Raw genomic sequence first — 144,179 nt, 5'->3', positions numbered from 1 at the left:
GGGCAGGGAAAAGTGGAAGACCCCTGTAAAAATGGTCTTTAGCTCTCTGAAAAATAAGGGGCGGCCATTCTCCATCACCCATAATTTAGCCGGATACATTAGTGCAAATCGTCTATTCTGATCTATTAACAGTTTACACACGTCAGAGAATTCCCTCCTTTTCTGGGAGACAAGTACCGAGAAGTCCTGAAACACTAGCATCTTCTGACCGTCTACCATCAGGGGTTGAGAGGTCTGGTACGCAGTTAACAATTTTTCTTTTGCCCTATAGTCCAAAAATGTAGCAATAGTGTGGCGAGATCTACCGTCCCGCTCCGGGCGCTCAGGGCCTAACCTGTGGGCCCCCTCAATCTGCACCACAGAGGATTCGTCAGAAATGTGTGTAATAAATTTATACTATCTACGTGTGTGTGTTGTGTCTTTGTTTAACTATTTATTTTACAGTGGCGGCCACCTGCTGGCAGTTGTAGTTCCACAAGTGCCAAAAGACAGGCATGCTGGCACCTGTATTTCCACTGTAAAATACAATAGTTTACTTCTATTTTACATTTTATTACCCCCTGTAAACACAGCCCAGGAGTGCGGGGAAGAGCAAGCCTGGGGTTTTGGGAGAGGGGGGACCCCACCTCCCCTGAGATCTCCGGCTTGGCCTTGACCGGTTTGGGGTGAGAATGCTTTGGCCCTGGAGACCCGGTAATAGGGCCTCCTGGCTGTGGCATTACACCCTGGTTGGTTTGTGTCCGGCGCTGGTTTTCATTATAGAGGTACCGCAACGCAATTTTTTCCCCCCTATATGTAAAACCAGGACTGGCCCTGCAGCCTGGTGCTGGTTCCTAAATTACAGTGGAACCCTACTTGTTTTGTTCCCCATCATTTTTGGAACCAGGCATGGCTGACAAGTCCGGGGCTGGTTAGGCTTTTGGGGGGGGGGACCCTACATCATTTTTTTAAAGTAACTTAACCCGTTTTTTACGGGTACAACACACAAGCAGCTTACACATATCTCACTGATGTATCTCACTGATATGTGCAGGCTGCTAGCTCGGGAGAGTTAGGCAGAGAGAAAACTCAGCAATCTCGGGTGAGTAATCTCCTGCAAAACGTGCTACTCGGGGGAGAAATCTCGTTCTGCTTCACCATTGGCACAAATCGCCTGTTGGTAAATTTGAGAGTTTAAAAGTGAAAAAAATCACCCGAGTTCTGGCGAGTACAGCGAGATTAATCTGAACTGCCCTGGACATAGATGTACATATTGGTCTCCTTATGCACTGGAAAACAGTATTAATAATTGACCCTATAGATGGTCTATAGTAGGAGTGAGCGGGTTCGGATTTCTGAAATCCGAACCCCCCCGAGCCCCCCCGATCCGAGGCCGATCCGAGTCAGGCTCGACTTTTCCCGCTTGACTCGGATCTGAATTCGAGGCAAAACATCATCATCCCGCCTTCTGGGTCTCGCAGGTTTTGGATTCTATATAAGGTACCCGCGTCGGCGCCATTTTCTCACTCGGCTGTGGACAGTGAAGAGGGAGGGTGGGAGTTAGGGCTGGCTGGGCTGTGTAGTGTAGTGTAGTGTAGTGCAGTGTAGTGCTGTGCTGTGCTGTGCTGCGCTGTGCTGCTGTTGTCCATAGGGGCTGTGTCCACTCCTCCAAAGTCCATAGGGGCTGGCTGTGCTGTGCTGTGCTGCTGTTGTCCATAGGGGCTGTGTCCACTCCTCCAAAGTCCATAGGGGCTGGCTGTGTTGTGCAGTGCTGCTGTTGTCCATAGGGGCTGTGTCCACTCCTCCAAATTCCATAGGGGCTGGCTGGACTGTGTTGTGCAGTCAGTTGTGTATATAGGGCTGTGTCCACTCCAATGTCCTGTGCAGTGTCCCAGTCCTAAAGGGGTGCTGCAGTGTTGTCCAGGGGGTGCTCCCCCCAAGTGCAAAAAAAATAAATATTTTCTCTGTGTTTGTGAATTGTGTGCGCAGTAGCCGCACGTGCATCAACAAATTAGCGCCAAGCGTGTCCCTGTGTCATAGGTAAAGGGTCGGCTGGCTTGACCGTTAAAGGGTGCTGTAACCCCCAAAGTGCACTCCAAAAAAAATAAAAAAATATATTTTCTCTGTGTTTGTGAATTGTGTGCGCAGTAGCCGCACTTGCATCAACAAATTAGCGCCAAGCGTGTCCCTGTGTCATAGATAAAGGGTCGGCTGGCTTGACCGTTAAAGGGTGCTGTAACCCCCAAAGTGCACTCCCAAAAAAATAAAAAAATTTTTTTTTTGTGTTTCAATTGTGTGCGCAATAGCCGCACGTGCATCAAAAAAGTAGCACCAAGCGTGCGCCTGTGTCATAGGTAAAGGGCTGGCTGGCTTGACCGTTAAAGGGTGCTGTAACCCCCAAAGTGCACTCCAAACAAAATAAAAAAATATTTTCTGTGTTTGTGAATTGTGTGCACTGTGGCTGCACGTGCATCAACAAAGGAGCAGCGCCAAGCGTGCGCCTGTGTCCCATACGTAAAGGGCCGGCTGGCTTGTCCGTTAAAAGGTGCTGTAACCCCCAAAGGGCACTCCAAACAAAATAAAAAAATATTTTCTATGTTTGTGAATTGTGTGCACTGTGGCTGCACGTGCATCAACAAAGGAGCAGCGCCAAGTGTGCGCCTGTGTCCCATAAGTAAAGGGCCGGCTGGCTTGTCCGTTAAAGGGTGCACACCCCTAGTCTATAGTAGGGGTGTGCACCGGCCACTTTTCGTGTTTTGGTTTTGGATCTGGATCTTTCTTCGTGTTTTGGATCTGGATTGGTTTTGCCAAAACCACCCTTCCGTGTTTTGGGTTCTGGATTTTGTGTTTTGGATCTGTATTTTTTTTTTAAAAAGCATAAAAACAGCTAAAATCACAGAATTTGTGGGTTTTTCTGCTCCTATGCTATTATTAACCTCAATAACCTTAATTTCCACTCATTTCCAGTCTATTCTGAACACCTCACACCTGTGTTTTTATGTCCAAAAGGTTGCACCGAGGTAGCTGGATGACTATGCTAAGCGACACGAGTGGGCGGCACAAACACGTGGCCCATCTAGGAGTAACACTGCAGTGGCAGACAGGATGGCAGTTTGAAAAACTAGGCCGCAAACAGTACATAATGCAAATAAAAAAAAGAGTTGCAAGATGGAATTGTCCTTAGGCCCTCCCACCCACCCTTATGTTGTATAGCCCACACAATTCACAAAGACAGAAAAAAAAAGAAGAATTTTTTTATTGTTTGTGGAGCGCACTTTGAGGGTTACACCACCCTTTAACAGACAGATGCACGCTTGTCGCTGCTGCTTTGAGGACAGTATCATATGCAGTGACAGTAGACTTGTCAGAAATTGTTGGCACGTCCTTCAGTCCAGACCAGATGTCCAAACCGGCCCTTGACTTATGACACAGGTGCACGCTTGGCGCTGCTACTGTGTTGATGCATGTGTGGCTACATCGCACACAAGTCACAAACACAGAAAAAAAGTTTTTTATTTTTTGGTGCTGCTTTGAGGATGCAGGTGCGGCTACTGCGTATACATTTCACACACAAACACAGAAAAAAAGAAGATTATTTTATTTTGGTTGGAGCGCACTTTAGGGGTTACACCACCCTTTAACAGACAGACGCACGCTTGTCGCTGCTGCTTTGAGGATGCAGGTGGAATCTAGACGAGATTTGTAACCGGGGACACACTACCTCCATCAATTGTCTAAATCCCACTGCACTAATGGCGGATACCGGACGCACGTCTAACACCAACATAGCAGTCAAGGCCTCAGTTATACATTTTGCTTCAGGATGACTGCTGTCGTACTTCATCCTCCTCGCTAAGGACTGTTGGAGGGTCAATTGTTTAGTAAAAGTAGTGGTGTTCCTACTTCCTCTCTGGGATGATGAACGACTCCCAGCAGCAGCAACAGCACTAGGAGGAAGTGGTTCTTGATCTTTCCCTATTTTATTTTTATCGGAGAAAGTTTGGTCCTCCATTTATGTTATATTGATATATACGTGCGGCTAAGGCGCACACAAACACAGAAAATATTTTTTATTTTTGTTGGAGACTAGTGCACTTTGTGGGTTACACCACCCTTTAAGAAATGAGCCAGCTGGCCCTTTACTTATGGGACACAGGCGCACGCTTGGCGCTGCTCCTTTGTTGATGCACGTGCAGCCACAGTGCACACAATTCACAAACACAGAAAATATTTTTTTATTTTGTTTGGAGTGCCCTTTGGGGGTTACAGCTCCCTTTAATGGACAAGCCAGCCAGCCCTTTACCTATGACACAGGTGCACGCTTGGCGCTACTTTGTTGATGCATGTGCGGCTACTGCGCACACAATTCACAAACACAAAAAAATATATATTTTTATTTTGTTTGGAGTGCCCTTTGAGGATTACAGCACCCTTTAATGGACAAGCCATCCGGCCCTTTACTTATGGGACACAGGCGCACGCTTGCCGCTCCTCCTTTGTTGATGAACGTGCAGCCACAGTGCACACAATTCACAAACACAGAAAATATTTTTTTATTTTGTTTGGAGTGCACTTTGGGGGTTACAGCACCCTTTAATGGTCAAGCCAGCCGGCCCTTTACCTATGACACAGGCGCACGCTTGGCGCTACTTTGTTGATGCACGTGCGGCTACTGCGCACACAATTCACAAACACAAAAAAATATATTTTTTTATTTTTTTGGAGTGCACTTTGGGGGTTACAGCACCCTTTAATGGTCAAGCCAGCCGGCCCTTTACCTATGACACAGGCGCACGCTTGGCGCTACTTTGTTGATGCACGTGCGGCTACTGCGCACACAATTCACAAACACAAAAAAATATATTTTTTTATTTTTTTGGAGTGCACTTTGGGGGTTACAGCACCCTTTAACGGTCAAGCCAGCCGGCCCTTTACCTATGACACAGGCGCACGCTTGGCGCTACTTTGTTGATGCACGTGCGGCTACTGCGCACACAATTCACAAACACAAAAAAATATATTTTTTTATTTTTTTGGAGTGCACTTTGGGGGTTACAGCACCCTTTAACGGTCAAGCCAGCCGGCCCTTTACCTATGACACAGGCGCACGCTTGGCGCTACTTTGTTGATGCACGTGCGGCTACTGTGCACACAATTCACAAACACAAAAAAAAATATTTTTTTATTTTGTCTGGAGTGCCCTTTGGGGGTTACAGCACCCTTAATGGACAAGCCAGCCGGCCTTTTACTTATGGGACACAGGCGCACGCTTGGCACTACTTTGTTGATGCACGTGCGGCTACTGCGCACACAAATCACAAATACAGATTTATTTTTTTTTTGCACTTGGGGGGAGCACCCCTGATGGACAGAGCACCCCCTGAACAACACTACAGCACCTCTTTAGGACTGGGACACTGCACAGGACTTTGGAGTGGACACAGCCCCTATGGACAACTGACTGCACAACACAGTCCAGCCAGCCCCTATGGACTTTGGAGGAGTGGACACAGCCCCTATGGACAACAGCAGCACAGCACAACACAGCCAGCCCCTATGGACTTTGGAGGAGTGGACACAGCCCCTATGGACAACAGCAGCACAGCACAACACAGCCAGCCCCTATGGACTTTGGAGGAGTGGACACAGCCCCTATGGACAACAGCAGCACAGCACAACACAGCCAGCCCCTATGGACTTTGGAGGAGTGGACACAGCCCCTATGGACAGCAGCAGCACAGCACAACACAGCCAGCCCCTATGGACTTTGGAGGAGTGGACACTGCCCCTATGGACAACAGCAGCACAGCACAACACAGCCAGCCCCTATGGACTTTGGAGGAGTGGACACAGCCCCTATGGACAACAGCAGCACAGCACAACACTACACTACACAGCCCAGCCAGCCCTAACTCCCACCCTCCCTCTTCACTGTGCACAGCCGAGTGAGAAAATGGCGCCAATGCGGGCACCTTATATAGAATCCAAAACCCGCGAGACCCGGAAGGCGGGATGATGACGTTTTGCCTCGATTTCAGATCCGAGTCAGGCGGGAAAAGTCGAGCCTGACTCGGATCGGGGGGGCTCGGGGGGGTTTGGATTTCAGAAATCCGAACCCGCTCACCCCTAGTCTATAGCAGTGCCCCCCTAACAGTGCATGTTTTCCAGATCTCCTAGTTGATTCACAGGTGTATTCATTAGTGACTGACACATATGGTGCTAATTATTTCATTTGTGATACTGAGCAAAACATGCAGCACTAGTAAAATTGTATTATACAGTATATTATTTCTATTGTGGTAAAGGTGTGGGCTGGGGGTTTCCAGGCAACCAGAAATCCCCCGTCCCCCTGCGTTTGCCTACGGCTGGGAGTGGTGGAATGGATGACCAGCCTGAAGTCTATGCGTCCTACCCTGCGCTGGAAGACCGGCTGTTCCCTGCTATAAGCAGTGCGTTGACTGGTGATTAGCAAAATTCCAGTCACCAGGAAGAACATTAAGGCCAGGCCTGGCTCCCATTTCCCCAACCAACAAAAAATAAAATTAAAAAGCTAACAAAAATCACCAACACGTCACAAACTAATGGTTGGTGGAGGCCTTTGGGTTGATGGGGCCAATCCCATGACCCTGTCCCCATATAATCCACCACTGGGACAGGACTGGGTTCTAGGTCGGGCATCAGTGACTGTGCCATGTATGAGTGAGTCTGATGCAGTGCCTACACCATATAAACAACCCAATAAAAAATAAAGAGAGGGGGGTCATTTTTATGCGTTCCATACAAGATTAATAAGTGGGTGATTTATCAAACGTTCTGTAGTGGAAAGGTGGAGATGTTACCTATAGCAACCAATCAACTTCTAGCCATTAGTTATTTTAAAACAATATTCTTATTGAAGCAGACCAATTTACTAAAAGGAATAGCAGCCATCAAGATGTTACTGTAATAAATGAACAAAAACAGAGACAATGGGCAGATCCAATAAGCTGTAATGGGATGTAGTCTGGAACCCGAAGGTCTAAATGCCGACAGCCGGCTTCCAGACTGCTAGTTCCCGACTAGGGACGAATGACAGGGGTCTAAATTTAGAAGCCTGTCATTTGCCTGACGTCTGGAGCCCAGCGCCCGGCGCCCGGCATCCCAATCGAGCGGATGCCGGGTGCCGCAGCTGACAGCGGGGGGGGGGGGGGAGGGTTAGGTTTAGGCACCCCCCCGGGAGGTTAGGGTTAGGCTAGGGGAAGGGAGGGTTAGGCACCCCGGGGGGAGGTTAGGGTTAGGCACCCCCCCAGGGGACTTAGGTTTGGCAGCGGGGAAGGGGGGGGTTAGGTTTAGGCACTTAGAGGGGGGTTAGAGTTAGGCTCAGTGGGGAGGTTAGGGTTAGGCACCCCTAAGGAGGGTTAGGTTAGTAAATACTTATCTTTAGGACGATCAGGATTTCCTCCTTTGTCGGGCAGCTGCTGCGGCTGGCGGTAATACATATCACACCCGCCGTAATATATAGACTACACGGAGCATAGATCGAGGGCTGCTGCTTTATAATCACAAAGAGAATAAATGAAAATAAAACAGAAAATGAAATAAAAAAACAACAACATCAGACTACATCCAGGTTTTAATTTTTGTTTATTAGAAAAGGAAAAGGGGAAGGAAGAGGAAGAGAACAGAGGAGTCAGCAGAGTCTGGGGATAGATTGTGTTTGATACCAGAGAGACCATACAGTATGGAACGTAGCTACTGTGCTGCAAGCTGGTGATATATTACATAGACGCAACACAATAGGTTGCAGCCAGGTCGGTCGGTCGGTCACTGGGGTGGAGGTAGCAGGGGCACATCAGATTCAACAGCTAAGACCGGACGTGGCTCCAGAAAGGTTGGAGAATGGGACACGTCCACCACATATGGAGAAAAGTGTCCTCCTCTCCACAAAGCCTCCAATAGGATTTGGATGTCACAGAATAAATAGCATGGAGCTTGGTTGGTACTAAGGACCTGATTCAGACCCGCTCGCTAAGGCACGATCGCTCGCTCTGAGCGATTTTCGGCCATCTGCGCATGCGTATAATTTGCAGTGCGTGTGCGCAAGCCATTCATTGCAATCTGATTTTGGTAGCTTGTAAGCCACTATCAGGTCGCTGCTTTGAGTGACAGATAGCGCCGTTTGTGGGAGGTAACAGGGGAAGGAGGAGTGGATGTGCAAACGCAGGCGTGTCTGGCCGCCAAAACGGCGTTTAAAGGGCGTGCATAATTAGCAAAGTAGCGTCATTGTACACATCACCTGCATGTATTTCAGCCAGCGCTGATCGCTGTGCTTGCCACAGGCTAAAGCTGGCCACACACTAATTTGTTTATTGAGTGTAGCAGGAAACTGGAGCACCCAAAGGAAGCCCATGCAAACATGTGGAGAACATACAAACTCCACACAGATAGTTCCTTGGTCAGGAATTGAACTCATGACCTCAGGGCTGTAAGGCAGTAATGATGTCATATAAGAGGGAACGACTATTGTATTTTCCTCATTCTATAGTTGTAAATTGCAGCAGACATTAAAGAGACCCGGAAGGCGGGATGATGACGTTTTGCCTCGATTTCAGATCCGAGTCAGGCGGGAAAAGTCAAGCCTGACTCGGATCGGGGGGGCTCGGGGGGGTTTTGGATTTCAGAAATCCGAACCCGCTCACCCCTAGTCTATAGCAGTGCCCCCCTAACAGTGCATGTTTTCCAGATCTCCTAGTTGATTCACAGGTGTATTCATTAGTGACTGACACATATGGTGCTAATTATTTCATTTGTGATACTGAGCAAAACATGCAGCACTAGTAAAATTGTATTATACAGTATATTATTTCTATTGTGGTAAAGGTGTGGGCTGGGGGTTTCCAGGCAACCAGAAATCCCCCGTCCCCCTGCGTTTGCCTACGGCTGGCAGTGGTGGAATGGATGACCAGCCTGAAGTCTATGCGTCCTACCCTGCGCTGGAAGACCGGCTGTTCCCTGCTATAAGCAGTGCGTTGACTGGTGATTAGCAAAATTCCAGTCACCAGGAAGAACATTAAGGCCAGGCCTGGCTCCCATTTCCCCAACCAACAAAAAATAAAATTAAAAGGCTAACAAAAATCACCAACACGTCACAAACTAATGGTTGGTGGAGGCCTTTGGGTTGATGGGGCCAATCCCATGACCCTGTCCCCATATAATCCACCACTGGGACAGGACTGGGTTCTAGGTCGGGCATCAGTGACTGTGCCATGTATGAGTGAGTCTGATGCAGTGCCTACACCATATAAACAACCCAATAAAAAATAAAGAGAGGGGGGTCATTTTTATGCGTTCCATACAAGATTAATAAGTGGGTGATTTATCAAACGTTCTGTAGTGGAAAGGTGAAGATGTTACCTATAGCAACCAATCAACTTCTAGCCATTAGTTATTTTAAAACAATATTCTTATTGAAGCAGACCAATTTACTAAAAGGAATAGCAGCCATCAAGATGTTACTGTAATAAATGAACAAAAACAGAGACAATGGGCAGATCCAATAAGCTGTAATGGGATGTAGTCTGGAACCCGAAGGTCTAAATGCCGACAGCCGGCTTCCAGACTGCTAGTTCCCGACTAGGGACGAATGACAGGGGTCTAAATCTAGAAGCCTGTCATTTGCCTGACGTCTGGAGCCCAGCGCCCGGCGCCCGGCATCCCAATTGAGCGGATGCCGGGTGCCGCAGCTGACAGCGGGGGGGGGGGGGAGGGTTAGGTTTAGGCACCCCCCCGGGAGGTTAGGGTTAGGCTAGGGGAAGGGAGGGTTAGGCACCCCGGGGGGAGGTTAGGGTTAGGCACCCCCCCAGGGGACTTAGGTTTGGCAGCGGGGAAGGGGGGGGTTAGGTTTAGGCACTTAGAGGGGGGTTAGAGTTAGGCTCAGAGGGGAGGTTAGGGTTAGGCACCCCTAAGGAGGGTTAGGTTAGTAAATACTTATCTTTAGGACGATCGGGATTTCCTCCTTTGTCGGGCAGCTGCTGCGGCTGGCGGTAATACATATCACACCCGCCGTAATATATAGACTACACGGAGCATAGATCGAGGGCTGCTGCTTTATAATCACAAAGAGAATAAATGAAAATAAAACAGAAAATGAAATAAAAAAACAACAACATCAGACTACATCCAGGTTTTAATTTTTGTTTATTAGAAAAGGAAAAGGGGAAGGAAGAGGAGGAGAACAGAGGAGTCAGCAGAGTCTGGGGATAGATTGTGTTTGATACCAGAGAGACCATACAGTATGGAACGTAGCTACTGTGCTGCAAGCTGGTGATATATTACATAGACGCAACACAATAGGTTGCAGCCAGGTCGGTCGGTCGGTCACTGGGGTGGAGGTAGCAGGGGCACATCAGATTCAACAGCTAAGACCGGACGTGGCTCCAGAAAGGTTGGAGAATAGGACACGTCCACCACATATGGAGAAAAGTGTCCTCCTCTCCACAAAGCCTCCAATAGGATTTGGATGTCACAGAATAAATAGCATGGAGTACTAAGGACCTGATTCAGACCCGCTCGCTAAGGCACGATCGCTCGCTCTGAGCGATTTTCGGCCATCTGCGCATGCGTATAATTTGCAGTGCGTGTGCGCAAGCCATTCATTGCAATCTGATTTTGGTAGCTTGTAAGCCACTATCAGGTCGCTGCTTTGAGTGACAGATAGCGCCGTTTGTGGGAGGTAACAGGGGAAGGAGGAGTGGATGTGCAAACGCAGGCGTGTCTGGCCGCCAAAACGGCGTTTAAAGGGCGTGCATAATTAGCAAAGTAGCGTCATTGTACACATCACCTGCATGTATTTCAGCCAGCGCTGATCGCTGTGCTTGCCACAGGCTAAAGCTGGCCACACACTAGACCAACTTACATCCAACCAGCCAACTTGTTGATTGGTTGGAATGAAAATCTGGTAAGGAATGGGAGTAAATGATGATCAGCAATTTGCTCCTAAATGCCAGAAAACAGATGAAAATGGTCATCAGACAAGTTTGTTAAATGTTTAATCTAAACTATTTGTTCAAACAACAGTTTTTCTCCATTTTACGGCGTTTGGGAGCAAATTGCTGATTGTCATTTGCTTTCATACCGTACCAGATTTTCATTCCAACCAATCAACTATTTGGCTGGTTGGATGTAAGTTGGTCTAGTGTGTGTCCAGCTTAAGGCAACCCCAAAGGTTGCGAGCAGCTCCGATGGCTCACGATTGTCCCGATTAATCATACATTTCCCGGAGATGACGGGTGTTGCGAGTGGCAAGGGGGCGTCTTCAGACATTTGTGAGCGCACTTTGCTGTAGCTCACTAAAACATAGTGGGCGTCCTTTACGCGATGCAGTGCGAGCGCTTAATTTAAATATCTGGCCCCTTTTTTCCAGCGAGCGATCATATCTTGCGAGCGGGTCTGATTGAGCTCCTATGAGCTCATCATCGGAGGCCGTATGGGAGTCTGTGCTGCCTGGGAGTCCGTGAGAAGCCACGGAGGGATCCGCTCGGATCCTTCTTCGCATCCCCGTAACTCCTTCCCATAGGAAGGAGCGGGACTACGAGAGCAATCGGCGTCTGAAGATGGCGCTTGTTCTCGGGAGAAAACTCCGGGAACTGTCAGTTTTCTGAGATTGCGAAATATTAGGGAGTCCTATCGGACCCCTGATGATGAATGGCCCAGTAACTTAAATATGCAGAAACTAGCGTTTCTGCATGGTTATCGGGCCATTTATTGTTTGATGAATAGGCCCCTGAATCATATATAACTGATATATAGATCTTATGGCAATCCAAGTACATACATAGCCGTTCAAACGGGGAGGGTAAACGTATAGTATGGGGTTTAGACTGTGATAGAAGGAATCTGAAGGTATTGATAGTGACATGAGGAGGGGAGGACAAAATGTTTCTGAATATTAGCAAATTTAGAGGGGGCAAATTTCCCCCTCACATTACTGAAGAGCTCAATTCCTCGGCTACACCGCAAAGAAGCCAAACCCCCACTACAGCTCGGAGGGAACAAAGGGCGATACTACAATGGCGTTAGAGGGGTGGGGTAGGAGGAAAGGTCAGGGGGGGCTTGGAGCGTGTCGTAGTAAATGTAATTGTAGGAACTGAGGGCCTGATTCAGAGCCGGTCGCTATTTGCGGTCGTTCGTTCCAAAAAAAGGGGTGGCTATTCAAATGAACCGTTTGCTCTTTGCGGTCTGGTCACGCCTCTATGTCTGAACGAGCGAACAAAACTTGCGGTCGTTTTTTGGATAACTACGCCCCCTGGCCGCTCGCATCCTACGTCATGTCCGCTATTTATTAGATTAATCGAGTACATCGACCAGCGTATGAACTGCTCGCTATTCTTGTGGTTGGTTTTTCCTACCACAAATTTGCTAGCAGTTCTGACTATAAAATAACCCAGTGACGTGGTCAATGACGCTGCTGTATTAATTATGCACACCCATAAAACGCCCGTTTTGACCTTTAAGCACGCCTGCGTTCTGATCTCCACTCCCCGTTTTCAAGCACCTTCCCCTGTTACCACCCACATACGCCTCATTCTGTCACTCAAAGTAGCAGGCATTTGCTATTTAGCGAACAAATGATTTTCGGCCGCACTGACTGGTTTGCGCATGCGTATTACGATCCGTACGCATGCGCAGTTGGGCAAACATCGCACAGAACGAACGAGCGGCCGCTTACGAGCGGCTCTGAATCAGGCCCTGAGTACGCCGAGGCTGGTCTGCAAGACTTGGGGAGCCAAATAATTGTGTCAACTCTCCCTCCCTGACAGGAGGAGCTTTCAGTGTCCACCCACCGCCTAATACCTAGGGCAGAACGCCAGGATACAATATGATTGGGCTGACAAGCCAGATAATTTATGAGGATAGGAAGATCCTTTGTAGATTGGGGAGAGACACCAAGGGACTAGAGAGCAGGTCCGGCTCTAGGGGTGTTCGACCAGTGCGGTCGCACAGGGGCGCCAGCCATAGAGGGCGCACCCCTCCCCAACATCACGATTTCAGCGGGACAGTACTGTCCCGCTGTTCCACCCGTGGGCCAAAGTGGCCCGCAGGTGGTCAAATCGGGAGCTTGGGGACCCCCACCGCCGCAGCTGTGCGGCGGTGCCGGACCCCGGAGTCTGAATGGATGCTGCTTGCTTGCGCACGGCATCCATTCAGTGACGGGAGATGGCTGGGAGAAGCCCAGCTAGTGTGGCTCCCCCTCCAGCCTGACGTCACGCCCACGCCTCTAAATAACGTCATGTAGGAGTCGTGGCCTATGGAAATTAGGCCATGCCCCCATTTTTGGTCGCACGCGATGTAGGGGCGCACTAGAGAGCATAAGTCATAGTCAGTGAATAAAGTTTATATTGTCCCCGCCCCACAGTGATCCCTGATCCCCCCCCTGAATGTCCAGATTGGCTCTAATACGGACCACAAAGGGTTCAGTACATAGAGCAATGACCAATGCTGATAACGGACCCCTGCCTAAGGTTGTAGCTATTATTTTATAGACTGTACTAGGTAAATTATAGCTTTATTCTGATTGGTCGCCACTTTCAAAATTTCCCCTCTAAACTTTTACTATATATTAATTTACTTCACTACAGGCTTCATTGTTCCTCCCTTCTTACATTAGACATTAGTGTCACTACTGAATGGAGCCGAATTTCCCTCTTCCTCTGCGCCCCCCCCCCCCCCCCCGGCTCTCCCTTTTTTTTTTCTTCCAAACACTGATGTCATTTGTGCTGCTTTCTTTATGATGTCATCACTCAGTCAGAAAGGAAACCGGGCGAGGTTGGAGAAGCAGAGTTTACATATTCTTCATCTCCTGTAGCAGAAGAAATAAATTCACCATACTCCCGCGTACTAAACACTGATGGCCTATGGGCCAAATTCAGAGATGCGTGAAATGTCTATATCGGATGTAGTGGAGCGATTTTTGTTACTGCAAATGTGCCAAAGCCGTACTGCGCACACAAGGAAATTGGTTGGTGGCTGTAGTCGCAGAAATGATTCATTCGCAAAGTGAGTTATAGGGAGGCAGCAATTGGGGGAGGTCACGGGGGATGATTAGAAAAACGCCGGCGTGTCAGGTTCTGGAGGTGTCCTAGCGAGCCTCTGCGAATTTGTTCGCAGCTGGAGAGGTGTCTTGCGAGATCCGCTCTTTCTGGGACAGCATAGGCTTGCTCGGAAGTTCAATGTGCAAACAATGTTTCCGATTTTATATGTGAGCAGCGGCTGTCCGACGCCGAAGGTGGGCGTCTCAGTGCACAGAGATATTAGCATACTTTCAAAAGTCCACTGTGTACTAAGTCTCAGTCACGACGGGCATTGCGTCCATCTCTGAAGCAGGCCTTACGTCTTCTATTGTCACCATAAATTATATATTGTCATTTTTTTTTAATTAATTCTCTTCATTTTGCTGATCCACGCTAAGCAACTTAGGTGAGAGTTTTAGTTTATTATGCAGATATATAAACACTATAATTTTATTAATTAACAACTATTTATATAATACCCACGCATTCTGCAGCGCTGTACAGAGAACGGGCAGTTACTCACATCTGTCCAGGGGAGCTTACAATCTATGTTGCCTGCACACAAATACACACTACAGTTAATTTATTTGTCAGCAGCCAATTATCCTACTAATTTGTTTATTGAGTGTAGCAGGAAACTGGAGCACCCAAAGGAAGCCCATGCAAACATGTGGAGAACATACAAACTCCACACAGATAGTTCCTTGGTCAGGAATTGAACTCATGACCTCAGGGCTGTAAGGCAGTAATGATGTCATATAAGAGGGAACGACTATTGTATTTTCCGCATTCTATAGTTGTAAATTGCAGCAGACATTAAAGTCAGGAGGAAGAACTGGTCCTGTACTGATCCTGAGGCTGGGGCACACCAAAGGCTGAGGCGGGTACACAACTGGCCCAGAGGCAGCATGCAGCATAGGTTGGTAGCCACCCTGGGTGATGTCAGAAACATAATCATCAGGCAATAAAGAAATGGTGCCCAGGTCTTGATTTGGAATTCAGGAGCTGGAACCTGAATGGAAACAGTTGAGTACCATGCACAGGGGCTGATTTTGAGTTGGGATCAAAGTCAAAGGACAAACCATGCTGCAATACAAGGGAGGCAAATATACAGTATTTATTGTTTTTGCATGCAGGGTAAATACTGGCTGCTTTTGCATGTAGCCCACAAATGCTGGACAGCTTTATATTTACACTGCAATGTAGATTCGAGTTTGGACCCCCTTCCAAATCCAAATCTCTATACACGTTACATCTGCCCCCCGTTGTGAAGCATGGTTTTACCAAGGTGCACACTTACTTTTTTTTTTTTAAACTTTTCGTCCAACTCAAAATTAGCCCCATAATAGGCTGGACACAGGGCTACAAGGAGCCGTCCAGCAGATCAGATCACTCGGGCACTTACACTGCATAGCAGGTGCAGCTACTGCAGAAATCTGTCATGGTCAAGGTTCAACTGGGACAGCTGTTAAGAAAGAGTAAAGTACAGTTCTCTCCTCTCTCTGCTCCTGGACTCTGAGGATTAAAGACAAACGCTCCCTGTAATCCCAGAACAGGTAAGGAACATACTATACCCGGGCTACTGACATGTACGGTCTCGCTACAAGTCTTGGCAGACAAATGATTCATGATTACATAAACCAGTAAACAGGTGATGGGTAGAATATAAACTCTTGGTATATGGTGACACAAACTTCAGCAAATCTATGTCAGTGGTGCTGCGTTCTGGTCAGAATACGCTCTGTGTACCGTAGGGTGATAAGTGACATACATCATGTAATACCCTGCATTGCTGTATTATCAGGTGCAAGGTTACCAGTCTATTAGAGCATGGCACATATGAATCAATGACTCTGTATTGGAGTTAGACTAGATGAGGCTGATTCTTATTGGTTAACTGCACCGAAGCCGCTGCTGGTTGAAGCTGTGACTAGCTGAAACTGCGGCTGTCAAGTCCCCGTTGTGTGACAGCAGCAGACAATATGAATCAGGGATGTAAGACCTGGGGGCTGCATGGCCGGAGACCCAGCCCACCAAGCACACCTGCCTCCACAATCTCAATTGCCAGGTGCTTGCTGCGATGCATGCATCCAACGCTTTCTACACATCATATGAGCAGTGCACCCGGATATTGCTGCCCATCTTCAGCGGACAGAGCTTCCCGCTCCTGCCTGCGGCAGTTCCTGAGCCCCAGAAGAGCCATGGTCCTGCTGCCCACCCTCAACTTCTCCCCGTAGCAGGTGGCCAGCGTGTGCAAGGCACTGGAAAAGGGCATCGAGAGGCTGGGATGCTTCCTGTGGTCCCTGCCCGTGGCACCAAGGGAACTGGTTCAAAAATTATGTTCTGTTCCTCATCACAAATACTTATTTCCAGGACCAAATCTAGAAATTTAATTTTGTCCTTTAGATCATCAGGTTCGCCATGAATTCATCAAACTTAACTTCTGACCCAATAATATATCGCTCATAAACTTATAGCACTACACTTCGTCAGAAGATTATCTTACATTAACACAGTTTTCAGCCATGTGTAGCCCAGTACAGCCATGTGTAGCCCGGTACAGCCATGTGTAGTGTATGTGTAGCCCAGTACAGCCATGTGTAGTGTATGTGTAGCCCGGTACAGCCATGTGTAGCCCAATACAGCCATGTGTAGTGTATGTGTAGCCCAGTACAGCCATGTGTAGTGTATGTGTAGCCCAGTACAGCCATGTGTTGTGTATGTGTAGCCCAGTACAGCCATGTGTCGTGTATGTGTAGTCCAGTACAGCCATGTGTAGTGTATGTGTAGCCCGGTACAGCCTTGTGTCGTGTATGTGTAGCCCGGTACAGCCATGTGTCGTGTATGTGTAGCCCGGTACAGCCATGTGTCGTGTAATGTGTAGCACGGTACAGCCATGTGTCGTGTATGTGTAGCCCGGTACAGCCATGTGTCGTGTAATGTGTAGCCCGGTACAGCCTTGTGTAGTGTATGTGTAGCCCGGTACAGCCATGTGTCGTGTATGTGTAGCCCGGTACAGCCATGTGTCGTGTAATGTGTAGCACGGTACAGCCATGTGTCGTGTATGTGCAGCCCAGTACAGCCATGTGTAGTGTATGTGTAGCCCGGTACAGCCTTGTGTAGTGTATGTGTAGCCCGGTACAGCCATGTGTCGTGTATGTGTAGCCCGGTACAGCCATGTGTCGTGTATGTGTAGCCCGGTACAGCCATGTGTCGTGTATGTGTAGCCCGGTACAGCCATGTGTAGTGTATGTGTAGCCCGGTACAGCCATGTGTCGTGTATGTGTAGCCAAGTACAGCCATGTGTACTGTATGTATAGCCCCGTACAGTCATGTGTAGCCCAGTACAGCCCCATGTGTAGCCCAGTACAGCCTTATGTGTAGTCCATGTCGAAGCTGGATAATTGGCTGAGACAGAATCTGTTAAAAATTTAAATCTGCACGACGCCATTTTGCGAATGGCCGCCCAACGCCATTTTAGCGAATCTCACACAATAGCAATACATACGGCGATGTTATTATTTAGCGTTGTGTGATTCCCACGCAATAGAACAATGTTAAAAGTCCTCATTATATAAATACATACATTTACTAAAACATATCTTACATTAACACAGTTTTCAGCCATGTGTAGCCCAGTACAGCCATGTGTAGCCCGGTACAGCCATGTGTAGCCCGGTACAGCCATGTGTAGTGTATGTGTAGCCCAGTACAGCCATGTGTAGTGTATGTGTAGCCCGGTACAGCCATGTGTAGCCCGGTACAGCCATGTGTAGTGTATGTGTAGCCCAGTACAGCCATGTGTAGTGTCTCTGTAGCCCAGTACAGCCCCATGTGTAGCCCAGTACAGCCCCATGTGTAGCCCAGTACAGCCTTATGTGTAGTCCATGTCGAAGCTGGATAATTGGCTGAGACAGAATCTGTTAAAAATTAAAATCTGCACGACGCCATTTTGCGAATGGCCGCCCAACGCCATTTTAGCGAATCTCACACAATATCAGTACATACGGCGATGTTATTGTTTAGCGTTGTGCGATTCCCACGCAATAGAACAATGTTAAAAGTCCTCATTATATAAATACATACATTTACTAAAACATATCTTACATTAACACAGTTTTCAGCCATGTGTAGCCCAGTACAGCCATGTGTAGCCCGGTACAGCCATGTGTAGTGTATGTGTAGCCCAGTACAGCCATGTGTAGTGTATGTGTAGCCCGGTACAGCCATGTGTAGTGTATGTGTAGCCCAGTATAGCCATGTGTAGTGTATGTGTAGCCAGTACAGCCATGTGTAGCCCGGTACAGCCATGTATAGTGTATGTGTAGCCCAGTACAGCCATGTGTAGTGTATGTGTAGCCCAGTACAGCCATGTGTAGTGTATGTGTAGCCCAGTACAGCCATGTGTAGCCCAGTATAGCCATGTGTAGTGTATGTGTAGCCCAGTACAGCCATGTGTAGTGTATGTGTAGCCCAGTACAGCCATGTGTAGTGTATGTGTAGCCCAGTACAGCCATGTGTAGTGTATGTGTAGCCCAGTACAGCCATGTGTAGCCCAGTATAGCCATGTGTAGTGTATGTGTAGCCCAGTTAGCCATGTGTATTGTATGTGTAGCCAGTACAGTCATGTGTAGCCCTGTATAGCCATGTGTAGCCCAGTACAGCCATGTGTAGTGCATGTGTAGCCCAGTATAGCCATGTGTATTGTTTGTGTAGCCAGTACAGCCATGTGTAGCCTGGTACAGCCATGTGTAGTGTATGTGTAGCCCAATACAGCCATGTGTAGTGTATGTGTAGCCCAGTACAGCCATATGTAGTGTATGTGTAGCCCAGTACAGCCATGTGTAGCCAAGTCCTACCCATTTGTAGCCCGGTACAGTCACGTGTGTAGCCCAGTACAGCCTTATGTGTAGTCCATGTCGAAGCTGGATAATTGGCTGAGACAGAGGGCCTGATTCAGACCCGCTCGCAAGCGGCTGTCCACTCGCAAGTGGGTCGATGTTGTGCACTGCGCATGCGCACGACGGCGGGAGCTCCGTCGTGCGCATGCGCCAGACGCGACGAGCGAAGGACTTTCCTTCGCTCGTTGTGTCTGATCAAAGGGGGCGTGCTGTCAATGTTGATTGACAGCACGTCCCCTTTGGTGGGCTTGCCTCCCTGACGGGGGCGTTCCCAAGGGAACGCCTACCGTCAGAAGCCGGCCCACTGACATCACTAGTGATGTCAGTGGGAGTGATTTTGGCTCTGATAGAGCCAAAATCACTCCGGGCCTTGCGGTTGAAAAACTCAACCGCAGGCTCCGGCTCGCAGTGGCGATGGTCAAGACCATCGCGGCCATCAAACTGCACGCTCGTATAGGCTGTGGGTGGTGACCCACAGCTATACGAGCGTCCAGGAGGACGCTCCATAATTATGGAGGGCGGCCCTCATTCAGAGCGTGCGCTCTGCTCAGATCGTACGGCTCTGAATGAGGGCCAGAATCTGTTAAAAATTTAAATCTGCACGACGCCATTTTGTGAATGGCCGCCCAACGCCATTTTAGCAAATCTCACACAATATCAGTACATACGGCGATGTTATTATTTAGCTTCGTGCGATTCCCACGCAATAGAACAATGTTAAAAGTTCTCATTATATATATACATACATTACATAAAACATATAATATGAACAATCCTGCAAAAAACGTACTCCACAAACACGCAGACGCACAACGCTAACTAGCGTCTTTTCTTAATATGCTTACACTTACACATTGCACACTTACATAGAAAGGTTCCCTAGCATTAAGGTTAGTATTCAAGGTTTTATTCATTATTAATTATGTAATGAAGTGACTGTATTTAAGATCTCAGGTTTAGTACATGATAAGCAGACCGTGTTTGGTGTTATTCTAAAACACTGTTTATTTGCAGATCTCCGGTTCCATCGGCAGGGAGATCGCAACATGTGTTTGCAAATTATGATCATAGAGAGTTAGGCATTGAAATGTACTCTGTAATGCAGCCAGTTTAGATTTGTTCTTCGGCGGGAAAACGAACACAAAGAACTGTTGGAGGCTGAACTATTACAATACAAACTGCCCTATGAACTGTATCGTCACAGGAGAACCAGGAAGAAGAACCAATGGGATTATGCCAACTTGTTCTATTGTATTGCCTATCTCTGTGAGGGTACATAACCATGCACTCTGAATCTGTTAGTTAGTCATCATTTTCTTGCTATTGACGGAGGCTTCACCTTTGATGCCGGAAATCTGGATCCAGAGCGCATGCGTATGTATTCTACTGTACCTAGTGATTGTATAATTTGTTTGCGCTAATTGTATTTAGATCACAGTGTGTAACTATATGCTTTTTGGAGAATAATATTTTTTTTTGCTTTGGAACCACAATCAAAGTCTGGAAAGTAATTATTTCTTGTGCGACTTATAACACTAAATAGCGACATTTAGGGTGTATAGATCATTAGGTATTCATAACCAGTACAGCCTATGTGCAGCCTAATACAGCCAATGTGCCGCCCTGTATAGCCCAATGTGCCACCCAGTACAGCCCCAGGTGTAGCCCAGTACAGCCATGTGCAGTTTATGTGTAGCTCAGTAAAAGAGCTACACATAAGATCTTAGGTTTAGTACATGATAAGCAGACCGTGTTTGGTGTTATTCTAAACCACTGTTTATTTGCAGATCTCCGGTTCCATCGGCAGGGAGATCGCAACATGTGTTTGCAAATTATGATCACAGAGAGTTAGGCATTGAAATGTACTCTGTAATGCAGCCAGTTTAGATTTGTTCTTCGGCTGGAAAACGAACACAAAGAACTGTTGGAGGCTGAACTATTACAATACAAACTGCCCTATGAACTGTATCGTAACAGAAGAACCAGGAAGAAGAACCAATGGGATTATGCCAACTTGTTCTATTGTATTGCCTATCTCTGTGAGGGTACATAACCATGCACTCTGAATCTGTTAGTTAGTCATCATTTTCTTGCTATTGACGGAGGCTTCACCTTTGATGCCGGAAATCTGGATCCAGAGCGCATGCGTATGTATTCTACTGTACCTAGTGATTGTATAATTTGTTTGCGCTAATTGTATTTAAATCACAGCTTGTAAATATATGCTTTTTGGAGAATAATATCTTTTTTTGCTTTGGAACCACAATCAAAGTCTGGAAAGCAATTATTTCTTGTGCGACTTATAACGCTAAACAGCGACATTTAGGGTGTATAGATCATTAGGTATTCATACCCAGTACAGCCCATGTGCAGCCTAATACAGCCAATGTGCCGCCCAGTAGAGCCAATGTGCCACCCAGTACAGCCCCAGGTGTAGCCCAGTACAGCCATGTGCAGTTTATGTGTAGCTCAGTAAAAGAGCTACACATAAGATCTTAGGTTTAGTACATGATAAGCAGACCGTGTTTGGTGTTATTCTAAACCACTGTTTATTTGCAGATCTCCGGTTCCATCGGCAGGGAGATCGCAACATGTGTTTGCAAATTATGATCACAGAGAGTTAGGCATTGAAATGTACTCTGTAATGCAGCCAGTTTAGATTTGTTCTTCGGCGGGAAAACGAACACAAAGAACTGTTGGAGGCTGAACTATTACAATACAAACTGACCTATGAACTGTATCGTAACAGAAGAACCAGGAAGAAGAACCAATGGGATTATGCCAACTTGTTCTATTGTATTGCCTATCTCTGTGAGGGTACATAACCATGCACTCTGAATCTGTTAGTTAGTCATCATTTTCTTGCTATTGACGGAGGCTTCACCTTTGATGCCGGAAATCTGGATCCAGAGCGCATGCGTATGTATTCTACTGTACCTAGTGATTGTATAATTTGTTTGCGCTAATTGTATTTAGATCACAGTGTGTAACTATATGCTTTTTGGAGAATAATATTTTTTTTTGCTTTGGAACCACAATCAAAGTCTGGAAAGTAATTATTTCTTGTGCGACTTATAACACTAAATAGCGACATTTAGGGTGTATAGATCATTAGGTATTCATAACCAGTACAGCCTATGTGCAGCCTAATACAGCCAATGTGCCGCCCTGTATAGCCCAATGTGCCACCCAGTACAGCCCCAGGTGTAGCCCAGTACAGCCATGTGCATTTTATGTGTAGCTCAGTAAAAGAGCTACACATAAGATCTTAGGTTTAGTACATGATAAGCAGACCGTGTTTGGTGTTATTCTAAACCACTGTTTATTTGCAGATCTCCGGTTCCATCGGCAGGGAGATCGCAACATGTGTTTGCAAATTATGATCACAGAGAGTTAGGCATTGAAATGTACTCTGTAATGCAGCCAGTTTAGATTTGTTCTTCGGCTGGAAAACGAACACAAAGAACTGTTGGAGGCTGAACTATTACAATACAAACTGACCTATGAACTGTATCGTAACAGAAGAACCAGGAAGAAGAACCAATGGGATTATGCCAACTTGTTCTATTGTATTGCCTATCTCTGTGAGGGTACATAACCATGCACTCTGAATCTGTTAGTTAGTCATCATTTTCTTGCTATTGACGGAGGCTTCACCTTTGATGCCGGAAATCTGGATCCAGAGCGCATGCGTATGTATTCTACTGTACCTAGTGATTGTATAATTTGTTTGCGCTAATTGTATTTAAATCACAGCTTGTAAATATATGCTTTTTGGAGAATAATATCTTTTTTTGCTTTGGAACCACAATCAAAGTCTGGAAAGTAATTATTTCTTGTGCGACTTATAACGCTAAACAGCGACATTTAGGGTGTATAGATCATTAGGTATTCATAACCAGTACAGCCTATGTGCAGCCTAATACAGCCAATGTGCCGCCCTGTATAGCCCAATGTGCCACCCAGTACAGCCCCAGGTGTAGCCCAGTACAGCCATGTGCAGTTTATGTGTAGCTCAGTAAAAGAGCTACACATAAGATCTTAGGTTTAGTACATGATAAGCAGACCGTGTTTGGTGTTATTCTAAACCACTGTTTATTTGCAGATCTCCGGTTCCATCGGCAGGGAGATCGCAACATGTGTTTGCAAATTATGATCACAGAGAGTTAGGCATTGAAATGTACTCTGTAATGCAGCCAGTTTAGATTTGTTCTTCGGCGGGAAAACGAACACAAAGAACTGTTGGAGGCTGAACTATTACAATACAAACTGCCCTATGAACTGTATCGTAACAGAAGAACCAGGAAGAAGAACCAATGGGATTATGCCAACTTGTTCTATTGTATTGCCTATCTCTGTGAGGGTACATAACCATGCACTCTGAATCTGTTAGTTAGTCATCATTTTCTTGCTATTGACGGAGGCTTCACCTTTGATGCCGGAAATCTGGATCCAGAGCGCATGCGTATGTATTCTACTGTACCTAGTGATTGTATAATTTGTTTGCGCTAATTGTATTTAGATCACAGTGTGTAACTATATGCTTTTTGGAGAATAATATTTTTTTTTGCTTTGGAACCACAATCAAAGTCTGGAAAGTAATTATTTCTTGTGCGACTTATAACACTAAATAGCGACATTTAGGGTGTATAGATCATTAGGTATTCATAACCAGTACAGCCTATGTGCAGCCTAATACAGCCAATGTGCCGCCCTGTATAGCCCAATGTGCCACCCAGTACAGCCCCAGGTGTAGCCCAGTACAGCCATGTGCAGTTTATGTGTAGCTCAGTACAGCCATGTGTAGTGTATGTGTAGCCCAGTACAGCCATGTGTAGCCCAGTACAGCCATGTGTAGCCCAGTAAAGCCCATTTGTAGCCTGGTACAGCCATGTGTAGTGTCTGTGTAGCTCAGTATAGCCATGTGTAGTGTACGTGTATACCCAGTACACCCATGTGTAGTGTATGTGTAGCCCAGTACACCCATGTGTAGTGTATGTGTAGCCAGTACAGCCATGTGTAGTGTATGTGTATACCCAGTACACCCATGTGTAGTGTATGTGTAGCCCAGTACAGCCATGTGTAGTGTATGTGTAGCCCAGTACAGCCATGTGTAGTGTATGTGTAGCCAGTACAGCCATGTGTAGTGTATGTGTAGCCAGTACAGCCATGTGTAGTGTATGTGTATAGCCCATTTGTAGCCCGGTACAGTCACATGTGTAGCCCAGTACAGCCAATGTGCCACCCTGTACAGCCCCAGGTGCCGCCCAGTACAGCCCATGTGTCGCCCAGTACAGCCCCATGTGCCACCCAGTACAGCCCATGTGATACCCAGGACAGCCCATGTGTCGCCCAGGACAGTCCATGTGTAGCCCAGTACAGCCCCATGTGCCACTCAGTACTACCCATGTGTCGCCCAGTACAGCCCCATGTGCCGCCCAGTACAGCCCATGTGATACCCAGGACAGCCCATGTGTCGCCCAGGACAGTCCATGTGTAGCCCAGTACAGCCCCATGTGTAGCCCAGTACAGCCCATGTGTAGCCCAGTACAGCCCCATGTGCCACTCAGTACTACCCATGTGTAGCCCAGTACAGCCCCATGTGTAGCCCAGTACAGCCCATGTGTAGCCCAGTACAGCCCCATGTGCCACTCAGTACTACCCATGTGTAGCCCAGTACAGCCCCATGTGTAGCCCAGTACAGCCCATGTGTAGCCCAGTACAGCCCCATGTGTATCCCAGTACAGCCCATGTGTATCCCAGTACAGCCCATGTGTATCCCAGTACAGCCCATGTGTATCCCAGTACAGTCCATGGCTCCTACTCGCTGCCATCTAAAAGATAAGACACAGATCTATCAGTACACTCAGTACTAGCGGTGGCACATTGGCACAGGTGGTAATGGGCTGGCAGATCAGCCGCGACGGATGCTGGGAAGTGTAGTCCACGAGCAGAGCTCTCGCTCAGTAGTAGCGGACGGGGAGGAGGAGGGAGCAGAGACTACAACTTCCGGCAGCACTTGCGGCTCCGGCTGAACTGTCTGAGCGGCTCCATTGATAGAGCTGCGGCCACAGGACGGGAAGTCAGGTGGGGGTCTCTCTCTCTGCTGCTGGGGCACAGGGGTCTGCAGGTAACAGGCCCAGGTGGGTGGTCTCACTGGGGCAGGGCACGGGCAAGGAGGGGTGTGCCGGTAACAGGCTCAGGTGTAAGTCTCACTGGGGCACGGTCAGGGCTGGGGGTATTATAATAACTGGTACCCTTATATGGGATGAGTGTTATAATAATCACTCTGGGGGGTAACAGAGTGGTCTTCATGAGTATTATAGTAATGCCTGCTGGTTTGAGAGTATAATAGCAACAATCTCATGGGGGCATCACAGTAACATGCTCTGATGGGGGCATCGCCGCTGTCAGTAACGGGCTGTGATGGGGGCATCGCCGCTGTCAGTAACGGGCTGTGATGGGGGTATCGCCGCTGTCAGTAACGGGCTGTGATGGGGGTATCGCCGCTGTCAGTAACGGGCTGTGATGGGGGCATCGCCGCTGTCAGTAACGGGCTGTGATGGGGGTATCGCCGCTGTCAGTAACGGGCTGTGATGGGGGTATAACCGCTGTCAGTAACGGGCTGTGATGGGGGTATCACCGCTGTCAGTAACGGGCTGTGATGGGGGTATCACCGCTGTCAGTAACGGGCTGTGATGGGGGTATCACCGCTGTCAGTAACGGGCTGTGATGGGGGTATCACCGCTGTCAGTAACGGGCTGTGATGGGGGCGTCACCATTAGTAACGGGCTATGATGGGGGTGTCACCGCTGTCAGTAACGGGCTGTGATGGGGGTATCACCGCTGTCAGTAACGGGCTGTGATGGGGGCGTCACCATTAGTAACGGGCTATGATGGGGGTGTCACCACTGTCAGTAACGGGCTATGATGGGGGTATCGCCGCTGTCAGTAACGGGCTCTTATAATGTTGCACAATGTCTGCCTTTGGTACATTTTGTTTATAAATTGCCTCTTACCTTATAGGCATTAGGAATGGCACCAAAGATAACGACCGAGCTCCTGCGGCAGCTGAGACTGAGCCTTAGATCTTCCATGAGTGTCACTGAGCCAATCCAGGCCTACATCGTGCCTTCTGGGGACGCGCACCAGGTATGCCCGCTGAATGTCGTTACAGAGCTGCAGGTGCTTACAGAAAGGGCCTGATTCTGAGTCAGTATCTTCTGCAGCGGATGCAAATAGCGAGTTTTACATCACAACGCGTGCGCAAACGTGATTTTCGGCCGGATTTTAGTCGAACGTCGCTTTGCGTGAGATGGTCTGAAACTGGGCGGTAATGCAAGAGATCTGTCTCATAGGAGTGTCGTACGCATGGAGAATGGAAGCCTGTTCCTGACCGGTCTCATGCATCTAGCATGGGGCGGGTGCACACACCGGTACTAATGATGACTGGTACGGCAGCTGGCATATAATCTGTGGGCGGTGCAGCTTCTTTCTTAAAGCCACACAGACTCTCGCGTTAGCTGCAGGGACTCTCGCGTTAGCTGCAGGGACTCTCACGTTAGCTGTACGGAGTCTGGCGCTGGCTGTACGGAGTCTGGCGCTGGCTGTACGGAGTCTGGCGTTGGCTGTACGGAGTCTGGCCTTGGCTGTACGGAGCCTCGCGTTAGCCGTACGGAATCTGGCATTAGCAATGCTGATATTTACATGATGTCAGCAATTGTTGGCCACTGCGCATGCGTGTAAGCTGAACTGCACATGTGCAGCGATTGTTTTGCGATCGCGCACACAAACGGGTTGGTTAGAGAAACGCAGGCATGTCAGGACCATTTAAACACTTTTCAGGGCGTGCATAAATTAGCCACTGCGTCCTTGCTTGCAGCAGGAGAACCCTCGTTGTGTCTGGCGACCCGCTATGCGGCAGACTAAACTTACTGCGGGAGGCTAATGGCTGCCTGATCTTCGTTCACTGTTTTCGGTTTTGTGCATGAGCGGCGGATGTGAGATGCTTTCAGTGGGCGTCTCTAAGCGCTGTGACTAAAGATAGCTAAAGCACCGCTGGGTAAAATTTAAGTAACATTAATAACACAAAGCAATTGATAAAACAATTCATCCTTCAGTAATAAAATGTACAAATGAATATAGGCACATGTGACTTACAATTGCGGACATGCATGTCTAGATTAATGCTCTCGAAGAGAAGAAAGCACCCCTTGCAGGCACAAACAAAGTTAATTAAGCTCCAACAGAGTTCAATTCAGTATTGGTGCTCCAGTTTAAGGAATATATTACCGGCTTGAGAAATGATCCAGCGGTACCCTTGGTTAGCGATGGTCTTGGATGCAAAAGGTCCCAAACGCAAAGTAGTAATCCTGGTTTAGCACTTCTACTGGTGCCAAAAAACTGGGCAATTCCAATTGTGGACAAAGTCCCAATAGATGAGAGAGGTGCTTGTTCTTATAAAGTGCAGAGTGCCTTAAATCAGGGTGCAACACCAACGCGTTTCACTGCTAGTTGGAAGCTTTTTCAAGGTGGCTGATGGCTGCCTGATCATCGTTCACTGTTTTCGGTTTTGTGAATGAGCGGCGTTTGTGAGATGCTGTCAGTGGGCGTCTCTAAGCACTGCGTCATTAGCATATTTTTGCAACTGCGATCCGAGAGATATTGCATCTGTGATGGCATTTACAGTGGGGCAAAAAAGTTTTTGGACAGCCACCGATTGTGCAAGTTGTTGCACTTTAAAAGATGAGAGAGGTCTGTAATTTCCATCATAGGTACACTTCAACTGTGAGAGACAGAATCAGAACAAAAAATTCTGGAAATCACATTGTATGATTTTTAAACAATTTATTTGTATATTCCTGCGGAAAATAAATATTTGGACACCTACCAACCAGCAAGAATTCTGGCTTTCACAGACCTGTTACTTCTTCTTTAGGAAGCTCATCTATCCTCCACTCATTACCTGTATTAATGTAGCGTTCCCGCTAGGCTGTTTTAGCGGGGCGCGGCGCCTGCCCTCCTTCTGAAGGGCAAAAAGCACCCTGTCCTCCAGAAGGAGGGCAAAAAGCGCCCTGCCCTCACAGCCTGCGGGTGCCGTCTTCACCCGCGGGTCGCAGTGTTCCGCGGGTGGAGAAATGTGTGGTGAATCAGTCACCGCCGGAGAAAAGACGCCCGGCATCTATTCTCCCTGTCTGCAGCGTTTGGGGGCTGCCCGGCGTGTCCGTAAGTGCCGGGCACGCCCCCAAGAGTGACGAAAAGGGGACGCGTCCTATAGACACGCCCCCTTTTCAATTGCTACACCCCCTTTTCGGGCTGCCGCCGGAGCTAGAGTGAACACGAATTAATGGCACCTGTTTGAACTGGTTAACTGTATAAAAGACACCTGTCCACACCCTCAAACAGTCAGACTGCAACCTCTCCACCATGGCCAAGACCAGAGAGCTGTCTAATGACACCAGGGACAAAATTGTAGACCTGCACAAGGCTGGGATGAGCTACTCGACAATAGGCAAGCAGCTTGGTGAGAAGAGATCAACTGTTGGCGCAATTATTAAAAAATGGAAGAAATACAAGATCACTGACAATCTCCCTCGACCAGGGGCTCCATGCAAGATCTCATCTCGTGGGGTATCAATGATCTTGAGAACGGTGAGGGATCAGCCCAGAACTACACGGGGGGACCTGGTCAATGACCTCAAGAGAGCTGGGACCACAGTCACAAAGGTTACCATTAGTAACACACTACGTCATCATGGATTCAAATCCTGCAGCGCCCGAAAGGTCCCCCTGCTTAAGTAAGCACATGTCCAGGCCCATCTAAAGTTTGCCCGTGACCATCTGGATGACCCAGAGGAGGATTGGGAGAATGTCATGTGGTCAGATGAGACCAAAATAGAACTTTTTGGTATAAACTCCACACGCCGTGTTTGGAGGGAGAAGAATAATGAGTGGCATCCCAAAAACACCATACTCACTGTGAAGCATGGGGGTGGAAACATCATGCATGGGGATGCTTTCCTGCAAAGGGGACAGGACGACTGATCCGTATTACGGAGAGGATGAATGGGGACATATATCGTGGCATTTTGGGGAAAAACCTTCCCTCAGTAAGAGCACTGAAGATGCAACATGGCTGGGTCTTCCAGCATGACAATGACCCCAAACACACCGCCCGGGCAACTAAGGAGAAGCATTTCAAGGTCCTGGATTGGCCTAGCCAGTCTCCAGACCTCAACCCAATAGAAAATCTGTGGAGGGAGTTGAAAGTCCGTGTTGCCCGGCAACAGCCAAAAAACATGACACATCTAGAGAAGAGCTACATTGAAGAGTGGGCCAAAATACCTGCTGCAGTGTGTGCAAACCTGGTCAAGAACTACAGGAAACGTTTGACCTCTGTAATTGCCAACCGAGGTTACTTTACAAAGTATTGAGTTAAACTTTTTGATTGTCCAAATATTTTTTGTCCGAAAGAATATGCAAATAAATTGTTCAAAAATCATACAATGTGATTTCCGGAATTTTTTGTTCTGATTCTGTCTCTCACAGTTGAAGTTGTACCTATGATGGGAATTACAGACCTCTCTCAGCTTTTAAAGTGCAACAACTTGCACCATCGGTAGCTGTCCAAATACTTTTTTGCCCCACTGTAAATGCGGATCAGACCCAGAGTGTTGATAATTAACAAAGTAAAATATCACCACAAGGTTCATCTTCCACCTCAGGAGCGCTCACTTCAATAACTGAAATGTTGTTATTATTACATTGTTAGCAATGGGCGCAGAGGTACAAATGTGTCGCTATAACATACAGGGACAATATTGGTTTTCTTGCACTTCTGACCAACCGCAGAGTTTAAGTTCTTGTCTTGGCTGGGGAAGTCTGAGTTTACCACAGGTTGTGTCTTCCTCACCTCTGTCGTCCATTTAATAACAAGCCACAAAACAAAATGGCTGTTACTGTACTTCCTGTCATCGGGAATTTCCTCCTCTCTGGACTTTACATCTGTGATTGACCCTTCCTGGAAAACTCTTTAAAGCTGCAGATTTGTTTCAGGGGAAATCTAGGACCAGTAGTAAATGGATTAGAGATCAGTGAAAGAAGATCTCCACCCTCTGTGTGTTTATATTTATCAGCGTCTGTTTCCCCTAAGGTGCCCATAGCTGTGGCCATTTTGACACCTTTTGAGCCCATTTTAGACCTAATTGGCAACATATTGCCGGATTTAAGGATCTGAAAAGGCTGCAGATGTCACTTTCCGTTATGAATTGATGGCATCTCCCCGTACCCGTCATCCTTCTAATGGTGCCCTGTCTGGTCAGGTGTTCACCCAAACTCTAGGTTACTTAGGTCTTTGACATCTGCCCAAGCTTGTCCTCCGACCTACACGTGTGACAAGTGCGAGTGGTGCGCCAGACGGACAATAACACAACTGTCCTATACAAGGGCGACAAAACAAATCTGCCCAGAATATAAAAATGCATAAAGGTAGCGTTCCCCTTTTCATATTCATAATTCATGCACACACAGATCAGTATGTTATACATGCGCTGACTTCACATGTAATGCGTGTATGTACTGTATATACTGTGACATGTGAGCTGTAGCTGTGTGAGTGTATGTAAATGTGTCAGGCGTTGTATAGACGGCATCGTGCATACACTGAAAGCCTGTCTAACTCTCTCTTTTTCCAGAGTGAATATAATGCTCCCTGCGACTGCCGGAGGGAATATATATCCGGATTTAATGGCTCTGCAGGTGGGTGTATAAAGGGATATTCCCTCCTTTGTAAATACCTTTACTTCTATATTATATATAGAGGTGCAGATTTAACGAGCCTTCTAAAGAGCGGTAGAAGTGAACAAGTGCAAAAGTTGCCCTTAGCAACCAACCAGCTGCTACCTATCATTTTACAGAATGTACTTGATAAATACTAGTGAGAAGGTGGTTGGTTGCTATGGGAACTTCTCCACTCTTTCACTCTACCAGAGGATTGATACTAAGGGGGGTATTCAATTAGGCTGCGAAAAGTCAGAAACGGCGATAAATTTTCACATGTTTCAATCATCCCCGTATTCAATTTCAAAGACTTTTCGCAAGTTCGAAAAGTATTTGAAAAAAAATGGGGATAAGTTTTCACCATGATTTACATGGTGAAAAAAAGTGCAGAATTGGGGTTTAGGGGTGCAGCCTTAAAAAATGAGCCTGCAGTCCTGCTAATGTCATTTAAAAAGGAACTGTGTAAAAAAAAAAAAAAAAAAATCTGGACACCCCCAAAAAATTTACTTTAATTTTGGGGTTTAAAAAAAAAAAGTGTTTGAAAAAATTATTTAATTAGCGGAATAGCCTCAGGGGGGGTCCCCATGTATGCGGCAGGTGTTTTCTAGAATGCAGGTGCTAGCGGCAGGTGCATTTTTGCAGAATTTTGAAAAGTCATTCTAGGGACTTAAAAACCAATGCTTACCCCCATTTTCATTTTCAAATTTGATGGGACCACTTAAAAAAAAAAAAAAAAACCTAAGTGCTCTTCTGCATCACTTCTTCAATGTCGGGGAAAAAAACACCTGCCGCAGCTATTTCAAACCCCGACTTTCTTTTGCAGCCAAAAACTGGGGTACCCATAGTGATCCCCCATGTCTGGACAGCTTTAGGGGGGTCCTACAATGAATTCCCGAAAATTCTCGTTTTTTCTCATTCCTCCCAATTTGCCGGGTCCCGTTTTCGCTGATTTTTAATTGAATACTGGGATAAAGCGGGCGCGCGCCCCATACTTTATCCCAGGAAAAGCTCCGATGTGGAGGGAAAAGTCCAGCACGGACTTTTCGCTCCCATATTGAATACCCCTCTTAGGGGTCTATTTACTAAGCAGTGTTAGGAGACAGAGTGAAATGAGATAAGCCTAAGATAAGTCTTAGGCTTATCTAATATGCTGCAATACACGGCAGCCAATAGGTTTTCATGATCTAAACTGTGCTAGAAGAATGAGGGCTGCAATTTGATTGGTTGCAGCACATACGTGTAGACTGTGCCATCTTGTTGAAGCACAGTCGATTGTTTTTCTATGGATATGTATTTTTTTGTGTCAAGTCTGTGTGACCAGCCTGGATGAGTTCTCCTTCTGTTTGGTATAAACAGGCACTGCAGTAGTTACCGAGCAGAATGCCGCGCTGTGGACTGATGGACGGTACTTCCTGCAGGCAGCCCAGCAGATGGACAGCAACTGGACGCTCATGAAGATGGGTGAGGTGGAATGTTACTCATTATCGGAGAGATTTTCTAAGCCTTTTAGAGTGGAGAGTAATAAAATACCGACCGATGAGCTCCTGACTGTCATTTTCCAAACACAGCCTGTAACGTGACAGGAGCTGATTGGTTGGTACTTTATCACTCTCAAAAGCTTAGTACATCTCCCCCCCTATATGTTGTATCTAGCTGATTTTAAAGTTGCGGTCAGGACTGGTTTTATAATAAAGGGGCAAATATTGGCTTGTGTCCTGGGTCTATAAGGACAACAGACCACCACAAGATTGTCTAAGACCAGAAGCAGAGACCCCTTTGTCTTGAGAAAACAAGGTGCATACACTTTTCTGGTGGCAATACAGTTATATCTTACTAGTTATAGATGACAGAAATGAAATATGAAAGCTTATAGATATACTGGTGTTGGAGCCACACAACGAGTTACCTCTATAACACCAACATGATTGCTACATGAGTTTCTGAGACCAGCACATCATTGTATGATCAATACTTTCCTGATGGACTGTCTTCTGCCCTCTGGTGGAGGTGAAAGTCCATCTGTTGTTTTAGATCTTACTTTCTGCCTTTTGCAGTTCCACATCCTTCTGGTTTGTGCAACTTTACTTGTCATGCCCATTTTGTTGTGTTCGGTGAAAAGAGTATGCTGAAGGCTAAGCCAATGAAATGGCGGAGCCAGCATGAGTCAAAGTTGCTGACCCAGGTTATTGCAGAGATCAGCTTTTTGCATGCCCTTGGGAGCTGTGGAGGGGTTCTCCCTCTTCTAGTTCCCTAATGGAGTCACAGAAACCATGGGAAGTGACATTGCTCTCTCTTGCGGCTCTGACCAGGACCTTTTTGGTCTCTAACTTGACTGCAACTGATGAGCAGGCTTGGTCTCAGGCCTGGCATGGTCACTGCTGAGTCTTCTTCAGTTGTTCTCTTCCTTGGAGGGGAAGGTGACTACCACCGGCTTTTCTAGAGCACAAAAGCGGCAGCTGTGCCTTCTGGCTTCATACTTAAGATGCGGCGCCAAATCCAAGAGTCCTATCCATAATCTGGGGAGGTCATGGTTGGTCCCGAGCTGGAATAGAGAATTTCTCAGGCTATAGGAGAAAAGTTATTTTCTCATTGTCGATGTCCCTTAACCCACGGGTCCTAGATTTCTCTCCTTTCATCTATATGATAAATTGAAGATTCAGATTTTCAGGGGTCCATTCTCTACTCACATTGGAGGGCTTCAGAAAGGTAAGCAGGCTTGGACAGCGACGCATCCAGGTTCCATGCTCTTACAAACAGTTGGCGTGGCGGGCAGGCTCCTTACCCAGGAACTTCTGTCGTCTCCTTCTCTTCCACCACAGGTTGTGAGGCATGGGAAGTTAGGGATACAGCATAGATTTCATGAAGTCCTCATCTAGATGCTTTTTGTATAGACGCTTCTATAGGTTTCCCTGGAGATAAATTGTGAATGGCTGAGGGCAGCCATCCAGTCTCCTCTTTCCCCAGGAGAATGGAACTTTGCAAATTGCACCGCCATCCTTCACAGATTTTTTATGCAAACGTGACTTTGTCAGTAAATATAATTAGAGGATTGTGTTCTCAAGAACTCCAGTACTAGGACAGCAGATTTGGCTTTTTAGTCCAGTCTCTTTCTGGTACAGGAAGTGAATGGCTCTTTTTGACCTATTCTGGACCTAAAATCCCTAAATGTTCTGTTAAAGGAAGACAGGTTCAAGATTAAGTCTTGGAGGTTCGTTATCAGCAGCATGGAACAGAACGAGTTCATGGTTTCCTGTGACATAAACGACTGGGAGGGACACCAGTGTGTCTTCAGATATGCATTTGAGTCCCGTCATTTTCAGTTAATAGACCTACCGTTTCATCCTGGCTACAGTGCCAAGGGTGTTCATAAAGATCATAGCAATGGCTGCCCTTCTAAGATCCGGGTCCAGGGGTACGACAGTCCTTCCTCACCTGGGCTTTCTGATCAAGGCAAACTCTGGAGACTACCCAGACCTTGGAATCCTACTGTTGGATTCTAGATTTCAAGAAATCCAACCTGACTTTCCTAGTGGCTGGTCTTCCTGGGACTTCTGTTACGCACACACCAGCAGTGGGTTTTCTTACCGGAGGAAAAGGATCCTCTCATTGCAACGACTGACAAAGTCACCATTGCCTCATAGGCAGGTGTCATTTCACCTTTGCATGAAATTCCATTCAAGGGTGTTCCAAAAAGAACCAGTTTCTATTTGGAGCAAGTCTCACCAGCACTTGACCAGTCTGTTCTTCAGTCTGTCTGCAGGTGTGCACCTATCAGTTTATTAGTGATTGAGAGGCAACAATGTCAACAGGGGTCATCATCAATCTAGGAATGGATTATATAGTGAAAGTGGACGCCAGCTTTCAAGTCTTGGGTGCCTTTGGTCTTCAGTCCCAGGTACAGGGTCTTTAGAGGAGTCAAAGTCCTGGGCAGCAGATGCCAGTTCTTGCAAGGAAGATCCATAAAAACCCAGTTTGAATATGCCACAGGCTGGGCTTACATAAGATGCAAAGGGTGCCCACCAGGATCATGTGACAAGGTGGGAGAAAAACATCCAGCTATTGCAACGGTTTTCATCCATGTAATGCAAAATGGTTCCTTTATCTAGAGGCCTTTCAACAGCTGGTGAACCATTGGGGGGCAACCTTGACGTGATTGTATCTCGGATGAACCTCAAGGTAGAGCACTTGTGCAGCAGGATTTGGAGTCCACATGTCTTTCTAGTAGATGCCACATCCGTCCTTCTGGAGCTTTCATCTGATCTACCGGTGTTCTTCTGTAACAAAACTTTCACTTATGCTAAAAAAGTTAAAAAAGAGAGGATGTTTCTGGTAGCATCGGACTGGCCCAGAAAGACTTGGAACATAGACATTCTACATATGGTAGAGGATCTTGTGTGATACCTGCGATTTAAAAGCTCTGCCAGATTGGTGGGAGGCCCCCTGTATGGCGTTGGATGTCTGCTGAGCTTCTGTGCCGTGGAGCCATCTGGTCTTTGGTGCACACTTTCACCAAATGGTACAGAGTTTATACTTTGACATCACAAAATGCCGGTTTGGGATCTAAGCTGCTGCTCACCCTCCCTTAGAGACAGCTTAGGGATGTCTGCAGAGAATCAGTTAACCCCCAAGTGGATGCTAGACACTCTTTTTTTTTTTGTAATCCTCTTCTCGTAGTGTATTGGGGGACCCTGGATTCGCTCCTTTTATACATGCAGATGACCAATGTTTTTTGTACTGTGCATGTGTATGAGTCCCACCGCGCATGGGCCCCTATTGTCTGCGCACAGAGACTCAGCACGCAATAGGAGGCAGGGTCTAAGGATTATAATGTGCGCTCCTGGGAGGTTATGGGGGTGTTGATGCTTTCAAAAACGCAGAGCCGCTCGGACATGGATCCATGCTCAACGGAGGAACCGCACCGGCCATAGGGATGGGGCTGACGGAAATGCACTGGCTTAAGACGCTGCAAGTGGGCGTCTCAGTTGTTTAAAAATTGGACGTGGCATTAGCATAAAGACACAGATGCAGCTGTAGCATTAGCGTGTTATCACATAGACCCAGCGGTTGTGTGATTAGCGCACATCTCGGGCCCTTTGTGTTTTCTGTACTTGTCCGCGATTTCTTACTATGTTACCCTAGGGCCTGATTCAGATGTACGCTAACAACACATAAACGGCGGCAGCGGCTGTGCGATAATATACTAACGCTGCAGGTGGCGTCTTGCCTAAATAGACTACTCCTGCCAGGTTCTCTGATCCACTGCTGCGTCTAAAGACCCTCCGGATACTCAGGGTGACCGGCGAATTCATGCTGCTGCTGAAGCCAGTGAGCTACGTCCAAGAACGCAGCCCCTGGCTACAGCACCCCCAGAAAACGTTCAGCAATGCTGACTGCCGCAACCCTTCAAGCGTCTGCAGCCTGTCAGTCCAGGGCGCTGCGAGCGATCTTGCAGAACTAGATCTGTACATGCGCAGTGCGGCGTCTGTGCACATGCCCAGGTCTCTCACCATCGGATATAGACGCAAACCATCGGCTATACGTACATCTCTGAATTAGGTCCCTAGTTAGGATTGTTCTTGTCATTGGGGAACTCTGGTTTAGTCATTTGGAGCGTTGTTAGACAAGTGCTGAAGTTCCCAGGCAGCCTATAGGGGTATATAGACGGCGTGGGGGTCTATTTACTAAGCAGTGTTAGGAGAAGTGAAAAGTGATTAGGTGCCAGCCAATCAGCTCCCAACTGTCATTTTTCAAACACAGCCTGTGAGATGGCAGTTAGGAGCTGATTGGCTGGTACCTTATCACTTTTCACTCTTCACTTCTCCTAACACTGCTTAGTAAATAGACCCCTTGAGCTCTTGCTGGTAAATTTAAAGTGCCCAGTTCACTGCCCTGTATACCCCATTATTATCCAGCGTCCCCCCACAAATGACCGAGGGGAAAAAATAATTAATGCGAGAGCCAAAATCCCATCTTTTATTCCTCCACACACCAGTAAATCCTAACCTGCACTGGAGCTAACCCTGTAACAGAATAAATGCCGTCTCTGTCCTCCATACTAATCCTGTGTTATCTGTTGCAGGATTGAAGGACACTCCCACACAGGAGGACTGGCTGATCAGCGTGCTTCCCGAGGGCTCGCGTGTTGGAGTAGATCCATTTATCATACCAGCCGGTATATAATCATTCATGTGACTTTGCTCCTTGCTCTGTAATTGCATCTGCAGCGTATACACGTTGTGAATAACATTTGCAGTATGTTTTTTTTTTAGTGTTTTCTGTACAGCCATTCAATATGCTGCCCTCCAGCTGTTGAGGAACTAGACATCCCAGCATGCCCTGCCAGAGTTTTGCTATTAGGGCATGCTAAAGCTGTGTCAGGGCATGCTGGGATGTTAGTTCCACAGCAGCTAGAGGGCAGCATGTTGACTGCTGCACAGACGGAAGCAGATTGGTTAGCCTCGCCGTGCGTGGATTGTGAGTAATGGGCTGTAATGGGCTCTCTCTGACCATCCTACCTCTGGCCCTAGCACACTCAGTACAGGTAGATCAGTGTAGCCAAGTCGGGTGGATTCCCATTGTTACAATGTTATTTCTGTCCCCTGCAGACCAGTGGAAGAACCTGTCTCTGGCTTTGAAGAACGCCGGTCATCTCCTGGTCGCTGTGCGAGACAACCTCATAGACGCCATCTGGACAGACCGCCCGCAGAGGCCGTGTAAACCCCTGATAACCCTGGGACTGAACTACACAGGTCTGTGTGACTCCTCCCCCATGTTCTGTGTGACTCCTCCCCCATGTTCTGTGTGACTCCTCCCCCATGTTCTGTGTGACTCCTCCCCCATGTTCTGTGTGACTCCTCCCCCATGTTCTGTGTGACTCCTCCCCCATGTTCTGTGTGACTCCTCCCCCATGTTCTGTGTGACTCCTCCCCCATGTTCTGTGTGACTCCTCCCCCATGTTCTGTGTGACTCCTCCCCCATGTTCTGTGTGACTCCTCCCCCATGTTCTGTGTGACTCCTCCCCCATGTTCTGTGTGACTCCTCCCCCATGTTCTGTGTGACTCCTCCCCCATGTTCTGTGTGACTCCTCCCCCATGTTCTGTGTGACTCCCGGAGGACCAAGCAGATTATCTCGCTGAGTTACCGAACACTCAGGATTGTAGAGAAAGCTGAAGCGTTGCCGCATATTTATTGTGGGTGAAGTGCTGGGATAATGGCGCAGTTATCGCATAATGCAATATGGGTAACAATGACCACCTTGGTTTTGTATCCGTGGTACAATGGATGCAATATCGAGTAGAACCATTGAAGCTACTGTCATCAACGGGGAGTGTTTATGTAGTGGTGCCTTTGATGCTATATCTGTATTTAGTGTTGGTACACAACGTTGTTAGTGAGATCGCAGCCTATCGGTCCACTAGGGTCCAGTGACATCACTAGCTGCCAGTTTCCAAAATGGCAGCCTCCACTGAGATGGATACAGGTAAAATCCCTCATATCCGAGACGGCTATAATATAAATGTGTCACTGTCTTCACAGGTTTGTCATGGCAGGAGAAGATTGTAGCGTTACGGGCAAAGATGGCGGAAAGGAAAACCTCGTGGATGGTCCTGACTGCGCTGGATGAGGTTGCATGTAAGGAGCCTTTATGTATAATACTATAACAGGGGCAGGTGTCAGGTGACGCTTCCATATAACATCCGTCTTGCTGATAACTCCTCCCTAATGCCAGCAGCACTCTATGTAAATGAAGGCAGTGGACAGATTGAGCAGGTATTCTATTAGTGTAAAAAACACAGATACTGCTGTAATTCTGGCACAGATGCAGAAATTGGTGTGTGGGTGTTACAGGAACATATTAGTTACTAGCGTGACATGTATAGTAGGTAATTAGTTTCTGTGTTAGTCTTGGCCAGGGGTATTCAACATGCGGACCCCAGTTTCTGTGGAACTACACGTCCCAGCGTGCCCTATCACAGTTTTGCTATTAGGGCATGCTAGACCTGTGGCCGGGCATTCTGTGATGTGTAGTTCCACACAGTCCGTTTCTTTCCATTCACATAACATCCCAGTGTATAGGAAACTAACCTGATCTCTCCCCACCTCTCCGTAGGGCTATTCAATCTCCGGGGCTCAGATGTGGCATATAATCCAATCTTCTTCGCTTACGCCATTGTCGGAATTGATACTATCAAGTGAGTCCGCTGCACTGGGATTGTCGCCCATTATGACAGTGTACAGGGAAGGATAGTCCTATATACAGCAAGTGGAAAAACCGGCGTTTCAGAAATGTCATTCTGTCATCAGGGCTGGAAACAAACACAAAACACTCACATTATCAAGTGGGGAATGCGGCATCTGAGCGAGAACCGAAAGTCGTCTCCAATATACAGTACTTCACCCTTGTTCCCCTTTCTCATTGGCAATATTGGGGAGACACTCTGCTGTATAATCTAAATGACATCAATAGCTCTGAGAGGAAGCGGTATGAAATACCGGCTGACGCATGGCCGGTGGTACGATTCCCGGCAGCGCCCGGCCGACAAAAGCAGAGTTCCCGGCAGTGGAAGCCCGACAGCGCTGGAAATCCTGATCATCGCTAAGGTAAGTATAAACTAACCTAACCTACCCCCCTAACCCTTACCCTCCTTACAGGTGCCTAACCCTTACCTCCCCCCGGGGGTGCCTAACCCTAACCCCCCCCCCTCGCCTGAACCTAACCATCCCGGGGGGTACCTAACCCTCCCCCCCCCGCGGCTGTCCCTTCGATCGGGATGCCGGGCGCCTGTCTCCCGGCGTCGGGGAAATGACAGGCGTCTAGATATAGACGCCCGCCATTTCACCCTCGCCGGGATATGACAGTCGGGAAGCCGGCTGCCAGTATTAAGGCAGCCGGCTTCCCGATTGTATACCCTCTGAGAAAGGGTATAATAGTGTTATTTTTATATTTGTATATATTAGGCTAGAAGACGGCTCTCCACCAAAATGATATTTACAGGCGCCCTCCCCAATAGGTAACTATATAGGACCAGTGATGCAGGCGGCATGGCTGGTCTTATGTTATCTCGTTATACAGGTCACAAACTCCTCAGCACTTCCCACGTTTCCGTTCCATAATAAACTCCCATGGCGTCTGCACCACAGCAGGGAAGTCGGTGTTTTAGTCTCTCTCTCTAGTTTTTAATGCCTCTCGGGACCCTCCGCAGTGTTAGTGTGCGATAGCCCTCTCACAGCGGGGCTTCAGGAGGGGCTGCTTCATTTTGGGCTCTTAGACTGTCATTGTATGGGCAGATCCAGTGATATCAGCAGGGGCAGAGCAGATACAGCCCCCATAAGGCTGTCTTATAGCCTGTACAGTACTACTATATCCTAGATGGTGAGTATAGCATAGTATTATAGATAATTGCTCCATCTATGTCTGATGGGGTCAGGTATGCGATCCCGGTACACACATTGCCGGCGGTCGCAGTACCGACGACAGAATACAGACTGTTGAAATGCTGACGCCTGCAGGTAAGTAAGGTAACCACCCTCCTAACCCTCCTTATCCGCAGCCTAACCCTCCGCTCCTGCAGCCTCTGAATCTACCCCCAACCCCATATATTTACATTCCGTATCGCAGCCGCAGGGTTTCTGCAGCCAGTATCCTGACCCTTGCCGTGATTTTGGCGCCGGGCTTGTGAGTGCCGGCTTTGTGCGCAGGGATGTCAGCTACATCCCATCTGATGTGTACATTGTCCTTGTATCACTCATGACCAGGATAAGAATAACACATTCTTCTATAAAGTGCTGTCAGTTTTATACTTTTATTAATTTAGTGGCTTATTCAGTTTCCCGCGGTGTTTACAGCATGGGAAAAGTTAAGGTTAAAAGCCCGGAGCGATTCAATTATTCAGCATTTTCCCTGCGCGGTAAACCATAAATTCCGTGTGAAGTGCAGGAATCTATGGTTTACCCCAGGGGTAGCCAACCTCGGTCCTCGAGAGCAACTAACACTTCATGTTTTCCAGACCACCTAGATGGTGCACAGGTGTAGTCATTACTCACTGACACATTTTAAAAGATCCACAGGTGGAGATAATTATTTCACTTGTGATTCTGTGAGGAGACCTGGAAAACATGCACTGTTGGTAGCTCTCGAGGACCATGGTTGGCTACCTCTGGTTTACCCCTAGTGGATAAGTCCCACCGGTTGCACTTAATGCAGATATTTCCTCGCAGCTCCTGAGGTTGTAAGTGCCCCCCCAGGGGCTTTAGTGCGCAGGGTAATGTGGGACCTATTTGAATAGATTTGGATTGACTTATAGCTGCGGTATTGAATCTACCCCTTAATTAATTGATAATAGCAGCTCCTCACTTACACCTGCGTCCGGCATGCGCGAGCCCCGTCCAGCGACTGAAGCTCAGTCGCAACGGGGCTCGCTACAAGATGTGGTGGCTGTCGATGGTGAGTGACAGCTCGCCCCGTTTTGTAGGCGGGTAGGGGGGGTGGCTGCACAAACGCAGGCGTTCCCTTAGGAACTCCTGGCGTTTGTGGGAGGTCCTACTGACATCACTACTGATGTCAGTAGTGGACTTCCTGCTCTATTAGAGCAGGAAGTCCACTCGGCCTTGTGGTAGCCGAGACCCTACCACAGGGTTTAGTCGCAAGGCCGATGGTCGCGATTATCGCAACGGCCTCTTGGCTGCTCGTACAAGCTGTGGGAGGTCTCCCACAGCTTTGCGAGCGGCCAGAGAAAAAAAAAAAACAAAACACGCCCACAGACCCTGCGAGCTGCCTGTGGCAGCGAGCGGGTCTGAATCAGGGCCTTTGTTCTCCCATTCCGGCCCAGTGTGTATGTACCATGGTAGCGGGTGTAGATACCTTTTACTTCCAATTCATCTAAATGGGACACAGCATCTGCACCCATTCAACTTGCCCCAAACACACTGCGTGTAAAGACTGTGGACTGTAACGTGAGAACTCCATCAAACTGCTACATTTTTGTAAATTGACGAGATATCTGTTAAATTGAGCAGCCCCTCTTCCTTGGCTGTCCAATAGAAATTGCGTAGTCACGTTTTGCGAGGTTGAAACATTTAACTTTGGTTTCGCATACTGCATTTATTTAGAAGATGGCAGAAAATTATTCCCAAAATATGTTAGCCTCTGATGACGTGTTTGCTGCCTCTGCGTTTTAGGCTGTTTATCAGTGGTGACCGGCTGGCGGATCCCGCGGTCAGGCAGCACCTCCTGCTGGACTCCGACCCTCCGGCTTCGTTCCGCGTTCAGCTGGAGCACTATGAGTCTGTACTCTGCGGTCTGCAGAGTATCTGCGCAGGATTGTCCCCCAAGGAGAAAGTGTGGATCAGCGACAAAGCGAGCTACGCACTCACAGAGGCCATCCCCAAGGTTCGCAATATATTAATGTGTCGGTGGGTTTATTTCATATGTGGTATGGATTCACTGTGTAGAGGCTACAGCACTGTTTCAGAGAGATATTGTTCTCAGCTTATTCATTTTGCTTATCCCCATAATGGACAATATTTATAACTGCTCAGCCTCTAATTATGTGCAGTGTTTATAATAACTTCTCAGCATCTAATAAAGTGCAGTGTTTATAATAACTTCTCAGCCTCTAATAATGGACAATGTTTATAACAACTACTCAGCCTCTAATAATGGACAATGTTTATAATAACTACTCAGCCTCTAATAATGGGCAGTGTTTATAATAACTTCTCAGCCTCTAATAATGGACAATGTTTATAATAACTGCTCAGCCTCTAATAACAGGCAATGTTTATAACAACTACTCAGCCTCTAGTAACGGGCAGTGTTTATAATAACTTCTCAGCCTCTAATAAAGTGCAGTGTTTATAATAACTTCTCAGCCTCTAATAATGGACAATGTTTATAACTGCTCAGCCTCTAATTATGTGCAGTGTTTATAATAACTTCTCAGCCTCTAATAAAGTGCAGTGTTTATAATAACTTCTCAGCCTCTAATAATGGACAATGTTTATAACAACTACTCAGCCTCTAATAATGGACAATGTTTATAATAACTACTCAGCCTCTAATAATGGACAATGTTTATAATAACTTCTCAGCCTCTAATAATGGACAGTGTTTATAATAACTTCTCAGCCTCTAATAACAGGCAATGTTTATAATAACTTCTCAGCATCTAATAATGGACAATGTTTATAATAACTTCTCAGCCTCTAATAATGGACAATGTTTATAATAACTTCTCAGCCTCTAATAATGGACAATGTTTATAATAACTTCTCAGCCTCTAATAATGGACAGTGTTTATAATAACTTCTCAGCATCTAATAAAGTGCAGTGTTTATAATAACTTCTCAGCCTCTAATAATGGACAATGTTTATAACAACTACTCAGCCTCTAATAATGGACAATGTTTATAACAACTACTCAGCCTCTAATAATGGGCAGTGTTTATAATAACTGCTCAGCCTCTAATAATGGACAATGTTTATAATAACTGCTCAGCCTCTAATAACAGGCAATGTTTATAATAACTTCTCAGCCTCTAGTAACGGGCAGTGTTTATAATAACTGCTCAGCCTCTAATAATGGACAATGTTTATAATAACTTCTCAGCCTCTAATAATGGGCAGTGTTTATAATAACTGCTCAGCCTCTAATAATGGGCAGTGTTTATAATAACTTCTCAGCCTCTAATAATGGACAATGTTTATAATAACTGCTCAGCCTCTAATAACGGACAATGTTTATAATAACTTCTCAGCCTCTAATAACAGGCAATGTTTATAATAACTACTCAGCCTCTAATAATGGGCAGTGTTTATAATAACTTCTCAGCCTCTAATAATGGACAATGTTTATAATAACTGCTCAGCCTCTAATAACGTGCAGTGTTTATAATAACTTCTCAGCCTCTAATAATGGGCAGTGTTTATAATAACTTCTCAGCCTCTAATAATGGACAATGTTTATAATAACTTCTCAGCCTCTAATAATGGACAATGTTTATAATAACTTCTCAGCCTCTAATAACAGGCAATGTTTATAACAACTACTCAGCCTCTAATAATGGACAATGTTTATAATAACTACTCAGCCTCTAATAATGGGCAGTGTTTATAATAACTTCTCAGCCTCTAATAATGGACAATGTTTATAATAACTGCTCAGCCTCTAATAACAGACAATGTTTATAATAACTGCTCAGCCTCTAATAACAGGCAATGTTTATAATAACTACTCAGCCTCTAATAATGGACAATGTTTATAATAACTTCTCAGCCTCTAATAATGGACAATGTTTATAATAACTTCTCAGCCTCTAATAATGGACAATGTTTATAACAACTACTCAGCCTCTAATAATGGGCAGTGTTTATAATAACTACTCAGCCTCTAATAATGGGCAGTGTTTATAATAACTTCTCAGCCTCTAATAAAGTGCAGTATTTATAATAACTTCTCAGCCTCTAATAATGGACAATGTTTATAATAACTTCTCAGCCTCTAATAACAGGCAATGTTTATAACAACTACTCAGCCTCTAATAATGGACAATGTTTATAATAACTACTCAGCCTCTAATAACAGGCAATGTTTATAATAACTACTCAGCCTCTAATAATGGACAATGTTTATAATAACTTCTCAGCCTCTAATAATGGACAATGTTTATAATAACTTCTCAGCCTCTAATAATGGACAATGTTTATAACAACTACTCAGCCTCTAATAATGGGCAGTGTTTATAATAACTACTCAGCCTCTAATAATGGGCAGTGTTTATAATAACTTCTCAGCCTCTAATAATGGACAATGTTTATAATAACTGCTCAGCCTCTAATAACGGACAATGTTTATAATAACTGCTCAGCCTCTAATAACAGGCAATGTTTATAATAACTACTCAGCCTCTAATAAAGTGCAGTGTTTATAATAACTTCTCAGCCTCTAATAATGGACAATGTTTATAATAACTGCTCAGCCTCTAATAACGTGCAGTGTTTATAATAACTGCTCAGCCTCTAATAACAGGCAATGTTTATAATAACTTCTCAGCCTCTAATAATGGACAATGTTTATAATAACTTCTCAGCCTCTAATAATGGACAATGTTTATAATAACTTCTCAGCCTCTAATAACAGGCAATGTTTATAATAACTGCTCAGCCTCTAGTAACGGGCAGTGTTTATAATAACTGCTCAGCCTCTAATAACAGGCAATGTTTATAATAACTTCTCAGCCTCTAATAATGGACAATGTTTATAACAACTACTCAGCCTCTAATAATGGACAATGTTTATAATAACTACTCAGCCTCTAATAACGGGCAGTGTTTATAATAACTGCTCAGCCTCTAATAACAGGCAATGTTTATAATAACTTCTCAGCCTCTAATAATGGACAATGTTTATAACAACTACTCAGCCTCTAATAATGGACAATGTTTATAATAACTACTCAGCCTCTAATAATGGGCAATGTTTATAACAACTACTCAGCCTCTAATAATGGACAATGTTTATAATAACTGCTCAGCCTCTAATAATGGACAATGTTTATAACAACTACTCAGCCTCTAATAATGGACAATGTTTATAATAACTTCTCAGCCTCTAATAATGGACAATGTTTATAATAACTGCTCAGCCTCTAATAACAGGCAATGTTTATAACAACTACTCAGCCTCTAATAATGGACAATGTTTATAATAACTTCTCAGCCTCTAATAATGGACAATGTTTATAATAACTTCTCAGCCTCTAATAATGGACAATGTTTATAACTACTCAGCCTCTAATAATGGGCAATGTTTATAATAACTGCTCAGCCTCTAATAACAGGCAATGTTTATAACAACTACTCAGCCTCTAATAATGGACAATGTTTATAATAACTTCTCAGCCTCTAATAATGGACAATGTTTATAATAACTTCTCAGCCTCTAATAATGGACAATGTTTATAATAACTTCTCAGCCTCTAATAATGGACAATGTTTATAACAACTACTCAGCCTCTAATAATGGACAATGTTTATAACAACTACTCAGCCTCTAATAATGGACAATGTTTATAATAACTTCTCAGCCTCTAATAATGGACAATGTTTATAATAACTTCTCAGCCTCTAATAATGGACAATGTTTATAACAACTACTCAGCCTCTAATAATGGGCAGTGTTTATAATAACTACTCAGCCTCTAATAATGGGCAGTGTTTATAATAACTTCTCAGCCTCTAATAATGGACAATGTTTATAATAACTGCTCAGCCTCTAATAACGTGCAGTGTTTATAATAACTGCTCAGCCTCTAATAACAGGCAATGTTTATAATAACTGCTCAGCCTCTAGTAACGGGCAGTGTTTATAATAACTACTCAGCCTCTAATAATGGACAATGTTTATAATAACTTCTCAGCCTCTAATAATGGACAATGTTTATAACAACTACTCAGCCTCTAATAATGGACAATGTTTATAACAACTACTCAGCCTCTAATAATGGACAATGTTTATAATAACTTCTCAGCCTCTAATAATGGACAATGTTTATAATAACTTCTCAGCCTCTAATAATGGACAATGTTTATAACAACTACTCAGCCTCTAATAATGGGCAGTGTTTATAATAACTACTCAGCCTCTAATAATGGGCAGTGTTTATAATAACTTCTCAGCCTCTAATAATGGACAATGTTTATAATAACTGCTCAGCCTCTAATAACGTGCAGTGTTTATAATAACTGCTCAGCCTCTAATAACAGGCAATGTTTATAATAACTGCTCAGCCTCTAGTAACGGGCAGTGTTTATAATAACTACTCAGCCTCTAATAATGGACAATGTTTATAATAACTTCTCAGCCTCTAATAATGGACAATGTTTATAACAACTACTCAGCCTCTAATAATGGACAATGTTTATAATAACTACTCAGCCTCTAATTAACAGGCAATGTTTATAACAACTACTCAGCCTCTAATAATGGACAATGTTTATAATAACTGCTCAGCCTCTAATAACAGGCAATGTTTATAATAACTGCTCAGCCTCTAGTAACGGGCAGTGTTTATAATAACTGCTCAGCCTCTAATAACAGGCAATGTTTATAATAACTTCTCAGCCTCTAATAATGGACAATGTTTATAACAACTACTCAGCCTCTAATAATGGACAATGTTTATAATAACTACTCAGCCTCTAATAACAGGCAATGTTTATAACAACTACTCAGCCTCTAATAATGGACAATGTTTATAACAACTACTCAGCCTCTAATAATGGACAATGTTTATAATAACTTCTCAGCCTCTAATAATGGACAATGTTTATAATAACTGCTCAGCCTCTAATAACGGACAATGTTTATAATAACTACTCAGCCTCTAATAATGGGCAGTGTTTATAACAACTACTCAGCCTCTAATAATGGGCAGTGTTTATAATAACTACTCAGCCTCTAATAATGGGCAGTGTTTATAATAACTTCTCAGCCTCTAATAATGGACAATGTTTATAATAACTGCTCAGCCTCTAATAATGGACAATGTTTATAATAACTTCTCAGCCTCTAATAATGGACAATGTTTATAATAACTGCTCAGCCTCTAATAACGGACAATGTTTATAATAACTTCTCAGCCTCTAATAACAGGCAATGTTTATAATAACTACTCAGCCTCTAATAATGGGCAGTGTTTATAATAACTTCTCAGCCTCTAATAATGGACAATGTTTATAATAACTGCTCAGCCTCTAATAACGTGCAGTGTTTATAATAACTGCTCAGCCTCTAATAACAGGCAATGTTTATAATAACTTCTCAGCCTCTAATAATGGACAATGTTTATAATAACTTCTCAGCCTCTAATAATGGACAATGTTTATAATAACTTCTCAGCCTCTAATAACAGGCAATGTTTATAATAACTGCTCAGCCTCTAGTAACGGGCAGTGTTTATAATAACTTCTCAGCCTCTAATAATGGACAATGTTTATAATAACTTCTCAGCCTCTAATAATGGACAATGTTTATAATAACTTCTCAGCCTCTAATAATGGACAATGTTTATAATAACTTCTCAGCCTCTAATAACAGGCAGTGTTTATAATAACTTCTCAGCCTCTAATAACGGGCAGTATTTATAATAACTGCTCAGCCTCTAATAACTAGATGCTTTTGGGAAATGGAGGCCGTTGCTGCCCCCTCCCCGCCCAGAAACGGCAGCAGACTGTCCATCACTGATAGTCTGCTGCTGCTCTGCGTGCGGGATTGCAGACCCATACTGAACATGCACAGTACGGATCTTGCCCTGGTGCAGGACAGCTACAATCGGAGATGTGCGCTAACCATCGGGTTAGCGTAATCTCTGAACTAGCCCCAATGTGTACAATAACTTAGCCTCTAATAATGGACAGTGTGTACAATAACTTAGCCTCTAATAATGGACAGTGTGTACAATAACTTAGCCTCTAATAATGGACAGTGTGTACAATAACTTAGCCTCTAATAATGGACAGTGTGTACAATAACTTAGCCTCTAATAATGGACAGTGTGTACAATAACTTAGCCTCTAATAATGGACAGTGTGTACAATAAGTTAGCCTCTAATAATGGACAGTGTGTACAATAACTTAGCCTCTAATAATGGACAGTGTGTACAATAACTTAGCCTCTAATAACAGACAATGTTTACAACAACTTCCGGCCCAAAAACACAGAGGGGGAGATGCATTATAAAGGCACGGATCGTGCCGCTATAGGTCATCCCGTGCCGCCTCTTTACCAAGACGAAGCAGGAAGCACTCCCGATGCGATGTATGAACATCATCTCTGCCGGAGAGGGGGAGTGAAAGCTCCCCCCCCCCCCCCCCCCGGCGATCCCTGCCGGACCCCACAGCGCATCAGCCTAGTGGTAATGTGCTCTGTCTCCCCTCCGAGGCGGCTCCACTGGGCATGTGCGGGATCACGCAAGCTTCGTGTGCTGCCCAGAGCCCGCCAGCTGCAGCTGCACTGACCGGTCATGCATCTGCCTGCACATTGGCGCCCTTATCCTGCTCGCTTCCCTGCATTACTACATGCTTGCGCAGTTACCATTTTGCCCCCATCGTCCCTTCATAGATCGGCCCCAGAATTCTGTCTCTAAAATGATCCCTATTCCCACTGTACATATCTCCTATTAGACGCCCCCCTCCACAGTCATAGCATTGGATATTGCAGTGATTTCTGAAGATGACTGGTTCCCGGGGGTAACAAGGATTCCGGCCGTATTGGGTATATTCTATAAGAGAGGATGTTTCCATAACTCGTCTACACAGCTGACCTTATGCAAAGTCCATAGTGTGTGACGCTAATATATTGCCCCTAGCCCTGCCGCTTCTGCCTGTCCTTATGCTAATAAGTATTATATTGTTGCATTTGGGCTCAGTACTTTTTATTTGAGGAAATAAAATAAAAGGAAACTATCCAATGGGAAAAGAATAAAGAACTATAAAACTGTGCTATAGTCTGTTACAATAACGATATACTCCGCGTTCTACGAGACAGACACGTGGGGTCTCTGCAGCGAGTCACCGCAGAGTAAAGCGCTGACTGACGGGGTGGCTGGGTAAATGACGTATGCTATAAATAAAAGTAATGTTCTTGTACCCAGCAGAGGATAGCTTATGGCTCTCTGCGGCAGATTTGGGTTCTCTCAGTGACTTTAATGACTGTCTGTCCCCAGACTCAGAGGTACCTGACGCAGAACACACCGATATCGCTGGCTAAGGCAGTCAAAAACACTACAGAGATTGAAGGCATGAGGAGGGCGCATGTAAGTATCGCCGCAGCGGAATGGTAATGACTGCGTCACACATGTTCCCCTGACCTCTCCTCCTACATTGACATTTACTCATCCTTGAGACTACTAAATATCTTGTTCATGTCCTTGTAATCTCCCACCTGGACTACTGCAACCTCCTGCTCTCTGCTCTTCCTTCCTCCCCTCTTACATCTACACTTGTGTCCTCTTCCTGTCTCCAGTCAGCGGCTGTGATCCCTTCTATCTGCCCTTCCCCGGGCGCTCGGTCATCCGATGCTAATGTCACTGACTATATCTCACGCTTTGATTTTTTCCCTCTTGTACGGTCTGTTTTCGCCTTATTATATTGCTTTACTTGTGTGTATTTTGTCATTTGCACTGCACAGTGCTACGGACACTCAGTGCCATCAATAATAGATAATAATTAATAGAATAGTTAAAAAGTTTTAAACCGTTTATGGTAACTAGGAGGATGAGAAATAAAGAAAACATTTTGGAGGGGTAATTTTTCATTCTGGAATGCGTGCGCCGGCTAAAATGCGAGGAGGGGAAATTAAGACCTTCCAGCAATATTTGGAGGGGTGGTGGTGCAATTATTAAACAGGATATGGGGGGGTAGTTATACAACTGGGGATCTAATACTAATGAACATCAATTGCCACTATGTGTGTTTGCTGCAGTGGTCTCATTACATATATCCTCTTCTATGTGGGGTACTATGTGTGTTTGCTGCAGTGGTCTCATTACATATATCCTCTTCTATGTGGGGTTCTATGTGTGTTTGCTGCAGTGGTCTCATTACATATACCCTCTTCTATGTGGGGTTCTATGTGCGTTTGCTGCAGTGGTCTCATTACATATATCCTCTTCTATGTGGGGTTCTATGTGCGTTTGCTGCAGTGGTCTCATTACATATATCCTCTTCTATGTGGGGTACTATGTGTGTTTGCTGCAGTGGTCTCATTACATATATCCTCTTCTATGTGGGGTTCTATGTGTGTTTGCTGCAGTGGTCTCATTACATATACCCTCTTCTATGTGGGGTTCTATGTGCGTTTGCTGCAGTGGTCTCATTACGTATATCCTCTTCTATGTGGGGTTCTATGTGCATTTGCTGCAGTGGTCTCATTACATATATCCTTCTATGTGGGGTTCTATGTGCGTTTGCTGCAGTGCTCTCATTATATATACCCTCTTCTATGTGGGGTTCTATGTGCGTTTGCTGCAGTGGTCTCATTACATATATCCTCTTCTATGTGGGGTTCTATGTGCGTTTGCTGCAGTGCTCTCATTACATATATTCTCTTCTATGTGGGGTTCTATGTGCGTTTGCTGCAGTGGTCTCATTACATATATCCTCTTCTATGTGGGGTTCTATGTGCGTTTGCTACAGTGGTCTCATTACATATACCCTCTTCTATGTGGGGTTCTATGTGTGTTTGCTGCAGTGGTCTCATTACATATATTCTCTTCTATGTGGGGTTCTATGTGCGTTTGCTGCAGTGGTCTCATTACATATACCCTCTTCTATGTGGGGTTCTATGTGCGTTTGCTGCAGTGGTCTCATTACATATACCCTCTGCTATGTGGGGTGCTATGTGCGTTTGCTGCAGTGGTCTCATTACATATATTCTCTTCTATGTGGGGTTCTATGTGTGTTTGCTGCAGTGGTCTCATTACATATATCCTCTTCTATGTGGGGTTCTATGTGCGTTTGCTGCAGTGGTCTCATTACATATACCCTCTTCTATGTGGGGTTCTATGTGCGTTTGCTGCAGTGGTCTCATTACATATACCCTCTTCTATGTGGGGTTCTATGTGCGTTTGCTGCAGTGGTCTCATTACATATACCCTCTTCTATGTGGGGTTCTATGTGCGTTTGCTGCAGTGGTCTCATTACATATATCCTCTGCTATGTGGGGTTCTATGTGTGTTTGCTGCAGTGCTCTCATTACATATATTCTCTTCTATGTGGGGTTCTATGTGTGTTTGCTGCAGTGGTCTCATTACATATATCCTCTTCTATGTGGGGTACTATGTGTGTTTGCTGCAGTGGTCTCATTACATATATCCTCTTCTATGTGGGGTTCTATGTGTGTTTGCTGCAGTGGTCTCATTACATATACCCTCTTCTATGTGGGGTTCTATGTGCGTTTGCTGCAGTGGTCTCATTACATATATCCTCTTCTATGTGGGGTTCTATGTGCGTTTGCTGCAGTGGTCTCATTACATATATCCTCTTCTATGTGGGGTACTATGTGTGTTTGCTGCAGTGGTCTCATTACATATATCCTCTTCTATGTGGGGTTCTATGTGTGTTTGCTGCAGTGGTCTCATTACATATACCCTCTTCTATGTGGGGTTCTATGTGCGTTTGCTGCAGTGGTCTCATTACATATATCCTCTTCTATGTGGGGTTCTATGTGCGTTTGCTGCAGTGCTCTCATTACATATATTCTCTTCTATGTGGGGTTCTATGTGCGTTTGCTGCAGTGGTCTCATTACATATATCCTCTTCTATGTGGGGTTCTATGTGCGTTTGCTACAGTGGTCTCATTATATATACCCTCTTCTATGTGGGGTTCTATGTGTGTTTGCTGCAGTGGTCTCATTACATATATTCTCTTCTATGTGGGGTTCTATGTGTGTTTGCTGCAGTGGTCTCATTACATATACCCTCTTCTATGTGGGGTTCTATGTGCGTTTGCTGCAGTGGTCTCATTACATATACCCTCTGCTATGTGGGGTGCTATGTGCGTTTGCTGCAGTGGTCTCATTACATATATTCTCTTCTATGTGGGGTTCTATGTGTGTTTGCTGCAGTGGTCTCATTACATATATCCTCTTCTATGTGGGGTTCTATGTGCGTTTGCTGCAGTGGTCTCATTACATATACCCTCTTCTATGTGGGGTTCTATGTGCGTTTGCTGCAGTGGTCTCATTACATATACCCTCTTCTATGTGGGGTTCTATGTGCGTTTGCTGCAGTGGTCTCATTACATATACCCTCTTCTATGTGGGGTTCTATGTGCGTTTGCTGCAGTGGTCTCATTACATATATCCTCTGCTATGTGGGGTTCTATGTGTGTTTGCTGCAGTGCTCTCATTACATATATTCTCTTCTATGTGGGGTTCTATGTGCGTTTGCTGCAGTGGTCTCATTACATATATCCTCTGCTATGTGGGGTGCTATGTGCGTTTGCTGCAGTGGTCTCATTACATATATTCTCTTCTATGTGGGGTTCTATGTGTGTTTGCTGCAGTGGTCTCATTACATATATCCTCTTCTATGTGGGGTTCTATGTGCGTTTGCTGCAGTGGTCTCATTACATATACCCTCTTCTATGTGGGGTTCTATGTGCGTTTGCTGCAGTGGTCTCATTACATATATCCTTCTATGTGGGGTTCTATGTGCGTTTGCTGCAGTGGTCTCATTACATATATCCTCTTCTATGTGGGGTTCTGTGTGCGTTTGCTGCAGTGGTCTCATTACATATATCCTCTTCTATGTGGGGTTCTATGTGTGTTTGCTGCAGTGCTCTCATTACATATATCCTCTTCTATGTGGGATTCTATGTGCGGCTGCAGTGGTCTCATTACATATATCCTCTTCTGTGTGGGGTTCTATGTGTGTTTGCTGCAGTGGTCTCATTACATATATCCTCTTCTATGTGGGGTTCTATGTGTGTTTGCTGCAGTGGTCTCATTACATATATCCTTCTATGTGGGGTTCTATGTGCGTTTGCTGCAGTGGTCTCATTACATATATCCTCTTCTATGTGGGGTTCTATGTGTGTTTGCTGCAGTGGTCTCATTACATATATCCTTCTATGTGGGGTTCTATGTGCGTTTGCTGCAGTGGTCTCATTACATATATCCTATGCTATGTGGGGTTCTATGTGCGTTTGCTGCAGTGGTCTCATTACATATATCCTCTTCTATGTGGGGTTCTATGTGCATTTGCTGCAGTGGTCTCATTACATATATCCTCTTCTATGTGGGGTTCTTTGTGCGTTTGCTGCAGTGGTCTCATTACATATATCCTCTTCTATGTGGGGTACTATGTGCGTTTGCTGCAGTGGTCTCATTACATATTTCTACTTCAGGGTCCATAGGGGGTCCACAGGGTTGACCTTGGGGTATAGGTTGGGAACCAAATCCGGGCACCACGCAGTTAAAGCTTTTAGCTCCCAGGATGCACTGGGTCCACTCTCCCTATAACCCCACCCCCAAGCCAGAGGCACCTCAGTTTAAGTTGGTGCCCGGCCGGAGTCGGGTCACCGTTAGCGCAGGGGGAGCTGATTAGCAGCCCCTAAGCTTATTTTATTTTTTTAGGGACAAAGTTTTTTCCATGGACTTTGGACTCTTCAGAGCGGCAGCGTCGGACTGTCCATAGGACGTCTAAGCTGCCGCTCCGTCACCCCGCTGGCGCTGAGACGCCAGTACAGATCTGGGGATCTCAGCGGGACCCCAGAGTCTGTACTAGCCGGACTCTGTGGGCGCCCAGGACTGCTGCCGGATCCACGGGGAGCAGGTAAGGTCGCGGATCACCGCTTGCGGTGATCCGCGCATTTCAAATGCAGTCCTGTGCCTCCGGTCTCAGGGGACAGACCGGAGGCGCCGGCAGTGGCGGCGGGCCCCCCATACCCCGTGTGTCCACTAGACCACCAGGGACTTAACGATCGGTGCAGGGAGCCGGCGTCCCGGGGGTTAATAGCCGGCCAGGGGAGGCAGCCTTCCCTGTTACAGCGGCTCCTCCCCTCAGCTCAGCGCGCCTTTCAGTATCCATAGTCTGGCGTCGCTGAGCTGCTTCCTCCGCGGGCCACGCTTCCTCTGAGGTCTCCAGCGGCCATTTTATCTCTGTGGTGCAGCAGAAATCTCTCAGGATGGCAGTGAGTCCAGTCCCCCTGCGTACCTCACCATCAGGTCAGTGTACACAGCGCTGTAGCCTTCCCAGACACTGAATCTGGGCAGTTGAATGCAGTGTAATAGTGCAGTATATTATATGACATGTTTATGTATATATGTATATATCTGCATTGTATGTGACTTATGCTAGTGCTGACTGTACTTTATTCTCTCACCTGTCAGTGTATATCTATCCCTTTTCTTTATCTGCCCTAATACAGCTGTACTTAGGGTGGTTCTGAGACCTCACATTTATATACTTGTTAATATTTGTGTGGTTTGTCACATACTGTTGCGTGCTGCACGTTGCCATATTTTAGATGGAACTGTGTGTTGCATACGCTGAAAATGGGTCCCTGCAGCTAATTTTTGGCATCAGTCAGGACCAGTATAGCGCTGCTTAATATTTCCGCCAAGATTGGTCAGATATGTCTGACCAGGAGATAGAGCGTTATACTGCACCCATTTTTACTATCCTGCAAGTCATGTGCTGCAGGTGTTAGTGCGGAGGATTTGACTCATAAAGGGTTCTGTATGTGGCGTCATCTGGTGCCGGCCTCTTTCACGACCCCCTTGGGCGGTTTGTTTTCTCGGGATCCTCTCAATTGCGGATCGCCGGGCGGGCCCCATTGTTGTACCTCACTTGGGGTTACTTCACCATACTGCCCTTTTCATCTCAGGGTATCTCGCAGCTTCTTGCTCTCTTCCCCTGTGACACAGACTACCGCTCCCTGCAGGGGTTTTTCGCAGTATATGAATTCCCCCTGGTGCCACAATAGTCTGTCATTCCCCTTGCAGGGATTACCACAACAGCCACCCTGGGTGATGTCGTTTTCTACGAAACGCTAATTGGCGTGGTTGACGCCCTGTGGTTACTTCCCAGTTGGCTCTGCCGTGAACTGGGTACTGTTCGGGGCTCTTTCCCTCTTACACGGGGGGAAGCCTATTTCAGGTATTATTATCCCTGCTTTAGGGCTGGTAGCAGGTCCATTCTGGTTAGAGTGAATGTTGACCTGCACCTGTATCATACACCCTCAGTATTGCGTGCCTTCGGGTTCCCTGTTGCTGACTAGCGGGTGGATCGCATAGCGGGACTCTGGCTGTTGCCAGATAGGAGGTGTTACAACAGTGTTTGGCCTCCTGTCCCAAATTCCCTGAGGGTCATCACGAGCCCCTCCTGGGGGGGATGGGCGTGTTACTCGTCTGATTACAGACGTTACTACGCCTCCCATTCCTGCGTGGTCGGATTCTTCGGATCCGTAGGTGGTAACTCTGCCTGAAATCAGTATACTTGCTTTCAGGAGTTGTTATCCATCCTACCATGGCTATAGCATGGTTGGTTAATACTATTGCATATTGGGTTGATGCATTTGTAACGTTTTTTCCCCTCCAACACGTCGGGGGTTCAAATGTATTTGGTCGCTCACGTAATATATGCTGTTGTCATAGGTGGAAATGCCTATATTGGATACCAGTCTCCTAACTTTCAGAGTTCCGGCTGCGACTGTATCCTCCGTAATACCCTATGGCTGCGCTCTGGGAATGCAGAGGTGCAGATACCATCTTTAGGGTTGATCTTGTTTGGTCCTGACCTTGACAAGATTGTAGTAACATTGGCAGTATTACTAACGACAAGTTTACCGCTTTCAGCTATGCCCACTACAAGGCCTCAGACTAAGTCTGTTAAGTCTTTTTTGTCCTCTGGGTCAGCCTAAAGGTCTGTTTCTTCGTAGACTGTCGGCATCTACAAGGGCCGACATATCCAGTACCGAGCAGGCCTGGACTGCCAGCCGATCCTGCTTCTGAACCTACGGATATCTCTTCAGCCTGACGGGACAGGCCTACAACTGGGAGATACCGATTTTCTCAGTTCGCCCGGTATTAGTGTCAAGTTGCCGCGGCTACGTGGGTAGGAGGGTACGCCCTCTTTACAAGGGCCTTACAGATCCAGAAAGCTATGCAGTTGTTGCGGTAAGCGGAGCTAATTAGGCCATCCCCACTATCTCAGTGAGGGACTGGTTGTTCTGCTTTCTTTCTGGTGCGGTAGCTGAATGGTCCTCTTTGGCCTATTCTCTGTCTCAATTCCCTGAACCAGTTCCTAAAGCTACCTGGGCTCAGGAGGAAATCCCTATGCTCCATCATACGATGTTTGGAACCTGGGGACTTTATGGTATCACTGGATATACAGGACGCGTGCCTACGGGTACTTACAGAGACCTTTCCTCAGCATGGGCTGAGGTTTGCTGTATCACAGCAACACTTACAATTTTTCGGGCTCTGCCTGTTGGGACTGTCCTCAGCCCCACAGGGGTTTACCAGCGTTTTGGATTTTCTGACAGTTCTTCTGTTCAGTATATCCCAATGCTCCTGTACCTGGACGGCCTCCTGCTCTTAGCGGGATCACCGGGGTACTTTACGGCCAGGTCAGGATGACTGTGGCTTCTTCAGGGTGCAGACGTTTAATCAACGGGGAAAAAGTCCTCCCTGCATCCCTCTCTGGGTATTCTTCATCTAGGATCCCTGCTGGATTCTCAGAATCTGAGAATTCTTCTGGCGTAAGACGGAATCTCCTCTCTTCCATTAGGAGTACATGGTTGTCTGCGCAGTCGACAGATGTCTTTACACTCTGGGATGCATGGTGGAATGGGCTCAGTTCCATTCCAGGCCTTTCCATAATTGGCTCATCTCCAGATGGAATGAGTTTTTTCTGTCGGATAACTGTTCAAACGATGATGCTCTCTCCGGAGGCAAGTCGGTCCCTGTCCGGGTGGCTATGGCCATCTCGTCCAGGGTTTTCTTTGCTATGGACAGTGTCTGGATCGAATCCTTTTCAGTGCAGTTGGACGTCTGTCGATTCCACCCTGTCAATTAACTTACTCTGGCATAACTCTTGTTTCCCGGTGAACCTGAAAAGGTTCAGTCCGACAGGGTCAGGACAGTGGCTTCCTTTTTAGCAACACTGTTCGTTGGGTGGCAATGACAGGTATGTCACATATTCGGACATAGTCCGAGGGTCTCCTCCCGACCATCTCGGCAGCGTTCATTTCAGGAGCTCTCCATTGGGAAGCGGGAGTCCTCAGCCGTCACGACGTGCATCCCGGGGACTAGTCTCTTCCCCAAGAGAGGTTTCATCTCCTGGTGAGCAGGGGGGGCCCCCCTGAGGTGACCCTCATGGCCTTCTGACTTTATCACACTATGGTGTTACAGTTCAGCTTTGGGGATTCTGAAGCAACCTTCAGCGACTCTTTGTCGGTGAAGTGGTCCTTCCACTTTGTGTACCTGTGTTCTCCGGTCTCCCTTCTTCCTCAAGGTCTTTGGAAGTGTTTTCAATCGAGACGGAGATGCTTTCCTGCTGGTGGCTCCTGATTGCCCCAGATGTCAGGGGTACTTGGATCTTCGGAGTCTCTACATCGATACTCCATCCCTGATGCTTCACTGCCCGGACCTGTTGTCTCAGGGTCTTTGGTTTTGCCTTGGACCTGGGTCGTTTGTCTTTGACTGTGTCCTTACAGTGGTCTTACGGCTTCCCTGGCTTTGTCATCGTTGGAATGATTAGAGCACATGGATCAGCTTTTGCTGGGACCTACCACAAACTGTGGCAGCCATAAATCTTATGGTATTGTACCTGTCGATACAATCCTCCGGTGTCCAGGATTTCCAGATATTCTGGCATTCCTTCCGGCTGGCTTGGGTTTCACACTTGGCCTGGTCTTCCTGACAGTGCGGATCTCTACACTGTCAGTATGGTTAAGATATGGAATTGCTCCACTCTGGTATCCAGTTCATCCTTTGGAGTGTTTTCTTGATTATGCCTCCATTTGTCCTCCCTAGGGACTCCTGGGGAGTAAGTAGTGGTTCTTCGTTACCTCCGGGGACAGTCAATGGAACCGCTGGTTGTGATAGCCATTACATGGTCTATTGCTTAGGCTCTCTCTTTCTCTCAGGGTGTTTATATCAACCAGGAGAGTGTCTGAATTGGGAGCGTTCTCATGTGGCTCCCTCTTCTGGAGGGCATCATGTCAGGGTGGGAGTTGCTCTCGCCCTGTGTTGCTTCTTAGTGGTTTTCAGGTTCCATATTGTTCTGGAACTTATGGTACGGCCATTCTGTCCCCAGTCCTCTCGGCTGGTGTGGCCTCATTGACTGTGGTCTGGCCTCTTTGGATTTTTGTGATCCGTTCAGGTTCCTTACGGAAATCGGACTCCTTATTGGTGGTCTGAGATTTCTGGTTTTCACAGGAAAGGATGGCCGGCCTATAACCAAATGTTGGCTGGATGGCCTCGTAGGTCTTCCTCAGGGGCCTACCCATGGGTAGGCCTTCCTGTTGTTGATGCTTGTTTTTTCTCGGGCCATGTGTGCGGCTCGCTGTGGCGCCTCGGCTGTTTTACCTTACTAGGTGGCCACGTGGTCTTCTGTCCACACCTTTTTAAGGTTCTAGGCATTGGTTTCCTTTGCCTCTCAGGATGCTTCCTTTTTGGCGACGGATTCTCCTCTCAGCACAGGAGCGTCCCCACCCTTGGTTGAACTGCTTTGGGACATCCCCAAGGTCAACCCTGTGGACCCCCTATGGACCCTGAAGTAGAAAACAAGAGATATGGTAAGAACTTACCTTTGTTATCTCTGTTTCTACGAAGTCCATAGGGTCCACAGGGCGCCCGCCCTGACGCACCTGGCTTCATATGGGCTGTGTGGCTGGTCACCGGTTTTCCGTCTCCCATTTCGGTGAGTATGGTTATTGAGTGTTCCAGTTTTCTCTCTCTTTTTCTCTCCTCCTCCGGCCTTTGGCTACTTACAAACTGAGGTGCCTCTGGCTTGGGGGTGGGGTTATAGGGAGAGTGGACCCAGTGCATCCTGGGAGCTAAAAGCTTTAACTGCGTGGTGCCCGGATTTGGTTCCCAACCTATACCCCAAGGTCAACCCTGTGGACCCTATGGACTTCGTAGAAACAGAGATAACAAAGGTAAGTTCTTACCATATCTCTTGTTATCCTCTTCTATGTGGGGTACTATGTGTGTTTGCTGCAGTGGTCTCATTACATATATCCTCTGATATGTGGGGTTCTATGTGCGTTTGCTGCAGTGGTCTCATTACATATATCCTCTGCTATGTGGGGTTCTATGTGTGTTTGCTGCAGTGGTCTCATTACATATATCCTCTTCTATGTGGGGTTCTATGTGCGTTTGCTGCAGTGGTCTCATTACATATATCCTCTTCTATGTGGGATTCTATGTGCGGCTGCAGTGGTCTCATTACATATATCCTCTTCTATGTGGGATTCTATGTGCGTTTGCTGCAGTGGTCTCATTACATATATCCTCTTCTATGTGGGGTTCTATGTGTGTTTGCTGCAGTGGTCTCATTACATATATTCTCTTCTATGTGGGGTTCTATGTGCGTTTGCTGCAGTGGTCTCATTACATATATCCTCTTCTATGTGGGGTTCTATGTGTGTTTGCTGCAGTGGTCTCATTACATATATTCTCTTCTATGTGGGGTTCTATGTGCGTTTGCTGCAGTGGTCTCATTACATATATCCTCTGCTATGTGGGGTTCTATGTGTGTTTGCTGCAGTGGTCTCATTACATATATCCTCTTCTATGTGGGGTTCTATGTGCATTTGCTGCAGTGGTCTCTTTACATATATCCTCTTCTATGTGGGGTTCTATGTGCGTTTGCTGCAGTGGTCTCATTACATATACCCTCTTCTATGTGGGGTTCTATGTGCGTTTGCTGCAGTGGTCTCATTACATATATCCTCTTCTATGTGGGGTTCTATGTGCGTTTGCTACAGTGGTCTCATTACATATATCCTCTTCTATGTGGGGTTCTATGTGCGTTTGCTACAGTGGTCTCATTATATATACCCTCTTCTATGTGGGGTTCTATGTGCGTTTGCTGCAGTGGTCTCATTACATATATCCTTCTATGTGGGGTTCTATGTGCGTTTGCTGCAGTGCTCTCATTACATATATTCTCTTCTATGTGGGGTTCTATGTGCGTTTGCTGCAGTGGTCTCATTACATATATCCTCTTCTATGTGGGGTTCTATGTGTGTTTGCTGCAGTGGTCTCATTACATATATCCTCTTCTATGTGGGGTTCTATGTGCGTTTGCTACAGTGGTCTCATTATATATACCCTCTTCTATGTGGGGTGCTATGTGCGTTTGCTGCAGTGGTCTCATTACATATATTCTCTTCTATGTGGGGTTCTATGTGTGTTTGCTGCAGTGGTCTCATTACATATATCCTCTTCTATGTGGGGTTCTATGTGCGTTTGCTGCAGTGGTCTCATTACATATATCCTCTGCTATGTGGGGTTCTATGTGCGTTTGCTGCAGTGGTCTCATTACATATACCCTCTTCTATGTGGGGTTCTATGTGCGTTTGCTGCAGTGGTCTCACTACATATATCCTTCTATGTGGGGTTCTATGTGCGTTTGCTGCAGTGGTCTCATTACATATATCCTCTGCTATGTGGGGTTCTATGTGTGTTTGCTGCAGTGCTCTCATTACATATACCCTCTTCTGTGTGGGGTTCTATGTGCGTTTGCTGCAGTGGTCTCATTACATATATCCTCTTCTATGTGGGGTTCTATGTGTGTTTGCTGCAGTGGTCTCATTACATATATCCTCTTCTATGTGGGGTTCTATGTGTGTTTGCTGCAGTGGTCTCATTACATATATTCTCTTCTATGTGGGGTTCTATGTGCGTTTGCTGCAGTGGTCTCATTACATATATCCTCTTCTATGTGGGGTTCTATGTGTGTTTGCTGCAGTGGTCTCATTACATATATCCTTCTATGTGGGGTTCTATGTGCGTTTGCTGCAGTGGTCTCATTACATATATCCTATGCTATGTGGGGTTCTATGTGCGTTTGCTGCAGTGGTCTCATTACATATATCCTCTTCTATGTGGGGTTCTATGTGCATTTGCTGCAGTGGTCTCATTACATATATCCTCTGCTATGTGCGGTTCTATGTGCGTTTGCTGCAGTGGTCTCATTACATATATCCTCTTCTATGTGGGGTTCTATGTGCGTTTGCTGCAGTGGTCTCATTACATATATCCTCTGCTATGTGGGGTTCTATGTGCATTTGCTGCAGTGGTCTCATTACATATATCCTCTTCTATGTGGGGTTCTTTGTGCGTTTGCTGCAGTGGTCTCATTACATATATCCTCTTCTATGTGGGGTACTATGTGCGTTTGCTGCAGTGGTCTCATTACATATATCCTCTTCTATGTGGGGTACTATGTGTGTTTGCTGCAGTGGTCTCATTACATATATCCTCTGCTATGTGGGGTTCTATGTGTGTTTGCTGCAGTGGTCTCATTACATATACCTTCTTCTATGTGGGGTTCTATGTGCGTTTGCTGCAGTGGTCTCATTACATATATCCTCTTCTATGTGGGGTTCTATGTGCGTTTGCTGCAGTGGTCTCATTACATATATCCTCTTCTATGTGGGGTTCTATGTGCGTTTGCTGCAGTGGTCTCATTACATATATCCTCTTCTATGTGGGGTTCTATGTGTGTTTGCTGCAGTGGTCTCATTACATATATTCTCTTCTATGTGGGGTTCTATGTGTGTTTGCTGCAGTGGTCTCATTACATATATCCTCTTCTATGTGGGGTTCTATGTGCATTTGCTGCAGTGGTCTCATTACATATATCCTCTTCTATGTGGGGTTCTATGTGTGTTTGCTGCAGTGGTCTCATTACATATATTCTCTTCTATGTGGGGTTCTATGTGCATTTGCTGCAGTGGTCTCATTACATATATCCTCTTCTATGTGGGGTTCTATGTGTGTTTGCTGCAGTGGTCTCATTACATATATCCTCTTCTATGTGGGGTTCTATGTGCGTTTGCTGCAGTGGTCTCATTACATATATCCTCTTCTATGTGGGGTTCTATGTGTGTTTGCTGCAGTGGTCTCATTACATATATTCTCTTCTATGTGGGGTTCTATGTGTGTTTGCTGCAGTGGTCTCATTACATATATCCTCTTCTATGTGGGGTTCTATGTGCGTTTGCTGCAGTGGTCTCATTACATATATCCTCTTCTATGTGGGATTCTATGTGCGTTTGCTGCAGTGGTCTCATTACATATATCCTCTTCTATGTGGGGTTCTTTGTGCGTTTGCTGCAGTGGTCTCATTACATATATCCTCTTCTATGTGGGGTACTATGTGCGTTTGCTGCAGTGGTCTCATTACATATATCCTCTTCTATGTGGGGTACTATGTGTGTTTGCTGCAGTGGTCTCATTACATATATCCTCTTCAATGTTGGGTCTATGTGCGTTTGCTGCAGTGGTCTAATTACATATATCCTCTTCTATGTGGGGTTCTATGTGGGGTGCTATGTGCGTTTGCTGCAGTGGTCTCATTACATATACCCTCTTCTATGTGGGGTTCTATGTGTGTTTGCTGCAGTGGTCTCATTACATATATCCTCTTCTATGTGGGGTTCTATGTGTGTTTGCTGCAGTGGTCTCATTACATATATCCTCTTCTATGTGGGGTTCTATGTGCGTTTGCTGCAGTGGTCTAATTACATATATCCTCTTCTATGTGGGGTTCTATGTGGGGTTCTATGTGCGTTTGCTGCAGTGGTCTCATTACATATTTCCTCTTCTATGTGGGGTTCTATGTGCGTTTGCTGCAGTGGTCTCATTACATATACCCTCTTCTATGTGGGGTGCTATGTGCGTTTGCTGCAGTGGTCTCATTACATATATTCTCTTCTATGTGGGGTTCTATGTGCGTTTGCTGCAGTGGTCTCATTACATATTTCCTCTTCTATGTGGGGTACTATGTGCGTTTGCTGCAGTGGTCTCATTACATATATCCTCTTCTATGTGGGGTTCTATGTGCGTTTGCTGCAGTGGTCTCAATATATATATCCTCTGCTATGTGGGGTTCTATGTGCGTTTGCTGCAGTGGTCTCAATATATATATCCTCTGCTATGTGGGGTTCTATGTGCGTTTGCTGCAGTGGTCTCATTACATATATCCTCTTCTATGTGGGGTTCTATGTGCGTTTGCTGCAGTGGTCTCATTACATATATCCTCTTCTATGTGGGGTTCTGTGTGCGTTTGCTGCAGTGGTCTCATTACATATGTTCTCTTCTATGTGGGGTTCTATGTGTGTTTGCTGCAGTGGTCTCATTACATATATCCTCTTCTATGTGGGGTTCTATGTGCGTTTTGCTGCAGTGGTCTCATCACATATATCCTCTGCTTTGTGGGGTTTTATGTGCGTTTGCTGCAGTGGTGTCATTACATATATCCTCTTCTATGTGGGGTTCTATGTGCGTTTGCTGCAGTGGTCTCATTACATATACCCTCTTCTATGTGGGGTTCTATGTGTGTTTGCTGCAGTGGTCTCATTACATATATCCTCTGCTATGTGGGGTTCTATGTGCGTTTGCTGCAGTGGTCTCATTACATATATCCTCTTCTATGTGGGGTCTGTGTGTGTTTGCTGCAGTGGTCTCATTACATATATTCTCTTCTATGTGGGGTTCTATGTGCGTTTGCTGCAGTGGTCTCATTACATATACCCTCTTCTATGTGGGGTTCTATGTGTGTTTGCTGCAGTGGTCTCATTACATATATCCTCTTCTATGTGGGGTTCTATGTGTGTTTGCTGCAGTGGTCTCATTACATATATCCTCTTCTATGTGGGATTCTATGTGCGTTTGCAGTGGTCTCATTACATATATTCTCTTCTATGTGGGGTTCTATGTGCGTTTGCTGCAGTGGTCTCATTACATATATCCTCTTCTATGTTGGGTCTATGTGCGTTTGCTGCAGTGGTCTAATTACATATATCCTCTTCTATGTGGGGTTCTATGTGCGTTTGCAGTGGTCTCATTACATATACCCTCTTCTATGTTGGGTCTATGTGCGTTTGCTGCAGTGGTCTAATTACATATATCCTCTTCTATGTGGGGTTCTATGTGCGTTTGCAGTGGTCTCATTACATATACCCTCTTCTATGTTGGGTCTATGTGCGTTTGCTGCAGTGGTCTCATTACATATATCCTCTGATATGTGGGGTTCTATGTGCGTTTGCTGCAGTGGTCTCATTACATATATCCTCTGCTATGTGGGGTTCTATGTGCGTTTACTGCAGTGGTCTCATTACATATATCCTCTTCTATGTGGGGTTCTATGTGTGTTTGCTGCAGTGGTCTCATTACATATATCCTCTTCTATGTGGGGTTCTATGTGTGTTTGCTGCAGTGGTCTCATTACATATATCCTCTTCTATGTGGGGTTCTATGTGCGTTTAGCAGTGGTCTCATTACATATATCCTCTGCTATGTGGGGTTCTATGTGTGTTTGCTGCAGTGCTCTCATTACATATACCCTCTTCTGTGTGGGGTTTTATGTGCGTTTGCTGCAGTGGTCTCATTACATATATCCTCTTCTATGTGGGGTTCTATGTGCGTTTGCTGCAGTGGTCTCATTACATATATCCTTCTATGTGGGATTCTATGTGCGTTTGCAGTGGTCTCATTACATATATCCTCTGCTATGTGGGGTGCTATGTGCGTTTGCTGCAGTGGTCTCATTACATATATCCTCTTCTATGTGTGTTTGCTGCAGTGGTCTCATTACATATATCCTCTGCTATGTGGGGTTCTATGTGTGTTTGCTGCAGTGGTCTCATTACATATACCCTCTTCTGTGTGGGGTTCTATGTGTGTTTGCTGCAGTGGTCTCATTACATATATCCTCTTCTATGTGGGGTTCTATGTGCGTTTGCTGCAGTGGTCTCATTACATATATCCTCTTCTATGTGAGGTTCTATGTGCGTTTGCTGCAGTGGTCTCATTACATATATCCTCTCCTATGTGCGGTTCTATGTGCGTTTGCTGCAGTGGTCTCATTACATATATCCTTCTATGTGGGATTCTATGTGCGTTTGCAGTGGTCTCATTACATATATCCTCTGCTATGTGGGGTGCTATGTGGGGTTCTATGTGCGTTTGCTGCAGTGGTCACATTACATATATTCTCTTCTATGTGGGGTTCTATGTGGGGTGCTATGTGCGTTTGCTGCAGTGGTCTCATTACATATATTCTCTTCTATGTGGGGTTCTATGTGCGTTTGCTGCAGTGGTCTCATTACATATACCCTCTTCTATGTGGGGTTCTATGTGCGTTTGCTGCAGTGGTCTCATTACATATACCCTCTTCTATGTGGGGTTCTATGTGTGTTTGCTGCAGTGGTCTCATTACATATATTCTCTTCTATGTGGGGTTCTATGTGCGTTTGCTGCAGTGGTCTCATTACATATATTCTCTTCTATGTGGGGTTCTATGTGGGGTTCTATGTGCGTTTGCTGCAGTGGTCTCATTACATATATTCTCTTCTATGTGGGGTTCTATGTGGGGTTCTATGTGCGTTTGCTGCAGTGGTCTCATTACATATATCCTCTTCTATGTGGGGTTCTATGTGCGTTTGCTGCAGTGGTCTCATTACATATATCCTCTTCTATGTGTGTTTGCTGCAGTGGTCTCATTACATATATCCTCTGCTATGTGGGGTTCTATGTGTGTTTGCTGCAGTGGTCTCATTACATATACCCTCTTCTGTGTGGGGTTCTATGTGTGTTTGCTGCAGTGGTCTCATTACATATATCCTCTTCTATGTGGGGTTCTATGTGCGTTTGCTGCAGTGGTCTCATTACATATATCCTCTTCTATGTGGGGTTCTATGTGCGTTTGCTGCAGTGGTCTCATTACATATATCCTCTCCTATGTGCGGTTCTATGTGCGTTTGCTGCAGTGGTCTCATTACATATATCCTTCTATGTGGGATTCTATGTGCGTTTGCAGTGGTCTCATTACATATATCCTCTGCTATGTGGGGTGCTATGTGCGTTTGCTGCAGTGGTCACATTACATATATTCTCTTCTATGTGGGGTTCTATGTGGGGTGCTATGTGCGTTTGCTGCAGTGGTCTCATTACATATATTCTCTTCTATGTGGGGTTCTATGTGCGTTTGCTGCAGTGGTCTTATTACATATACCCTCTTCTATGTGGGGTTCTATGTGCGTTTGCTGCAGTGGTCTCATTACATATACCCTCTTCTATGTGGGGTTCTATGTGTGTTTGCTGCAGTGGTCTCATTACATATATTCTCTTCTATGTGGGGTTCTATGTGCGTTTGCTGCAGTGGTCTCATTACATATATTCTCTTCTATGTGGGGTTCTATGTGGGGTTCTATGTGCGTTTGCTGCAGTGGTCTCATTACATATATTCTCTTCTATGTGGGGTTCTATGTGGGGTTCTATGTGCGTTTGCTGCAGTGGTCTCATTACATATATCCTCTTCTATGTGGGGTTCTATGTGCGTTTGCTGCAGTGGTCTCATTACATATATCCTCTTCTATGTGTGTTTGCTGCAGTGGTCTCATTACATATATCCTCTGCTATGTGGGGTTCTATGTGTGTTTGCTGCAGTGGTCTCATTACATATACCCTCTTCTGTGTGGGGTTCTATGTGTGTTTGCTGCAGTGGTCTCATTACATATATCCTCTTCTATGTGGGGTTCTATGTGCGTTTGCTGCAGTGGTCTCATTACATATATCCTCTTCTATGTGGGGTTCTATGTGCGTTTGCTGCAGTGGTCTCATTACATATATCCTCTCCTATGTGCGGTTCTATGTGCGTTTGCTGCAGTGGTCTCATTACATATATCCTCTCCTATGTGGGATTCTATGTGCGTTTGCAGTGGTCTCATTACATATATCCTCTGCTATGTGGGGTGCTATGTGCGTTTGCTGCAGTGGTCACATTACATATATTCTCTTCTATGTGGGGTTCTATGTGGGGTGCTATGTGCGTTTGCTGCAGTGGTCTCATTACATATACCCTCTTCTATGTGGGGTTCTATGTGTGTTTGCTGCAGTGGTCTCATTACATATATCCTCTGCTATGTGGGGTTCTATGTGCGTTTGCTGCAGTGGTCTCATTACATATATCCTCTTCTATGTGGGGTCTGTGTGTGTTTGCTGCAGTGGTCTCATTACATATATTCTCTTCTATGTGGGGTTCTATGTGCGTTTGCTGCAGTGGTCTCATTACATATACCCTCTTCTATGTGGGGTTCTATGTGTGTTTGCTGCAGTGATCTCATTACATATATCCTCTTCTATGTGGGGTTCTATGTGTGTTTGCTGCAGTGGTCTCATTACATATATCCTCTTCTATGTGGGATTCTATGTGCGTTTGCAGTGGTCTCATTACATATATTCTCTTCTATGTGGGGTTCTATGTGCGTTTGCTGCAGTGGTCTCATTACATATATCCTCTTCTATGTTGGGTCTATGTGCGTTTGCTGCAGTGGTCTAATTACATATATCCTCTTCTATGTGGGGTTCTATGTGCGTTTGCAGTGGTCTCATTACATATACCCTCTTCTATGTTGGGTCTATGTGCGTTTGCTGCAGTGGTCTAATTACATATATCCTCTTCTATGTGGGGTTCTATGTGCGTTTGCAGTGGTCTCATTACATATACCCTCTTCTATGTTGGGTCTATGTGCGTTTGCTGCAGTGGTCTCATTACATATATCCTCTGATATGTGGGGTTCTATGTGCGTTTGCTGCAGTGGTCTCATTACATATATCCTCTGCTATGTGGGGTTCTATGTGCGTTTACTGCAGTGGTCTCATTACATATATCCTCTTCTATGTGGGGTTCTATGTGTGTTTGCTGCAGTGGTCTCATTACATATATCCTCTTCTATGTGGGGTTCTATGTGTGTTTGCTGCAGTGGTCTCATTACATATATCCTCTTCTATGTGGGGTTCTATGTGCGTTTAGCAGTGGTCTCATTACATATATCCTCTGCTATGTGGGGTTCTATGTGTGTTTGCTGCAGTGCTCTCATTACATATACCCTCTTCTGTGTGGGGTTTTATGTGCGTTTGCTGCAGTGGTCTCATTACATATATCCTCTTCTATGTGGGGTTCTATGTGCGTTTGCTGCAGTGGTCTCATTACATATATCCTTCTATGTGGGATTCTATGTGCGTTTGCAGTGGTCTCATTACATATATCCTCTGCTATGTGGGGTGCTATGTGCGTTTGCTGCAGTGGTCTCATTACATATATCCTCTTCTATGTGTGTTTGCTGCAGTGGTCTCATTACATATATCCTCTGCTATGTGGGGTTCTATGTGTGTTTGCTGCAGTGGTCTCATTACATATACCCTCTTCTGTGTGGGGTTCTATGTGTGTTTGCTGCAGTGGTCTCATTACATATATCCTCTTCTATGTGGGGTTCTATGTGCGTTTGCTGCAGTGGTCTCATTACATATATCCTCTTCTATGTGAGGTTCTATGTGCGTTTGCTGCAGTGGTCTCATTACATATATCCTCTCCTATGTGCGGTTCTATGTGCGTTTGCTGCAGTGGTCTCATTACATATATCCTTCTATGTGGGATTCTATGTGCGTTTGCAGTGGTCTCATTACATATATCCTCTGCTATGTGGGGTGCTATGTGCGTTTGCTGCAGTGGTCACATTACATATATTCTCTTCTATGTGGGGTTCTATGTGGGGTGCTATGTGCGTTTGCTGCAGTGGTCTCATTACATATATTCTCTTCTATGTGGGGTTCTATGTGCGTTTGCTGCAGTGGTCTCATTACATATACCCTCTTCTATGTGGGGTTCTATGTGCGTTTGCTGCAGTGGTCTCATTACATATACCCTCTTCTATGTGGGGTTCTATGTGTGTTTGCTGCAGTGGTCTCATTACATATATTCTCTTCTATGTGGGGTTCTATGTGCGTTTGCTGCAGTGGTCTCATTACATATATTCTCTTCTATGTGGGGTTCTATGTGGGGTTCTATGTGCGTTTGCTGCAGTGGTCTCATTACATATATTCTCTTCTATGTGGGGTTCTATGTGGGGTTCTATGTGCGTTTGCTGCAGTGGTCTCATTACATATATCCTCTTCTATGTGGGGTTCTATGTGCGTTTGCTGCAGTGGTCTCATTACATATATCCTCTTCTATGTGTGTTTGCTGCAGTGGTCTCATTACATATATCCTCTGCTATGTGGGGTTCTATGTGTGTTTGCTGCAGTGGTCTCATTACATATACCCTCTTCTGTGTGGGGTTCTATGTGTGTTTGCTGCAGTGGTCTCATTACATATATCCTCTTCTATGTGGGGTTCTATGTGCGTTTGCTGCAGTGGTCTCATTACATATATCCTCTTCTATGTGGGGTTCTATGTGCGTTTGCTGCAGTGGTCTCATTACATATATCCTCTCCTATGTGCGGTTCTATGTGCGTTTGCTGCAGTGGTCTCATTACATATATCCTTCTATGTGGGATTCTATGTGCGTTTGCAGTGGTCTCATTACATATATCCTCTGCTATGTGGGGTGCTATGTGCGTTTGCTGCAGTGGTCACATTACATATATTCTCTTCTATGTGGGGTTCTATGTGGGGTGCTATGTGCGTTTGCTGCAGTGGTCTCATTACATATATTCTCTTCTATGTGGGGTTCTATGTGCGTTTGCTGCAGTGGTCTTATTACATATACCCTCTTCTATGTGGGGTTCTATGTGCGTTTGCTGCAGTGGTCTCATTACATATACCCTCTTCTATGTGGGGTTCTATGTGTGTTTGCTGCAGTGGTCTCATTACATATATTCTCTTCTATGTGGGGTTCTATGTGCGTTTGCTGCAGTGGTCTCATTACATATATTCTCTTCTATGTGGGGTTCTATGTGGGGTTCTATGTGCGTTTGCTGCAGTGGTCTCATTACATATATTCTCTTCTATGTGGGGTTCTATGTGGGGTTCTATGTGCGTTTGCTGCAGTGGTCTCATTACATATATCCTCTTCTATGTGGGGTTCTATGTGCGTTTGCTGCAGTGGTCTCATTACATATATCCTCTTCTATGTGTGTTTGCTGCAGTGGTCTCATTACATATATCCTCTGCTATGTGGGGTTCTATGTGTGTTTGCTGCAGTGGTCTCATTACATATACCCTCTTCTGTGTGGGGTTCTATGTGTGTTTGCTGCAGTGGTCTCATTACATATATCCTCTTCTATGTGGGGTTCTATGTGCGTTTGCTGCAGTGGTCTCATTACATATATCCTCTTCTATGTGGGGTTCTATGTGCGTTTGCTGCAGTGGTCTCATTACATATATCCTCTCCTATGTGCGGTTCTATGTGCGTTTGCTGCAGTGGTCTCATTACATATATCCTCTCCTATGTGGGATTCTATGTGCGTTTGCAGTGGTCTCATTACATATATCCTCTGCTATGTGGGGTGCTATGTGCGTTTGCTGCAGTGGTCACATTACATATATTCTCTTCTATGTGGGGTTCTATGTGGGGTGCTATGTGCGTTTGCTGCAGTGGTCTCATTACATATATTCTCTTCTATGTGGGGTTCTATGTGCGTTTGCTGCAGTGGTCTCATTACATATACCCTCTTCTATGTGGGGTTCTATGTGCGTTTGCTGCAGTGGTCTCATTACATATACCCTCTTCTGTGTGGGGTTCTATGTGTGTTTGCTGCAGTGGTCTCATTACATATATTCTCTTCTATGTGGGGTTCTATGTGCGTTTGCTGCCGTGGTCTCATTATATATACCCTCTTCTATGTGGGGTTCTATGTGGGGTTCTATGTGCGTTTGCTGCAGTGGTCTCATTACATATATCCTCTTCTATGTGGGGTTCTATGTGCGTTTGCTGCAGTGGTCTCATTACGTATACCCTGTTGACGCTGTTGATCATTGAGCAGTTCTGTGTCTGGCGCTGTAATCTCTAACACTGTGACCCCTGTTCTCCCGCAGGTAAAGGACGCTGTGGCTCTTTGTGAATTTTTCAACTGGCTGGAAAAAGAGGTAAAAACACTAACGAGCGTTACAGCGCTGGCGATTAGACGGGGAATCTTTTTAGAAGGTGTTTTTGGGTAATGTCATTACCTAATGGGGCGTATTTGCACTTTGTCACTAGAGCTTAGAGTAAAAGCGGGTATCCACTACAAGATCTGAAAACGACCGTACGATTACGACATTGTAATCGTTCAGTTGTTTGTCAGTCGTATGATGAGCCTGCACTGAACGAGCTGTCGTTCAGTGCAGGCTCATCAATCATCTGGAAACATGCTGAAGCTGACGTTATCGTCAGGTGGACCAGCCTGTTGGAAAGATGATAGATGTCTAAACGACCAGCGGGCACGCACATTGCTGGTCGTTTTAGACACTTCTGCCAACGATTTGCAAACGATTGAACGATCGTTATCGTTCATAAAAATCGCTAAGTGGATACCCCTCTTAAGCCAGCAAAAATGAATAGACAAGTTTCACAAATGTTCTTCTTATCCATTGGAGGATATGAAATTAAATAAAGAGAGTATATGTCCCCTATACGTGGGGTTGTCCTTTATAGCACTGTACACGCTGAGAAGGAAACCCGATAACAGTCTGTCAGTGTCTGGGATTACAGGGCAATGAACCGGGTAAGACTCTGAATACACAGTCATTGACATCTTACATGCAATCAGCCATCGTTTGGTCTCTATATGAATATTAATGAGAATATAGACAGCTCCCGTACTGGCAGGGACATGCTCGTTACTCTCCTGAGAATCAACTTGTGACATCATGAAACTGCCAGCACACTGTACAATTGGCTCTGTTTGATCACGTGACCTCAGAGTCGCAGGTTATTTCGCCCTCGCTGAGCTTATTTGAGCCATGCCGGCTTGTTCAGCGCTGTGGTATATGTTGGTGCTTTATAAAACAAGGATGATGGGGAGAGTGGCACTTCGTGGCTGTAGTATTACAACTGCAATGGTCTAAAAAAGGGGATCTGTCTCTAAGTCGTATCTTATCTGCTTTACTACATTGTAGAAGCCAAATCTGATGTAGGGATTGTTCTCGCCAAGCAATCTATTGTAATTATATAGCCACATCCAACCAAGAAATATACACGCTGAGGTCAGATAGTGACAGGAATATTAATACATAGGGCGGTATTCAATTAGCGGCGATATTATTGCAATGGCGATCATTTTTCTCCGATTTTTTTTATGGAATTATGGAGAAAACTTTTCTCCATTTTTGAGAAATGGGAAAAAATTAGCAAAATCCCTATTTTTGGGTAAAAATGTGGGGTTTTCTTACAGAACCCTTTGGACAGACCCCTGATGAAACTTTAGGGAAAAAAAATTTAGTAAGTTGCGTACTTTGGCGACAAACGACCGCTGAAATTCCGGTCAAAATGTTTTTTTTTCGTGAAAAATGCGTTTTAACGTATTAGGTCTGGTATTTCGGAGGGCCATAAAGATGCGCCAAGTGTTTTAAACATTGCACGTGGCTGGCGCAGGCGTTTTTAAGCGGTTTAAAACAAACGCCTGCGCTAGCCACATGCGATGTTTAAAACACTTGGCGCATCCTAATGGTCCTCCAAAATACCAGACCCAATACGTTAAACGCATTTTTCACGGAATTTCAGCGGTTGTTTTTCGCCAAAGTACGCAACTTAAATTTTTTTTTCCCCGCTACAGTATCATTGGGGGGCTGTCCAAAGGGTTCTGTAAGAAGTCCCCACATTTTTACACACAAATACGGATTTTGCTAATTTTTTTCGCCTGCCCTAGACTGGAGAAAAGTTTTCTCCAGTTTTTAGGCGAAAAAAACGTTTTTTCGCCTGTCGTCGGTGAAATCGGCCGTAAAATCGCCCAATCGCGGCTGATATTGGGCAACGACGGCGTAATCTATCCATTTCGCCTCTAATTGAATACCCCCCATAGTATTGATAACGTGTTCAGCACACGTGGCCCTTTTTCCAGAGCGAATCACAGAACCCCGTTTCTTGCGCTGAGAACGCAGTGACTAGGTGTTAGGTACGAAAGCAACACACACTGTACGATCATAAGACTGGGGGCAGTTCTGCTGTTGTACATTGCAATGAGGCTCTACGTCAGGCTCGGCATTTTATGATATATATAATTTAAGAAGTTGATCAGGCGCTGTGTAAGACCTGCGACGTACAGATGCCCTTACAAAATGCATATGACGGTTTACAGGATGTCTTTTGTCCCACCGTGTTTCCCCTCTGTATGTTGGGGCAGGTATAGCGCAGGCAGACTCTGAATATGTTTCTGCATTTTTGTTTCAACTATTATTGTAAAATATAAAAACAGGTGGACCCTACAGTATGTTCAATCTGCACACAAATAGCCTGATGCAGCGTTAATGGCACATATATGGCTCCAAAACTGTGTGCGCGGGACAAATGAATACTTTCTCCTGCTTGCCAAGTTACAGGCGTCTTGTGATGCGACCGCCCTCCTACGTGTGCGTCTGGTCTGCTGCTATTCGCTGTCATCCATGTGCACTTCACCTACCCTATACTCTGTGCAACAGATACTCCTCTATCTAGGTGTATATTCACGTGCGTCCAATTATACATAGCCCGCAGTTCCTACGCCTTCACTGAACTTGCCCCGTTATCGCCTCTTCTGTCATAGATGTAGCTGCAATGTGTACGTTTCTCCGTCCCCCGAGACTGCGTGTTACCAGGTCCGGATCAAGCGCAGGGCGAAAATGTACAAGACACGCTCCATACATGGGTAGTACAATAAACTCCGCATCAGCCCCCAAATGTATAAAGAACTGGCCAAAATAAAGCATTCGGTCTTCCATAGGATATAAAGGGAAGAAAAATGCAACATTAACCAGGAGCAAACACAAATGGTGCATAAACCAGTAAAAGCATAAAGGATGCAACAGTGAGAAAACTCCCTGCATCATATCTAGTAATGGATTGCGTCATATGATGCGTTAAACACACACAAAGCAAATAAAAATAAAAATCCTCGGTTCCTAAGTGCCGGTCAGTGAGGACAAGGAAAGTGGAGAATCCTATAAACAGTTATTTATTTTTCACCTAACTTTTCTAGGAAATCTTTTAGTTCTTATCATTGGAACTCGGCTTCTTTGCGTTACAGATTATTATGTAATCACTAGTATTTTTGACCAATCAATTTCCTGGGCCACTGCTTAGTGTTTCTGCCTTTTAAGTTTCATCCCCGCTGTGTCCCTCCAGCACTATCCGTCTGTGTCCTCTCCAGCCTCATGTCTCCAACTGTGTGTCTCCCGTCGCTCAAGGGGGTTTGTAGGCAGGGCCGCAAGGGGTGTTGAGGTTGTGGGGGAGAGCTGGCTGGGGTAGAAGTGAGGCTGTGTCTAGCAGGCAGCCAGTGAGAGCTGTCAGGGGAGGTACAGGTTTGGTCTTCCCGCAACTCTCTCTTTTGAGTCTACGCTAGACACACAGCCTTTGCTGCATTATATAATAATACATTTCTTTCCCGTCGCAGATCCGCAGTGACACAGTTACAGAAATATCCGCTGCCGATAAAGCCGAGGTGTTCCGCAGGTAAAAGCCTAACAATATTGGGTACATTATTTATCATTTCTGTGTTCCTGCAACTATTATGGTAAATCGGTATGCATGCAATGTATCAATGTTCCCTTCTGAGGAGTAAACGTGTTATTTTGTGTATTTCAGCCAACAAGACGATTTTGTTGAGCTCAGTTTTCCTTCAATTTCAAGTATAGGACCCAACGGAGCGATCATCCATTATAAGTACGGCTCTCCGGGTAGTTTATCCCACATGTACTGTGTGAAATGTTATTTTTCTTTCTGTTTAAGGTCACAGGTCTCCTATAAAGCTGCTGTTTCTTGTTTGTTCTTCTCCAGGCCAGTTCCTGAGACCGACAGAAAGTTGAGTGTAAATGAGATTTTCCTCTTGGACTCCGGCGCTCAGTACAAGTAAGGGAACCGGCTCTGCGTGTGGATTGGGGCAGCCTACGCACCGGTAACACAGAGCAGGTTGTCCGCTACGCACAGTGAGGGCGGGATAAGGGCTTCTGTTAGGGGGACCCCCTGCTTCCCCTGTGTTTCATTAGTGTCAATATTTTCAGTGGTGAATAGCAGGGAAAAAAAATTTGGCATGAGAAATTGCTTTCCCGTACAGTACCAATGCCCCTCTATTATAGAAACCGCTCACGGCAATCTCTGTCAATTATAGCGATCATTACATGAGCTTCGTCCCAAATGAAACATTAGTTGAATTAGTTTAGGGTAGATTTAAGTGACGTAAAAATATGAGTTTTTCCTACCAGCAAATTATGAACCTAGCAAGAAGATTAACGGTCATTCAAGAGATCCACCCTCCCACTTCAGCAGGCCTCGTTCAGTGTTGTCAATGTGAAAGGAGTTTCACCGCCTAAACCAGACCTGCTCAAAAGGACAGGATCTCTCGCTACAGGTAGATGTATAGCGGGTTCTGCTAAAGTACCAGGCCGACACTTTTGGTAAGACTTTGGGCCTGATTCAGACACACTCGCAAGCGGCTGTCCGCTCACAAGTGGGTCGATGGTGTGCACTGCGCATGCGCGCGACGGAGGGAGCTCCGTCGTGCGCATGCGCCAGACGCGACGAGCGAAGGACTTTCCTTCGCTCGTTGTGTCTGATCAAAGGGGGCGTGCTGTCGATGTTGATTGACAGCACGCCCCATTTGGTTCCTCCCAGATGGGGGCGTTCCCAAGGGAACGCCTACCGTCAGAAGCCGGCCCACTGACATCACTAGTGATGTCAGTGGGAGTGATTTTGGCTCTGGCTCTGATAGAGCCAAAATCACTCCGGGCCTTGCGGTTGAGAAACTCAACCGCAGGCTCCGGCTCGCAGTGGCGATGGTCAAGACCATCGTGGCCATCAACCTGCACGCTTGTATAGGCTGTGGGTGGTGAACCACAGCTATACGAGCGTCCAGGAGGACGCTCCATAATTATGGAGGACGGCCCTCATTCAGAGCGTGCGCTCTTCTCAGAGCGTCCGGCTCTGAATGAGGGCCTTTGTTTTTATTTGAGATCACTTAATTCCACTCAAAAGTACGTTTTTAGTGCAGTTGAGTTGTATAGCTCGGGTGATAAACCCCTTTATAATGTTAGCCGGGTTTGTGCAATAAATTCTGATTCTTATCCCTATTTATTTTTATCTATTCAAAGGGATGGTACAACGGATGTCACCAGGACGGTGCATTTTGGAACTCCAACAGACTATGAGAAGGTGAATAGATCTTCCCAGCAGTGTTCTCTGTACCTATAACTACAGCCAGGTGTATTCTCCTGTATCTGTACCTATAACCACAGCCAGATGCATTCTACTGTATCTGTACCTAGTAACCACAGCCAGGTGTATTCTACTGTATCTGTACCTAGTAACCACAGCCAGGTGTATTCTCCTGTATCAGTTCCTATAACCACAGCCAGGTGCATTTTCCTGTATCTATACCTAGTAACCACAGCCAGGTGTATTCTACTGTATCTGTACCTAGTAACCACAGCCAGGTGTATTCTCCTGTTTCTACTTCAGGGTCCATAGGGTATCCACAGGATACCTTGGGGTATAGGTGTGACGTCAGTCGCAGGGCACCAAAGAGTTAAGCTTTCAGCCTCCCAGGATGCACTAGGTCCCCCTCCTATACCCCGCCCCCGGGCCAAGGCACCTCAGTTTAGTTTGGTGCCCGGCCGGAGTCGGGTGCACCTGTTGGAGTGGGGGCTAGAAGAGCCCCTGAAGCTTTTTCTTCATGCAGCTGTGGCTGCACATCTGGATGAACAGCATGGACAGTCAGTCCTGACGTCCATGCTGTCTTCCCTACACCCCGCCGGTACCAGAACGCCGGTACTGATCCGGGGATGCTGGTGGGCGTCTGGGGTCACAGCTAGCGGTGACCCCAGATGCTCCGGACCATGGCCGGATTCAAGGGGGACAGAGGTAAGCAGCGGGGTCCCGCGGTGGGTCCCCGCTGATCACATGGTCCTAAGTCCCCAGGCAGGGGGCTCCCTGGGGACTGGCTGCAGCGTGGAGCCAGGCGACCAACCTGCGCTTCCACTACCCGCTGGGACAGCGGACCGCAGCAGAGCGGTAGCGCTGCGGCGTCCCAGGGGTTAAATGCATGCCAGGGGAGCGCGCCTTCCCTGTCTCACAGCCGGCGCCTCCCCCGCTGCACACAGCCCTCTCTGCACTGTGCTGACTGGTCCTGTGTCAGCGCTCCTCCCCCAGGCCAGCTTCTCTCTGCTCCTCGGCGGCCATCTTCTCTGCAACGCATGGTGAACGCTGCTGGAAGTCTGGAAGGAAGCATCGTGGTCTGGGTCCCCCCGCATACCTCTCCTCCGCTGTGGCTCAGGTCTGTGTATGCAGCGCTGTGTCCTACCAGGCCCTGTGTCTGTGTAGTTGAGTGATCAGCGCTGTTAGTGCAGGAATTGTTATTTCTCTGCATTGTATGTGACTGTGCTAGCGCTGCTGCCTGTAACTTTTCTTCTCTAAACTGTCAGCTTTATTACTGTCCCTGTTCTTTCTGCTAAAGCCCTTGCGGTGCGGTGCTGCAGGGTGGTCTCTCGCCTATTTAATACTTAATTGGTGAGAGAGGTCACATACGTGGTGCCATCATGTCTGAAAGTGATTTTCCCCTCCGGCTACAGTGTACCACGTGCAAAGTACCGTTAGCGGAGGGGGAGGGTAGCGCGGAGGGCCTTTGCCGGCAGTGTTTGTCCATGGCGCGGCCTATTACGGTTACAGCACCGGTACAGGAGCCGCCCTGGGCTTGTTTCGCTCAGGCGTTAACAGCTTTAGTGGGCCAGTTAGCTCCGCAGCCCGCGTTTACTCCGATGGGTTTGTCCCAGCAGTCTGTGGTGTCGTCACCCATGCAGGGGTTCCCACGACAATTGGTGGTACCCCACAGTCTCCCTATTTCCCCGCTCCCGGGTTCTCAGGAGCCAGCGTGGGTTAACTCCCTGACGAGTTCTGTACAGCACTTGTCGGATGTGTTGCAAGGGGAGTCTGTGATGCGGCCTCATAAAAGGCCGGTGGCGTCTCTGTCCGCTCCTTATGAGGATGACGAAGGGACGTCTGATGATGGGGAGATTCTGGATCCTTACGATCAGGAACCTTTCCATACTAAGGACGCTGATGCTAAGTCCAAAGTATATATTCCTGGACTTATTCGGGCGGTCCGCACAGCCTTGGTGATTGAGGACGAAGTTCCCCCAGCGGCTAAATCTAAGTATGCCTTTTTCAAAGATGTGAAGGGCGATGCCACAGTCTTTCCTCTTTCGGGTCAGTTGGTGGACCATTTAGAGGAGGCGTGGAAACAACCTGGCAAAAGATACCAGCCGCAGAGACGCCTGGCGGTGGCTTATCCGTTCGCGGATAATTATTTTGCTAAGTGTGAATCCCCTCCACAGGTGGATTCTCACGTGACCCGTCTTGTCCGTAGTGCCACATTGCCGATGCCATCCATGTCCTCCCTTAAGGATGCTACGGACCGCAAGGTAGAAATCTGCCTGAAGTCCGCTTATTCCCTTGCAGGGGAGGCAGCACGGCCGGCTATGGCCATTTGCTGGGTTGCCAGAGCGATGGAGCGCTGGGCGGATTCATTAGAGGCTTCTTTTGAATCCGACTGTCCGGCCGAACAGGCGGAGTTGATTGGCAATCTCCGTGATTCGGCCACCTACATCAACGAGGCGGCTCTAGACATTAGTACTCTGGTGTCTAGAATTTCTTCAGCAGCGGTAGCTGCTCGTCGCACCTTGTGGCTGCGATCCTGGAAGGCGGACGCAGATCCAAGAAAGGTCTGGAAGCGTTGCCGTTTACCGGAGAAGTTCTCTTCGGTCCGGATCTGGATAAGATTGTGGCCACGCTGGCGGCAGCCAAATCTGCTTGTCTCCCGTCGGCCGCTGCTCCTTCTGGTTCTGGACCATCGTCCTTTCGGTCATCTAGGGCCCAGGGCAGGCCCAAACCACAGTCGTTTCCTCGACAGGCTGGCCCTAAGAAATCGGTCAAGCCCCGGAAACAGGCATGGAGTACCAGACGTCCGGCCCCCAAGCCAGATGACAAGCCTGCGGCCTGACGGTCCGGGTCTCCCCTTGGGGGATCCCAGGGTGGGAGGCCGCCTGCTGCAGTTCTCCCGGTGTTGGTCGTTCACTACGACAGACACTTGGGTTCTGGAGGTGGTCTCTCACGGGTACGCCCTCTCCTTCCGGCACAGACCCCCGGCTCGATTCTTCACCACGGGTCTACCATCAGACCGGAACAAGGCTACGGAGCTGCGGAAGGTATTGCACACTATGCTCCAGGCTGGAGTTATAATGCCTGTTCCATTCTCCCAGAGGGGCCAGGGTTTCTATTCAAATCTATTTTTGGTACAGAAACCCAATGGGTCATATCGTCCGATTCTCAACCTCAAAGCACTCAACAAGTCTTTGCGGGTCCCGAAGTTTCGGATGGAGACCCTACGGTCCATCATTCTGGCGCTGGAACCTGGGGACTACATGGTGTCATTGGACATACAGGACGCTATGGCGGTCATGGCGGCTTCTCTGCGGCTGCAAGGAGTCCGCATGTTGCCGTACTTGGACGACCTGTTATTGGTGGCAGGATCTCCAGAGCTCCTGTTACACCACTTGGACCTGACCATTGCACTGCTGCAACGGCACGGCTGGCTAATCAACTGGCAGAAGTCCACTCTAATCCCGTCTCGGAGGATTCTGCATCTTGGAGCCTTATTGGACTCGGGACAGCAAAGGATCTTCGTGACGGAGGACAAGATCTCTGCTTTACAGTCAAGGGTGCGCAGTTGTCTGCACAGCCGCCGGGTGTCCTTACACTCGGCGATGAGGTTACTGGGCTCCATGGTGTCGGTGTTCGACATGGTGGAATACGCCCAGTTTCACTCCAGACCTCTGCAGCACCTGATCCTGTCCAAGTGGAACGGGCTGCCTCAGTCTCTGAATTCCAGACGATTGTGCTCACCCCGGAGGTTCGCCTGTCCCTTGCGTGGTGGTTAAAGACGACCCACCTCAACAAGGGACGTCCGTTCTGGGTTCCAAATTGGGTCCTGTTGACAACGGACGCCAGTCTTCGGGGCTGGGGAGCAGTTTCGGGTCCACACTTGTTCCAGGGCAGGTGGACACCGACAGAAGCGGAGCTTCCAATAAATATCTTGGAACTCCGTGCGGTCTTCAATGCTCTCCTGCAGGCACAGCGGTTTCTCCAGGGTCACCCGGTGCAGGTCCAGTCGGACAATGCTACCACCGTGGCCTACATAAACAGGCAAGGAGGAACTCGCAGTCGGGCGGCTCTCGTAGAGGTCTCTCGGATCCTGGTTTGGGCGGAGCGCAATCTTCCGGCCATATCAGCGGTCTTCATCCCGGGAGTGCTAAATTGGGAGGCGGACTTTCTAAGTCGCCAGGACGTTCATCCAGGGGAATGGTCCCTGCACCCGGACGTTTTTCAACTACTGGTGGACAGGTGGGGTCTTCCAGAAATCGACCTCATGGCGTCCCGGCACAACAACAAGTTGCCGGTGTACGGGTCTCGCACAAGAGACGAAGGGGCGTCTCTGGTGGATGCTCTGTCCGTCCGGTGGACGTTCAGGTTCGCATACCTGTTCCCTCCGGTCTCCCTTCTTCCACGGGTAATCCGGAAATTCAAACAGGAAGGAGGGACGCTCCTGTTGATAGCTCCCGCGTGGCCCAGACGGCACTGGTTCTCAGACCTTCAGGGTCTGTCCGTGGACAGTCCTCTGCGGTTGCCGCTACGACCGGACCTTCTGTCTCAGGGTCCTTGTCTTCACCCGGACCTGACTCGGCTGTCTTTGGCGGCGTGGCTGTTGAGACGGCCATGCTGAGGTCCTGGGGGTTTTCCAGCTCTGTGGTGCGTACCATGTTACGAGCTCGGAAACCGTCTTCCGCGAGGATATACCATCGCGTGTGGCATACGTTCTTCCAGTGGTGTCGACCGAGAGGTTATGCACCGCGGGAGTTTCGTCTGTCTCGGATTCTCGCCTTCCTGCAAGCGGGACTAGATCATGGGCTTCGCCTTGCTTCTTTGAAGGTACAGGTTTCGGCCCTATCTGTCTGGTTTCACCGTAGGATTGCTACAATCCCGGATGTGCGCACCTTTATGCAAGGTGTTCTCCGTATTCAGCCGCCCTTTGTTCCACCTGTGGCGCCTTGGGATTTGGCTGTGGTCCTGAGGGCTCTCCAAGGACCGCCGTTTGAACCACTGGGCTCAGTGGATATTAAATGGCTAACAGCTAAGACTGTTTTCCTTCTGGCCGTTGCTTCAGCCAGACGTGTTTCTGAGTTAGGGGCTCTTTCTTGTAGACCCCCTTTCTTGGTTTTTCATGGGAACAGGGCAGTGCTCCGCACTCGGCCCGAGTTTCTTCCCAAAGTTGTTTCCCAGTTTCATGTTAACGAGGAAATAGTTGTTCCGGCCTTTAACTCACCGGGTCTTTCCGTGGGTGAGGCCTCTTTGGATGTTGTGCGGGCCTTAAGGACTTATGTTGACCGCACTTCTTTGTTTAGGAAGTCGGACGCTTTGTTGTCCTCTATGGCTTCTGTAAAAAGGGTTGGCCTGCTTCAAAGCAAACTTTGGCAGCCTGGATCCGTATGGCTATTTCTGAAGCTTATCTTCATGAAGGCCTACCGGTCCCTCCTTCTCTGAAGGCTCATTCCACTAGGTCTGTGGGTCCTTCGTGGGCAGCTCGACGTGGTGCCTCGGCAGTTCAGATCTGCAAGGCTGCTACGTGGTCTTCTGTCCATACCTTCGTGAGGTATTACAGGTTTGACACCTTCGCCTCTCAGGATGCTTCCTTCGGGCGGCGGATTCTCCTTTCTGCACAGGAGCGTCCCCACCCTTAAAGGATACTGCTTTGGGACATCCCCAAGGTATCCTGTGGATACCCTATGGACCCTGAAGTAGAAAATATGAGATATGGTAAGAACTTACCCTTGTTATCTCTATTTCTACGAAGTCCATAGGGTTCCACAGGACTCCCGCCCTGTCGCACCTGTGCTGCAGATGGGCTTTGCTCTGGTCACCGGTTTTCCGTCTCCCTCTGGTGAGAATGTGATTCTTGTATGTGTCCAGATCTTTGTTCTCTCTCTTCCTTCTCCTCCTCCGGCCTATGGCTTGGTAACTAACTGAGGTGCCTTGGCCCGGGGGCGGGGTATAGGAGGGGGACCTAGTGCATCCTGGGAGGCTGAAAGCTTAACTCTTTGGTGCCCTGCGACTGACGTCACACCTATACCCCAAGGTATCCTGTGGAACCCTATGGACTTCGTAGAAATAGAGATAACAAGGGTAAGTTCTTACCATATCTCATATTATCTGTACCTATAACCACAGCCAGGTGTATTCTACTGTATCTGTACCTAGTAACCACAGCCAGGTGTATTCTCCTGTTTCTACTTCAGGGTCCATAGGGGGTCCACAGGGTTGACCTTAGGGTATAGGTTGGGAACCAAATCCGGGCACCACGCAGTTAAAGCTTTTAGCTCCCAGGATGCACTGGGTCCACTCTCCCTATAACCCCACCCCCAAGCCAGAGGCACCTCAGTTTAAGTTGGTGCCCGGCCGGAGTCGGGTCACCGTTAGCGCAGGGGGAGCTGATTAGCAGCCCCTAAGCTTATTTTATTTTTTTAGGGACAAAGTTTTTTCCATGGACTTTGGACTCTTCAGAGCGGCAGCGTCGGACTGTCCATAGGACGTCTAAGCTGCCGCTCCGTCACCCCGCTGGCGCTGAGACGCCAGTACAGATCTGGGGATCTCAGCGGGACCCCAGAGTCTGTACTAGCCGGACTCTGTGGGCGCCCAGGACTGCTGCCGGATCCACGGGGAGCAGGTAAGGTCGCGGATCACCGCTTGCGGTGATCCGCGCATTTCAAATGCAGTCCTGTGCCTCCGGTCTCAGGGGACAGACCGGAGGCGCCGGCAGTGGCGGCGGGCCCCCCATACCCCGTGTGTCCACTAGACCACCAGGGACTTAACGATCGGTGCAGGGAGCCGGCGTCCCGGGGGTTAATAGCCGGCCAGGGGAGGCAGCCTTCCCTGTTACAGCGGCTCCTCCCCTCAGCTCAGCGCGCCTTTCAGTATCCATAGTCTGGCGTCGCTGAGCTGCTTCCTCCGCGGGCCACGCTTCTTCTGAGGTCTCCAGCGGCCATTTTATCTCTGTGGTGCAGCAGAAATCTCTCAGGATGGCAGTGAGTCCAGTCCCCCTGCGTACCTCACCATCAGGTCAGTGTACACAGCACTGTAGCCTTCCCAGACACTGAATCTGGGCAGTTGAATGCAGTGTAATAGTGCAGTATATTATATGACATGTTTATGTATATATGTATATATCTGCATTGTATGTGACTTATGCTAGTGCTGACTGTACTTTATTCTCTCACCTGTCAGTGTATATCTATCCCTTTTCTTTATCTGCCCTAATACAGCTGTACTTAGGGTGGTTCTGAGACCTCACATTTATATACTTGTTAATATTTGTGTGGTTTGTCACATACTGTTGCGTGCTGCACGTTGCCATATTTTAGATGGAACTGTGTGTTGCATACGCTGAAAATGGGTCCCTGCAGCTAATTTTTGGCATCAGTCAGGACCAGTATAGCGCTGCTTAATATTTCCGCCAAGATTGGTCAGATATGTCTGACCAGGAGATAGAGCGTTATACTGTACCCATTTTTACTATCCTGCAAGTCATGTGCTGCAGGTGTTAGTGCGGAGGATTTGACTCATAAAGGGTTCTGTATGTGGCGTCATCTGGTGCTGGCCTCTTTCACGACCCCCTTGGGCGGTTTGTTTTCTCGGGATCCTCTCAATTGCGGATCGCCGGGCGGGCCCCATTGTTGTACCTCACTTGGGGTTACTTCACCATACTGCCCTTTTCATCTCAGGGTATCTCGCAGCTTCTTGCACTCTTCCCCTGTGACACAGACTACCGCTCCCTGCAGGGGTTTTTCGCAGTATATGAATTCCCCCTGGTGCCACAATAGTCTGTCATTCCCCTTGCAGGGATTACCACAACAGCCACTCTGGGTGGATGTCGTTTTCTACGAAACGCTAATTGGCGTGGTTGACGCCCTGTGGTTACTTCCCAGTTGGCTCTGCCGTGAACTGGGTACTGTTCGGGGCTCTTTCCCTCTTACACGGGGGGAAGCCTATTTCAGGTATTATTATCCCTGCTTTAGGGCTGGTAGCAGGTCCATTCTGGTTAGAGTGAATGTTGACCTGCACCTGTATCATACACCCTCAGTATTGCGTGCCTTCGGGTTCCCTGTTGCTGACTAGCGGGTGGATCGCATAGCGGGACTCTGGCTGTTGCCAGATAGGAGGTGTTACAACAGTGTTTGGCCTCCTGTCCCAAATTCCCTGAGGGTCATCACGAGCCCCTCCTGGGGGGGATGGGCGTGTTACTCGTCTGATTACAGACGTTACTACGCCTCCCATTCCTGCGTGGTCGGATTCTTCGGATCCGTAGGTGGTAACTCTGCCTGAAATCAGTATACTTGCTTTCAGGAGTTGTTACCCATCCTACCATGGCTATAGCATGGTTGGTTAATACTATTGCATATTGGGTTGATGCATTTGTAACGTTTTTTCCCCTCCAACACGTCGGGGGTTCAAATGTATTTGGTCGCTCACGTAATATATGCTGTTGTCATAGGTGGAAATGCCTATATTGGATACCAGTCTCCTAACTTTCAGAGTTCCGGCTGCGACTGTATCCTCCGTAATACCCTATGGCTGCGCTCTGGGAATGCAGAGGTGCAGATACCATCTTTAGGGTTGATATTGTTTGGTCCTGACCTTGACAAGATTGTAGTAACATTGGCAGTATTACTAACGACAAGTTTACCGCTTTCAGCTATGCCCACTACAAGGCCTCAGACTAAGTCTGTTAAGTCTTTTTTGTCCTCTGGGTCAGCCTAAAGGTCTGTTTCTTCGTAGACTGTCGGCATCTACAAGGGCCGACATATCCAGTACCGAGCAGGCCTGGACTGCCAGCCGATCCTGCTTCTGAACCTACGGATATCTCTTCAGCCTGACGGGACAGGCCTACAACTGGGAGATACCGATTTTCTCAGTTCGCCCGGTATTAGTGTCAAGTTGCCGCGGCTACGTGGGTAGGAGGGTACGCCCTCTTTACAAGGGCCTTACAGATCCAGAAAGCTATGCAGTTGTTGCGGTAAGCGGAGCTAATTAGGCCATCCCCACTATCTCAGTGAGGGACTGGTTGTTCTGCTTTCTTTCTGGTGCGGTGGCTGAATGGTCCTCTTTGGCCTATTCTCTGTCTCAATTCCCTGAACCAGTTCCTAAAGCTACCTGGGCTCAGGAGGAAATCCCTATGCTCCATCATACGATGTTTGGAACCTGGGGACTTTATGGTATCACTGGATATACAGGACGCGTGCCTACGGGTACTTACAGAGACCTTTCCTCAGCATGGGCTGAGGTTTGCTGTATCACAGCAACACTTACAATTTTTCGGGCTCTGCCTGTTGGGGCTGTCCTCAGCCCCACAGGGGTTTACCAGCGTTTTGGATTTTCTGACAGTTCTTCTGTTCAGTATATCCCAATGCTCCTGTACCTGGACGGCCTCCTGCTCTTAGCGGGATCACCGGGGTACTTTACGGCCAGGTCAGGATGACTGTGGCTTCTTCAGGGTGCAGACGTTTAATCAACGGGGAAAAAGTCCTCCCTGCATCCCTCTCTGGGTATTCTTCATCTAGGATCCCTGCTGGATTCTCAGAATCTGAGAATTCTTCTGGCGTAAGACGGAATCTCCTCTCTTCCATTAGGAGTACATGGTTGTCTGCGCAGTCGACAGATGTCTTTACACTCTGGGATGCATGGTGGAATGGGCTCAGTTCCATTCCAGGCCTTTCCATAATTGGCTCATCTCCAGATGGAATGAGTTTTTTCTGTCGGATAACTGTTCAAACGATGATGCTCTCTCCGGAGGCAAGTCGGTCCCTGTCCGGGTGGCTATGGCCATCTCGTCCAGGGTTTTCTTTGCTATGGACAGTGTCTGGATCGAATCCTTTTCAGTGCAGTTGGACGTCTGTCGATTCCACCCTGTCAATTAACTTACTCTGGCATAACTCTTGTTTCCCGGTGAACCTGAAAAGGTTCAGTCCGACAGGGTCAGGACAGTGGCTTCCTTTTTAGCAACACTGTTCGTTGGGTGGCAATGACAGGTATGTCACATATTCGGACATAGTCCGAGGGTCTCCTCCCGACCATCTCGGCAGCGTTCATTTCAGGAGCTCTCCATTGGGAAGCGGGAGTCCTCAGCCGTCACGACGTGCATCCCGGGGACTAGTCTCTTCCCCAAGAGAGGTTTCATCTCCTGGTGAGCAGGGGGGGCCCCCCTGAGGTGACCCTCATGGCCTTCTGACTTTATCACACTATGGTGTTACAGTTCAGCTTTGGGGATTCTGAAGCAACCTTCAGCGACTCTTTGTCGGTGAAGTGGTCCTTCCACTTTGTGTACCTGTGTTCTCCGGTCTCCCTTCTTCCTCAAGGTCTTTGGAAGTGTTTTCAATCGAGACGGAGATGCTTTCCTGCTGGTGGCTCCTGATTGCCCCAGATGTCAGGGGTACTTGGATCTTCGGAGTCTCTACATCGATACTCCATCCCTGATGCTTCACTGCCCGGACCTGTTGTCTCAGGGTCTTTGGTTTTGCCTTGGACCTGGGTCGTTTGTCTTTGACTGTGTCCTTACAGTGGTCTTACGGCTTCCCTGGCTTTGTCATCGTTGGAATGATTAGAGCACATGGATCAGCTTTTGCTGGGACCTACCACAAACTGTGGCAGCCATAAATCTTATGGTATTGTACCTGTCGATACAATCCTCCGGTGTCCAGGATTTCCAGATATTCTGGCATTCCTTCCGGCTGGCTTGGGTTTCACACTTGGCCTGGTCTTCCTGACAGTGCGGATCTCTACACTGTCAGTATGGTTAAGATATGGAATTGCTCCACTCTGGTATCCAGTTCATCCTTTGGAGTGTTTTCTTGATTATGCCTCCATTTGTCCTCCCTAGGGACTCCTGGGGAGTAAGTAGTGGTTCTTCGTTACCTCCGGGGACAGTCAATGGAACCGCTGGTTGTGATATCCATTACATGGTCTATTGCTTAGGCTCTCTCTTTCTCTCAGGGTGTTTATATCAACCAGGAGAGTGTCTGAATTGGGAGCGTTCTCATGTGGCTCCCTCTTCTGGAGGGCATCATGTCAGGGTGGGAGTTGCTCTCGCCCTGTGTTGCTTCTTAGTGGTTTTCAGGTTCCATATTATTCTGGAACTTATGGTACGGCCATTCTGTCCCCAGTCCTCTCGGCTGGTGTGGCCTCATTGACTGTGGTCTGGCCTCTTTGGATTTTTGTGATCCGTTCAGGTTCCTTACGGAAATCGGACTCCTTATTGGTGGTCTGAGATTTCTGGTTTTCACAGGAAAGGATGGCCGGCCTATAACCAAATGTTGGCTGGATGGCCTCGTAGGTCTTCCTCAGGGGCCTACCCATGGGTAGGCCTTCCTGTTGTTGATGCTTGTTTTTTCTCGGGCCATGTGTGCGGCTCGCTGTGGCGCCTCGGCTGTTTTACCTTACTAGGTGGCCACGTGGTCTTCTGTCCACACCTTTTTAAGGTTCTAGGCATTGGTTTCCTTTGCCTCTCAGGATGCTTCCTTTTTGGCGACGGATTCTCCTCTCAGCACAGGAGCGTCCCCACCCTTGGTTGAACTGCTTTGGGACATCCCCAAGGTCAACCCTGTGGACCCCCTATGGACCCTGAAGTAGAAAACAAGAGATATGGTAAGAACTTACCTTTGTTATCTCTGTTTCTACGAAGTCCATAGGGTCCACAGGGCGCCCGCCCTGACGCACCTGGCTTCATATGGGCTGTGTGGCTGGTCACCGGTTTTCCGTCTCCCATTTCGGTGAGTATGGTTATTGAGTGTTCCAGTTTTCTCTCTCTTTTTCTCTCCTCCTCCGGCCTTTGGCTACTTACAAACTGAGGTGCCTCTGGCTTGGGGGTGGGGTTATAGGGAGAGTGGACCCAGTGCATCCTGGGAGCTAAAAGCTTTAACTGCGTGGTGCCCGGATTTGGTTCCCAACCTATACCCTAAGGTCAACCCTGTGGACCCTATGGACTTCGTAGAAACAGAGATAACAAAGGTAAGTTCTTACCATATCTCTTGTTATCTGTACCTAGTAACCACAGCCAGGTGTATTCTCTTGTATCTGTACCTATACCCACAGCCAGGTGTATTCTCCTGTATCTGTACCTATAACCACAGCCAGGTGTATTCTCCTGTATCTGTACCTAGTAACCACAGCCAGGTGTATTCTACTGTATCTGTACCTATAACCACAGCCAGGTGTATTCTCCTGTATCTGTACCTAGTAACCACAGCCAGGTGTATTCTCCTGTATCTGTATCTAGTAACCACAGCCAGGTGTATTCTACTATATCTGTACCTAGTAACCACAGCCAGGTGTATTCTCTTGTATCTGTACCTATAACCACAGCCAGGTGTATTCTCCTGTATCTGTACCTATAACCACAGCCAGGTGTATTCTACTGTATCTGTACCTAGTAACCACAGCCAGGTGTATTCTACTGTATCTGTACCTATAACCACAGCCAGGTGTATTCTCCTGTATCTGTACCTAGTAACCACAGCCAGGTGTATTCTCCTGTATCAGTTCCTATAACCACAGCCAGGTGCATTCTCTTGTATCTATACCTAGTAACCACAGCCAGGTGTATTCTACTGTATCTGTACCTAGTAACCACAGCCAGGTGTATTCTCCTGTATCTGTACCTATAACCACAGCCAGGTGTATTCTCCTGTATCTATACCTAGTAACCACAGCCAGGTGTATTCTACTGTATCTGTACCTAGTAACCACAGCCAGGTGTATTCTCCTGTATCTGTACCTATAACCACAGCCAGGTGTATTCTCCTGTATCTGTACCTATAACCACAGCCAGGTGCATTCTCCTGTATCTATACCTAGTAACCACAGCCAGGTGTATTCTACTGTATCTGTACCTAGTAACCACAGCCAGGTGTATTCTCCTGTATCTGTACCTGTAACCACAGCCAGGTGTATTCTCCTGTATCTGTACCTATAACCACAGCCAGGTGTATTCTCCTGTATCTGTACCTAGTAACCACAGCCAGGTGTATTCTCCTGTATCTGTACCTATAACTACAGCCAGGTGTATTCTCCTGTATCTGTACCTATAACCACAGCCAGGTGTATTCTCCTGTATCTGTACCTATAACCACAGCCAGGTGTATTCTCCTGTATCTGTACCTATAACCACAGCCAGGTGTATTCTCCTGTACCTATAACCACAGCCAGGTGTATTCTCCTGTATCTGTATCTATAACCACAGCCAGGTGTATTCTCCTGTATCTGTACCTAGTAACCACAGCCAGGTGCAATCTCCTGTATCTGTACCTAGTAACCACAGCCAGGTGTATTCTCCTGTATCTGTACCTAGTAACCACAGCCAGGTGTATTCTCCTGTATCTGTACCTATAACCACAGCCAGGTGTATTCTCCTGTATCTGTACCTAGTAACCACAGCCAGGTGTATTCTCCTGTATCTGTACCTAGTAACCACAGCCAGGTGTATTCTCCTGTATCTGTACCTAGTAACCACAGCCAGGTGTATTCTCCTGTATCTGTACCTAGTAACCACAGCCAGGTGTATTCTCCTGTATCTGTACCTAGTAACCACAGCCAGGTGTATTCTCCTGTATCTGTACCTAGTAACCACAGCCAGGTGTATTCTCCTGTATCTGTACCTATAACCACAGCCAGGTGTATTCTCCTGTATCTGTACCTATAACCACAGCCAGGTGTGTCCTCTGGGGCTTGTACCTATAACCACAGCCACATGCATTTTCCTATGTGACACACACTTTTTTTCTTTTAGGAATGTTTTACATACGTGTTAAAAGGACACATAGCCGTCAGCTCTGCCGTATTCCCCAATGGAACGAAAGGTATGATCGGAATATTTAGCTTTCTGTTCTTGTACATGACTGGCCCCATGAGTGGTGGGGAATCATTATCTAGTGTGACTATACTGTATGCGATGTCTCTTGGGTGGTGGGGAATCATTATGTTAGTGTGACTATACTGTATGTGATGTCTCTTGGGTGGTGGGGAATCATTATGTTAGTGTGACTGTCAATGTATGCGATGTCTCATGGGTGGTGGGGAATCTATAGGTTAGTGTGACTGTCTCTGTACTGTATGCGATGTCTCTTGGGTGGTGGGGAATCATTATCTAGTGTGACTATACTGTATGTGATGTCTCTTGGGTGGTGGGGAATCATTATGTTAGTGTAACTGTCAATGTATGCGATGTCTCATGGGTGGTGGGGAATCTATAGGTTAGTGTGACTGTCTCTGTACTGTATGCGATGTCTCTTGGGTGGTGGGGAATCATTATTTTAGTGCGACTGTCATTGTACTGTATGCGATGTCTCTTGGGTGGTGGGGAATCATTATACTAGTGTGACTGTCACTGTACTGTATGCGATGTCTCTTGGGTGGTGGGGAATCATTATATTAGTGAGACTTGCTGTACTGTATGTGATGTCTCGTGTGGTGGGGAATCATTATGTTAGTGTGACTGTCACTGTACTGTATGCGATGTCTCTTGGGTGGTGGGGAATCATTATACTAGTGAGACTTGCTGTACTGTATGTGATGTCTCTTGTGTGGTGGGGAATCATTATGTTAGTGTGACTGTCACTGTACTGTATGCGATGTCTCTTGGGTGGTGGGGAATCATTATATTAGTGTGACTCACTGTACTGTATGTGATGTCTCTTGTGTGGTGGGGAATCATTATATTAGTGAGACTTGCTGTACTGTATGTGATGTCTCTTGGGTGGTGGGGAATCATTATCTAGTGTGACTATACTGTATGCGATGTCTCTTGGGTGGTGGGGAATCATTATGTTAGTGTGACTATACTGTATGTGATGTCTCTTGGGTGGTGGGGAATCATTATGTTAGTGTGACTATACTGTATGTGATGTCTCTTGGGTGGTGGGGAATCATTATCTAGTGTGACTATACTGTATGTGATGTCTCTTGGGTGGTGGGGAATCATTATGTTAGTGTGACTGTCAATGTATGCGATGTCTCATGGGTGGTGGGGAATCTATAGGTTAGTGTGACTGTCTCTGTACTGTATGCGATGTCTCTTGGGTGGTGGGGAATCATTATTTTAGTGCGACTGTCATTGTACTGTATGCGATGTCTCTTGGGTGGTGGGGAATCATTATACTAGTGTGACTGTCACTGTACTGTATGCGATGTCTCTTGGGTGGTGGGGAATCATTATGTTAGTGTGACTTTCACTGTACTGTATGCGATGTCTCTTGGGTGGTGGGGAATCATTATACTAGTGTGACTGTCACTGTACTGTATGCGATGTCTCTTGGGTGGTGGGGAATCATTATATTAGTGAGACTTGCTGTACTGTATGTGATGTCTCTTGGGTGGTGGGAAATCATTATGTTAGTGTGACTGTCACTGTACTGTATGCGATGTCTCATGGGTGGTGGGGAATCATTATGTTAGTGTGACTGTCTCTGTACTGTATGCGATGTCTCATGGGTGGTGGGGAATCTATAGGTTAGTGTGACTGTCTCTGTACTGTATGCGATGTCTCTTGGGTGGTGGGGAATCATTATATTAGTGTGACTGTCACTGTACTGTATGCGATGTCTCTTGGGTGGTGGGGAATCATTATATTAGTGTGACTCACTGTACTGTATGTGATGTCTCTTGTGTGGTGGGGAATCATTATATTAGTGAGACTTGCTGTACTGTATGCGATGTCTCTTGGGTGGTGGGGAATCATTATGCTAGTGTGACTGTCACTGTACTGTATGTGATGTCTCTTGTGTGGTGGGGAATCATTAGGTTAGTGTGACTGTCACTGTACTGTATGCAATGTCTCTTGGGTGGTGGGGAATCATTATGTTAGTGTGACTGTTGCTGTAGTGTATGTGATGTCTCTTGGGTGGTGGGAAATAATTATGTTAGTGTGACTGTCACTGTACTGTATGTGATGTCTCTTGGGTGGTGGGAAATCATTATTTCTACTTCAGGGTCCATAGGGGGTCCACAGGGTTGACCTTGGGGTATAGGTTGGGAACCAAATCCGGGCACCACGCAGTTAAAGCTTTTAGCTCCCAGGATGCACTGGGTCCACTCTCCCTATAACCCCACCCCCAAGCCAGAGGCACCTCAGTTTAAGTTGGTGCCCGGCCGGAGTCGGGTCACCGTTAGCGCAGGGGGAGCTGATTAGCAGCCCCTAAGCTTATTTTATTTTTTTAGGGACAAAGTTTTTTCCATGGACTTTGGACTCTTCAGAGCGGCAGCGTCGGACTGTCCATAGGACGTCTAAGCTGCCGCTCCGTCACCCCGCTGGCGCTGAGACGCCAGTACAGATCTGGGGATCTCAGCGGGACCCCAGAGTCTGTACTAGCCGGACTCTGTGGGCGCCCAGGACTGCTGCCGGATCCACGGGGAGCAGGTAAGGTCGCGGATCACCGCTTGCGGTGATCCGCGCATTTCAAATGCAGTCCTGTGCCTCCGGTCTCAGGGGACAGACCGGAGGCGCCGGCAGTGGCGGCGGGCCCCCCATACCCCGTGTGTCCACTAGACCACCAGGGACTTAACGATCGGTGCAGGGAGCCGGCGTCCCGGGGGTTAATAGCCGGCCAGGGGAGGCAGCCTTCCCTGTTACAGCGGCTCCTCCCCTCAGCTCAGCGCGCCTTTCAGTATCCATAGTCTGGCGTCGCTGAGCTGCTTCCTCCGCGGGCCACGCTTCCTCTGAGGTCTCCAGCGGCCATTTTATCTCTGTGGTGCAGCAGAAATCTCTCAGGATGGCAGTGAGTCCAGTCCCCCTGCGTACCTCACCATCAGGTCAGTGTACACAGCACTGTAGCCTTCCCAGACACTGAATCTGGGCAGTTGAATGCAGTGTAATAGTGCAGTATATTATATGACATGTTTATGTATATATGTATATATCTGCATTGTATGTGACTTATGCTAGTGCTGACTGTACTTTATTCTCTCACCTGTCAGTGTATATCTATCCCTTTTCTTTATCTGCCCTAATACAGCTGTACTTAGGGTGGTTCTGAGACCTCACATTTATATACTTGTTAATATTTGTGTGGTTTGTCACATACTGTTGCGTGCTGCACGTTGCCATATTTTAGATGGAACTGTGTGTTGCATACGCTGAAAATGGGTCCCTGCAGCTAATTTTTGGCATCAGTCAGGACCAGTATAGCGCTGCTTAATATTTCCGCCAAGATTGGTCAGATATGTCTGACCAGGAGATAGAGCGTTATACTGCACCCATTTTTACTATCCTGCAAGTCATGTGCTGCAGGTGTTAGTGCGGAGGATTTGACTCATAAAGGGTTCTGTATGTGGCGTCATCTGGTGCCGGCCTCTTTCACGACCCCCTTGGGCGGTTTGTTTTCTCGGGATCCTCTCAATTGCGGATCGCCGGGCGGGCCCCATTGTTGTACCTCACTTGGGGTTACTTCACCATACTGCCCTTTTCATCTCAGGGTATCTCGCAGCTTCTTGCTCTCTTCCCCTGTGACACAGACTACCGCTCCCTGCAGGGGTTTTTCGCAGTATATGAATTCCCCCTGGTGCCACAATAGTCTGTCATTCCCCTTGCAGGGATTACCACAACAGCCACCCTGGGTGGATGTCGTTTTCTACGAAACGCTAATTGGCGTGGTTGACGCCCTGTGGTTACTTCCCAGTTGGCTCTGCCATGAACTGGGTACTGTTCGGGGCTCTTTCCCTCTTACACGGGGGGAAGCCTATTTCAGGTATTATTATCCCTGCTTTAGGGCTGGTAGCAGGTCCATTCTGGTTAGAGTGAATGTTGACCTGCACCTGTATCATACACCCTCAGTATTGCGTGCCTTCGGGTTCCCTGTTGCTGACTAGCGGGTGGATCGCATAGCGGGACTCTGGCTGTTGCCAGATAGGAGGTGTTACAACAGTGTTTGGCCTCCTGTCCCAAATTCCCTGAGGGTCATCACGAGCCCCTCCTGGGGGGGATGGGCGTGTTACTCGTCTGATTACAGACGTTACTACGCCTCCCATTCCTGCGTGGTCGGATTCTTCGGATCCGTAGGTGGTAACTCTGCCTGAAATCAGTATACTTGCTTTCAGGAGTTGTTATCCATCCTACCATGGCTATAGCATGGTTGGTTAATACTATTGCATATTGGGTTGATGCATTTGTAACGTTTTTTCCCCTCCAACACGTCGGGGGTTCAAATGTATTTGGTCGCTCACGTAATATATGCTGTTGTCATAGGTGGAAATGCCTATATTGGATACCAGTCTCCTAACTTTCAGAGTTCCGGCTGCGACTGTATCCTCCGTAATACCCTATGGCTGCGCTCTGGGAATGCAGAGGTGCAGATACCATCTTTAGGGTTGATATTGTTTGGTCCTGACCTTGACAAGATTGTAGTAACATTGGCAGTATTACTAACGACAAGTTTACCGCTTTCAGCTATGCCCACTACAAGGCCTCAGACTAAGTCTGTTAAGTCTTTTTTGTCCTCTGGGTCAGCCTAAAGGTCTGTTTCTTCGTAGACTGTCGGCATCTACAAGGGCCGACATATCCAGTACCGAGCAGGCCTGGACTGCCAGCCGATCCTGCTTCTGAACCTACGGATATCTCTTCAGCCTGACGGGACAGGCCTACAACTGGGAGATACCGATTTTCTCAGTTCGCCCGGTATTAGTGTCAAGTTGCCGCGGCTACGTGGGTAGGAGGGTACGCCCTCTTTACAAGGGCCTTACAGATCCAGAAAGCTATGCAGTTGTTGCGGTAAGCGGAGCTAATTAGGCCATCCCCACTATCTCAGTGAGGGACTGGTTGTTCTGCTTTCTTTCTGGTGCGGTGGCTGAATGGTCCTCTTTGGCCTATTCTCTGTCTCAATTCCCTGAACCAGTTCCTAAAGCTACCTGGGCTCAGGAGGAAATCCCTATGCTCCATCATACGATGTTTGGAACCTGGGGACTTTATGGTATCACTGGATATACAGGACGCGTGCCTACGGGTACTTACAGAGACCTTTCCTCAGCATGGGCTGAGGTTTGCTGTATCACAGCAACACTTACAATTTTTCGGGCTCTGCCTGTTGGGACTGTCCTCAGCCCCACAGGGGTTTACCAGCGTTTTGGATTTTCTGACAGTTCTTCTGTTCAGTATATCCCAATGCTCCTGTACCTGGACGGCCTCCTGCTCTTAGCGGGATCACCGGGGTACTTTACGGCCAGGTCAGGATGACTGTGGCTTCTTCAGGGTGCAGACGTTTAATCAACGGGGAAAAAGTCCTCCCTGCATCCCTCTCTGGGTATTCTTCATCTAGGATCCCTGCTGGATTCTCAGAATCTGAGAATTCTTCTGGCGTAAGACGGAATCTCCTCTCTTCCATTAGGAGTACATGGTTGTCTGCGCAGTCGACAGATGTCTTTACACTCTGGGATGCATGGTGGAATGGGCTCAGTTCCATTCCAGGCCTTTCCATAATTGGCTCATCTCCAGATGGAATGAGTTTTTTCTGTCGGATAACTGTTCAAACGATGATGCTCTCTCCGGAGGCAAGTCGGTCCCTGTCCGGGTGGCTATGGCCATCTCGTCCAGGGTTTTCTTTGCTATGGACAGTGTCTGGATCGAATCCTTTTCAGTGCAGTTGGACGTCTGTCGATTCCACCCTGTCAATTAACTTACTCTGGCATAACTCTTGTTTCCCGGTGAACCTGAAAAGGTTCAGTCCGACAGGGTCAGGACAGTGGCTTCCTTTTTAGCAACACTGTTCGTTGGGTGGCAATGACAGGTATGTCACATATTCGGACATAGTCCGAGGGTCTCCTCCCGACCATCTCGGCAGCGTTCATTTCAGGAGCTCTCCATTGGGAAGCGGGAGTCCTCAGCCGTCACGACGTGCATCCCGGGGACTAGTCTCTTCCCCAAGAGAGGTTTCATCTCCTGGTGAGCAGGGGGGGCCCCCCTGAGGTGACCCTCATGGCCTTCTGACTTTATCACACTATGGTGTTACAGTTCAGCTTTGGGGATTCTGAAGCAACCTTCAGCGACTCTTTGTCGGTGAAGTGGTCCTTCCACTTTGTGTACCTGTGTTCTCCGGTCTCCCTTCTTCCTCAAGGTCTTTGGAAGTGTTTTCAATCGAGACGGAGATGCTTTCCTGCTGGTGGCTCCTGATTGCCCCAGATGTCAGGGGTACTTGGATCTTCGGAGTCTCTACATCGATACTCCATCCCTGATGCTTCACTGCCCGGACCTGTTGTCTCAGGGTCTTTGGTTTTGCCTTGGACCTGGGTCGTTTGTCTTTGACTGTGTCCTTACAGTGGTCTTACGGCTTCCCTGGCTTTGTCATCGTTGGAATGATTAGAGCACATGGATCAGCTTTTGCTGGGACCTACCACAAACTGTGGCAGCCATAAATCTTATGGTATTGTACCTGTCGATACAATCCTCCGGTGTCCAGGATTTCCAGATATTCTGGCATTCCTTCCGGCTGGCTTGGGTTTCACACTTGGCCTGGTCTTCCTGACAGTGCGGATCTCTACACTGTCAGTATGGTTAAGATATGGAATTGCTCCACTCTGGTATCCAGTTCATCCTTTGGAGTGTTTTCTTGATTATGCCTCCATTTGTCCTCCCTAGGGACTCCTGGGGAGTAAGTAGTGGTTCTTCGTTACCTCCGGGGACAGTCAATGGAACCGCTGGTTGTGATAGCCATTACATGGTCTATTGCTTAGGCTCTCTCTTTCTCTCAGGGTGTTTATATCAACCAGGAGAGTGTCTGAATTGGGAGCGTTCTCATGTGGCTCCCTCTTCTGGAGGGCATCATGTCAGGGTGGGAGTTGCTCTCGCCCTGTGTTGCTTCTTAGTGGTTTTCAGGTTCCATATTGTTCTGGAACTTATGGTACGGCCATTCTGTCCCCAGTCCTCTCGGCTGGTGTGGCCTCATTGACTGTGGTCTGGCCTCTTTGGATTTTTGTGATCCGTTCAGGTTCCTTACGGAAATCGGACTCCTTATTGGTGGTCTGAGATTTCTGGTTTTCACAGGAAAGGATGGCCGGCCTATAACCAAATGTTGGCTGGATGGCCTCGTAGGTCTTCCTCAGGGGCCTACCCATGGGTAGGCCTTCCTGTTGTTGATGCTTGTTTTTTCTCGGGCCATGTGTGCGGCTCGCTGTGGCGCCTCGGCTGTTTTACCTTACTAGGTGGCCACGTGGTCTTCTGTCCACACCTTTTTAAGGTTCTAGGCATTGGTTTCCTTTGCCTCTCAGGATGCTTCCTTTTTGGCGACGGATTCTCCTCTCAGCACAGGAGCGTCCCCACCCTTGGTTGAACTGCTTTGGGACATCCCCAAGGTCAACCCTGTGGACCCCCTATGGACCCTGAAGTAGAAAACAAGAGATATGGTAAGAACTTACCTTTGTTATCTCTGTTTCTACGAAGTCCATAGGGTCCACAGGGCGCCCGCCCTGACGCACCTGGCTTCATATGGGCTGTGTGGCTGGTCACCGGTTTTCCGTCTCCCATTTCGGTGAGTATGGTTATTGAGTGTTCCAGTTTTCTCTCTCTTTTTCTCTCCTCCTCCGGCCTTTGGCTACTTACAAACTGAGGTGCCTCTGGCTTGGGGGTGGGGTTATAGGGAGAGTGGACCCAGTGCATCCTGGGAGCTAAAAGCTTTAACTGCGTGGTGCCCGGATTTGGTTCCCAACCTATACCCCAAGGTCAACCCTGTGGACCCTATGGACTTCGTAGAAACAGAGATAACAAAGGTAAGTTCTTACCATATCTCTTGTTATTAGTGTGACTGTCACTGTACTGTATGTGATGTCTCTTGTGTGGTGGGGAATCATTAGGTTAGTGTGACTGTCGCTGTAGTGTATGTGATGTCTCCTGGGTGGTGGGGAATCATTATGTTAGTGTGACTGTCACTGTACTGTATGTGATGTCTCCTGGGTGGTGGGGAATCATTATGCTAGTGTGATGCCACCACGATGTCTCTTGGGTGGTGAGGAAATCTCCTGGTACTGCGACTGTTGCAGGACACCTATTGGACTCCTTCGCTCGCTCTGCATTATGGGAATCCGGCCTGGATTACCTCCACGGAACAGGACACGGAGTGGGATCTTTCCTGAATGTACATGAAGGCCCCTGTGGCATTAGCAACAAGACCTTTACAGATGAGCCTCTGGAAGCTGGGATGATCCTGTCTGACGGTAAGGCCCCTCGTCTGCAGTATTCTCCAGAAAAACTTATTCCTAGTTATTGTTCCACAAATATTTCAACACGTTTCACACAATTTCCAGAGCCCGGATATTATGAAGATGGGTCGTTCGGGATCAGAATTGAGAGTTTGGTTCTTGTGGTCTCTGCCAAAACCAAGGTGGGATAATGTTTCTGTTTTGGGTTATAGTAGATTATGGATGTCAGTAGCGCACAGCTGGGAAATGCTGGAGGGACTGGTATTGTAGATTTCACATACAGTATATTAGGTAAACCCATCCAAACGTTGTGTTTATATCAATCAGCTGCGGCTGTCGCATACAGGTCTTATGTCACTGACTTTCCTACTAGTACAATATGTTACATCTCTTAGATACACTGCATCTGGAAAGTATTCACAGCGCTTCACTTTTTCCACATTTTGTTATATTACAGCTTTATTCCAAAATTGAATAAATTCATTTTTGTCCTCAAATTCTACACACTATGACGTGTAAAAATTTTTTTTGAGATATTTGCATTTAATAAAAAAAACAAAAACTAAGACATCACGTGTACATAAGTAGTCACAGCCTTTGCTCAATACTTTGTTGATGCACCTTTGGCAGCAAGTACAGCCTCAAGTCTATTTGAATATGATGCCACAAGCTTGGCACACCTATCTTTGGGCAGTTTCGCCCATTCCTCTTTGCAGCACCTCTGAAGCTCCATCAGGTTGGATGGGAAGAGTCGGTGCACAGCCATGTTCAGATCTCTCCAGAGATGTTCAATTGGATTCAAGTCTGGGCTCTGGCTGGGCCACTCAAGGACATTCACAGAGTTGTCCTGATGCCACTCCTTTGATATCTTGGCTGTGTGCTTAGGGTCGTTGTCCTGCTGAAAGATGAGCCGTCGCACCCAGTCTGAGGTCAAGAGCGATCAGGAGCAGGTTTCCATCCAGAATGTCTCTGTACATTGCTGCATTCATCTTTCCCTCTATCCTGACTAGTCTCCCAGTTCCTGCCGCTGAAAAACATCCCCACAGCATGAAGCTGCCACCACCATGCTTCACTGTAGGGATGGTATTGGCCTGGTGATGAGAGGTGCCTGGTTTCCTCCAAACATAACGCCTGACATTGACGCCAAAGAGTTCAATCTTTGTGTCTCATGGTCTGAGAGTCCTTCGGGTGCATTTTGGCAAACTCCAGGCGGGCTGCCATTTGCTTTTTACAAAGGAGTGGCTTCCGTCTGACCACTCTACCATACATGTCTGATTGGTGGATTGCTGCAGAGATGGTTGAACCATCGGGTTCTTGGTCACTACCCTGACTAGGGCCCTTCTCCCCCGATCGCTCAGTTTAGACAGACGGCCAACTCTAGGAAGAGTCTTGGTGGCTCTGAACTTCTTCCATTTGCGGATGATGGAGGCCACTGTGCTCATTGGGACCTTCAAAGCAGCAGATATATTTCTATACCCTTCCCCAGATTTGTGCCTCAAGACAATCTTGTCTCGGAGGTCTACAGACAATTCCTTGGACTTTATGCTTGGTTTGTGCTCTGACATGCACTGTCAAGTGTGGGACGTTATAGAGACAGGTGTATGCCTTTCAAAATCATGTCCACACATCTGAATTTACCACAGGTAGACTCCAATTAAGCTGTAGGAACATCTCAAGCATGATCAGTGGAAACAGGATGCGCCTGAGCTCAATTTTGAGCTTCATAGCAAAAGCTGTGAATACTTATGTACATGTGATTTTCTTATTTTTTTTTTTTTTTATTAAATTTGCAAAACTCTCAAACTTTTTACACATTGTCATTATGGGGTATTGTGTGTAGAATTTTGACGACAAAAATTAATTTATTCCATTTTGAAATAAGGCTGTAACATGTGGAAAAAGTGAAGCGCTGTGAATACTTTCCGGATGCACTGTATATGGAAACATGTAAGTGTGTGTAAGTATATTTGTACAAAGACATTAATACAGGATTAGCCAACCCTAGTCCTCGAGAGCTACCAACAGTGCATGTTTTCCAGGTCTCCTCACAGAATCACAAGTGAAATAATTAGCTCCACCTGTGGATCTTTTCAAATGTGTTATTAGTGAGTAATGAGTACACCTGTGCACCTGCTGGGTGGTCTGGAAACGTGAACTGTTAGTAGGACCGAGGTTGGCTACCCCTGCATTAATAGAACTTAATACTAGTTAATTATTTCCCAATCTTACAGCTTTATAATGTTTCCTTGCCCACGTAAATGTAATGGTGTGTCCCCACTAGCAGGTAGTGGAATGACAGTACGATTACAGCATTGTAATCGTATGTACAGTCGTTCCTTTTCCCCTGCAGTACCTACACTGAACGCTATGTCGGTCAGTGTAAGCACCCTCCCTCATCCCTGAACATGTTCAGACGATGATTGATGTCGGAAACGACCAGCGGGAGCGCGCATCGCTGGTCGTTTTCGACATTTTCATGCCCGATTTGCGCACGATTAATGAGCGATCGAAAGATAATGATATCGTTATCATTCAATCGCTCATGATAATCGGCATGTGGATGTGCGCATTAAGCATTGCGGACTGTGAATCTGACTCATTTTAATTTATTTTTAGTTTTTTAAGACATTTTAGGGAAAGTCCAGAAGGGGGACATTCCAATCATGATCTGGAGATTATAGTCTAGACCGGTGCCGGCCGTTTTATTACCATTAGCCGGCTCCTGGGTACCTATCACTTGTAGATGTGACAGATTCTGCCCCATAACTAAACACTAATGAGACTTTAACTTTCCTTAAAATGCTGGATCTGTGCTCTCAGAACCGACTGCTTAAAGCGCATTATGTAGAAGACCATTTGCATTCTACCTGCTAATGTAACATTAAGCGCTCGTCCCCCGGCGCCCGTACTTCTCTGGGAGAGAGGGCTGAACTGTACGTCCTGTTTTTCAGTACAACTTCCAGGAACGGGGAAGCCTGACCTTCGAACCTATTACCCTCGTCCCTATTCAGACCAAAATGATCAACGTTGACTTACTGACTGAGAAAGAGGTAAGAGCCTCGGTACATGGCGTATAGGAACACTGACTGCCGCAGAAGAGGTGTTAGTTCTGGCTTACTGTAACTATGTACCTCATACCTCAATAAAGTCAATAGTTCCCGCACATGCCACAGTGATGTCACTAGTTCCCGCACATGTCACAGTGATGTCACTAGTTCCCGCACATGCCTCAGTGATGTCACTAGTTCCCGCACATGCCTCAGTGATGTCACTAGTTCCCGCACATGCCTCAGTGATGTCACTAGTTCCCGCACATGCCACAGTGATGTCACTAGTTCCCGCACATGTCACAGTGATGTAACTAGTTCCCGCACACGCCTCAGTGATGTCACTAGCTCCCGCACACGCCTCAGTGATGTCACTAGCTCCCGCACACGCCTCGGTGATGTCACTAGTTCCCGCACATGTCACAGTGATGTCAGTAGCTCCCGCACATTCCTCGGTGATGTCACTAGCTCCCGCACATGCCTCGGTGATGTCACTAGTTCCCGCACATGCCTCAGTGATGACACTAGTTCCCGCACATGCCTCAGTGATGTCACTAGCTCCCGCACACGCCTCAGTGATGTCACTAGCTCCCGCACACGCCTCGGTGATGTCACTAGTTCCCGCACATTGCTCGTGATATTTCTAGTTCCCGTCCTGTGTGTCACTAGTTCCCGCACATGCCTCAGTGATGTCACTAGTTCCCGCACATGCCTCAGTGATGTCACTAGTTCCCGCACATGATGTCACTAGTTCCCGCACATGATGTCACTAGCTCCCGCACATGATGTCACTAGCTCCCGCACATGTTGTCACTAGCTCCCGCACATGATGTCACTAGCTCCCGCACATGATGTCACTAGCTCCCGCACATGATGTCACTAGCTCCCGCACATGATGTCACTAGCTCCCGCACATGATGTCACTAGCTCCCGCACATGATGTCACTAGTTCCCGCACATGATGTCACTAGTTCCCGCACATTGCTCGTGATATTTCTAGTTCCCGTCCTGTGTGTCACTGTGGCTCCTTACAGATCAGCAACAATAGTAAAATCAGAAGCTGGATAATGATAAATAAGACTGTATCTGCCTCCGCTGTGTGTACGTGTCTGTAGGTGGTATAAACTTGTAGCATATTACCAGGTAATAACTTTCTCTTTATAAGTACCCATTTAATAGTGGTCGTACCAATGAATCTGGGGGCCGCAGTGGGGGGATTAATTAGCCGAACCTCCCCCAGCTTGTTCATGTCATCTGTGATATCTCAGTTCTGTTTTGCAGGTAGCCTGGGTGAACGAGTACCACCAAAAGTGCCGAGATGTCATTGGGCCGGAGCTGAAGAAGCAGGGACGGGACGAGGCCCTCCAGTGGCTGAATAGAGAAACGCACGCCATTTACAGATCACTTTAACACCTTTTTTAGACTTTTTTTTTTTTTTCTTCTGTTTTTAACCCTCAACTTCAAACCAGACTGACGCCAAATCACTTAGGGCTTCATTTGCAGTTAGCAGTGACTCCATCTAGAAGGTGTCGTTATAGATCTTGGCAAAGGCGCGTTGTGTAGTGAGGGAGGCGCAAGTTTAAAACGTATGAACAGATCTACAGTGTAAAAATAACTCTGCCCAGAATTTGTGTACAAAATCCCAGGAGTAGCCAATATGATCCCAGCATGTGCACCTCTTGTGTTACAGCTCGGCAGGTAGAGGTGTGCAATGCACTGACCTGGCAGTTATACACACAGGTGTGCAATGCAATGACCTGGCAGTTATACACACAGGTGTGCAATGCAATGACCTGGCAGTTATACACACAGGTGTGCAATGCACTGACCTGGCAGTTATACACACAGGTGTGCAATGCACTGACCTGGCAGTTATACACACAGGTGTGCAATGCACTGACCTGGCAGTTATACACAGAGGTGTGCAATGCACTGACCTGGCAGTTATACACACAGGTGTGCAATGCACTGACCTGGCAGTTATACACACAGGTGTGCAATGCACTGACCTGGCAGTTATACACACAGGTGTGCAATGCACTGACCTGGCAGTTATACACACAGGTGTGCAATGCACTGACCTGGCAGTTATACACAGAGGTGTGCAATGCACTGACCTGGCAGTTATACACAGAGGTGTGCAATGCACTGACCTGGCAGTTATACACAGAGGTGTGCAATGCACTGACCTGGCAGTTATACACAGAGGTGTGCAATGCACTGACCTGGCAGTTATACACAGAGGTGTGCAATGCACTGACCTGGCAGTTATACACAGAGGTGTGCAATGCACTGACCTGGCAGTTATACACAGAGGTGTGCAATGCAATGACCTGGCAGTTATACACAGAGGTGTGCAATGCACTGACCTGGCAGTTATACACAGAGGTGTGCAATGCAATGACCTGGCAGTTATACACAGTAACATTGCAGCATCGATGATTAAAGGCAAATTAATTAATTCTGTTTTCTTTTCATTCAAATATCCATTATTTCTATTCATTACATAGGTTTGTTCCTCTGTGTTGTCTAATATGATCCTACACCCTTTCCCAGCTGTCCTGATTTCAGGGCTCTGTCCCCATGTTCTGACCAGTGGCGCCCTACAGACTGAGAAGTTGGGACATATATCCCTGCTTTATTCCTGCTCTGTAACGTGCACGTGGCAATGGAAGGGGGGGCCTAGGCGGCCGTCTGGCGCTTTATAAATGGTAGCTGCACCCCCGTCCTTATTTGGCTGCTGCTTCCATGTTGGGATGTGGTCAGGCCCATTTCTGTATGTGTCTTGGGAGTTGATGTATCAAGCCTTCTAAAAAGTGAAGTAGCCTAAAGCAACCAATCGGCTCCTATCTATCATTTTATATAATGTACGTGATAACTGCCAGCTTGGTCGCCTGTCGTGTCAGGTTCTGTTAAGGTATGGAAAATTTTTCGTAGATATTTTAGTGATGGTTGTTGGTAGCTCTGTTATACAAATAAGGGTCCTTTTTATTATAAGAATAGGGATCTTGGGTTTGGAAAGTCTTATACACGATGTAGACAAAAGTGTTTGGACACTGACAGCAAATAGATGAACAGGATGTTATTGAGGTCAGTACTGTGTAGGTCACCACGTGCAGTGTTTACTACAGACACCCACAAGTCCCTGGACTGCAGCAGGCGGTATATGTTCTGGCAATTCCGCCTTATGTACACTGACCAACTGTGACACTGAAGACGCTCGAGCCGGCCTAGAACGCACCCGTCGCTCCAATTCGTCCCAGAGGTTTGGCTTTCGCTTGTGCTGGGGTGTCCTATCACTTTTGTCTACATAATGTAGATCACGTGGGGGATCATTCAGCATTTCTACAAACCAGCGTTTAACCAAGCAGCTTTGTATGCGGACTTGTTCCATGACAGAAATCGTCACCTCTTCCGAGCATGCCGGCATTAAGAGAGCGGTTTCATCCTCGTTACTGACTTTGGCAATAATTAGACACATTGCATTAAGCTTCATCCTCCTACTCACATCAGCTACCATCCGACTAAAAGTCTCCCTAATTTCTGGGAACTCGACAGAATCAAAGGACGTTCTCCAGGATTCTGAACTTTTGTCTGAGGGATCTAACAGTCTTCTGGCCGTGGAATTCCCTGACACTTTTATATTGGACAAGAGCTTATGCTGCACATGTTGATTATATGATATACGAGGGCTGATTGACAGGTAACGAGACCGCCTCTGTGTTTCTGCCCCATAGGTAGACGTGGCAACGCTATGTTAGTTATTTTGAAGCTCATACACCGATGTGTCTGAACCTGCGGTTGGACGGCCGTAATCTTTGTTTGGTCTTTGTACATTTCGTCATGTCGGATGTGTGATTGAATTTTGTGTTAAACTTGGAAAAAGCGGAAATGAAAAACATGAAATGTTACGGCAAGCATACGGTGGAGAAACAATTAGCCGTGCTGTAGTATTTCGGTGGTGGAAGCACATCAAAGAGGGTAATACGCGAGTAACTGACGAAGAGCGTTCTGGGAGACCATCCACCGCGGTTACAGATGTCATCATTACCAAAGCTGCGGAGATGTTGCGCAATGATAGAAGGTAACTTTGCGCAAACTTTCGGCTTCACTTGGCATCGCATTCATAAGGGATCAGCATATGGAACTGAAAATACATGGCGTGTATGCCAGGTGGGTACCCAGAAATCTCACAGAAGAGCAGATGCGACTACTAAATCGTGCAAGAAGACCGCTCGAATGTCGGAGAGGATAGCCGATTTCCTGACATCGATTGTGACGAAAGTTCACGTAAAGGTAACGTTCTGTCATTTTGCAACATCTCAGAAGCTTTGGGAATGTTGACATCTGTAACCGTGGTGTAACGTCTCCCAGAACGCGCTTAGTCAGTCACTCGCGTATCACCCTCTTTGAAGTGATTCCACCACCCAAATACTGCAGCACGGCTAATTGTTTCTCCACCGTATGCTTGCCGTAACATTCGTTTCATTTCCGCTTTTTACAAGTTTAACACAAAATTCAATCACACATCTTTGACATAATCTCACAGACATGTCTTCCTCGTCCGCCATGACGAAACGCACCAAGATCTTCTACTCGCTGTGACCAAACAAAGACTGCGGCACTTCAACCGCAGGTTCAGACACATCGATGTATGAGCCTCACAATAACCAGCTGCCACGTCTCATTACTTTTCAATCAGCCATCGTAATTAGATATACCACTGATAGAAGGATTTTGTCGTCTTCTGATTGAAAAATTGTGACTTGAATTGGTTTCTAAAGTTTCTACTTGTGAGCTGGATTATTCAGCTGATGTATATCAATTTAGTTTGAAAAGAGAACCTGGGCTGTCCCCCACCCACCGTCCCTGTTAAAGTTTTAACTTTAAAAAACTTTTAGTAAGTTTCATACTTTGTAAAAAAAAAAAAAAAAAAATTAAACAAAAAAAAAATACTTTGTTTCTTTGAAACCGTTAACGTTGCCTCCCTGGACAGAACTGCGCATAACAGCGGGCCGTGCCTATCGAACTGCCCATGTTACCAGACATTCTCCGCGGAGAGCGTTCAGTGGCTGTTATAGTTACTCTCTGCATCAAGGATGTCAGTGAAATAAAGGCACATTTGAACTTGAACAACGAATCTCCCTGGCGTTTTGTGGGGTATAAAGTCCCACTGCTTGGTGAGTTACAGTACAATGTTCTCTACTTTTGTTGGGAGCAAACACCACCATCCCTTTAGGTCTCTAGGAGCCTTTATTATATTCAATTCAAACAAACCAGGACAAAAAAAAAAAATCTGTAATAGAATATTCTGATGCTGGTCGCGATCTTTCCTATGGTTATACATTGTATAATGTATATTGTTTTACTTTACTATAACCTATGTAACTTGGGGTTTGATTTACTAACCTGCAGTTACTCATAGCCATCGATCAGCGGCTTTGTCCCATGAATTTAAATCAGCAACAGATATGAATACTGTAGTACGGTTTCTAATTTTTTTTTTATACTGTTGCCGCTTTAAATCCCTCAGTTAGAGCTGCCGATCAACGGTGGCTTTGCCAAACCCCGGCTTAGTACATCTACCCTTTTGGTTTCAGTTTATGTAAGTGCATGCAGAAATAATGTTGCTAAGTGCAATGTAAACTATATTTGGTTACACTAACGCGGCACAGCCACTGGTAGCGCCTCTCTGTGGTTTAGCCTATGGGAAACGCCTACAGCTCCCCTGGTGGTCGTTATACGCAGGTGCAGTTGTCAGATGAAGAACACGCAGGGGTTAAGGATGATCCCGGTGGAATTGCTGTCGTGGGGGATCCTGTGACTGTCAGGCAGTGGTTTGTCGCTGGATTGCTCTGTAACGTCCTCCTGGACCTCCCGCTCCTCTGTATCCATAGCTGGGTTGTTATAGATGAAATAAACCTGAGAGCTGTGTCTGGAGCTGTCACACTGCCTCATCAGCACTAAGGATTTGTGGATGCTCAGCACCCGCCTGGCACCGGTAATGTGGACGGGACTTGTATTGTTGTCGTATTTTACCATGTTCTCGTACTGCTGCGCTCTCCTATACTGCCTGCATGGAGAGAGAAAGACGATAAAGATTGGTCATTGCTGCACGGCTGGCGCAGAATATATGTATAATTATCCGCTATGGCATGTCCTGAGATCAGCGCCTCTTCCGCCCACCCCACCAATTGCATCTACACCGCGGGGGATCTAGACGATATGTAGCAGAGACCATTTGACCGGGCAAATGCTGAGTCCAGGCCTGGCCAACCTGTGGGTCTCCAGCTGTTGTGAAACTACAAGTCCCAACATGCCCTGCTACAGTTTTGCTATTAGGGAATGCTTAAACTGTTGCAGGGAATGCTGGGACTTGTAGTTTCACAACAACTGGAGAGCCACAGGTTGGCCAGGCCTTTACTAGTATATCTTAAATTAAAACCTTTGCCCAGAGAAACAATTGTATCTTTGTGTTGGATGAATCAGGTAACAGGGTCTCAGAGGTATGGCATGCAGACACCTTGGGGGGGTTTCCTGGTACAGTCATTTTGTGTAATATGGACTTCATCATGAAAGATAATATTAGAAAACTTAAAGGAAGATTACATTTCTTTTCTCAAACATCACATTTAAAAATAACCTCCATGAAATCATGAATACAACTGTGATAGGACTAGTAAGAAGACGGGTAATGACTCCACATTTCATCTGGGCTTGAGTCCCCGTCTTCCTACCATTTGGATGCTTCCATCTTATGCTCATTTGTCTGTGACATTGCTGTCGGCTGATATCATGAGTTTGATTTCAAATTCCCTGTAAAAGTTCTAGTCCCAGAATGAGGCGTTTATTCCACTAAATTGTAGCCAACTGAGGCAACGTCCTTCATTGGTGGATGTAGTGTGTTGCCTCCTAGCATGGTCTGAAGTTGTTATATCAGGTGCAAGCACAGCTGGCAAAAAGCAGAAAAAGGTCTTTACCCAAAGGAGAGCAGTTCCGGCTTTGCAGTGAGGGGCAAACAAGTCATCCTTCCTCCACACCATCCATCTACAACCTGAAATCCAGGTGGTTAACCTGTACCTAACAGGTGGCAGCCTTCTCTCTGACACTTACCCCTAAACTAACTGCCTGAGACGGAATCCCAGCACCCCAATACAATCCTGGACAAAAAGTGCATTTAAATGTAAGCGTGCTGCTAACTGACGTGACGACATGAGACGGGCATAAGAAAATGAGTGTAAATTTACTAAGAATCACGTCTGGCCGAGATGCCATTCCCGGGCTTGTTTACCCTGCTTTTCCAACAGGGAGAGTTACTAAAGGCAAACACGGGTGTAAAATCATGATCCTCTCTACAAGAAGGGGTAACAGGCAAATAGAAGTAAATACACCATCAGCCAAACTTGCAAGTGCTTTCTATAGACAGGAATAGGACACGGGGATTTACCAAGGGTCGTGATTGCCAACACGGGTATAAAGCAATGAAAATTCGGTCCAAAACAAGTTTGAAGTAGACTACACCCTGAGCAGCGTGTTTAGCAGCAGCATGCACAGATCAGTGTGTAATAAATCCATTAACTGGTTAAAATAAAAAATGACGTGGGGTCCTCCCTCCTAAGCATAAACAGCCCCTGGCTCTTTGATCCGGCCCTGGTTCTAAATTTGCGTAGAGGTCCCCCATATTTTTAGAACCAATCCAGGCTCCACTGGGGAAGGGAGGAGGGGGTTATGCCACAGCCAGGGGACACATTTGACGGGGTCGCCTGGCCAAAGCAATCCCCTCCCCGCAACTAGTCAGCTCAGGTTGGGAATTCCTGGGGAGGTGGTGACCCTCTTTTGGTGTATCCCAGGGAGGGGGTATCGCCCGCACCCCTGAGCGGTGGTTGCGATGTTGATAGGTGTAGAGAGCAGATTGAAAGTAATGTCTTTTACATTAGGACCACAGGTCCCAGCAAGCACCCCCCGCATGCCTGTACTTGGACAACCACAAGTTCCAGCATGCAGCGCATTAAGGGCATGCTGCTAATTATATGCCTCCTGTAAAAAAAATATTAAAATAATGACCGTACACACACACACAATGTTTTATTCTTTTATTACACATGTGCTTACAGTACATACTTTTCTTGTCCCCTGTGTCAGTCGGTCCCCTTTTCCAGTAGCATCCCAGGCAATGTCCGGTCCTCTTCTCCAGTAGCATCCCAGGCAATGATCGGTCCTCTTCTCCAGTAGCATCCCAGGCCTTGATCGGTCCTCTTCTCCAGTAGCATCCCAGGCGATGATCGGTCCTCTTCTCCAGTAGCATCCCAGGCGATGATCGGTCCACCAGTAGCATCCCAGGCGATGATTGGTCCTCTTCTCCAGTAGCATCCCAGGCAATGATCGGTCCTCTTCTCCTGTAGCATCCCAGGCAATGATCGGTCCTCTTCCCCAGTAGCATCCCAGGCCCTGATCGGTCCTCTTCTCCAGTAGCATCCCAGGCAATGATCGGTCCTCTTCTCCAGTAGCATCCCAGGCAATGATCGGTCCTTTTCTCCAGTAGCATCCCAGGCAATGATCGGTCCTCTTCTCCAGTAGCATCCCAGGTGATGATTTGCATCCCATAGTAGCATCCTTGGGTAAGAAAATAAACTGAGGGCCTGATTCAGACCCGCTCGCAAGCTGGTCGATGTTGCCCAAGTGCGCATGCGAACGATGGAGGTGGCTCCATCATGCGCATGTGCGAGACCCGAATAACAACGGCCAAGCCATCGTTATGGGTCTCGCACCAAAGGGGGCGTGCTGTCGATGGTGATTGACAGCACGCCCTCTTTGGTGGGCGTGTCGGGGGCGTGGCTGGGGTCTTGTCGCAAGCCCGATGGTTTTGACCATCGCGACCCTCATTTTGGCCGCTCGCTATAACTGTGGGTGGTCACCCACAGCTATGCTAGCGGCCAGGAGGCCGCTCCAAAAAGTAGGAGGGACGGCCCTGATTCAGATGGACATATCAGTGTTATACATGCGGTGCTGAGCGTGACACGTGTGTTCCTGTACCTGGGCCCTCCCAGCCAATCAGTGGCTGCAACCATGGGAATAGGCTGGTGATTGGCTGCGAATTACTGTTAGCGGGCTGGCTGTTGATTGACAGACTGTCACTCTGCCTGTTACCATGGTAGTGACCGCTGATGAGTTGTAGCAACAGATGTGGGTCCTGTCACATTCACGAGCGGTGCTGTGTATACAGCGCTGCCTACGGCAGTCACACCCACTTACCCTCTGTCCTTTACGGTAGTCACACCCACTGGCACTCCTAGACCATCTCATCAAGGGGTACCTCCATCGGGGCCTTTCTGTTTCCATGTTGTAAATAACTATAGCTGCTACCTCTGCCGTTGCCTTGCAACAACATTGTCTGTATTAGAGGTGTGGGACGCCACTCTCTAACAGAAACCCAGTATAAACAAGACTCCATATGACTTTTTAACAATCGGGTAATCCCAGATAAGGAGGAACCCTCTTGTGCTTTTCGCTACTGTAATTTAATTTAATTCTTACCCTCCCACTAGGGCAACTAACACCTGGCTGCTTATGCGGGCATAAAGGTCACTAATATAGCAATGTTTATTATACATGCCCGTGTCCTGCTTTGTATTGTATTGTACTGTAAGTCACTGGTTACTTATTTGTTTATGTACTTTGTAAGGCGCTGCGGAACACTTGTGGCACCATATAAATAAATGATAATAATCATTAGATCCTCTTTCTACAACAATTATGTTGTCAAGACTTATTACTAACATTTCCTTTTATTATTTTTGTAATTATACAATTTTTCCTTGCATAATTTTTGCTTACCACAAATATTTTCCCCTATATGTCCCCTTTTTTTCTCGTCTATACATGTTAAAATGTCTGTTCGCTATTAACGGTGAGTAAAGGTTTTTTTTTTTTTTTTTTTTGTTTATTATACCCTCATTTATTATTGAATTCATGGACACAGACTTACTATCATTATATATAAGCCATATTAGGTCACTTGCATTCTAATTCTAGTGGCGCAATTTGCTATTCTCTCTATTTTGACTGTAACACGAAGGGCACGGGGGTCCTTTCATTTGCATCTTTGCCGCCTATTGCACACCCATTTTTAGTGAGCGTGAGGTAATTTATTTATTTTTTGCTACGTCCGGCTGGATCAGGTTTCGCTTTGTTTTCTTACCCAAGGATGCCTACTGGAGAGGAGGACTCCTCTTTTCCTTGGATGCTATTGAACGCAGTGACCAACTGGCACCAGGGACAAGGTAAGTATGTAGTGTTAGTGGGGGTAAGTAATTAGTGTGAGCGAGTAAATGAGTGCATGTGTAATAAAAGATTAAGGGGTCTAGTTACTAAGCAATGTTAGGAGACAGAGTGAAAAGTGATAAGGTGCCAGCCAATCAGCTCCTAACTGTCATTTATCAAACACAGCCTGTGAGATGACAGTTGGGAGCTGATTGGCTGGCACCTTATCCCTTTTCACTCTGTCTCCTAACACTGCTTAGTAAATAGACCCCTAAAACTTTTGGTGTTTGTGTATGTTTTGATTTTTCAATTTCAGAATAATGTACCGACAACGGCTTTCCGCATTCTCCCCTGGGTGGGAATGTTGGAGAGGGGAGGATAGGATCATGTGTATAATAAAATAGCAAAGAGGTTATTTTAATTGCCGAAAAAATATGTTAAAAAGGTTTCTTACTAAAAATACCCTAAATGATCTACTCCAGACAAAGGCTTCTATTTGCTGAGGGGTTAACTCGTCCTCCAGAACAATATCTCTCTCTATGATGGCGAAACAAAGTGACCGGTGGGATAGATCATCCTCTTGCAGCAGTGAGAGAGGAGGGTTTGGCAGCTAAATGCCTTACATGAGTAATAAGAGTTTGGGTCTCTAATTTGCTGTCACACAGCAAGAGGTACGGAGGGGAGATTGCTTCTTAAAGTGGTTTGGAACGAGACCTACTGCCATGGAGATGCATTGTATTTGTGTCTTGGATGCCTGCCCAGGTGCCATAGAGAGAAAGAAGAAACTCAGCTGTTGTCAGGCCGTAGCCCATGGCTTGTAGGGGCGGCGGTTCTGTCGCTGGTTTGTAGGTGTTTTTCCCATGCAGCCTACTCTACATAATACAGGAGAAAAATCGTCAAGATGCCCAGTGCATATGGCACTTCGTTGAAGTAGTGCTTTGTGAGTCCACTAGGGGGAGACAGGAGTTAATTATGGGAAGTGTGGAATGGTCTAACGCAGGTTGGCTCTTGTATTAGAACGGTTATGGTTTTTGGCATTAGATTGTGTTGCCGCACTTGTAACAGGAGAGAAAGTTTGGGTTCCCATTTATGGCCAAAAACTAAGTGCTGTATTTCCATACCCACAAATTGCTCCTTAGGTTTCGCATCCAGGGGTCCATTTTTTTTTTATTTTTTTTTTTACAAACATCAAGCTATGACTAATTCACTGCATAGCATATCCCCAGAAAGGACTTGAATTTATATAGAACATAGGGGTAAATGAAACAATTTTGTTTTACGGAGTTACTGATACAAGTTTGTTAAAAAGAAAAAGTTTAATACATTTTTCCCTCTCTTTAAAACAACAAGCGACACATTTTACAGTCCTAGACCGGTGATTCCCAACCTCGGTCCTCAAGGCATACTTAACAGTCCAGGTTTTAGTGATATCCATGCTTGAGCGCAGATGGTTAAATCAAAATATCTGAGGTACTAATTAAGACACCTGTGCTCAGGTATGGCTATCCTCAAAACCTGGACTGTTAGTGTGCCTTGAGGACCGTGGTTGGGAACCCCCTGCCCTAGACGATGACAAAAAGGTTGTGATCTAGAACAAAAAGTTTACACAGTAAAGCATTGCATGTCAGTTCACCCCCTTTAAATGACCAGCATTCTACTCCAATACACACAACTGCTTACACTTAAAAAGTACACCCACTACTGAACATATTAATGAGCTTAGGGCCTGATTCAGAGCCACTCGTAAGCGGCCGCTCGTTCGTTCCGAGCGATGTTTGCCCAACTGCGCATGCGTACGGATCGTAATATGCATGCGCGAACCAGTCAGTGCGGCCGAAAATCGTTTGTTCGCTAAATAGCGAATGCCTGCTATTTGGAGTGACAAGAGGAGGCGTATGTGGGTGGTAACAGGGGAAGGTGCTTGAAAACGGGGCGTGCTTAAAGGTCAAAACGGGCGTTTTATGGGTGTGCATAATTAATACAGCAGCGTCATTGACCACGTCACTGGGTTATTTTATAGTCAGAACTGCTCGCAAGATTGCGGTATGAAAAACCAACCACAAGAATAGCGAGCAGTTCATACGCTGGTCAATGTACTCGATTAATCTAATAAATAGCGGACATGACGTAGGATGCGAACGGCCAGGGGGCGCAGCTTTCCAAAAAATGACTGCAAGTTTTGTTCGCTCATTCAGACCTAGAGGCGTGAACAGACCGCAAAGAGCGAACGGTTCATTTGAATAGCTACCCCTTTTTACTGAACGAGCGAGCGCAAATAGCGTCCGGCTCTGAATGAGGTCCTTAGTATTATGTCATTGTATCTATGAAGTGAAATATTTATAAGAACTGTGCCATGTGAGATTGTAGAGCAAAGACCCCCCCCCAACTTAATTTTAAGATGCACCCTCATGGGTGTATGAGGTAAAATGAGAGATGCTGTGATTGTGAAGTATCCAAACGTTTTAACAGCAGATATAATTGCAATTTTTTAATAATAGATAACCTTGCAAATGATTATCATTGAGCCAACAGGGAGATAACGAGACACAAACCATCTAAATGACATCCACACGATACCATACACCCGTCGCGTGTAACTCACCTGTTGCGTTTGTGGTAGGTAATGCCACATGTGATGGCTGATGCAATTAGTATTACGATGGCGAGGGACACCGCCGTGATGCTGAAGATTTTGAGGGCTGGAAGATAAGGAAACATGGCTCATAATGGATCCTTATAGCTCCGTTCTAGTAACAGACGCAACAAATTGGCCTCATTTACATTCATTTGTGATGCAGGAATATTGTAATTGGCGCAGCCTGGAATGGTCATTACGGACCGCAGCGGTTTATCTAATGGCTAATGAGAACCCGCGTGCAGCCCCCTCCATTTTTTTTTATGGGTATAAAAATTTTCCAGAGCCCTATTTCTAAACACTGAGGGGTAAATTTACTAAAGGTCGATTTGGGGTTTTTGTGCTATTTGAAGTTGATTTTCATTCGTTTTTGCAAATCAGAGATTTACTAAAGGCAAAACCAATTATATAACCAAATATCAATACATAGACAAGATCCCTGATTTTGCTTCAGTTGGTTTTAAAAATGAACAAAAATCGTTAAAAAAAAACAAAAAACCTACTGATAAATCACCTAAACAATAGACCTGCCTATCACTACTGTATGATCTGTGCAGGCTATCACTACTGTATGATCTGTGCAGGCTATCACTACTGTATGATCTGTGCAGGCTATCACTACTGTATGATCTGTGCAGGCTATCACTACTGTATGATCTGTGCAGGTTATCACTACTGTATGATCTGTGCAGGCTATCACTACTGTATGATCTGTGCAGGCTATCACTACTGTATGATCTGTGCAGGTTATCACTACTGTATAATCTGTGCAGGCTATCACTACTGTATGATCTGTGCAGGCTATCACTACTGTATGATCTGTGCAGGTTATCACTACTGTATGATCTGTGCAGGCTATCACTACTGTATGATCTGTGCAGGTTATCACTACTGTATGATCTGTGCAGGTTATCACTACTGTATGATCTGTGCAGGCTATCACTACTGTATGATCTGTGCAGGTTATCACTACTGTATGATCTGTGCAGGTTATCACTACTGTATGATCTGTGCAGGCTATCACTATTGTATGATCTGTGCAGGCTATCACTGCCGTATGATCTGTGCAGGTTATCACTACTGTATGATCTGTGTAGGTTATCACTACTGTATGATCTGTGCAGGTTATCACTACTGTATGATCTGTGCAGGCTTCTCAGGGATAAAAGCAGTGAAAGAATTAAAAAAAAATGCTTGGAGTCCCCCTTATTTTCCATTAACCAGCACTGGGCTGAACTGGCTGCGGGGTTACACTATAGCAGGGACACACACAACGTGGGGTCCCCCCCAAATCCATAACTAGCCCAGGACCTTTCAGCCTGGTCTGGTCATGGAAAATAATAGTGTAGGGTTTACCCTATTTTCCATTAATCAGCATCGGGCTGAACCAACCGGAGGGATTACACTATAGCAGGGAGACACAGCATGGGGTCCCCCTGCCATAATGTAAACCAGCCCCAAACTAGTCAACCCACGGATGGCAATGCACAGAAAGTGGGGACCCCCAAAATAAATTGAGGTCCCCCTTCCCGAGGGGTAACCAGCCCTGGGCTAACCAATCAGCGGACAGTTTCTATGACAACGCCCGCTGATTGGCTAAGAGTGGTCTGACGCTTAGCCAATCATGGCTATAGTATAGGAACCCATGTGGGCTCTGTCATTTGGTGCGCTGTATTGCATACAGCATAGCTGTACGTTTGGGGTGGAAAGTTCTGGTTCTCTATTTTAAGAAGACCTTGGACTTCTACCTGGAGAAGGGTAAAGACCCCCTATAGGGAGAAGGTAAGTATATAGTGTGAGTGTTCATGAATGTGTCATAAACAGATAAATCACCCGAGGTGTGTACTGTGTTTTTAAAAAAAAATATTTTCTTCAAAGTGATGGAGTAAGTGCCAGCGGCCACTTCCTGACCGGGCGTGATGGTACTTGTGGTTCTCCAAAGACCCGCATGCCGGGGCAGACCTGCTGGGACCTGTCATCCCACTGTAAAGAACACTACTATTACTCACTTTAACCCATTAACCCTGCACCCGCCATCACCAGGGGTGCAGGGAATAGCAGTGCTGGTTGAAAACAGGGGGACTCCACGCTGGTTTTCCCCACGATTTTTCCTGATCTGACCAGGCTGAAAGATCTAGGGCTGGTTATGGATTTAGGGGAACCCCATTTACAAAAAAAAAAAAAAAAAAAAGGTTTACTCATACTTTTAATCTTAAGAAGCCTGCACAGATCATATTGATCATAGTGATCTGTGCAGTGCTTCTTTTTTTTTATAATTTGTATTCGTGTTTTAGGTTCTATTTGCATTCGGTTGAAAGTTTTAAAACCGAATGCATTTTACACCTGCCAAATCCGATGGTAATCGCAATCGATTTTGGAATCGACTTCAAAATCGATTGTTCGTTAATGTGCAATTTGGACAGTGAAACACGAAGTTGAGTTCAGGCAATGTAAGTCGACTTTGAATTTGACTACAAAATCGACCTTTAGTATATTTAACCCCTAGCATTCAGGACCTCCTCTGTCCTCATTTACTAATATGCTGATCAGCTGCAGCTCATTGTTCCGCATAAAGCGGCTGCGTATAGTATGTGCTTGGAAATAATTGCAGATCTATCCTTGTATTCAGTGCTCGCCGCATAACGCGACCGCATCTATCCATCCATCACTCTTAGCGCACATTTGCAACGATCACTATACCTGGCACAAGAGACCCATCTGAAATCAGACAGATCTTGGCGTATGCGATTGCGGATCTCTGAATAGCCCGCAATTCCCCTTACGCAGCTGTGATACACCCTCAGGCCCCTTACACTACATGGGGATGCCCATTTACCACCCAGTTACATTCATCCATATAGTAGCGATGCGGCTGAGGCGGACATATGCGCAGTGCGAAAAACTGTAAGATACGCCTCCAAAACAGACTTGCATCCTGTTCTCAATCAGTCTATGGGGCATATTCAATTGGGGGCGAGAAAATCAAAAATCCCGCACCTGCGAGGTTTTCCTGTAGGTGCGTCATTTTTGCTATTCAATTAGGTGCAGATTTTTTCTTTTTTTGAGCCCTGGGAGTTTTTTATTCTCGCACCTCCAGGGCAAGTGTGATTTTTTTTTTTCTAAAATTATTAATTTTAGGAAAAATCAGTGGGACTTGCTCTGGGACCCCGGCGGCAAAAATCCCTTGAGGACTAATTAAGCAATTGGCGCTGGGAGAACTACATATCCCAGCAGCCCTTGCTCCTCCCACCAGCCCCTGGAGCCTCCCAGTAGCCCCCGGGACTCCTAGCAGCCCCCTCTCCAGTGAGAAGATAGAGGAGAGGCTACCGGAGACCCCCCTGCAAAATTTTTTTTTTTAATGCGGCGCTGGGTTTTCAGAGCTGAAAACCCCGCAACCACTTTTTTGTAATTGGATACCACGGGTATCGGCAGCGCACATACCCGCCGTAATCCAAAATTGGGCACGAGTTTTTTTCCTCGCTAAACCTCGCGCCCAGTTGAATATGCCCCTATGGGCATCTCGTAGGCTAGAGACTGAACACTTTTACCCCATTCTTAGCTCCTAATAGGAGGAGGGGGGTGCACATTGCTGCTCCTGCTAATTGCCAGCTGCTTGGCGTACATAACTAGCTCACCACGTTGTGACTAGCATTCACTGAGCTGCATTTCATGCCACTAAGCACACAAAACAAGGGCAATCGGAGTCCCTCTGCGGTCTTACATACATCTTAACCCTCTGGCTGCCGGTATTAGCCTCTCCAGCTGTATTCAGTGGGAGAGTTGACCAGTATTCCAGCTGGTGAACCAGATAAATAGGACACGGACAATTAGAGGCATCCAAGTAACCCACAGAGAGGATCAGCGAGATCTGAAAGTCTGGGAAAAGTTTTTGTCTGGAAGTTTGGAAACTCTGAAAACTTTCTCTCACCTAGTAGGTCCTCCTGCACCACCAGCTCCCCTCCGCTCGTCCTGTTACCGCTGAGGAGACGCGAGGTGTCCGAGCTGTTTATGCCCATGCTGCCACTGACAGGGAGACCCTCGATTACTGCGTTTCTAGGGCCAACTCATGAGACTTTGTTTGGCCAGAAGGGATTCCCATGGCAACAGCTGTTGTTTTAAAGTTTTGCTGCCCTTTTTATCTTGGTTTTCTTTTGGTCCTGGTCTTCAGTTTAAAGTCGCAGGTCCTCAGATTTGCCTGGGAGGGGGAATGTAGGGTGGAAATTGTGATTATTCCAGAGAGCTGCACTGTATCTTATAGTTGTCTGAGGCTCTGAAAGTTCCTGCTAAATGTTTTAGTTGGCACCAGACGACCAGCAAGCAAAGCAATAATAATAATGATCTGGTGTAAAACAGTTCACGGCAAAAATTAGGTGGGGGAGGCCCAAACATGTCATCCACATTGTATCCATAACTAAGGGCTATATATAGCAGTGCAAATCTTTATATGGAAATGGTGGATGGTGTGCACTACACGCTGCCTCCACCCATATAACTGACCCACTGTGCCTCCGACATGTGGTACTAGTTTACTACACATGTGCTCCTTCACTACGCCATCTTTTTCCTCATAGCACTCACAGAGCATGGACATGCCTCTGTGACTTTAATGCCAGTAAAACCCCCACAGTAGTGGCATAGCTGGAGTCTTTGGAGCCCGGGTCAAGATGAAAAACGGAGCGCCCCCCGCCCCAACTGTGAGCGCACGCTGGAGGCCACATGGCTCAAGGTGGACAGCCATGGAAAAATGGGGGCGTGTCAACATGACATACTACCATTTCTTGTCACTCTGGAAACATTCCTTTCCATTCTATGTGCACCTTAATGCCCCCATAAGTAGTGCCCCTTATGCAAAGTCCCTTGTAATAGTGCCCCAATTAGTAATGCCCCTTATACAGTGCCCCCAGTGGTGCCCCATATGCAGTGCCCCCAATACAATACCCCTTACACAATGCCCCTAGTAGTGCCCCTTAAACAGTGCCTCCAATAGTGCCCCTTATACAGTGCCCCTTATACAGTGCCCACAGTAGTAGTGCCCCCTTAAACAGTGCCTCCAGTAGTGCCCCTTATATAGTGACCCCAGTAGTGCCCCCAAATGTAGTGCCCCTTATACAGTGCCCTCAGTAGTAGTGCCCCTTAAACAGTGCCTCCAGTAGTGCCCCTAATACAATGCCCCAGTAGTGCCCTTTACATATAAAACACAGACACAACAACAAACACAAAACTATACTTACCCCAATCCCCACTCCTGTGCCCTCCACCATCCGCTCCTCCCGTCCCGCTCGGCACTATGGGAGAGATGACATGACTTCTCTCCCTTCACCCACTGTGAGAGCCGGAAGGTGGAGCTCATGAGTGAGCTCCAGCCTGGTGCCGGTTGTGGGTGCAGCAGCCAATAAGAATCTAACTCTTATTGGCTGCAGTGCTAAAACAAACACACCGCCAGCGGTGGTGGTGGTGTTTGTTTTAGTGTGTAGTCCGACGGCGCCCAGGGCACGTGCCCTGCTCGACCCCGCCATGTTACTCTAATGCCTCACAGTGTGCCCCCAATCCTTTGTGCCACCACTGCATAGTACTAGGAGCATACCACTTTGCCACCAGAAGCATAGGTGCTATTATCACCTGGCACACCACAATGCCAGCATACCCTTATTGCTCTAAGCTACATCCAGCACAGAAACTGCCTTGCACCTGTTTAACCCTGTGTCCAAGCCAAGTTAATCTACCTGGTTAATAGACCTAAGACCTGGTAAGTTGCCTCCTGTGTGCACTAACTGCCACTCACACACCTGCTGCTCAATTCAGCAAGCAAAACCTGTACTCCCTAGGCCCAGAGTACCATTAAGGGTCACACTCTACTAAACTCTGTTAACAGTTTATGGGCTTAGCTAACTCTGGGCCTGATGCTGAGCGTTCGCAAGCGGGTCGATGTTGGGCCAGTGCATATGCGCACGACGGACCCGGCTCCGTCGTGCGCATGCGCGAGACCCGGATAGCGACGGGCAAGCCGTCGCCATGGGTCTCGCTACAAAGGGGGCGTGCTGATGATGGTGAGTGACAGCACTCCCCCTTTGGTGGGCTTCCCAGGGGCGTGGCTGGCCAGACGGAGGCGTTCCCATGGGATAGAGCCAAAAGCACTCCAGGGCTTGCAGCAGATGAGACCCTACCACATGGGTCTCATCACAAGCCCGATGGTCGCGATGGTCTTGACCATCGCCACCATCTTTTTGGCCACTCGCTATAGCTGTGGGTGGTTACCGACAGCTATGCGAGCGGCCAGGAGGCCGCTCTAAAATTCAGAGGGACGGCCCTGATTCAGAGCGAGCGCTCTTTCATAGCGTCCAGCTCTGAATCAGGGCCTCTGTTAATAGGTTATGGGCCCAGCCTCGGTCCAATCGCATGCAAACAGGTTTTGAACCCAAGCTGCCACCATGAAAGTCTCTGGCTTCCAAAGTCCAGAAACCCTGGTGTGAAGACAACTGATACCAAGATTACAGACTGCAGTGGCACAGAATAAGAGAAGCTGAGTGAGTATGGACAGACACTTGTTTACCTGTATGATATAAGTTAGCTGTGCAGAAATCAGCATGACTTTTGTAAAGCTGACAGGTGCAGAAAATTATGCTACATGGATGTTTGCTATGGAAATCCGGTTAAAATGGGAAAAGCTACAGTATGGACAGTTACCAGCTACCCTGGTGATAATCCAAGCTCACAAGTAGACAGAGCTATGGGAACACTACTGTGGAACCATATGTGTATTCTATTATTCACGGGAAAATGACCACACTTGATATTTTGGTGACTTTACAAATGGCTTATGAAGATAAAAGGCTAATGAGAGGATTTAACTTGAGGCACACATAGCACTAAAGCTTAGAGCATGTAAGGACATGAACGAATATATAGACATAATAGATGATGAGGAGGTTGCAATGGTGATGCTGCAAAACCTTATGCAAGAGTACGACTTCTTGAAAGTGGCTCTACAGTCTAGTACAATGAATCTAACTACAGAGAATGTATGTGCTAAAGTATTGCGATTTCAAGATGGCATAAATATAGAATCAAATGCTGAAAATTATGTTCTATCTAAAAGTACAAAGCACAAATACATAGGTATAGATATTTTGCATGTCACAATTTGGGACATAAGCCCTCAGAATGCAGATCAAGTTAATCAAGTGCCACCTCATCACCTGAACGTGACATAGGGAATTAGCAATTAGCATCAAATGTAGCAGACAGTACTTGTACCTGCAATACGCTGACTGCTTTCCATTTCTCCCCATACTACCCCATCCTGTTCCCTTTCCTCCTTTTCTACCTACTCTCCCTGTCCCTTCCTGGGAGCCGCGCTGTGTTTTGATTTTTGTTTTCTCTCTCTGCTCTGTTCATTTTACACTCCTGTGCTCGTCCGGCTCACTGTTACGTATATGGCATGCTCACGGGTGGCTGCCATTTCTGGTACTCCATAGGCAGGATGAACAACACGTGGAACAATTTATTTAGTAGTTATCTTGTTAGTCATTGTCCATGTTCCCCTTATATTTCTTACATCCATGTATTGCCTATCTGTTACACTGTAACCTAAGTAGTGCGCCAAAGATGGCTGCCTCTCCTGGTGCTCTCATGTGCAGGATGAGCAATGCATGGACCTGATGGTTTTGTAAAGATCATGTATCTCGCTTTAGTATTCTGTAGTTCATCCATTACTTGTCCTCTCTTCCAGATATTTCTTCTTCTGCCCAGTGTAACCTATGTAGTTTGCCTAAAATGGCTGCCTTGCCTGGTACCTTTATGAGGGGTATACATAATCCTTGGAATTTATGACCCAGAATGGCTGCCTCACCTCGGGTGTGTACATGGTTTTCTGTGTTTTTGCAAATCTAATCCTCTGTTTTATGTTCATGATTTCTGTAAAGTGCTTTGAGTCCTTTTCGGAGAAAAGCGCTATATAAATGAAAATTATTATTGTTATTATTACTATACTTTAATATGGAGCTCCTGATCATTAGCAGAATGCAAATATTTCAACGAGTTTGTATAATCCTTAGTCTGGAGACTTCATAAAAGGTTCAAACTTCCTCCCCTGCCAGCGTAAATGACTATCCGAGTGCTATAAATCCTTATAGGGAAACTCAGTCTTGTATTAATTATTCCTGATGCATTGAAGCGAGTTATCTAAAGCGCCAGAAGAGGGTAAGACCATTTATGTTGTGTAAATGGCGCTGCATAATGTAAATTTGTAAGTACGTGATAAGTTACAAGGCTACTATTTTCATTTCCGTAGCTCCAAGTGTATTCCACAAAGTAGAGCAGGAGGTAATCAATCAGTCCAGGAGACCGAACTAGGTGCTGCAGACACAAAGTCTCATGAATCAGGTACCCAGCTCTTCAGGGGTCCACGAGATGTCCCTGCTTAGTGATATATCTGATGCCTATTTGGGGTGGGGGCCAGCCCGGACAGACGCTACTCCCTATTTTACTTGGCTGACGCAACTCTATTGAAATCGCCTCTGACAATCAGATGAGAATAAAGTTTATGATATTTAATAAAAATTGCTTATTGCAGTGGTTCCCAAACTCAGGGCTTGATTCAGCAAGGATGGCAATTGCTAAGCTGCACGCAGGTTATAGATATGATGTATACACGCAGGCTATAGATATGATGTATGCACGCACGCTATAGATATGATGTATGCACGCAGGCTATAGATATATGATGTATACACGCAGGTTATAGATATGATGTATGCACGCAGGCTATAGATATGATGTATGTATGCAGGCTATAGATATATGATGTTTACACGCAGGCTATAGATATGATGTATGCACGCAGGCTATAGATATGATGTATACAAACAGGCTATAGATATGATGTATACACGCATTCTATAGATATGATGTATGTATGCAGGCTATAGATATGATGTATGTATGCAGGCTATAGATATGATGTATGTATGCAGGCTATAGATATATGATGTATGCACGCAGGCTATAGATATGATGTATACACACAGGCTATAGATATGATGTATACACACAGGCTATAGATATGATGTATGCACGCAGGCTATAGATATGATGTATACACGCAGGCTATAGATATGATGTATGCACGCAGGCTATAGATATGATGTATACACACAGGCTATAGATATGATGTATGCACGCAGGCTATAGATATGATGTATGCATACAGGCTATAGATATGATGTATGTACCTCTAGCTATACCTTTAAGGTAGCCGTTAGAGTCCAGATAGACAGGAAGTAGATGTCAGAACTGGAGTTCCTAAGAAGGCCGCTGGTGGAACAAATGATGCGGGGAGAGATGAGAATCTGGTTGTTGCGGTCTTTAAGAACCGATAATGCGGCTAATGCCGATGGTGTGGCTAATGAGCAGATGAAAGTGGCCAATGGGCCGTTGTTGCAGCTGGCGAGCCGATGTTGTGGTGCTGGAAAGCGATGGGTGCTGCAGCTTGAGGAGCCGATGACAGCACGAGGATGCAGGAGCTGTGATGCTAGCCGATGTCCTGGAGGCGCTGCTGGTCGTGTGGCGGCTGAGTGCCGATGATAGAACCTGGTACAGATTGAGGCTGGAATGACAGCGCTGCAGAAGTTGCTGGGGGAGTCGGTAAGGAAGCTGAGTCCTCCCTCAGTGTCAACCGACAGCAGATAACAGCTGGTGCTGCAGCTAGGAGAGCTGGAGGCAGCACGAGGACAGCCGAGAGGAAGTGTGTCCTGGAGCAGTCGGAGGAGATACCAAGGAGTTGTAGCAAGTAAGTAATGCTGACCATGCAGCAGAGCCGAGCACTGACGTAAACGCTATAGCCGGCGAGGCAGCAACAGTTCAGTGAGTTTAAATAGAGGAAGGACTCATCAGGTGACATGGGAGGAACCCAGCCCAGGTCTCAGACGTCCGGATCTCCTGGGGGCAGGTCCAATGGGAACAGGATCTGGAGCAGGAGAATCTTGAGCCATGTACAAGCCCTGGACTGGACTTGTAACAGTACCCCCCCTTGACGCTGGGTTGAAGAACCCTTAGAGCCTGGTTTAAATGGGAAGTCCCGGAATAATGCCTTCTTCAGCCTGGGAGCATGTAAGGCGTCTTCTGCCACCCATGACCACTCTTCAGGTCCATAGCCCTTCCAGTGCACCAGAAACTGGAGGTGACCCCTAGAAACTCTAGAATCCAGGATTCTTTCAACAATGAATTCTTGTTGGCCTTGAACCTCCACTGGTACGGGTGTGGATACCCAAGGACTCCCAAACTGGGCAGAGGTGGCAACAGCCTTAAGAAGGGAGCAATGGAATGAGTTGTTAATCCTGAGAGGAGCTGGTAACTGAAGTCTGAAAGTCACTGGGTTGACTTGTGTGATGATCTGAAAAGGACCAATTAACTTGGGGCCGAGCTTCTTAGTGGGTTGACTAATTCTGATGTCCCTGGTAGAAAGCCAGACCAGATCTCCTCTCTGAAAGGTAAATGGCCTTCTACGTTTGTCCACGATCCTCTTGGCCCGGGCTGAGGCTTTGGTCAAATTCGCATGGACCTTACACCAAATGCGCCGTAATTTGGAGACCACCGGTGGGTCCGTGGATGAAGGGAAGCTGACATCAAACGAATTAGCCCTAGGGTGTTCACCCATAATGCAGAAGAATGGTGACACCGCAGAAGCAGAATGGCATGAGTTGTTACAGGCAAATTCAGCTAAAGGCAAATATGACACCCAGTCATTCTGGTACTTGAAGATGTGGCACTGCAGATATTTCTCTAGGGTCTGATTGGCTCTCTCTGTTTGCCCGTTGGATTGTGGGTGATATCCAGACGACAGGCTAAAATGTATCCCCAGGGCAGAACAGAAATGTTTCCAGAAAACTGCAATGAATTGCGACCCTTGGTCAGAAACCACATCGACTGGTAACCTGTGCAATCGGAAGACATGTTGTATGAACAAGCTTGCCAGTTCTTTAGCAGATGGAAGCTTTGGCAGTGGAATACAATGAACCATCTTGCTGAACCTGTCCACCACCATCCAAATCACGGAACAACCAGCCGAAATGGGAAGATCCACAATAAAGTCCATGGCAATGTGGGTCCAAGGTCTCCTAAGTATAGAAAGTGGAAGTAACAGGCCTGAAGGAGCTGTTCGAGGAGTCTTATTCCAAGCACAGAACTCGCATGCCAGGATGAATTCCCACACATCCTGGGTCAACGACGGCCACCAAACAGAGTGAGAGAGCAATACACATGTTTTATTGATGCCAGGGTGTCCAGAAGCTCTACTAGCATGGAAATTTAGTAAAACGGCTCTTCTGAACCTCTCTGGAATAAATAATCGATTAGAAGGCTTCTTCGAAGGTGATTCAGATTGGTAGGCTTGAATCAGGTCCACCAGATCTCGATTAAAGGCACAATGGAAGGAAGAATCTGGAAGGACAACCTCATTGGTCCCAACAGTCTGTTGAATAGGTTCGAAACTTCTGGACAGAGCGTCAGCTTTGATGTTCTTTGAGCCCGGCCAAAAGGAAATGAGAAAATTGAAGCGGGTAAAAAATAATGCCCAACGTGCTTGTCGTGAGTTCAACCTCTTGGCGGATTGGATATAGGACAGATTTTTGTGGTCCGTAAGAACAGAAATCCGATGCTTGGCCCCCTCTAGCCAATGTCTCCAGTCCTTGAAAGCCCACTTGATTGCTAGCAACTCCCGATTATCATCATCATAGTTGCGTTCCGCAGAAGAAAATTTACGGGAAAAAAAAGCACATGGGTGTAGTTTATCATCAGAAGGATTTCTTTGTGACAACACCGCTCCAGCTCCCACTTCAGAAGCATCAACCTCTATGACAAACGGAAGAGCCGGATTGGGATTTCAAAGTACTGGTGCCTGGGTAAATGCAACTTTGAGGATTTTGAAAGATTGGACCGCCTTGTCTGACCAGTTAAGGGTGTCTGCTCCTTTTTTGGTCAGGTCCACAATGGGTGCCACAATATCTGAAAATTATCTAATGAATCAACGGTAATAGTGCGAAAAGCCAAGGAACTGCTGGATGGCTTTAAGAGAGTTAGGCTGAACCCACTTAAGTATAGCCTCAACCTTCTGGAGATCCATCAAAAATCCCTGAGACGAGATGGTATATCCCAAGAAGGAAACCTGCGAGACGTCGAAGTCACACTTTTCTAATTTAGTGCACAGATGATTCTCTCGCAGCTTTTGAAGAACCTGCCATACGTGCTGGTGATGCTGAGCTGGTGATTGATAAAAAATTCAAATGTCGTCCAGATATACAACAACAAAGACCCCCAGGAACTCACGAAGGATGTCATTGATCAGGTCCTGAAAAACAGCCGGAGCGTTGGATAATCCAAAAGGGCATAACCAGATACTCGTAATGCCCAGAATGTGTAATGAAAGCCGTTTTCCATTCATCCCCTTCTTTGATACGAATTAAGTTGTACGCTCCACGAAGATCAATTTTGGAGAAGATACTAGCTTGACGTAGCTGATCAAATAACACCAGAATGAGAGGTAAGGGATATGAATTTTTTACTGTGATATTATTGAGTTCTCGATAGTCAATGCAGGGATGTAGAGATCCATCTTTTTGCCCTACAAATAAGAACCCAGCTCCTACAGGTGATCTGGAAGGGCGTATAAAACCTTTAGTAAAAGCATCCTCGATGTATTCTCTCATCGCTTTCTCCTCGGGTACTGAAAAAAGGTACAACCATCCTTTGGGTAGTTTAGCATTTGGCACTAAGTTGATTGCACTAAGTTGATAGTCATAGGACCTATGTGGAGGAAGAACGTCCGCAAGTTTTTTGGAAAAGACATCAGCATAATCTTGGTATTGAGACGGAATAGCTGTACTATGTGGAGGAAGAACGTCCGCAAGTTTTTTGGAAAAGACATCAGCATAATCTTGGTATTGAGACGGAATAGCTGTATGATCTTCCGTAACTGAAGAAAGAACAGACTGAAATGGAATGGTCAAGAAGAAATTCTGACAGGTCTGATTCCATTTAATAATTTCCCCGGATTGCCAATCAATCATGATCCCTTAGCCATTGGAACCCAAGCACAACCGGAGCTAAGGGACAATGGAGGAGGTAAAATGACAAAGTCTCGGAGTGCAAAATCCCAACAGAAAAACAGAGAGGGGGTGTTTTAAATTTGACATGTCTTGGAGAGCTTAATCCTCCGTCTAAACCACAGATAGAAATCTTTTGTTCCAGAGGAATAGCTGGAACACCCAAAGTGCGGAAGAAGAGAATATCCATGAAATTTCCGGCTGCCCCGCTATCCACCAGAAAAGCCAAAGTAGTGAGGATGGAATCAGCAAGTTGAATGGTAGCTGGAACTAAAATTCAATTTTTGGAGGAAATGGACGCTAGGCCTAAGTGCAGATCCTCCTGAACACCTAGGCCTTGTTTTTTATTGGTTTGAGTGGACAACAATTAACTGAAAGCCCCTCGTCACCGCAGTACATACAAAGGCCTAAGGACCTTCTTCTGCGTCTCTCTTCTGATGACAGGCGAGAAGCCCCAATCTGCATGGGTTCTTCTGTATCTGAAAGTGGAATCCACGAAAGAGCACGAGGTGACTTGGTCAGAAGGTTCTGTTCACGCCTATGTTCCCGTAGACGCCGATCAATCCTAATGGCTTGCTGCATTAGATCGTCCAAAGATTCAGAAGGTGAATGTTGGACAAGGATGTCCTTGATGGCGTCCGAAAGACCAAGGCTGTATTGGCTGCGTAGAGCGGGATCGTTCCAGCCTGATTCGGTGGCCCATCTGCGGAATTCTGAGGAATAATCCTCCGCTGCTTGCTGACCCTGTTTGAGGGCATGCCATTTAGACTCTGCCAAAGCAGGGTGGTCAGGGTCATCATATAATAGGCCTAAAGCCATAAAGAAAGCATCCACAGTCTTTAATGCTGCATGTGTTGTGGGCAATCCAAAAGCCCAAGTCTGTGGATCCCCCTGAAGGAGAGAGATGATTAATCCCACTCGTTGTAACTGCATGCCAGAGGAGACAGGATGAAGTTGAAAATAAAGGTTATAACTTTCATGAAAGGTTAAAAATTGTCGACGATCACCAGAAAATCGATCCGGTAAATTCATCTTTGGTTCTTGCGAAGGAATCGATCCGGTAAATTCATCTTTGGGTCTTGAGAAGAAACGATTCTCTTCAAACCATATTGTAAGTTCCTGTACCTTCTGGTTAAGAATATGGATTTGTGCGGCCAGCACTTGGGCAGGATTCTGAAGGATGGGTACGGCCGATGACAAGCCCTAGGTTCTTCCTACAATGTATTTAAGGCCGGCTATAATGTTACGGTCTCTAGCTATACCTTTAAGGTAGCCGTTAGAGTCCAGATAGACAGGAAGTAGATGTCAGAACTGGAGTTCCTAAGAAGGCCGCTGGTGGAACAAATGATGCGGGGAGAGATGAGAATCTGGTTGTTGCGGTCTTTAAGAACCAATAATGTGGCTAATGCTGATGGTGTGGCCACTAGGCCGATGTTGTGGCTAATGAGCTGATGAAAGTGGCCAATGGGCCGATGTTGCGGCCAATGGGCCGATGATGAAGGCCAACGGGCCTAGTTGTGGCTGGTGAGCCGATGTTGTGACCAGTGGGTCGATGTTGCAGCCAATGGTCCGATGATGTGGCTAACAAGCCGATGATGAAGGCCAACGGGCCTAAGCTGGTGAGCCGATGTTGCGGCCAATGGGCCGATGATGTGGCGATTAAGCCGATGATGAAGACCAATGGGCCTAAGTTGTGGCTGGTGAGCCGATGTTGTGACCAGTGGGTCGATGTTGCGGCCGATGGGCCAATGATGCGGCTAATAAGCCGATGATGAAGACCAATGGGCCTAAGTTGCGGCTGGTGAGCCGATGCTCTGACCAGTCAGTCGATGTTGCGGCCAATGGGCCGATGGTATGGCTGATGGTGCTGGAAAGCGATGGGTGCTGCAGCTTGAGGAGCCAATGACAGCACGAGGATGCAGGAGCTGTGATGATAGCCGATGTCCTGGAGGCAGCACTGCAGGAGTTGCCGGGGGAGCCGGTCAGGAAGCTGAGTACTCCCTCAGTGTCAGCCGATAGTAGACAACAGCTGGTACTGCAGCTAGGAGAGCTGGAGGCAGCACGAGGGAGGCCGAGAGGAAGTGTGTCCTGGAGCGGCCGAGCAGTCGGAGGAGATATGGAGGAGTTGTAGCAAGTAAGTAATGCTGACCATGCAGCAGAGCCAAGCGCTGAAGTAAACGCTATAGCCGGCGAGGCAGCAACAGTTCAGTGAGTTTAAATAGAGGAAGGACTCATCAGGTGACATGGGAGGAACACAGCCCAGGTCTCAGACGTCCAGATCTCCTGGGGGCAGGTCCAGTGGGAACAGGACCAGGAGAATTTTGAGCCATGTACAAGCCCTGGACTGGACTTGTAACAGTATGCACGCAGGCTATAGATATGATGTATGCACGCAGGCTATAGATATGATGTATGCACGCAGGCTATAGATATGATGTATGCACGCAGGCTATAGATATGATGTATGCATGCAGGCTATAGATATGATGTATGCACGCAGGCTATAGATATGATGTATGCACGCAGGAAACTTTGCAGTTGCGATCCTTGCAGATATGATAATGCAGCAGTGGGCATCACACATCCTGTGCATTACTTATCCAAGCTGCGGTGTCCAACACAGCATCAGATACTCTGCAAGAACATTGGCCGGCAAAGGTGACCCATGGGGGTTATGCAAGCCGGCCGTCGCAGATGCGAGGAAGAGGCCAGAAAATCTCCCTCAGCCGACAGAGATTCTAGTCTCTTCCCTACCCCAATGGCGGCGACACAACTCCATTTCGGGAAACTGAGGCAATCGCTGCCCCCTCCCCGCCCACAAATGGCAGCAGACTGCCAATCAGTGACAGTCTGTGAGCGTGATCACAGACCCGTTCTGCAGATTCCCGAGCGTGCACTTCTGAATAAGGCCCTCAGTCCACAGACACCTTAACAGTCCAGGTTTTCAGGATTGCCAAAATTAATGACATACTAATTAAGTTACCTGTGCTCAAGCATGGATAACTTTGAAACCTGGGCCGTTAAGGTGCCTTGAGGACAGAGTTTGGGGACAACTGGGCTTAGTGAATACAGCATTTGCATATCTATCATGGTTGCAGGGGGGCCTACACCGCATACCCTGCACCCATATATTTAATCCTACTCCGGAATCCCACGTCGGCACCCGTATCAGCGCTGTAAAAATCGCCCGGAAAATGGCCACCGTGCCTTTTTCCCAGTTACTTGCGCATTTGCTGTAGAGCCTGGGCACAGACTAGTGCCCAGAGTTTACCCGTTGCACTCAGTGCGCTGCCGGCCACCGTGGAGAGAGAAGGGGGCCCCCGGATGGAGGCTGCACAGGGGCCCCCTCCTCTCTTGAAACACCCCTGGAATACAGGGAACATATAAGTTGCAGAATGTGAATCTTTGGTAATCTAATACCCCTTTTCCACCAAAATTCCGGGTCTGATTCGGACTTGGAACAGAGGGTCTCATTCAGACCCGGTCGCAAGCGCCGATGCGCTCGCAACCAGGTCGATGGGCCCACATGGCATGCGCAATACGGAGCCAGCTCCGTCGTGTGCATGCGCGAGACCCGACTAGTGACAGGCGCTCCATCACTAGGGGTCTCGTAGCAGATGAGGCGAGCTGTCGATGTTGAGTGAAAGCTCGCCTTGTTTGCTGGGCGGGCCGGGGGCGTGCCCGGCCAAACTGAGGCGTTCCAGTCGGAACGCTTGCCATTTGGGGGCGGCCCCACTGACATCATTGATGATGTCAGTGGGGAACCTCCTGCTCAAACAGAGCAGGAAGTTCCCTGGGGCTTACGAGAGTCCAGACCCAACCTTAGGGTCTGGTCGTAAGTCGTGATGGTGATGACCATCGCGACCATCACCCTGGTCGGTCGCTAGAGCTGTGGGTGGTAACCCACAGCCTAGCGATCGACCAGAAGGCGGCACTTAAAAAAGTAAGTGGCCGCCCTCATTCAGAGCGATCGCTTGCAGAAAGCGATCGACTCTGAATGAGGTCCAGAGTTCCTATCCGGATCAGACCCGGAATTTAGCCGGTGCCGACTCGGGATATTCCTGAGTCGGCACCGCTCACACCGGAGTCAAGTCTGCATAGACCAGGCGTGAAAGTGGACGCTTGGAGATGTTGTCATCTCTAAGCACCACTGAAGCCGGACCAATCAGCCGTCTAGCAGTGCACTCCTGGTCATCGTGACCCGGAGTGCGCTGTTTGTGTTAAACCCTGTTATTTACCTGGGTTGGAATGCCGGGTCACTCGACCCGGCGATCCAACCCTCTCCCCTTTTACACCAGGGAGCTGCCTGGGTTAACCCTGCATATAACCTGGGTTTTAGCTCCGGTGTAAAAGGGGTATAAGATAACATCAAGAGTCAAAGATCGCCCTTCCAGGTCTAGAAGCTGTGGATGAATAATAGCCTGAATAGGTGTCTGCACTAGAGAGACTTTGCACCGTGACTTTGAATGCTAAGCAGTAGAAGTGAGTAATTTTTGATGCTGCATGGAGAGTATTTCCTGTTACTTAATAGTCCCAGGTGTCTCATGAAAGAGTGTAACATCTGCTTTGACCTTACGGAGACAGGGGATGACTTGTTTTGTTGATGCTGTGTGTGCTATTTGTGGTATACACGAGCTGGATAATAGAAGACACCAGCGGGATCTGTATATGAAGTGGGTCACCCAGTGAGACTGTACCAGGGTTTCAGGGTTATTGTAGTGTGCGGACGTATAGTCATACTCACGGTAACAATAATGGGCAACGGAAGTGAAGCGGACCATACAGGCGACCGTCCCGTCATGTATATGTAGCGGTATGCATGATAACACAGGGTCTCCCCGGAGCAGAGTACTACACGTGCATGTAGTTCCATGACACTCAGTGGCAAGGTGGCGCCGTGCACTCGCAGTAACACGGTAGATGACCATCTTGGTAAAGGACCTGATGCCTCAGTGAAGGGCAGCATGGGATTGTTATGGAACAACAACAATGGACTCTGGGCCTGACTCAGACCCGCTCGCGAGTGCTCGCAAGCGGGTCGATGGTGCCCTAGTGCGCATGCGCACGATGGAGGCTGCTCCATCGTGCGCATGTGCGAGACCCGGCTAGCGACGGGGAAGCCGTCGCTCCGGGTCTCGCACCAAAGGGGGCATGCTGGCGATGTTGATTGACAGCACGCCCCCTTTGGTGGGCGTGCCGGGGGCGTGGCTGCCAGACGGAGGCGTTCCCATGGGAACGCCTACCGTCTGGGTCCGGCCCCACTGACATCACTAGTGATGTCAGTGGGAGTGATTTTGGCTCTGATAGAGCCAAAATCACTCCAGGGCTTGCGGTCACCGAGACCCTACCGCAGGGTCTCATCGCAAGCCCGATGATCGCGGTGGTCTTGACCATCGCGACCATCTTTTTGGCCGCTCGCATATGTGACCACCCACAGCTATGCGAGCGGCCAGGAGGCCGCTCCAAGTTTAGGTAGGAGGGCCCTGATTCAGAGCGAGCGCTCTGGTGAGAGCGTCCGGCTCTGAATGAGGCCCTCTGCTCTTATTGACTATACATGATATGTGAGATGGCAGAAAAGAATTCAATCAGAAACTCGATTATAAGAATATAAAAACATATTTAATGATATTGGGCCTGATTCAGACCCACTCGCGAGCGGCTGTCCGCTCGCAAGTGGGTCGATGGTCTGCACTGAGCATGCGCACGACGGAGGGAGCTCCGTCGTGCGCATGCACCAGACACGACGAGCGAAGGACTTTCCTTCGTTCGTTGTGTCCGATCAAAGGGGGCGTGCTGTCAATGTTGATTGACAGCACGCCCCCTTTGGTGGGCGTGCCGGGGGCGTGCCTCCCTGACGGGGGCGTTCCCACGGGAACGCCTCCCGTCAGAAGCCGGCCCACTGACATCACTAGTGATGTCAGTGGGAGTGATTTTGGCTCTGATAGAGCCAAAATCACTCCGGAGCTTGCGGTTGAAAACCTCAACCACAGGCTCCGGCTCGCAATTTCGATGGTCGCGATGGTCACGACCATCGCGGCCATCAAAATGCACGCTCGTATAGCCTGTGGGTGGTGACCCACAGCTATACGAGCGTCCAGGAGGACGCTCCATGAAAATGGAGCCCGGCCCTCATGCAGAGCGTGCGCTCTGCTCAGAGCGTACGGCTCTGAATGAGGGCCATTGTCTGTTATCCTTAATAATCACAATTACACATATAATAAAAAATAGTAACATACAATAAATTATCTAGCTAGAATATATATTACTTACTAGATAAATATAAGGACACCGGTCCCTATATATATATATTATTTTAATAAAAGGCAAATATTATGCACATATCCTGCCAACCAATCCCTATTATATGAACAATAAATCACAGATTATTTTTGTGCATGCAAAAAGTAATAATTAATGCTGGAGAATCAGTCGAAATAATTCCATGCAGATATAAGCTGTCCCTCTCCTGAGGTAATAGGTGCCGCCAGGGCTGCCATCAGAAATCGTGGGGCCCGGGACTCACAAAATAGGCAGGGCCCCCCCACCTCCCCGTGTTTCTGCAACTCCAGCCCCACAGTGTCTCCCTAGCAGCACCCCTCTGTCTCTATTCTGCCCCCTACAGTCCACAGACATTTACCTTCTCCTGTATCTTCTGGCTGTTCCTGCTCGCGCTGTAGCCGGATCCTCTGTCAGTGGTGCGGCGTGCATGATGTAATGGCGTCATGCGTGCCTTGCCTCAATAAAAAAAATAAAAACTTTATTGTACCAGTTGCAATCCCCCCACATTTCACTCTCTCTCAGCGATCCCCCCACATTCCCCCATCTCAATGACACCTCCTACATTCCCCTCTCTCAGTGACCCACCACACACACTCCCGTCTGTCAGTGACCCCCCCACACACACTCCCCACTGTCTGTCAGTGACCCCCCCCACACACATACACTCTACCCTCTGTCAGTGACCCCCACACATTCACCTGTCTGTCAGTAACCCCCCCCACACACACACACACACACACAGACACTCTCCCCTCTGTATATCAGTGACCCCCCACACATTCACCTCTGTCTGTCAGTAACCCCCAGCCCACACACACACACTCCCCTCTATCTGTCAGTGTCCTCCCCCAGACACACACACCCTGTTTGTCAGTGCCACACCACAGATTCCCCTGTCTGTCAATGCCCCCCCACACACACATTCCTTTCTTTCTTTCAGTGCCCCCCCAGACACAGACATTCCCCTCTGTCTGTAAGTTCCCCCCCCCCCCAGACATTTCCCTCTGTATCATTGCCCCCCTGTCTCTCAGTGGTGCCCCTCCCCAATTAACTTACCTCTGTCAGTGTCCTGAGAGGTCCTCCTGCTCACTTCCATCTGTTGCAAGGGGCTTGACTTGCAGAGAGTCCGTGTGGGCAGACTGGTGAGCCACACTGCAGCTCTCTCAGGCATATGCTGTCTGCTGAGCTGCTCTGTCTGTGCTCATTGTCAGGTGGCTGGTCTGGAGAAGGGGCCAGCCACCAGGAAATACAGGAGGCTATGGAGGCTATGCTTGCTCATTAATCACTGTCAGTGACAGATGCCCGGCGCTGCGGTGCGGATCCTCAGTGAGAAGGATCTGCTATGTGCCGGGGAATACCTGCGGGCCATTACTCCCAAGGGGCACCTGCTGCATGACTGGTAGGTCTGTCCCTGTGCGGGCCCCCCTTGCTGCCCGGGCCCGCACAGGGACAGACCTACCAGTCATTGGAGAAAACTTGTGAAATTCCGCTGTATTGGACACCTGAATATTTCACATGTGGCCAATATCAAGCCATTAACAAGGATATATATCACACATACAATACGTGCTACACGGTGACGTCTACTTGCCGTGTACAACCGAATTCCAGCAGTCGCCAGGAACACACCTGGCAGTGTTACAACGGGGTCCCTTTCCAGAGGTATGGTACCTCCGAACCGCTCTGAGCCAGCCTCCGTGATTGTCACGCTGTGCTCTGCGATAGGACAATGTGGGGTCTAGTTACTAAGCAGTGTTAGGAGACAAAGGCCCTGATTCAGAGCCGGACGCTCTGACAGAGCGCTCGCTCTGAATCAGGGCCGTCCCTATTCCTATTTGGAGCGGCCTCCTGGCCGCTCGCATAGCTGTGGGTGACCACCCACAGCTATAGCGAGCGGCCAAAATGATGGTCGCGATGGTCAAGACCATCGCGACCATCGGGCTTGCGACGAGACCCTGCTGTAGGGTCTCGCTGCCGCAAGTCCAGGAGTGCTTTTGGCTCTATCAGAGCCAAAAGCACTCCCACTGACATCACTAGTGATGTCAGTGGGGCCGGACCCAGTCTGTAGGCGTTCCCATGGGAATGCCTCAGTCTGGGCAGCCACGCCCCCGGCACGCCCGCCAAAGGGGGCGTGCTGTCAATCAACATCGACAGCACGCCCACTTTGGTGCGAGACCCACAACAACGGCTTGGCCGTCGTTATTCGGGTCTCGCGCATGCGCATTTGGGCACCATCGACTGAGCGCTCGCAAGCGGGTCTGAATCAAGCCCAGAGTGCATAGTGATAAGATAGTGATAAGGTGCCAGCCAATCATCTCCTAACTGTCATCTCACAGGCTGTGTTTGCAAAATGACAGTTGGGAGCTGATTGGCTGGCACCTTATCACTCTCTTATCACTTTTCACTCTGTCTCCTAACACCAGGCTTACCTAACCTCCCGATTTGGCCGGGAGCCTCCCGATATTCGGGTGCTGCTCCCGGCCCCCCGGGAAGGCAGGCAAGCCTCCCGCAGGCCGCCATCCCTCCCTACCTCCCTGCAGAGTTACTAGGGAAACCCCCGCAGCGGGGAGGCCCAGTGACGCGATTCGCGCTGAATCGCGTCATCGTGGCCCCGCCCCCTGCTTTACAATGCCGTTTACTCCGGCATTGTGATGAGGGGGCGGAGACGCGATGACGCGATCTCGCGGCCACACCCCCGGCCCGCACTGACCACGCCCCCGCAACGGCGTTATATTGCGGCCACACCCCCGCTGTAAGCTGACATTCAGCCCCCTCCCGGAAGGAGGGAGCTGAATGTCGGCAAGTATGCCTAACACTGCTTAGTAAATAGACCCCTTAGATGCAGATCTCACCCTTTGACAGGTGCGTGTACAGACTGTTTGTGCTGGTCGATATATTTTGCTGATTCTCCATCTCCACTGGATCAAATGTCGTATAAATACAATAAGGTAGTTGGATAAAACCGCAACTGGCGATCCTCTTTAGTATAATGGAGATTGTACAGGAGAGCACTCCATTACCAACATTCTTTTCCCGTTTACTGGGTGAGGGAATAACTCCCACATTATACATGCAAATACCTACTTCTGGATGTATGTTGTGTTGCTTTATTGTGGGTGGTGTAAGTTACATCACTGCCATCCTCTTGGTATCCAGGAATTGCCTCTGCAGCCGTTATTCAGCATGACTGCAGCTAGTGAAGTCACACTCCTGCAGCTCTCCAGGGTCCTGTGGTGATTTGTACATAGACCACCTTACATGGTGTCGGAAGTCTGGCTGTGATGGCACAAAAAGGTTTTCAACGCGTAGATCCGCTGGTTTTCGATGACGCCATTGCGGACGCATGGCTCAAGTTCAAGAAGGAATGGTGTGTATACTTCTGTGCTGGGCTCTCTGACTAGTGTAAAAAGGTACAAGAATATACCCAGCTCAGCCTAGGCTGTTGAGAAAGCGGACACATTTGTCTGTTTGGAGAGGGATCAAGAGGATCCAGATACACTAATAAAAAAGTTTGATGAGAAAAGTTATAATTCACAGACGTGCCTATAACATTGCTGTGCAGAGCCCCACTGATAGTATCCAGTCATATGCTGCCAGATTTAAACTACTAGCAAAGACATGATTCATTAGTAAGTGAGCTCCCACGGCATGTGCTCCCAGGTGTGTACCTTTTCCCATGAAGGATAAAGTGATCGCGGAGTCAAATTGCATGACAACATTGGGCATCATTGTTCCAGTAACAGAATCCATCCTTTGGCTGTTGGCTATGGTAGTTGGGTACGCGCTGCATTGACCCAGTGTATCTGAACAAAGCTCTGATGAGACTGCATTACCCCCTCAGAACTGTGGAGCAAGTAATAGCTGATATGCCAAATGCAAAGATACCTAGGGTTCTATTTACTACAATCCGCATTGGTAATGCAGATTGTAGTGTGATATTACCGAGTGAATTCGTATTGCGAATTCAGGCAATATCACAGGGATTTACTACAAATCCCTTGCAGGGACAGAGCTTGCGATAAAGCTCTGTCCCTGCTAATCCCCTTCGGAGCCTTATCACGGTATTTTCGCCAAAAATACCGTGATTAAGTGCCCACGCATGCGCCGACCGATCGCCGCTGCTACCCCCCCAGCGCTAAGCCCCGCCCCCGTGATCATGGACCCCCCACGACCCCCCCTCCCCCCCGCGACCCCCCTCTCTCTTACTTACACTTACCTGCATGCTCCAGGCCTCCAGTGATGTTCTCCATTCCTCCGGTCAGGTGATCTCCCATACTGCACTGGGGCCCGATCACCTGATGACCGGGTAGCAGTGCACTGTGAGGGGAGTCATCCCCGGGAGGCCCGATCACCGGTCCCTGGAGTCAGGTAAGTAATTTTTTTTTCTTTTTTTTTCTTTTTTTTTTTTTACAGTAATCAGCTTGCGGTCTGTTTAGACCACATAGCTGATTACTGGGACCGACTCCAGGCTCTGCTCTCCCCGTTAGAGCAGGCCAGGAGTCCGGTAACCGGGGGAGACCCTGGATAACGCCACCTCCAGGTGGCGTTATTATCACAGGGCTTTCCCTGGTATTGTTTTCACATTTATTTTTAGTAACTATGGTCAGATCACATATCACATTTCCCGTTACAGTTATGGGAAATGCGATCTGCTTTACTAAAAATAAGTGATACTTAGGGCTTGGAGTAGAATTTTACGAATTCTACTCCAATTGCCCTGTAATAACTATAGGTGATATTAAAATAATGTGAAAAGGGTGTGAAAACACCTTTTTTCACATTATTTTAGTAAAAATAATGTTGATAAATAGAGCCCCAAGTATGAATTCTGGCAGATCACACTGGACAAGGAAACATCCATCCACATTATTCTCAAATTGAAAGGAACTGCTGGCTCTAGTCTTTTTGCTTGTCAAAAGTTTCCCAAGTTCATCTATGGGTGTTCAGTGCTGGTTGAGACAGACCACCAACCCCTGATTACCATTCTCCACAAAAACTCCTGCACACTGCTTCTGTACAAACTCAATGTTTCATGCTCAAGCTCCAACACTACCATCTGGATGTGGCATACAAATGTGGCAAGGAAGTCAATGTCGCTGGCGTCTTGTCACATGCTCACCTCCCAGACTTAGGTGTCCCTGATGCTGATAATGGACTGTATGTCATGGAGTTTGATGTCCTCTCCTCCAGGTGAATTGAGGAGCTCTGTGATGTCACACTCATGGATGACTTCTACCAACGGTTGTTTCATTTTGTCCTACATTGCCTGCCTTCATCCTCCAAGGGACTGTCTCCTGACATCAAGTCTTTCTTTGCCTACCGCTATGAACTGACCTGATCATATGGCATCCCCCTGTGTAGTCGGCATTTTGTGATACCTTATGCCCTTCAAGACTTCTATGCTCAGCAAGCCCACCAAGGTAGCCTGGGTGCGGGGCCACCATACAGCGGGCTAAGCATGCACTGGTTTGGCTATTTTTAACTGCTGACATTGAGCAGGTTGTCTCTTCCTGTGGCTCCAGCAATTCATTATGGACCCATCGTCCCAAAGCAACGCTCACTCTCCATGAGATTCCTGACCTCCATTGGTCCACCGTTGCTGCAGATCTCTTTTGAAATACTCAGAGAAATAGACTTCCCTCTTCTGCTCAACACCTTCTTCCAAACGCAGACGTACCATCATTTCCACCACCAACTTCAAACTCAGGACCTCATTCAGAGCCGCTCGCAAAATGCGAGCGCTCGCTCTGAATGAGGACAGCCGCTTCACTGTAAAGAGCTGGCCGCTCGCTAAGCTGTGGGTGACCACCCACAGCTTTAGCGAGCGGCCAGGTTGATGGTCGCAATGGTCAACACCATCGCGGCTTGCGACGAGACCCTTGTGGTATGGTCTCGTCTGCCGCAAGCCCCAGTGAGCTTTCGGCTCTAATAAAGCCGGAAGCTCACCACTGACATCACGAGTGATATCACTGGGGCCGCCCCCAAATGGCAGGCGTTCCTTCGGGAATGCCTTCGTTTGGCCGGCCAACCCCCTGCCCCGCCTACAAAACAGTGCGAGCTGTCGATCACCATCGACAGCCGCCTCTTTTGTAGTGAGCCCCGGAGCGAGAGAATTCTCTCGCGCTCCAGGGTTTGCGCACGTGCAGTGCGCCCGCTGCGCATGCGCAGGGCCTCAACATCGACCCTCTTGCGAGCGCTCATCACTTGCGAGCGGGTCTGATTGAGGCCCTTAGACCACAAGTTGAGAACAACTTGCAAGATGCTCTGCAGAACTCCAGGTTTTGACTCCAAACCACTTATGAAAAAAAAATTCAGTTGAGAACAACTTGCAAGATGCTCTGCAGAACTCCAGGTTTTGACTCCAAACCACTTATGAAAAAAAAATTCAGTTGATTAAGACCGTTGTCCATATATAGACCCCCATCAGGTTTGACAGTCGGGACTGTGCAGGGATTTTCTAACAGGCCCAACAGCTATGTGGTTGCTGCCAGCAAAAGGGGCTCCATTGCCTCCCTCATGTCGCCAGCCACATCAGGGTATAATGTTGAATTGTCTTTGTTTTTTTTCTAATTGCTCAGCCCCTCATCAGTTTTAACCTTCTGTCAACGACACAGAAGATGCTACACAGTTATCATAAGACCACAACTACATTTAGAAGAAACCAGAAGGCACATCACTAGGACACGTATATGTCAATTAACGCACACGCATGAGTCCAGTAAGAGATTTTGGTGTCAGCCCATGTTCATTGATGGGAATGATGTACAGCTCCACTTGCAGTAAGAAATGTGAAATCAACAGATATAGATACTTAGAGGAAACATTCACTAGTGGAAAATAGGCAGTGAGCAGAAATGTAATTATCCAATGTGTGTGGATCTGGAGAGTCAAAAAAGTACCACTTAGAAAAAACCTTCAGTCACAGATGTCGGGCTGTTCACAGCAAACACATAAGATCAAAGTCAAATAGTTCAGGTTGATGTCTTTGCTGAAATCAAACAGCTGTGTTAAGAAGATCATCAAGGTGTGCAGTTCAAACATGGCAGAGTTAAGCCATGCATCGAGATATCAGGAGAGCTCTCCACATTGAATAGAGCTGAGACAACAGACTGAAGCCTCATCACAGATGTAACTAGAACTATGTGGCATCCATAGCAACATTTTGAAGGGGCCCCCAATGCTTCTAGAGAGATATCTTTCCCCACATTGGTTTGTCATTTATTGTCCCATAGTAGTGCCCTAGTTAATTGTATACAACATAGTTCAAATTATGCCACATTGCAGTGCCCCATTTCACATTATGCCACATTGTAGTGCCCCAACATATATTATACACATTGTCGTGCCCCCGATACACATTATACACATTGTAGTTCCCGCCAGACTCCAGAGCCATAACTAGACATTTTGGTGCTCTGTGCCAGAAAGTGCTTTGGTAAACAGGGACAGTGTACGCCGCAGGCATGCTGGACAAAAAACGGGTATGGTCTCATAGAGAAAGGACATGGTAACACTATAGTACCCCAAATTCACATTACATCACACAGAAGTGCCCCTTATTTACATTACACTACATACCTGTAGTAGTGTCCTTTGTACACATAATGCTAAATTGTAGTAGTGCCACTTACACATTATGCCACGCAGTACAACTCCCCCCTTACAAATTATGCCACAGAGTACATCTCCCCCCTTACACATTATGCCATGCAGTACAACTCCCCCCTTACACATTATGCCACACAGTACAACTCCCCCCTCCACATTACACAGTATGCTACACAGTACATCTCCCCCTTACACATTATGCCACACAGTACAATTGCACCCCAGTTCATCCTTACACTAGATGCCAGTACAACTCCAACCCCACCCTCTCCCTTACACATTATGCCACACAGTACAAAGCCCCAAGATCTAGTGCTTAAAGTGGTCCTAGAGAAGTGCTGGAACTCAACACCCCCCTAAGGTGCTTTTTTTAAAAAAAGGGACAGCGCGCACCTTAGGCGCTCGGCAAAAATGGGACGTGGTCTCAAAAGAAAGCGGCATGGTCACACAATAATATTCCCAATTCAAATTACGCCACATAGTAGCACAATCTTGATTCACATTACACAACGTAGTAGTGCCCCTTATTCATGTATGACACACAGCAGTGCCCCTTTTACACATTGTCCACATTTGTGCCCCTTATACACAATGCCCACAGTAGTGGTGCCCCTAATACACATAATGCCAACAGTAGTAGAGCCCCTAATACAATGCCCACAGCAGTAGTGCCCCTTACACACAATGCCCACAGCAGTAGTGCCCCTTATGCAATGCCCATTGTAGTGGTGCCCCTTATGCAGTGTCCACAGAAGTGGTGCCCCTTATGCAGTGCCCCAGTAGTGGTAGTGCCCCTTATGCAGTGCCTTCAATAGTGGTGCCCCTTATGCAGTGCCCCCAGTAATGGTAGTGCCCCTTATGCAGTGCCCACAGTAGTAGTGCTCCTTATACAGTGTGCACAGTTATAGTGCTCCTTATTCAGTGCCCCCAATAGTGGTGCCCCTTATGCAGTGCCCTCAGTAGTGGTAGTGCTCCTTATGCAGTGCCCACAGTGATAGTGGCCCTTATTCAGTGCCCCCAATAGTGGTACCCCTTATGCAGTGCCCTAAGTAGTGGTGCACCTTATGCAGAGCCCACAGTAGTGGTAGTGCCCCTTATGCAGTGCCCCCAGGAGTGGTGCCCCATATGCAGTTTCCCTAGGAGTGGTTCCCCTTATACAGTGCCCACAGTAGTAGTGCCCCTTATGCAGTGCCCCCAGTAGTGTTAGTACCCCTTATGCAGTTCCCCCAGTAGTGACCACAGTGGTAGGGTCCTTTATTCAGTGGCCCCAGTAGTGGTGCCCCTTATGCAGTTCCCTCATTAGTGGTAGTGCCCCTTATGCAATGCTCCCAGTAGTGGTAGTACCCCTTATGCAGTTCCCCCAGTAGTGGTAGTGCCCCTAATGCAGTGCCCCCAGTAGTGGTAGTGCCCCTTATGCAGTACCTACAGTAGTAGTGCCCCTTATACAGTGCCCCCAGTAGTGGTGCCCCTTATGCAATGCTCCCAGTAGTGGTAGTACCCCTTATGCAGTTCCCCCAGTAGTGGTAGTGCCCCCAGTAGTGGTAGTGCCCCTTATGCAGTACCTACAGTAGTAGTGCCCCTTATGCAGTTCCCCCAGGCATGGTGCCTCTTATGCAGTGCCCCCTGTAGTAATGCCCCCTGTAGTAGTGCCCCAATAGTAATGCCCCCTAAATAATGCCCCCAGTAGTAGTGCCCCCAATAGTAATTCCCCCAATAGTAGTGCCCCTATAGTGTGTATATATATATATATATATATATATATATCATGCCACATTGTATTATTCCATACAATTTCACATTATGCAACACAGTGTTCCCAGTTCACATTATGTAACATTGTAGCCCCGCAGTTCACATTATGCAACATTGTAGCCCCGCAGTTCACATTATGCAACATTGTAGCCAGTTCATATTAAGCCATATTGTAATGCTCCCTGTTACCATTATGCCACACAATGCCTCCAGTTCACATTATTCCACACAGTGCCCCAGTTCATATTACCACCATTGTAGTGCCCCATTCACATTATGCAACACAGTGCAGCCAGTTCATATTAGAACATATTGTAGTGCCCCCTTAGTTCAAATTATGTCATACAGTTCCCCCATTTCACATTATGCAACACAATGTAACCAGTTCATATTACGACACACAGCAGTGCCTCGAGTTCACATTTTGTCACACACTGCTCCCAGTTCATATTACCGACATTGTAGTGCCCACTGTTCACATTATACAACACAGTACAGCCAGTTGATATTATCTCACATTGTAGTGTCCCCCAGTTCACATTATGCCACATGGTGCACCTCTTTCACAACACAATGCCCCCAGTTTATATTATGGCACACTGGACCTGATTCAGAGCCGCTCGCACCCATGTGGTTGCCTTACCTTACCGCAAGCACTGCGAGGATTTCTGTGTAAAAAAAAGGCTGGTGATGTCTACTGTGACGCTGTCTGTTAATTATGCACGCCCTAGAAACGGCATTGCTACACTCAGGCACGCCTGCGTTTGCACCTCCACTCCCCCGTTATTAGTGTCCTGCCCCTGTTACCACCCACAAACGGTCTCTCCTGTCACTCA

General features: G+C 47.1%; 2 protein-coding genes across 4 annotated transcripts; one reads left to right on the top strand and one right to left on the bottom strand.

Moving 5' to 3' along the window:
* The first annotated feature begins 24,925 nt into the window (after nucleotides 1-24,925).
* Nucleotides 24,926-104,173, top strand: XPNPEP1 (X-prolyl aminopeptidase 1). Of its 3 annotated transcripts, none has more exons than XM_088464510.1 (20): nucleotides 24,926-25,058; nucleotides 25,955-26,080; nucleotides 30,622-30,685; nucleotides 32,063-32,167; nucleotides 36,786-36,878; nucleotides 37,312-37,455; nucleotides 38,243-38,338; nucleotides 38,817-38,898; nucleotides 41,885-42,095; nucleotides 49,431-49,520; nucleotides 71,266-71,316; nucleotides 74,796-74,854; nucleotides 74,987-75,064; nucleotides 75,179-75,250; nucleotides 76,489-76,549; nucleotides 90,279-90,348; nucleotides 98,507-98,680; nucleotides 98,771-98,847; nucleotides 101,617-101,715; nucleotides 102,994-104,173. In XM_088464510.1, exons 2-20 carry the CDS (start codon nucleotides 25,964-25,966, stop codon nucleotides 103,120-103,122), a joined length of 1,872 nt encoding a protein of 623 aa, XP_088320636.1. In that variant the 5' UTR covers nucleotides 24,926-25,058; nucleotides 25,955-25,963; the 3' UTR covers nucleotides 103,123-104,173. The 3 variants fall into 3 exon arrangements, with proteins under 3 accessions (XP_088320636.1, XP_088320625.1, XP_088320630.1); XM_088464499.1 differs by having other exon boundaries at nucleotides 24,930-25,015; XM_088464504.1 differs by having other exon boundaries at nucleotides 25,006-25,071.
* A 2,773-nt stretch (nucleotides 104,174-106,946) lies between these two features.
* LOC148542803 (uncharacterized) lies at nucleotides 106,947-118,660 on the bottom strand. Its single transcript, XM_088464419.1, has 3 exons — nucleotides 118,536-118,660; nucleotides 114,575-114,671; nucleotides 106,947-107,785 (listed from the first exon to the last, which is right to left on the bottom strand). Exons 1-3 carry the CDS (start codon nucleotides 118,621-118,623, stop codon nucleotides 107,470-107,472), a joined length of 501 nt encoding a protein of 166 aa, XP_088320545.1. The 5' UTR covers nucleotides 118,624-118,660; the 3' UTR covers nucleotides 106,947-107,469.
* Between the last annotated feature and the right edge of the window lie 25,519 nt (nucleotides 118,661-144,179).

Source organism: Taudactylus pleione, unplaced genomic scaffold (genome assembly GCF_031769625.1).
Source record: "Taudactylus pleione unplaced genomic scaffold, aTauple2 ptg000008l, whole genome shotgun sequence".
NCBI lineage: Eukaryota > Metazoa > Chordata > Amphibia > Anura > Myobatrachidae > Taudactylus > Taudactylus pleione.
Note: the sequence above shows the minus strand (reverse complement) of the source record. Positions and strands in the feature narration are given on the sequence as shown.

What these genes read in the sequence shown, in the direction of transcription:
- XPNPEP1 (XM_088464510.1), top strand. Translation starts at nt 25,964, where the DNA reads ATGGCACCAAAGATAACGACCGAGCTCCTGCGGCAGCTGAGACTGAGC. An exon ending in CCTGGGACTGAACTACACAG is followed by an intron (nt 37,456 to 38,242) that starts GTCTGTGTGACT and finishes CTGTCTTCACAG; the next exon opens with GTTTGTCATGGCAGGAGAAG. An exon ending in GTCGGAATTGATACTATCAA is followed by an intron (nt 38,899 to 41,884) that starts GTGAGTCCGCTG and finishes TCTGCGTTTTAG; the next exon opens with GCTGTTTATCAGTGGTGACC.
- LOC148542803 (XM_088464419.1), bottom strand. Translation starts at nt 118,623, where the DNA reads ATGGGCATAAACAGCTCGGACACCTCGCGTCTCCTCAGCGGTAACAGG. An exon ending in GGTGCAGGAGGACCTACTAG is followed by an intron (nt 114,672 to 118,535) that starts GTGAGAGAAAGT and finishes CTTATCTTCCAG; the next exon opens with CCCTCAAAATCTTCAGCATC. An exon ending in ACCTACCACAAACGCAACAG is followed by an intron (nt 107,786 to 114,574) that starts GTGAGTTACACG and finishes CTCTCCATGCAG; the next exon opens with GCAGTATAGGAGAGCGCAGC.